Raw genomic sequence first — 113,412 nt, 5'->3', positions numbered from 1 at the left:
AGTCCAGGGGAAGCGAGGCAATCGAAAAGCTTGAGTTCCGCTGCACCCATCCGATGTGGAAGCCCCCCGGAAGACCAGGAAGGGAGGCACTGATATCGAGCCTTCCACTACGGGCACGAGTGAGATCCATCCGCTTGTGTCGGGAGGGGAAGACAGAATAGCATTGGAAAGTATAATCTCTCCTCCACGAGATACCCTCCCCGCCGAGACCCCTGAGGAAGCTCCTTTTGCCCGGATAACAGCCGAACCCCCCGCGAACCCCGAGGCGACTGTTGAGGCGGGCCCTAGAGGAGAGGCCCCCGGGGTAGACGGAGTTGTCCTCTCCTCCGTGTATGTGGAGATTGAGGCCCTAGATTTGACCCTGGTCACCCAGGGAGAAGATGATCTACTGCCAGCTGGCCTCGATCTGGGTAACCTCACCCCAGCCCCCCTTTCCCCATGCTTCCTCCCACTAATTGCCTTCCCGGGTGAGCGCCCTGCAGAAGGTGGTCCACCATCTGATGCCATGGCCGCCAAGACCACCACGGAGCCAGCGCCTAGAGTCACTGGGAGCCTCCGCCCTTATCCCTTAACCCTTCACTCTGCTCAGGAGGCACCTTCTTTTAGCTGCGAGCCTCATGAAGTCCAGAGCCTTACCTCTGCCCCCGGCCCCACCCCTATCCCTGCCCAATTCCCCTCCTCCTGCAATGTTAATGCCGCCCCTAGGGTTATTTCTTTCCCGCCTTTTGCAGATTCCCCCCAGGGAGCAGTCTTTGCACTTTCTAGTCGCGACCCATTAGGAGTTGCAATTTTTTCCCTGCCATCCCCTTCCACCCCAAGGCGTGAAATGGATTTAATAACCCCAGCCTGTCAGGGGACACCATCACAGGGCCTAATAACGTCAGCAACACTATCAGAGAGTCTCATTCACCTGCACATCCACCAGTGTGATATATGCCATCATGTGCCAGCAATGCCCCCTGCCATGATCTTCTACACTTTCCACAGTATGCATCCGATGAAGTGATCTGTAGCTCACGAAAGCTTATGTTCAAATAAATTGGTTAGTCTCTAAGGTGCCACAAGTCCTCCTTTTCTTTTTGCGAATACAGACTAACACGGCTGTTACACTGATTTCTGTGTTACCAAGCTCTGTTCTATGCGGTGTTCCTGTCGACTAATAAGCCTTCTGTTTTACACGCTGGCTGAGAGTAACGGCTGACTGTGGAGCTGGCGTGCAGGGCTCTCTGGCTTCCTCTGGGGTCCCGTCCAGGTAGACCCGCCAAGGGGAAGTGTATGGTGTGAACAGGGATGCTGAATGCTCTGAGGTCAGACCAGGAAGGCCATAGCCCTTCGGCTGAGAGTAACGTGCCCTGGACAGGCGTGCCCTGAGGGGAGTCACGCTACCTGTCTGACTTCATACAGAGCAGTTCCAGAGCATCAGACCTGTGACTGCGTCAAACCAGGAAAGCTGGGCTGTCACACACTGCACCCTTACAAAAGAAAATGCAATACCTGCCATGGTATATGCTTAGGTAGTGCCATTCAGCCTGTCCTGTGCTGTGCAGCCCCGGCGTAGAATCGATCTAGTCTGTTGGTCATCATGCAATTATATCAGTAGAGAGGGGTGCAGCTACTCCGGTATGGAAGGGCAATACTCTATACAGCTATAAGGCACCTGTCATAACCATAGGGGTAGCCTAAATTCCTCCTTACCTGTAAGGGGTTAAGAAGCTCAAGTAACCTGGTTGGCACCTAACCAAAGGAACCAATGGGTACAAAAGATACTTTGAAATCTGGTGTGGGGGAGAGGTTTTGTTTTGGGTTCTTTGTTTCTGTGGCCATTCGCTCTTGGGACTAAGAGGGACCGGACATCAATCCATGTTCTCCAAATCTTTCTGAACAAGTCTCTCATATTTCAGACTTGTAAGTAACAGCCAGGCAAGGTGTATTAGTTTATCTTTGGTTTTCTCAACTTCTGAATTTTCCCTTTGCTAGAGGGAGGTTTATCCCTGTTTTGTTGTAACTTTGAAACTAAGGCTAGAAGGGGTTCCTCTGTGCTCATTGAATTTTCTGATACTCTGTAAGGTTAACTACCAGCCTAAGTTTACAGAGGTGATTCTTTTACCTTTTTCTCTTTAAGTTTTAACCTAAGCTGGTAAGAATAAGCTTCGGGGGGCGGTCTTTCATGCGGGTCCCCACATTGAATTGAATGTCCCCACATTGAATTGAAGTTTTTACCTAAGCTGGTAAGAATAAGCTTGGGGGGCGGTCTTTCATGCGGGTCCCCACATTGAATTGAATGTCCCCACATTGAATTGGCTCCATGTTGTGTGAGCCGCAGGTGGGAAAGTGAATTCATAACAGGCATAAATAATGTCTGATTCTTTCCTCATCTATTGCCCTTTTAGAATGGTGTAAATCCATTGCAGGCAGTAGGGGACTCCAGATTTACCCAAAGGGAACTGAGATCTGAATATGGAGCAGTGCAGAATCAATAAGCTTTTCATTCTAGGTTACATTTATCATAGAATCATAGAATATCAGGGTTGGAAGGGACCTCAGGAGGTCATCTAGTCCAACCCCCTGCTCAGACCAAGGAAAAAATAACAAAGAACGAATATAAAATCCAGTGTGAGAACGGGATCAAAGTGACTCTGTGTAACACGCTCCCTCTTGAGCTACCTGCTCTCCGGGCTGGAGATGTCTCCCAGCAGTGCTCTGCAGGGAGGCAGCCAGATGCCTAAAGAAGCAGGACAAGAAAAGAGAATGACAATGTCTTCTTCCAGTTACACAGCAAGATGCATTACAGAAATTCATTAGAATGTAAAACCTGCAAGCAATGAAGGGAGCTCGCCAGTTCCAAGGAGAAGCAAGCTCCTGTGGCTTAGTAGAGAAGCATGGCTAGAGTTCCAGAGAGATGTGCCTTGAGAGCAGAATATGGAGCAGAGGTGGGCAAACTTTTTGGCCAGAGTGTCACACTGGGGTTGCAAAACTGTACGGATGGGCGGGTAGGAAAGGCTGTACCTCCCCAAACAGCCTGGCCCCTGCCCCCTATCCGACCCCTCCCACTTCCCGCCCCCTGACTGCCCCTAAGATAGCGACATGAAGGTCGCTATCTTACAACAAAAAAACTTCAAATCCAGACTCCAGCGAGAAACTGCTGAATTGGAATTTATTTGCAAATTGGATACAATTAACTTAGGCTTAAATTGAGACTGGGAGTGGCTAAGTCATTATGCAAGATAATCTATTTCCCCTTGTTTTTGCCTCCTCCGCCCCCCCAGAGGTTGTTGTTAAACCCTGGATTTGTGCTGGAAATGGCCCACCTTGATTATCATACACATTGTAAGGAGAGTTGTTACTTTAGATAAGCTATTACCAAGAGGAGAGTGGGGTGGGGGGAGGTATTTTTTCATGCTTTGTGTGTAAAAAAGATCTTCTACACTTTCCACAGTATGCATCCGATGAAGTGAGCTGTAGCTCACGAAAGCTTATGCTCAAATAAATTGGTTAGTCTCTAAGGTGCCACAAGTCCTCCTTTTCTTTTTGCGAATACAGACTAACACGGCTGTTACACTGATTTCTGTGTTACCAAGCTCTGTTCTATGCGGTGTTCCTGTCGACTAATAAGCCTTCTGTTTTACACGCTGGCTGAGAGTAACGGCTGACTGTGGAGCTGGCGTGCAGGGCTCTCTAGCTTCCTCTGGGGTTCCGTCCAGGTGGACCCACCAAGGGGAAGTGTATGGTGTGAACAGGGATGCTGAATGCTCTGAGGTCAGACCAGGAAGGCCATAGCCCTTCGGCTGAGAGTAACGTGCCCTGGACAGGCGTGCCCTGAGGGGAGTCACGCTACCTGTCTGACTTCATACAGAGCAGTTCCAGAGCATCAGACCTGTGACTGCGTCAAACCAGGAAAGCTGGGCTGTCACACACTGCACCCTTACAAAAGAAAATGCAATACCGGCCATGGTATATGCTTAGGTAGTGCCATTCAGCCTGTCCTGTGCTGTGCAGCCCCGGCGTAGAATCAGCCCGGCGTAGTAAGTAACAGCCAGGCAAGGTGTATTAGTTTACCTTTGGTTTTCTCAACTTCTGAATTTTCCCTTTGCTTGAGGGAGGTTTATCCCTGTTTTGTTGTAACATTTAAACTAAGGCTAGGAGGGGTTCCTCTGTGCTCATTGAATTTTCTGGTAAGGTTAACTACCAGCCTAAGTTTACAGAGGTGATTCTTTTACCTTTTTCTCTTTAAATAAAATCCTTCTTTTTAAGAACCTGACTGATTTTTCCATGGTTCTAAAACCCAGGGGTTTGGGTCTGTAGTCCCTTTGTAACCAATTGTTGAGGATATATGCTCAAGCCTTCCCCAGGAAAGGGGGTGTATACTTGGGGGAATATTTTGGGGGAGTAGGACTCCAAGTGGTGCTTTCCCTGACTGTTTGTTGAATCACGTTGTGGTGGCAGCGGTCCCAAGGCAAGAAAGGAATCTTTGCCTTGGGGAAGTTTTAACCTAAGCTGGTAAGAATAAGCTTGGGGGGGTCTTTCATGCGGGTCCCCACATCTGTATCCCAGAGTTCAGAGTGGGGAAGGAACTCTGACCGCACCTTTATACAGGTATAACTGCATCTACTCTAGGGCTTGTACCTGTTTAAGTATTTCAGCAAGAAATAGACCCGGATGGAAAATCTTCAGCAGAACCATTTTCCATCTGCAGAAGTAGAAAACACTCGGTGAAGTTGTGTAATTTTTGCCAAAATTGCCTTTCTGATTAAAAAAACATAGGAAAAGAGTCCCAACAATGTCAAAACATCCGATATAGAGCTTTTTGGAATGAAACTTTTCAGTGTTTTGTTTTGAAATGACATCACTCCCTAGTGGACGTATGGAGTGATCATCACCCAGATGACACTTCCACGTTCACTTTTTTCCGGGTGGAGGCCCATCGGTCACACCACTCTCGGTTGGACCGTATTTACTTATCCCGTTTCCATCTTTCACAGGCCCACTCCTCTGCCATTCGGCCGGCCCCATTCGCGGATCAACATTTAGTCACCGTAACTGTCTCCGTCCGTGCAGAGAGACCGGGGCCGGCCTATTGGCACTTTAACAACAGCCTGTTGGAGGACGAGAGCTTCGTGACGTCCTTCCGGGAGTTTTGGCTGGCCTGGCGAGAGCAGTGGCGTGCCTTTCCCTCGGTGCGGCGATGGTGGGATCTCGGGAAGGTGCGTGCCAAGCTCTTCTGCCGTGACTACACTCGGGGCACCAGCCGACGGTGAAATGCGGCGATAGAGCGGTTGGAACGGGAGGTCTTAGAGATGGAGAGGCGCCTGGCCGCCGATCCCGAGGACCCGTCCCTCTGCGGAGCGTGCCAGGAGAAGCGGGAGGAACTCCAGCACCTCGAGGACCACAGGGCCCGAGGTGACTTCGTTCGGTCCCGCATCCGCCGCCTTCGGGAGATGGACCGCAGCTCCCGCTTCTTCTATGCCCTGGAGAAAATGGCGGGGGGGGGCAAGAAACACGTCACCTGCCTTCTTGCGGAAGATGGGACCCCCCCCCTCACGGATCCGGAGGAGATGTGTGGGAGGGCCCTTGACTTCTACACAAGCCTTTTCTCCCCGGATCCGACCGATCCTGGGTGCTCTGGGAGGAACTCCCCACGGTCAGCGTGGGTGACCGAGACCGACTAGAGCTGCCTCTCACCCTGGCTGAGTTCTCGGAAGCCCTCCGTCGCATGCCCACCAATAAATCTCCGGGCATGGACGGGCTGACCGTGCAGTTCTACCGCGCGTTCTGGGACATCCTTGGCCCAGACCTAGCCACTGTCTGGGCCGAGTCTTTGCAGGGCGGGATCCTCCCTCTTTCGTGCAGGCGAGCAGTGCTCGCCTTGTTGCCGAAGAAGGGGGACCACCGCGATTTACGAGACAGGCGTCCCGTCTCGCTCCTTAGCATGGACTACAAAATTTCAGCGAAAGCAATCTTGCTGCAGCTAGTGTCCGTGATGCACCCAGACCAGACCTATACTGTCCCGGGTCGCAGCATCTTTGACAACCTATTTCTGGTTGGTCCTTTTGGAACTCGGGCGGAGAGATGGTCTGTCGTTCGCCCTCCTGTCTCTTGATCAGGAGAAGGCGTTCCATAGTGTGGACCATGGATACCTCCTGAACACTCTGTAGGCGTTTGGATTCGGACCTCAGTTTGTGAGCTTTCTCCGGGTGCTGTACTCTTCCGCGGAGTGTTTGGCTAGGCTCAACTGGACCCTGACCGAACCGGTCAGCTTCGGGTGAGGAGTGCTGCAGGGGTTCCTCCTCTCGGGCCAGCTGTATGCTCTGGTGATCGAGCCCTTCCTCTGTCTCCTCCGCAGGAAGTTGACAGGGTTGGTGCTGTGGGAGCTGGAGCTGTGGACTGGTCCTGTTGGCGTATGCCGATGACGTACTCCTCGTGGTCCAGGACCCGGCGACTTGGCGCGATTGGTTATTAATCACCAGGCCATCTATTCGGCAGCCTCCTCCGCCCGAGCCAACTGGGTCAAGAGCTATGGCTTGGCGGTGGGGGACTGGCGGCAGGTAAGCTCCCGCCCACCCGTGCTTCAGACCATCCGGTGGAGTGCGGGTCCACTGTTCTATCTCGGCGTTTACCTTTCCGCCACGCATCCTTCCCCGCCGGAGAACTGGCAAAATTTAGAAGGCGGGGTGATAGAGGGTAGAAGGCAGGGTGAACACTTTCTCCCTCCTGAAGGTGTTTGCTTTGTTTTGTTGCATAGTTTTGTTTTATTTTATTTTTTGGTGATTTTTTTTTTTGTGTTATGCAAATAAAATGTCTTTTTGCTTAAAAAAAAGGTACTCTCCTATAGCCATCTGGCCCGACCCTGTCACAATAGCCTAAGACACATACTGGACCCTAAAAGAACAACAGTGAAGAAACATGAAAGCTAAATGGTGTAGAGGGGTAAAGTCATTGTTAGCACTGTGCAGCTCACTGCTTCAAAACCCCCAGCTCAGGCATACTAAAAAAGCCCTGTGATATAATCAAAATGCACCAACATCTTTACTTTTGTAGCAATAATTTATGCAGCTGTATGACAATTACTTTTTTCATTTTTATCATCAATTGGAGTGGCCCCAAAATATTATTTTCTCTGCGATTTTATCAAAATGCACATTGCTTAGTGCCTTTAAAACTGTAACCTCTTAGCAAATTCTTGTCTCCACCATACCGCTGATAAACATCATGGTTTTGTCTTAAGCAAAGAGAAAGAAGTCTGGTGAAATAAAAATTACATTATAATATTTACAAGCGAGACTATCCCAAACTTTTAAATAAAAGCATAAACTTGTTTATAAAAAATGAATTACCCAGCATGCAAACCCCCATAAAAAACAAACCCATGAACAAAAGACTCCTCTAAAGGCAGATTACGAAGACGGAACATAAACCTTTTAATAAATCTCAAAAAGAAAAGGAGTAAGTGTGGCATCTTAGAGACTAATTTATTTGACTATAAGTTTTCTTGAGCTACAGCTCACCTCATCAGATGTAGCTCACGAAAGCTTATGTTCAAATAAATTTGTTAGTCTCTAAGGTGCCACAAGTACTCCTTTTCTTTTTGCGGATACAGACTAACATGACTGATACTCTGAAACCTATCATTAATAAACCTCGTTTGTAAATTGTGAAGAACGTGTTAGATTCCAGGGTACAGTTTAATCCCCACTGTCATTTGCAGATAAAAAATATCAGATTTGAAAAGCTTTGTAACTGCATGTAGGAGAGAGACAAAGTCTGTAGCCTGTTATCTGGAAAAACATCCCCCACCCCAGAGCCGACCTCCATGCACCGTGACAAAATTTGGCAAAATAATCCAAAAAAGGCAATAAAGCCTTCTGAAGTACAGCAAATGTTTCTGTGAGACAAAGGCTGGCCCTTTCTATAGCAAGGCAACTAACAAAGAATGGATACAAAACTGTTACAGTAAACAAAAAAAGATTTCAGTCCATAGTCAAACCGCCCCACAAATCTATGTCAGGTCTTTTATTCCTAGGTTCCTGTTTTTTTCATATTCAACTTTGAAAAGTTTATGACAGTTTACTTTGTAAAATGTTGCTTGATGTGATTAAAACCAGTGAGTTTAGCTGCAGGAGAAGAAGGAGATGGCTGTTTCAGATAATAAAATAAAATAAAAAAAGGTCAGGAAAAGAGAGGCATGGGGTAGGGTGTGGGGTGACAAGCTTTTTCACATAGTGTCAGATGCTACAGAAGTTCTCGCTCTCCTTTATGCTGTTACAAAGCTCTGGCTTGGCTTTTCAGGGTTGACATTTTTATTGTAAAACCTTCTGGTAAATGATCAAAGGTTTACGTATCCTGGAAACTTTCTTCACAATTTACAATTGAGCTTATATCTGTAAGCAGGGTCAGGATGAACTCCACCCTGACATCTGGTGGTGAGGTGAGGCAAATTGTGGAAAAGAACTTCAGGGGCCAATCTCATTTGCATAGGCACACCCACAACGCCGAGAATGAGGCCATAGCTGCCCAAATGGTCACATTGGCGCCTGTGGGATCCCCAGTGTCTCTGTTATTGGGGCAGGAAGAATAAATTGTTATTACCCTGTGTCAAGGTTCCTTCCCCACTCTGAACTCTAGGGTACAGAAGTGGGGACCTGCATGAAAACCTCCTAAGCTTACTTTTACCAGCTTAGGTTAAAACTTCCCGAAGGTACAAACTATTTTACCCTTTGCCCTTGGACTTCCACTGCCACCACCAAACTTTATATGGGTTCCTGAGAAAACATAGTTTGGACACGTCTTTCCCCCAAAATCCTCCCAACCCTTGCACCCCACTTCCTGGGGAAGGTTTGGTAAAAAGCCTCAGCAATTTGCATAGGTGACCACAGACCCAAACCCTTGGATCTTAGAACAATGAAAAAGCATTCAGTTTACTTACAAGAAGACTTTTAATAGAAGTAAAAAAGGAATCACCTCTGTAAATCAGGATGGTAAATACTTTATAGGGTAATTAGATTCAAAACATAGGGAAACCCTCTAGGCAAAACCTTAAGTTGTAAAAAAGACACACAGACAGGAATATTCATTCTATTCACCACAGCTGTTTTCTCAGCCATGTAAAGAAATCATAATCTAACACATACCTAACTAGATTACTTACTGAGTTCTAAGACTCTATTCCTGTTCTGTCCCCGGCAAAAAATCACAGAGACAGACACAGATCCTTTGTTTTTCTCCCTCCTCCCAGCTTTTGAAAGTATTTTGTCTCCTCATTGGTCATTTTGGTCAGGTGCCAGCGAGGTTACCTTGAGCTTCTTAACAGGTGAGAGGCTTTTTCCTCTGGCCAGGAGGGATTTTAAAGGGGTTTACCCTTCCCTTTATATTTAAGACACCCTGATAATGGGAATCAAGGACAGTGGAACTGTACTTGGCCTTTTTTTATGATGGAGGGACTCGCCATCAACTAAGTAGCACTCGCTAGGCAAGGGACATGGGTTCCAAAACTCTGTGAATGAAGAGAGGCTGGGGACAGGTATGAATGCTTGTTGGCATGGGCCCCACATGCTAAGTGCGCTTCCCCCTCTCTCCACTGTGGAATATCAGAGCTAATTTTGATTCGAATTAGGAGTTTAGTTACAGGCTGCTGAGCTGAATTCACGTTGTACTGAGACTCTCCTACTACAAGCTGAAATCAGAAAAGAGCTGAGCGTACCTAGAGCTGAAATCACGGAGTGTTGTGTTAAGTAGTGGGGGGAACATGAAGATATATGGTGAAGCAGTTTGCGGGACAGCGAGCAAAGCAACTTATGGAGCAGAGCAATTTGCAGGATGGCTGGCAGAGCAGAGCATTGCAGTTTGCGGGACGGCGAGCAGAGCGGCTGGTGGAGCAGAGCGCCTGGTGGAGCAGAGCAGTTTGCCGGATGCTGAGAGCAGCTCATGGGGTGGCTGGCAGAGCGGAGCCCCATGGAGAGGTGGGGCCATCAGCTTTGGAACACGTAAGGTGCCCCTTAACCCCCCTCCCAATCTCCACCCAGGTTGGGAGGTAAAACTCTGTAGATAAACTTTTGAACTCTGGGGCTGCTCTGACGGGGGTCAGAGACTGTTGAGTCATTGGACTTTTGGGACTTCGGGTGATTTTGGGTTGATGGACTCAAGAACCAAAGGGAAAGGACATGCCCCAATTTGCTTGCTCATGGGTTGTGTTATGAATCCTCTAGGTGGTGTTTCCCCAACATAATGCCACATTGTTTGTCTTTGTTATTAAAAGGATTTTTGCTACACTCAGACTATGTGCTTGCGAGAGGGGAAGTATTGTCTCCTGGAGGCTGCAGGGGTGGTATGTATTTGTCCCAGGTCACTGGGTGGGGGCTTGAGCTGGTTTTGCATTGTGTTATTGGAATGGAGCCCCTAGATACTGAACCCAGCCCTTGTTGCTGCCAACTCTGACAGGCAGAAGGGTTACATATCATATCCTTGTAAACTGCCCTTAGTGAAGATTGTTTTTGTCGGGGTTTTTTTGCATGTTTAGAAATTCATGTAGGCATCACTTCAAAAACAAGCGAATGCTTTTAGTGAAAAGGATGAGCTAGTTTCTCTTTTCAGCATTGTAAAGTCCTTTTTATTTCACCAGAACCCCTTCTCTTTGGTTAGGGCAAAACAGTAACGTTTATGAGACGTGAAGTGGAGGCATGGGGAGGGCGTGTTAGAGCAGTGGTGGGAGCTGCGGGGGGCCATGCCTGCGGACGTAAGCAAAATGTCTTGCATCCCACAGTCAGATTGCTCTGATGAGCTGCAATGCGGCCCATGGGCCGCAGGTTGCCCACCACTGCATTAGAGGTTATGGTTTTAAAGGCGCTATATGTGAGGCTGGCAGACCAGGTGCCAGCTCATGCCAAAGCCCCAGGCCTCATTCAATGTTTATAAATCCAGAGTTGGAAGGCAGACCAATTCACTTCTGTATTAGTACAGATCCAAATGATTGGTAAACGATTGGTGAGAGTATATTTGGTGTTTAAACTTAATGAAAACTAGTGGGATGTTACATGCATTTGTTTTCACTTATCTGTTTCCTGTTATAATGTAATAGCAAACATCCACAGTGTAAATAAATAACCCATCAAACGAAAAAGAAGCCTTGTGGAACGCAAATGAAGAACTTTAACAGAAAAGTGCTAATTTTAAGGCAAGTGATCATTGTGTGTGTGGTGATCGGAGGTCAAAGACGCTAAGTGCATTCCTCACTCTGTGTAATCAAAGGAAGAGCCCACGTGGGTAGTGACCCTGTGAGTTTGCTTGCTGTGAGAAGAAGCTGTAAGTATGGCGTTAGGGAAAGATCCTTCATCTCTGGGCTGTTTGGATTCTAACAGCTGGAATAACCTGGGTTAATCTGGGTAGCCCTGAGATCCTTTTGGGAAACTGGCTACTTGTTACCTCTCTACCACCATTTGGTGAAATCTAATTATAGAACACACCACCAGCTTGGGGGGGTCTGTTCTGTTTTCTGGCAGTCTGCCCTGAGGTAGCATTCACAGTCGTGAGCCAGTCCAGACAGTATGACACGATACAACAATTTTTTTATAAGAGAAAGAACATTAATACCTTGGTGCTGCTTCAGTGTGACGATAAATAAAATGAAAAAAATTAACTGTTTCTCAGATCGCTCTATCAGATAACTCTGTGTACTAGTGTGTGTGTGTGCGCATATCTAAGTGTTTAGTGATTGTTAATCTCTTGTGTGTATGTTGCTAAATGTGCCAAATACGTTATTAATGCAAAATATTTACTGCTAAACCTTAAGAATAAAATTTTGTTTGTAAATATTGTCTCTCAAATACTAACATATAGGGTTCCCAAATACTTCATTCCTGTTTTTATTTTACTTAGTACACAGAACTTTAATTAATCCACATTTCAGATCTTACCAAAAAGGGCATAGCTTGAGGACAGAGGATTTAAAAGGTAGCTAAAACTAGGCCTGCATTTTCTCTCACGAATGGACATATTAATGAATTTTCACCATAAGATTTCCTTTGAGTGAGGTATCCTGTGCGTTTTATATGAAACAATGTTGAAAAAACAAGTGTGTGTGAGAAAGACACATATATAAAATAATATAAAACTACTTTGAATGTATTTTGAAAGGGTTATTTATAAATAGTGAACAACTTGGCTTGAACATACACTCATTTGAGGTTGGAAGTGATGGGTGTGTGTTGCATGTTTTCCTACTTTTTTTTTAAATTTATCTGTTTGTCAAAAACTTTACAAAAATTAAGAGGCCCCTAATACATCTTAAACCAATAGGTGCTAATTTCCAATAAATATAAAAGGTTAGGAAGAAATACATTATTTGAGTATATGGAATAAGGGAAATTGGAATAAAATTTAGGCATGTAATTCCATTAGGGCCAGCCTACCAGTTTTTAAAGACAAATGCTAAAAGAATTGTGGAGAAAGAGGACATTTTATTCCTGGTCCAAATTAAGAAACAAATAAGGTTAACTGCTGAATTTACACAGGTATTGTAAAAAAGTTGATAAAGAAACCTACATACATGCTCACTGGAATTAGTATTTTATCTTTACTTTACAATTTAATATGCTCTGCTGAATAATTCCATCAAAAATCCATGGGGTTATAAAATCCTTGTGATTGGTTTAGGAAACTGTGATGCAATTTACTGTTCAGTGACGTGTGATTCCACAACAAATCACGTGGTTAAAGAATCCCTTCTGATTGGCTCACCAGTGATGGGTGGTTTGCTGTAAGACTCCAGAGCAGGGGGTTCTGCAGTTTGGTTGGTGACAATCTGTGCTGTGAAATGCTTTTCTCTTCTCTCTGTGCTTTTAAAAAAACTTTCTTGAATGTCTCTGTAATGATCCCCACTTCTGGTACCACTGTAAGAGGCTGACACCCACCTATCGCAAGCACCCCCTGGTCAAGTGCGTGGATGCCCGCAGTTTTTCTCCGCTCATGGTGCCCCCATTGGCTGCTGCACTTGTCAGGCAGGTCTTCAGTGACTCAGCCCAAGTCTGTGTGTGAAACCAACAAACCTCTTCTGGGGTACACAGTCCAAAATGTCCTGTAGCTCTCCCTGGGCTCAGTCTTTAACAGTCCAATAGGGCCCGTCCTGGTACCTTCTCCATTGGTATCAACCTCTAACTCTTCCTGCTCTGACACCCCTAATTAGTCCAATGGTGGCCTGTCTCAGTCCCCCTTCAGCTGGTACATCTTCCTATAGCCCTCCCTGGGCTCAGTCTTTAAGCAGCCCAATGGGGCCCATCACGGTACCCTCGCTCGATCTGGCTAGGTTGAAAGGTTCCTACTCTGGAATTGAGCAGCGCCCCAAGGGCTTCTTCCCTGGGACTCCTTGCCTCTACTTGCGCCACCCTCTTGGACTCAGTTCACTGACCACAGCTCCCCGCTGAGTCAGTCCTAGGGCAGCCCCCTTCCCTGCGGTGTCACCATTCTAATTCCCTTCCTAATGGCATAGCCACTTCCCACAGAGGCTGGTGGGGAACCTAGTCCCACCCACTGCTTTGGGTCCAAAACCAGGGATCCTTGAAGTATAGCAGCCTTGTGCTGCGCCCCTTAACTAATTGCTGATCTACATTTCCTTGGGCCACTTCCTCATAGCTCATCTTAGTTGAGCCCTGGCAGCCAGCCAGAAGCTATTCTCCAGCTCCCAGGCCCTGCAGACAACTGCTTGCTTCAGCCACAGCACCCAGCAGCCAGCCAGGAACGCCTTCCTCGCTCCTCGAGTCCCTGCCAGCACAGGGTTTGCATGACAGCATGAGTGAAACACTGACCGTCTGCCCCCTTGGTTGGGGGGAGCTGGTGCAGAGGCAGTGGGAAGGGCTGGGGGGCATCAACAGGTGCAGAGATAGGGGGAGAGATTATGCAACGGGTGCTGGGGGGCTACGAGCAGATGCAGAGAGGCGAAGATGGGAGTGGGTGAGGTTTACCAAGCTAAGCCCCGCCAGATGGTACCTGAGGCTGTCCCTGCGGTGAGGTGCATGGGGCATGAATTGTAGCAGTTGCCATGGGGTGCAAGGTCTTGCCAGGAGGCTCATTTCATACCCCTCTGGGCTCTGCACAGGTGTCTTCTCACACCCCTTCCTGTACTCGCGAGTCTGGCGCATCATGCGTCTCATGCAGGAAACCAGCCGCTGCAGCTTTGGCCAGCCTGAGAAATGAAACCCACAGATTGGAGAAGCCCAGAACCAGGATCTCCCTTCCCCACTGAGCAGTCCTCATTGAGGGGGGCCACACAGCTCACAGCGAGGGCTGTGGAGATGGTCTCCAGGGGTTACGGGACTGGGAACACAGCGCTGCTCGCCCTGCTGGGCTGGCTCGGGGGTGAGTGCCCTTTTCTCCTGGTGTTCAGCTGCACAGAAATATTAAAAGCCTCATAAATAAGGTTTCTTTGGCACCTTTTACTCCAGAGCCTTTCCCTGGGAATCCAGACACCTGGGTTTTATTCCTAAAGTTGGGAGGGGAGTGGGGTCTAGTGGTTAGAGCAAGGGGGTGCTGGGAGTCAGGACTCCTGGATTCCGAATGGGATGATATGATGTGGGATGCTCCCTTCCAGTTGATGTGGATGATGTGGGATGCTCCCTCCCTTGACCTGGGTTCCCACTGCTGTTCAGCTTCAGTCAGTTCCTTAGGTGCAAACCTGCACTGGGTTAACTAAAGTGCTGTTTGCAAGCTGAGTAAAAACCATGCCAGCTGGCGTGTCTATACTTATCTTGGTTCCGTTTGTTCCTGTTCTCGCAGGGGGAAGCTAATATCAAAACTGCCAAAATCAAAATGAGAACATCTACATTGGGTTTGCACAGGTTCAACAAATTGGTTTTTGAAGTGGTTTCAGTTGCAATAGTGCAATCCATGTATAGTGCAGGTCACAGGCTCACCCATCTGTGAAGGAAGGAATTATGGGTAGAGTTTCTACAAATAGATTAAGCAATTTGAAAGGGAGGTATATGTTCAACTGGGAAATCGTCATATTTTTTGTGAAGCCCTTGCTGCAAATAGTCTGAGCTGAAGAGAACTCATTACCTTTATACAGTTAGGATTTTAAGCTGTTAAAATGCATATTCTAAGCCCTAGCTCAAGAAAACAGCTGGTCAGCTCCAGGTCCCCAGAAGACAGGGAACATCCCACTGTAAGCATATGTGAACATAAAGGATGCTAGAAAGGACATTCATGGGTCAGACCTAATCTCCCCTTCTCTATGTCTTTATTCCCATGGTTCACTTGTAGGTTTGACCATTTCAGAGCAAGCTCAGCTCCGAGTGGTGAATGGCTCGAGTCACTGCGCTGGGAGAGTCGAGGTGCTTCACAACCAGCAGTGGGGAAGCGTGTGTGATGTTGACTGGGACATAAACAATGCTGGAGTTGTGTGCAGGCAGCTGGGTTGTGGGATGGTGTTGTTAGCCCCAGGGTGGGCTGAGTTGTGTGCAGGCAGCTGGGTTGTGGGATGGTGTTGTTAGCCCCAGGGTGGGCTGAGTTTGGAGAAGAGTCTGACCCCCATCTGGCTAACTGAGGTTAACTGCACAGGGAGAGAAGCTGCCCTCACGGAATGCTGCAGTGGGCCTTGGGAAGACCATAACTGTAACCACAGAGAAGATGTCGGTGTTGTGTGCTCAGGTAACCCTCACCCATGACACATATGGCACTGTGTGGTGAGTACTGTGCTGCAGGGAGTAGAGCAGCATGTGTTACTCAACAGGGGTCATTCTCCCCTCTGCATCAGCCCTGACCCCGATGTCCCAGACTGGCCTGAGCTGGGTCTTTCCTGCTGAGAGCTAAAACTGAGGCCCTGCCCATTCTCTCTCTCTTGGCACTTTCTCAGCAGTCCGGGAGTTAATGCTGGGTCTGAATTCCAGGTGAGGTGAACACCTGCAATTCAGACTGGACACAAGTGGACACAGGATTCTCCTCACTTCCTGGCCCAAAGTTTTTTTTGCTTCAATCCCCAATGTCTAATGCTGAGAGTCGCTGGGCAGGTCCCACAAGGTGTTGAGATGTCAGTGGGATGGGAGAGCTCCCAGCATTTCTCAGGGGGCGCTCAACACTCTTCAGGGCCCAAATGTAGCCAGATCGTACATGATCTCAATACTAGTTTCCCCATCAATCTGTGTCACTGGGCAGAATATTCCCCGCCCTTCCACCTCCCTGTTCAAACAGGAATTAGTTCAGGGGCATCCTGTGGCCTGTCTTATGTAAGAAGGCAGACAAGGTGATCACAATGATCCCTTCTGGTGTTATAAACTATGGCACAGCCCTACCTCTGCCTTTCCTCCCACACCCCAGGGCCTGCTATGTCCCTTGGAGTTTGGCTTCTCCCCTCTGCCCTGGTTCTGCTCCTGCTGGTGTCTGCCCCCATCATCACCTGCATCCTGAAGAAAGGAGCCCCCACCCTCCCTGAGCCCCTGAGAACTGGCAATGGCAGCAAGGGGCAGCCTGAAGAGGACCCAGCGATGGAAGAGGAGTCGGCTATATACGCCAGTGAGTAACTGTCATTTGTGGGTGGTTCGGTTCAGACATTCAGCTGGGTCATTCTGGCAGCAATGTCTCTGGTCAGCCTGAAAAACATAAGTCTGAGTCCACGCCCCAGACTCAAGGACTCAAAGAAACCTTGGACATCTTTCATTATTTGTATCCAGAAAAATGTTCCACTTCCTCGAAATTGGCGAGGGGAGGAGGGGGAATCCCATCTTTGGCTGATAATTTGCCTCTAAATGGTGAAATCCCAGAATCATGTGGTGCTACAAGGATGGGCCAAAATCATCCTCAGAGTAGCATACTGTTTGTGAGCTAAATCATGGGTAGATTGTCTATCTGTGAGCAGGAGGAAATTTGTCATGATCTTAAATCTTCACTGGCCCACAGCAGAGACCAAACAGTTTAAAATCTGGCCTGTTTGAAACTGGGTCTACTTTTGTGGCTCTGGCCTGTTGCTCTCCGAGAGCCACTGTCAAACTGTCCCACCTCTGGGAATCAGAAATGATGCTTCCGAGGTCCCTGTTATTGCTGTAGGATTTGTCCATTATTTTCAGAGCTGAGATTCCTCTGCTCCCCAGATGCCACCCTGTGCCATAGGGCAGAGTGTGCTCCGTAGCTGCTGAGATGTATGTGGGAATTATCGGAGGAAGCGGTTACAGTGTGAGTGCAGGACTCTGTGCCTCGGGGTGGAAGTGTGTGTGTGTGTGTGGGGGGGGGGGGGGGGGATGAAGTTTGCCAGGAGGATTATCGCTGTAATGATTTAGCTCATTCCATGATGTCCTTGGTTCAGCTCCCTTTGCTTCTCAGTCTCCATTGTCACCGCCTTTCACATTGTTTCATTCACAGATGTCTCAAGTTTTGTGCGCACCCAGAGACCTCAGCGAGAGATGTACTGACTAGGAGGATGCCAGCAAGACAGGGATGCAGGGGAGGCTGGCCTGGATTGGGGAGATGGAAACTTCTTCTCTTAGCATCCAAAAGTTCCACCCTCCCTGTCTCTTGCACTAGTGCGTGTGAGGGGCATGTGCTGGATGGCCGTGACTATCCTTCGGGGTGAGGAGGGCTGTGCTAGCAGCAAATATCCTGACTGTCGTTTAATGGCAGGGCACATTCTGAACAGGGCTTATTTTAAATAAATTTAGGAAACACCAGGAACAGCCAATTTTATCAGCTCTATCACCTCCTTGTTACAGGGTCATGAGAAAGCCTGTGTGCATCACTCCCTCCAGTGGAGAGACTGGTGTCTCAGCTGCGTGCCGTAAACCCAGCCCTGGGAGGAACTGACAGCTCCTCTTTTAGCTCAGAGAGTTGGTGTTGCCCTTCCTCCCAAGCCAGGTGCTCTGTGCACCTCCCATTCCTCCTCCCCCTCAGGCCATGGGCTCTGGGTGCCCCCAACTCTCTCTTCTCCCATAACTTACTGCGGAGGTAATTGCCAGGGGCTGTTGTTTGTGTTGCTGCTGTGAACGGAGACACACACACACGCAGAGATGGAGAGCCCCTATGGATCTCAGCAGAGCACGGACCGTGACTTGAGCTAGGCTGCGTTACACCAGCAGATCTGCCCGTGGCTCTCCCCCTTCCCTGCCAGCATGAAACAACCCTCCCCCCCAGCGACGTGGGCGCTGCAGGCCCCGATGGCATCGCTCCAGCCGGCCGAGCCCCAGGGAAGAAGAGGAGCAGGTGGGGGGGGCAGCGAAGAGGTGAAAGCCCCCCTCGGGGGAGCCCCTGGCCCCTGAGAGTCTTGGAGGGCCTAGGGGCCAGTTTTGTTCAATATCTTCATAAATGATCTGGAGGATGGTGTGGATTGCACCCTCAGCAAGTTTGCAGATGACACTAAACTGGGAGGAGAGGTAGATACGCTGGAGGGTAGGGATAGGATACAGAGGGACCTAGACAAATTGGGGGATGGGGCCAAAAGGAATCTGATGAGGTTCAACAAGGACAAGGGCAGAGTCCTGCACTTAGGACGGAAGAATCCAATGCACCGTTACAGACTAGGGACCGAATGGCTCGGCAGCAGTTCTGCAGAAAAGGACCTAGAGGTTACAGTGGACGAGAAGGTGTATAGGAGTTAACAGTGTCCCCTTGTTGCCAAGAAGGCCAATGGCATTTTGGGATGTATACGTAGGGGCACTGCCAGCAGATCGAGGGACGTGATCGTTCCCCTCTATTCGACACTGGTGAGGCCTCATCAGGGCAGCGGGAATGTGTCTCCGTGTCACTCCCGCACCAGCTGCCATCTCCTTTGCTGGCTACTCACAGAGTTTTGTGCCTTGTATCAGTCTATTGTCCTATCTTCAGCAATGGCCAACGCCTGCTGCTTCAGAGGAAGATGCAGAAAACCCATCAGTGGGCAGCAGAGGGAAGTCCTGCCCCCAGGGGAAGTTTGTTCCTCACCCCCCCGTTCGTCACTTTGTGGCTGGTTCATGCTTTGAAGCAAGACATTTTTTGTTCCTTCTCTCCTCTCTCCTGTCACTCTGGATGGTCTCATTCTGCCGATAAATCTCCAGTCCCTATTTTACAAATCCATATCAGATCTTGTCCTCTGTGATATCTACTGGCAGTGAGACCCACTAGCCAATTCTTTGGTGTGTGTATAGAAACTTTTGATTGGTTTTAAATCTCTCCCCTTTCTGCCTCACTGAATGCCCCCTTTTACTTGTAACATAAGGGTGGCTGACTCTACATTCTTCATACTTACTTCACACTTGGTCAGATGTTTAGTTTAGTTGTTTAGTTCAGGGATTGGCAACCTTTGGCAACCTTTGGCTCGAGGCCTGTCAGGGAAATTCGCTGGCGGGCCGTGCCGGTTTGTTTCCCTGCAGCGTCTGCAGGTTTGGCCAATTGCAGCTCCCACATGCCGCGGTTTGCCGTTCCAGGCCAATGGGGGCTGTGGGAAGCGGCGGCCAGCACATCCCTCAGCCCATGCCACTTCCCACAGCCCCCATTGGCCTGGAACAGCGAACCTCGGCCAGAGGGAGTTACAATCGGCCGAACCTATGGACGCTGCAGGGAAACAAACCGTACCAGCCTGCCAGCAGATTTCCCTGATGGCTGCATGCCAAAGGTTGCCGATCCCTGGTTTAGTTCTTTGAAGTTGTTTATTCATTCTTCCTGCATCTTGACCTGAATCATTCGTCATAAGATAGTATTCTTGACAACCAGCCAATCAAGCACACTCTTTGCTTTCTATTTTCCTCGGAGAGAGACAGGTGTAATGACTAGAAGGCAAGTAGTAGCCATTAGGAGAAAGGTTTCTTGCCTGGTCAGGTCATGTGTCAGATTTATAATTTTCTAGACCCATATTGATTCCATCCACCTCAGACATAAACATCAGAAAGGTGACATGAAATGGCAACAGGTATGAGCCTGCAGTGAAAACATTCCCAGCAGCAATAACTGAATTCTTGTATCTCTAGGTGTCATAAATATAAAGGGAAGGGTAAATACCTTTAAAATCCCTCCTGGCCAAAGAAAAAACCCTTTCACCTGTAAAGGGTTAAGAAGCTATGATAACCTCACTGGTACCTGACCAAAATGGGGGGGGAGAAACAAAGGCTCTCTCTGTCTGTGTGTTGCTTTTGCCGGGAACAGAAAGGACTGGAGTCTTAGAATTTAGTAAGTAATCTAGCTCGATATGCATTAGATTCTGTTTTGTTTAAAAGGCTCATAAAATAAGCTGTGCTGAATGGAATATAGTCCTGTTCTTGTGTCTTTTTGTAACTTAGGGTTTTGCCTAGAGGAATTCTCTGTGTTTTGAATCTGATTATCCTTTAAGATATTTACCATCCTGATTTTACAGAGGTGATTTTTTTTTACTTTTTCTTCTATGAAAATTCTTGTTTTAAGAACCTGATTGCTTTTTCATTGTTCTTAAGATCCATGGGTCTGGGTTCACCTATACAAATTGGTGACGATTTTAATCAAGCCTTCCCCAGGAAAGGGGGTGTAAGGTATGGGGAGGATTTTGGGGAGAAAGACTTTTCCAAGCGGGCTCTTGGTAAGTGACCCACTGGGTTAGGGTGATCAAAGATGCTCAGATGTGATACTGGCTGCATCTCTCCTTTGTGTTCCACTGGCTAGGAAACTCGTGTGCTGTAACTACATCAGCCTGATCAGCTAATGCCTCAGGGGCACTTTGACCCTGTCTGCCTCCCTGAGCCCAGATGGCATCAAGGGAAGGGTGATCTAGCCAGGGGCATTGTGGTCAGGAAGCTTATTGTGTTCTCTCTGATCTGCACTCCCATGTGCTTTTCCTGTTAAGTATAAACGAGCAATGGTAGCATCCTGTGTAAAGTGTCTGTGGGTACGTCTACACTGCAAAAAAACCCTCATGGCAGCGAGTGTCTGAGTCCAGGTCACCAGACTTGGGCTCATGGGGCTTGCGCTATGGCTCTAAAAATAGCTGTGTCGGCAGCACTTTGAACTTGTGGCTGGGGCTGGAGCGCTGAGACCCGCCCTCCTACCAGGCTTCAGAGCCTGAGCTCCAGACCAAGCCAGAACGTTCACAAGGCTATGTTGAGCACCATAGCATGAGCCCTGCAAGCCCAAGTCTGTTGACCTGTGCTCTGCCTTGGGTGTTTGTCTGCAGCTAGACACACCCTCAGTGTGTTCTCTGCTTTACAATTACTGCCTGTATCCTGAGAGAGTTAGACTGTCACCAGAAGGCTCTCACTTCTAAGTGGAGTTCTGGGAGATGGTGTGCTAAGCAACAGGGGCGTCTGAAGGGTCAGCATTGAGACCCAGGGCTAGGCATGTGCATAGTTCTCAGGAGGGGGTGCTAGATGGAGGGACTGCACCCCAGGAGTGTGCCGAGGGACCCCAAGACTAGACCAGTGTCTGGACTCCTTTCAGGCTCCAGAGGCTTAAAACACCCAAGATCCACGGGCCAGGATTCGCCTCTCAGCTGTCTAGTGAGCACTTGAGTGGGGGCACTCAGCTCGGATCTGTGACACCAATAACACCGGGTTTAAGCAGGCACATCTCCATTAGAGTCAACAGATTTTCATTCGGTTGCCTCAGTGCTAAAATATTTGCAAATGCAGTGCACAAACCTCTTCTAACCCCTCCCTGTTTGATTCCCACCACCCCCACGCTGTCCCCAAGTAGCTAGCGCTGCACCATGGAAGTCAGACTATGTTCATCTCAATCCCTCTCGTCCCACAGGAGTTACTGCTTCAGCGGCCACAGCCTCCTGCCTCCTTCCCCCCAAATCCTGCCAGGATCCAAGGAGAGCTGTCTGTTCACAAAAGGACGGTACTGCTTTCGTGGGAGCGTGGGCCTGCTGGTGTACAAGTCAGACGCCTTCACCCTTGCCATCATGTTCTCCAACCCCTTTGACTACAACCTCTACTGTGTTGAGTTTGGCCTCGAGATCTGCCCAGGCAAAGAGCACCTTGGTGACATGGAGGAAGTCTATGCAAGGATGTACAATTATATGCCTGCCAACAGCTGCACAACGTTCAAGAAAGCCAAGCTGGGCCAATGCCAGGAAGCGCTTGTGGTCTCCGCAGGGAATATCCGTGTCACGGCCACCATGTCCAATGCTGCCAAAGCAGTCATTAAAGTGCTTGTAGAGGAAAAAGGGAACCCACCTCCCTACTCAAAGAACCCGATTTACTACAAGACACACTCCTAGAGTAAAGACTGCTGCTACGACTGACATCCAGCCTAAGACATGAAATGACTCCACATGGGCCCGATCTACAGGCAGAAATAACCCACTACTGCATAGACACCAGCGCAGGAACCTACCTTGGGACAGAACTGGCCCTCACTTATCATAGTGCTTGGAAAGAGCATAGACACTGCAAGAGGTGTCTAAGGCCAGAAGGGACCATTGTGATCAATTAGTCATATATCCTGTATAATACAGTCCAGAAAACTCCCCCCAGATAATTCCTCTTGAACTAGAGCATCTCTAATAAAATAAATAATGTCGCAAAGACAGTCTTGTAACCCTGGCTTTGAATTGGCTCCATGTTGTTCACATTATGTTAGCCGCAGGTGGGAAAGTGAATTCATAACAGGCATAAATAATGTCTGATTCTGTCCTCATCTATTGCCCTTTTAGAATGGTGTAAATCCATTGCAGGCAGTAGGGGACTCCAGATTTACCCAAAGGGAACTCAGATCTGAATATGGAGCAGTGCGCCCAGGCGAGCAAGGGAGTCCCACCCTTGCTATTACCAATCTGGTAGAGCCTATGGAGGAGGGTGTGGCAAAGATACTACCGGGTATAGGAAAGGGCCCGCCCCAAGGAGAACTCGCCGCCCCTCATGCTGCCTTACCGTTACCCCCCGAACCCCTGAACCATCGCCTTCGCCCCCCCCGACACGACCCTTGCTAACCAACCCCCAGCTATGGAGGGCTGGACCCTAGTCCAGGGGAAGCGAGGCAATCGAAAAGCTTGAGTTCCGCTGCACCCATCCGATGTGGAAGCCCCCCGGAAGACCAGGAAGGGAGGCACTGATATCGAGCCTTCCACTACGGGCACGAGTGAGATCCATCCGCTTGTGTCGGGAGGGGAAGACAGAATAGCATTGGAAAGTATAATCTCTCCTCCACGAGATACCCTCCCCGCCGAGACCCCTGAGGAAGCTCCTTTTGCCCGGATAACAGCTGAACCCCCCGCGAACCCCGAGGCGACTGTTGAGGCGGGCCCTAGAGGAGAGGCCCCCGGGGTAGACGGAGTTGTCCTCTCCTCCGTGTATGTGGAGATTGAGGCCCTAGATTTGACCCTGGTCACCCAGGGAGAAGATGATCTACTGCCAGCTGGCCTCGATCTGGGTAACCTCACCCCAGCCCCCCTTTCCCCATGCTTCCTCCCACTAATTGCCTTCCCGGGTGAGCGCCCTGCAGAAGGTGGTCCACCACCTGATGCCATGGCCGCCAAGACCACCACGGAGCCAGCGCCTAGAGTCACTGGGAGCCTCTGCCCTTATCCCTTAACCCTTCACTCTGCTCAGGAGGCACCTTCTTTTAGCTGCGAGCCTCATGAAGTCCAGAGCCTTACCTCTGCCCCCGGCCCCACCCCTATCCCTGCCCAATTCCCCTCCTCCTGCAATGTTAATGCCGCCCCTAGGGTTATTTCTTTCCCGCCTTTTGCAGATTCCCCCCAGGGAGCAGTCTTTGCACTTTCTAGTCGCGACCCATTAGGAGTTGCAATTTTTTCCCTGCCATCCCCTTCCACCCCAAGGCGTGAAATGGATTTAATAACCCCAGCCTGTCAGGGGACACCATCACAGGGCCTAATAACGTCAGCAACACTATCAGAGAGTCTCATTCACCTGCACATCCACCAGTGTGATATATGCCATCATGTGCCAGCAATGCCCCCTGCCATGATCTTCTACACTTTCCACAGTATGCATCCGATGAAGTGATCTGTAGCTCACGAAAGCTTATGTTCAAATAAATTGGTTAGTCTCTAAGGTGCCACAAGTCCTCCTTTTCTTTTTGCGAATACAGACTAACACGGCTGTTACACTGATTTCTGTGTTACCAAGCTCTGTTCTATGCGGTGTTCCTGTCGACTAATAAGCCTTCTGTTTTACACGCTGGCTGAGAGTAACGGCTGACTGTGGAGCTGGCGTGCAGGGCTCTCTGGCTTCCTCTGGGGTCCCGTCCAGGTAGACCCGCCAAGGGGAAGTGTATGGTGTGAACAGGGATGCTGAATGCTCTGAGGTCAGACCAGGAAGGCCATAGCCCTTCGGCTGAGAGTAACGTGCCCTGGACAGGCGTGCCCTGAGGGGAGTCACGCTACCTGTCTGACTTCATACAGAGCAGTTCCAGAGCATCAGACCTGTGACTGCGTCAAACCAGGAAAGCTGGGCTGTCACACACTGCACCCTTACAAAAGAAAATGCAATACCTGCCATGGTATATGCTTAGGTAGTGCCATTCAGCCTGTCCTGTGCTGTGCAGCCCCGGCGTAGAATCGATCTAGTCTGTTGGTCATCATGCAATTATATCAGTAGAGAGGGGTGCAGCTACTCCGGTATGGAAGGGCAATACTCTATACAGCTATAAGGCACCTGTCATAACCATAGGGGTAGCCTAAATTCCTCCTTACCTGTAAGGGGTTAAGAAGCTCAAGTAACCTGGTTGGCACCTAACCAAAGGAACCAATGGGTACAAAAGATACTTTGAAATCTGGTGTGGGGGAGAGGTTTTGTTTTGGGTTCTTTGTTTCTGTGGCCATTCGCTCTTGGGACTAAGAGGGACCGGACATCAATCCATGTTCTCCAAATCTTTCTGAACAAGTCTCTCATATTTCAGACTTGTAAGTAACAGCCAGGCAAGGTGTATTAGTTTATCTTTGGTTTTCTCAACTTCTGAATTTTCCCTTTGCTAGAGGGAGGTTTATCCCTGTTTTGTTGTAACTTTGAAACTAAGGCTAGAAGGGGTTCCTCTGTGCTCATTGAATTTTCTGATACTCTGTAAGGTTAACTACCAGCCTAAGTTTACAGAGGTGATTCTTTTACCTTTTTCTCTTTAAGTTTTAACCTAAGCTGGTAAGAATAAGCTTCGGGGGGCGGTCTTTCATGCGGGTCCCCACATTGAATTGAATGTCCCCACATTGAATTGAAGTTTTTACCTAAGCTGGTAAGAATAAGCTTGGGGGGCGGTCTTTCATGCGGGTCCCCACATTGAATTGAATGTCCCCACATTGAATTGGCTCCATGTTGTGTGAGCCGCAGGTGGGAAAGTGAATTCATAACAGGCATAAATAATGTCTGATTCTTTCCTCATCTATTGCCCTTTTAGAATGGTGTAAATCCATTGCAGGCAGTAGGGGACTCCAGATTTACCCAAAGGGAACTGAGATCTGAATATGGAGCAGTGCAGAATCAATAAGCTTTTCATTCTAGGTTACATTTATCATAGAATCATAGAATATCAGGGTTGGAAGGGACCTCAGGAGGTCATCTAGTCCAACCCCCTGCTCAGACCAAGGAAAAAATAACAAAGAACGAATATAAAATCCAGTGTGAGAACGGGATCAAAGTGACTCTGTGTAACACGCTCCCTCTTGAGCTACCTGCTCTCCGGGCTGGAGATGTCTCCCAGCAGTGCTCTGCAGGGAGGCAGCCAGATGCCTAAAGAAGCAGGACAAGAAAAGAGAATGACAATGTCTTCTTCCAGTTACACAGCAAGATGCATTACAGAAATTCATTAGAATGTAAAACCTGCAAGCAATGAAGGGAGCTCGCCAGTTCCAAGGAGAAGCAAGCTCCTGTGGCTTAGTAGAGAAGCATGGCTAGAGTTCCAGAGAGATGTGCCTTGAGAGCAGAATATGGAGCAGAGGTGGGCAAACTTTTTGGCCAGAGTGTCACACTGGGGTTGCAAAACTGTACGGATGGGCGGGTAGGAAAGGCTGTACCTCCCCAAACAGCCTGGCCCCTGCCCCCTATCCGACCCCTCCCACTTCCCGCCCCCTGACTGCCCCTAAGATAGCGACATGAAGGTCGCTATCTTACAACAAAAAAACTTCAAATCCAGACTCCAGCGAGAAACTGCTGAATTGGAATTTATTTGCAAATTGGATACAATTAACTTAGGCTTAAATTGAGACTGGGAGTGGCTAAGTCATTATGCAAGATAATCTATTTCCCCTTGTTTTTGCCTCCTCCGCCCCCCCAGAGGTTGTTGTTAAACCCTGGATTTGTGCTGGAAATGGCCCACCTTGATTATCATACACATTGTAAGGAGAGTTGTTACTTTAGATAAGCTATTACCAAGAGGAGAGTGGGGTGGGGGGAGGTATTTTTTCATGCTTTGTGTGTAAAAAAGATCTTCTACACTTTCCACAGTATGCATCCGATGAAGTGAGCTGTAGCTCACGAAAGCTTATGCTCAAATAAATTGGTTAGTCTCTAAGGTGCCACAAGTCCTCCTTTTCTTTTTGCGAATACAGACTAACACGGCTGTTACACTGATTTCTGTGTTACCAAGCTCTGTTCTATGCGGTGTTCCTGTCGACTAATAAGCCTTCTGTTTTACACGCTGGCTGAGAGTAACGGCTGACTGTGGAGCTGGCGTGCAGGGCTCTCTAGCTTCCTCTGGGGTTCCGTCCAGGTGGACCCACCAAGGGGAAGTGTATGGTGTGAACAGGGATGCTGAATGCTCTGAGGTCAGACCAGGAAGGCCATAGCCCTTCGGCTGAGAGTAACGTGCCCTGGACAGGCGTGCCCTGAGGGGAGTCACGCTACCTGTCTGACTTCATACAGAGCAGTTCCAGAGCATCAGACCTGTGACTGCGTCAAACCAGGAAAGCTGGGCTGTCACACACTGCACCCTTACAAAAGAAAATGCAATACCGGCCATGGTATATGCTTAGGTAGTGCCATTCAGCCTGTCCTGTGCTGTGCAGCCCCGGCGTAGAATCAGCCCGGCGTAGTAAGTAACAGCCAGGCAAGGTGTATTAGTTTACCTTTGGTTTTCTCAACTTCTGAATTTTCCCTTTGCTTGAGGGAGGTTTATCCCTGTTTTGTTGTAACATTTAAACTAAGGCTAGGAGGGGTTCCTCTGTGCTCATTGAATTTTCTGGTAAGGTTAACTACCAGCCTAAGTTTACAGAGGTGATTCTTTTACCTTTTTCTCTTTAAATAAAATCCTTCTTTTTAAGAACCTGACTGATTTTTCCATGGTTCTAAAACCCAGGGGTTTGGGTCTGTAGTCCCTTTGTAACCAATTGTTGAGGATATATGCTCAAGCCTTCCCCAGGAAAGGGGGTGTATACTTGGGGGAATATTTTGGGGGAGTAGGACTCCAAGTGGTGCTTTCCCTGACTGTTTGTTGAATCACGTTGTGGTGGCAGCGGTCCCAAGGCAAGAAAGGAATCTTTGCCTTGGGGAAGTTTTAACCTAAGCTGGTAAGAATAAGCTTGGGGGGGTCTTTCATGCGGGTCCCCACATCTGTATCCCAGAGTTCAGAGTGGGGAAGGAACTCTGACCGCACCTTTATACAGGTATAACTGCATCTACTCTAGGGCTTGTACCTGTTTAAGTATTTCAGCAAGAAATAGACCCGGATGGAAAATCTTCAGCAGAACCATTTTCCATCTGCAGAAGTAGAAAACACTCGGTGAAGTTGTGTAATTTTTGCCAAAATTGCCTTTCTGATTAAAAAAACATAGGAAAAGAGTCCCAACAATGTCAAAACATCCGATATAGAGCTTTTTGGAATGAAACTTTTCAGTGTTTTGTTTTGAAATGACATCACTCCCTAGTGGACGTATGGAGTGATCATCACCCAGATGACACTTCCACGTTCACTTTTTTCCGGGTGGAGGCCCATCGGTCACACCACTCTCGGTTGGACCGTATTTACTTATCCCGTTTCCATCTTTCACAGGCCCACTCCTCTGCCATTCGGCCGGCCCCATTCGCGGATCAACATTTAGTCACCGTAACTGTCTCCGTCCGTGCAGAGAGACCGGGGCCGGCCTATTGGCACTTTAACAACAGCCTGTTGGAGGACGAGAGCTTCGTGACGTCCTTCCGGGAGTTTTGGCTGGCCTGGCGAGAGCAGTGGCGTGCCTTTCCCTCGGTGCGGCGATGGTGGGATCTCGGGAAGGTGCGTGCCAAGCTCTTCTGCCGTGACTACACTCGGGGCACCAGCCGACGGTGAAATGCGGCGATAGAGCGGTTGGAACGGGAGGTCTTAGAGATGGAGAGGCGCCTGGCCGCCGATCCCGAGGACCCGTCCCTCTGCGGAGCGTGCCAGGAGAAGCGGGAGGAACTCCAGCACCTCGAGGACCACAGGGCCCGAGGTGACTTCGTTCGGTCCCGCATCCGCCGCCTTCGGGAGATGGACCGCAGCTCCCGCTTCTTCTATGCCCTGGAGAAAATGGCGGGGGGGGGCAAGAAACACGTCACCTGCCTTCTTGCGGAAGATGGGACCCCCCCCCTCACGGATCCGGAGGAGATGTGTGGGAGGGCCCTTGACTTCTACACAAGCCTTTTCTCCCCGGATCCGACCGATCCTGGGTGCTCTGGGAGGAACTCCCCACGGTCAGCGTGGGTGACCGAGACCGACTAGAGCTGCCTCTCACCCTGGCTGAGTTCTCGGAAGCCCTCCGTCGCATGCCCACCAATAAATCTCCGGGCATGGACGGGCTGACCGTGCAGTTCTACCGCGCGTTCTGGGACATCCTTGGCCCAGACCTAGCCACTGTCTGGGCCGAGTCTTTGCAGGGCGGGATCCTCCCTCTTTCGTGCAGGCGAGCAGTGCTCGCCTTGTTGCCGAAGAAGGGGGACCACCGCGATTTACGAGACAGGCGTCCCGTCTCGCTCCTTAGCATGGACTACAAAATTTCAGCGAAAGCAATCTTGCTGCAGCTAGTGTCCGTGATGCACCCAGACCAGACCTATACTGTCCCGGGTCGCAGCATCTTTGACAACCTATTTCTGGTTGGTCCTTTTGGAACTCGGGCGGAGAGATGGTCTGTCGTTCGCCCTCCTGTCTCTTGATCAGGAGAAGGCGTTCCATAGTGTGGACCATGGATACCTCCTGAACACTCTGTAGGCGTTTGGATTCGGACCTCAGTTTGTGAGCTTTCTCCGGGTGCTGTACTCTTCCGCGGAGTGTTTGGCTAGGCTCAACTGGACCCTGACCGAACCGGTCAGCTTCGGGTGAGGAGTGCTGCAGGGGTTCCTCCTCTCGGGCCAGCTGTATGCTCTGGTGATCGAGCCCTTCCTCTGTCTCCTCCGCAGGAAGTTGACAGGGTTGGTGCTGTGGGAGCTGGAGCTGTGGACTGGTCCTGTTGGCGTATGCCGATGACGTACTCCTCGTGGTCCAGGACCCGGCGACTTGGCGCGATTGGTTATTAATCACCAGGCCATCTATTCGGCAGCCTCCTCCGCCCGAGCCAACTGGGTCAAGAGCTATGGCTTGGCGGTGGGGGACTGGCGGCAGGTAAGCTCCCGCCCACCCGTGCTTCAGACCATCCGGTGGAGTGCGGGTCCACTGTTCTATCTCGGCGTTTACCTTTCCGCCACGCATCCTTCCCCGCCGGAGAACTGGCAAAATTTAGAAGGCGGGGTGATAGAGGGTAGAAGGCAGGGTGAACACTTTCTCCCTCCTGAAGGTGTTTGCTTTGTTTTGTTGCATAGTTTTGTTTTATTTTATTTTTTGGTGATTTTTTTTTTTGTGTTATGCAAATAAAATGTCTTTTTGCTTAAAAAAAAGGTACTCTCCTATAGCCATCTGGCCCGACCCTGTCACAATAGCCTAAGACACATACTGGACCCTAAAAGAACAACAGTGAAGAAACATGAAAGCTAAATGGTGTAGAGGGGTAAAGTCATTGTTAGCACTGTGCAGCTCACTGCTTCAAAACCCCCAGCTCAGGCATACTAAAAAAGCCCTGTGATATAATCAAAATGCACCAACATCTTTACTTTTGTAGCAATAATTTATGCAGCTGTATGACAATTACTTTTTTCATTTTTATCATCAATTGGAGTGGCCCCAAAATATTATTTTCTCTGCGATTTTATCAAAATGCACATTGCTTAGTGCCTTTAAAACTGTAACCTCTTAGCAAATTCTTGTCTCCACCATACCGCTGATAAACATCATGGTTTTGTCTTAAGCAAAGAGAAAGAAGTCTGGTGAAATAAAAATTACATTATAATATTTACAAGCGAGACTATCCCAAACTTTTAAATAAAAGCATAAACTTGTTTATAAAAAATGAATTACCCAGCATGCAAACCCCCATAAAAAACAAACCCATGAACAAAAGACTCCTCTAAAGGCAGATTACGAAGACGGAACATAAACCTTTTAATAAATCTCAAAAAGAAAAGGAGTAAGTGTGGCATCTTAGAGACTAATTTATTTGACTATAAGTTTTCTTGAGCTACAGCTCACCTCATCAGATGTAGCTCACGAAAGCTTATGTTCAAATAAATTTGTTAGTCTCTAAGGTGCCACAAGTACTCCTTTTCTTTTTGCGGATACAGACTAACATGACTGATACTCTGAAACCTATCATTAATAAACCTCGTTTGTAAATTGTGAAGAACGTGTTAGATTCCAGGGTACAGTTTAATCCCCACTGTCATTTGCAGATAAAAAATATCAGATTTGAAAAGCTTTGTAACTGCATGTAGGAGAGAGACAAAGTCTGTAGCCTGTTATCTGGAAAAACATCCCCCACCCCAGAGCCGACCTCCATGCACCGTGACAAAATTTGGCAAAATAATCCAAAAAAGGCAATAAAGCCTTCTGAAGTACAGCAAATGTTTCTGTGAGACAAAGGCTGGCCCTTTCTATAGCAAGGCAACTAACAAAGAATGGATACAAAACTGTTACAGTAAACAAAAAAAGATTTCAGTCCATAGTCAAACCGCCCCACAAATCTATGTCAGGTCTTTTATTCCTAGGTTCCTGTTTTTTTCATATTCAACTTTGAAAAGTTTATGACAGTTTACTTTGTAAAATGTTGCTTGATGTGATTAAAACCAGTGAGTTTAGCTGCAGGAGAAGAAGGAGATGGCTGTTTCAGATAATAAAATAAAATAAAAAAAGGTCAGGAAAAGAGAGGCATGGGGTAGGGTGTGGGGTGACAAGCTTTTTCACATAGTGTCAGATGCTACAGAAGTTCTCGCTCTCCTTTATGCTGTTACAAAGCTCTGGCTTGGCTTTTCAGGGTTGACATTTTTATTGTAAAACCTTCTGGTAAATGATCAAAGGTTTACGTATCCTGGAAACTTTCTTCACAATTTACAATTGAGCTTATATCTGTAAGCAGGGTCAGGATGAACTCCACCCTGACATCTGGTGGTGAGGTGAGGCAAATTGTGGAAAAGAACTTCAGGGGCCAATCTCATTTGCATAGGCACACCCACAACGCCGAGAATGAGGCCATAGCTGCCCAAATGGTCACATTGGCGCCTGTGGGATCCCCAGTGTCTCTGTTATTGGGGCAGGAAGAATAAATTGTTATTACCCTGTGTCAAGGTTCCTTCCCCACTCTGAACTCTAGGGTACAGAAGTGGGGACCTGCATGAAAACCTCCTAAGCTTACTTTTACCAGCTTAGGTTAAAACTTCCCGAAGGTACAAACTATTTTACCCTTTGCCCTTGGACTTCCACTGCCACCACCAAACTTTATATGGGTTCCTGAGAAAACATAGTTTGGACACGTCTTTCCCCCAAAATCCTCCCAACCCTTGCACCCCACTTCCTGGGGAAGGTTTGGTAAAAAGCCTCAGCAATTTGCATAGGTGACCACAGACCCAAACCCTTGGATCTTAGAACAATGAAAAAGCATTCAGTTTACTTACAAGAAGACTTTTAATAGAAGTAAAAAAGGAATCACCTCTGTAAATCAGGATGGTAAATACTTTATAGGGTAATTAGATTCAAAACATAGGGAAACCCTCTAGGCAAAACCTTAAGTTGTAAAAAAGACACACAGACAGGAATATTCATTCTATTCACCACAGCTGTTTTCTCAGCCATGTAAAGAAATCATAATCTAACACATACCTAACTAGATTACTTACTGAGTTCTAAGACTCTATTCCTGTTCTGTCCCCGGCAAAAAATCACAGAGACAGACACAGATCCTTTGTTTTTCTCCCTCCTCCCAGCTTTTGAAAGTATTTTGTCTCCTCATTGGTCATTTTGGTCAGGTGCCAGCGAGGTTACCTTGAGCTTCTTAACAGGTGAGAGGCTTTTTCCTCTGGCCAGGAGGGATTTTAAAGGGGTTTACCCTTCCCTTTATATTTAAGACACCCTGATAATGGGAATCAAGGACAGTGGAACTGTACTTGGCCTTTTTTTATGATGGAGGGACTCGCCATCAACTAAGTAGCACTCGCTAGGCAAGGGACATGGGTTCCAAAACTCTGTGAATGAAGAGAGGCTGGGGACAGGTATGAATGCTTGTTGGCATGGGCCCCACATGCTAAGTGCGCTTCCCCCTCTCTCCACTGTGGAATATCAGAGCTAATTTTGATTCGAATTAGGAGTTTAGTTACAGGCTGCTGAGCTGAATTCACGTTGTACTGAGACTCTCCTACTACAAGCTGAAATCAGAAAAGAGCTGAGCGTACCTAGAGCTGAAATCACGGAGTGTTGTGTTAAGTAGTGGGGGGAACATGAAGATATATGGTGAAGCAGTTTGCGGGACAGCGAGCAAAGCAACTTATGGAGCAGAGCAATTTGCAGGATGGCTGGCAGAGCAGAGCATTGCAGTTTGCGGGACGGCGAGCAGAGCGGCTGGTGGAGCAGAGCGCCTGGTGGAGCAGAGCAGTTTGCCGGATGCTGAGAGCAGCTCATGGGGTGGCTGGCAGAGCGGAGCCCCATGGAGAGGTGGGGCCATCAGCTTTGGAACACGTAAGGTGCCCCTTAACCCCCCTCCCAATCTCCACCCAGGTTGGGAGGTAAAACTCTGTAGATAAACTTTTGAACTCTGGGGCTGCTCTGACGGGGGTCAGAGACTGTTGAGTCATTGGACTTTTGGGACTTCGGGTGATTTTGGGTTGATGGACTCAAGAACCAAAGGGAAAGGACATGCCCCAATTTGCTTGCTCATGGGTTGTGTTATGAATCCTCTAGGTGGTGTTTCCCCAACATAATGCCACATTGTTTGTCTTTGTTATTAAAAGGATTTTTGCTACACTCAGACTATGTGCTTGCGAGAGGGGAAGTATTGTCTCCTGGAGGCTGCAGGGGTGGTATGTATTTGTCCCAGGTCACTGGGTGGGGGCTTGAGCTGGTTTTGCATTGTGTTATTGGAATGGAGCCCCTAGATACTGAACCCAGCCCTTGTTGCTGCCAACTCTGACAGGCAGAAGGGTTACATATCATATCCTTGTAAACTGCCCTTAGTGAAGATTGTTTTTGTCGGGGTTTTTTTGCATGTTTAGAAATTCATGTAGGCATCACTTCAAAAACAAGCGAATGCTTTTAGTGAAAAGGATGAGCTAGTTTCTCTTTTCAGCATTGTAAAGTCCTTTTTATTTCACCAGAACCCCTTCTCTTTGGTTAGGGCAAAACAGTAACGTTTATGAGACGTGAAGTGGAGGCATGGGGAGGGCGTGTTAGAGCAGTGGTGGGAGCTGCGGGGGGCCATGCCTGCGGACGTAAGCAAAATGTCTTGCATCCCACAGTCAGATTGCTCTGATGAGCTGCAATGCGGCCCATGGGCCGCAGGTTGCCCACCACTGCATTAGAGGTTATGGTTTTAAAGGCGCTATATGTGAGGCTGGCAGACCAGGTGCCAGCTCATGCCAAAGCCCCAGGCCTCATTCAATGTTTATAAATCCAGAGTTGGAAGGCAGACCAATTCACTTCTGTATTAGTACAGATCCAAATGATTGGTAAACGATTGGTGAGAGTATATTTGGTGTTTAAACTTAATGAAAACTAGTGGGATGTTACATGCATTTGTTTTCACTTATCTGTTTCCTGTTATAATGTAATAGCAAACATCCACAGTGTAAATAAATAACCCATCAAACGAAAAAGAAGCCTTGTGGAACGCAAATGAAGAACTTTAACAGAAAAGTGCTAATTTTAAGGCAAGTGATCATTGTGTGTGTGGTGATCGGAGGTCAAAGACGCTAAGTGCATTCCTCACTCTGTGTAATCAAAGGAAGAGCCCACGTGGGTAGTGACCCTGTGAGTTTGCTTGCTGTGAGAAGAAGCTGTAAGTATGGCGTTAGGGAAAGATCCTTCATCTCTGGGCTGTTTGGATTCTAACAGCTGGAATAACCTGGGTTAATCTGGGTAGCCCTGAGATCCTTTTGGGAAACTGGCTACTTGTTACCTCTCTACCACCATTTGGTGAAATCTAATTATAGAACACACCACCAGCTTGGGGGGGTCTGTTCTGTTTTCTGGCAGTCTGCCCTGAGGTAGCATTCACAGTCGTGAGCCAGTCCAGACAGTATGACACGATACAACAATTTTTTTATAAGAGAAAGAACATTAATACCTTGGTGCTGCTTCAGTGTGACGATAAATAAAATGAAAAAAATTAACTGTTTCTCAGATCGCTCTATCAGATAACTCTGTGTACTAGTGTGTGTGTGTGCGCATATCTAAGTGTTTAGTGATTGTTAATCTCTTGTGTGTATGTTGCTAAATGTGCCAAATACGTTATTAATGCAAAATATTTACTGCTAAACCTTAAGAATAAAATTTTGTTTGTAAATATTGTCTCTCAAATACTAACATATAGGGTTCCCAAATACTTCATTCCTGTTTTTATTTTACTTAGTACACAGAACTTTAATTAATCCACATTTCAGATCTTACCAAAAAGGGCATAGCTTGAGGACAGAGGATTTAAAAGGTAGCTAAAACTAGGCCTGCATTTTCTCTCACGAATGGACATATTAATGAATTTTCACCATAAGATTTCCTTTGAGTGAGGTATCCTGTGCGTTTTATATGAAACAATGTTGAAAAAACAAGTGTGTGTGAGAAAGACACATATATAAAATAATATAAAACTACTTTGAATGTATTTTGAAAGGGTTATTTATAAATAGTGAACAACTTGGCTTGAACATACACTCATTTGAGGTTGGAAGTGATGGGTGTGTGTTGCATGTTTTCCTACTTTTTTTTTAAATTTATCTGTTTGTCAAAAACTTTACAAAAATTAAGAGGCCCCTAATACATCTTAAACCAATAGGTGCTAATTTCCAATAAATATAAAAGGTTAGGAAGAAATACATTATTTGAGTATATGGAATAAGGGAAATTGGAATAAAATTTAGGCATGTAATTCCATTAGGGCCAGCCTACCAGTTTTTAAAGACAAATGCTAAAAGAATTGTGGAGAAAGAGGACATTTTATTCCTGGTCCAAATTAAGAAACAAATAAGGTTAACTGCTGAATTTACACAGGTATTGTAAAAAAGTTGATAAAGAAACCTACATACATGCTCACTGGAATTAGTATTTTATCTTTACTTTACAATTTAATATGCTCTGCTGAATAATTCCATCAAAAATCCATGGGGTTATAAAATCCTTGTGATTGGTTTAGGAAACTGTGATGCAATTTACTGTTCAGTGACGTGTGATTCCACAACAAATCACGTGGTTAAAGAATCCCTTCTGATTGGCTCACCAGTGATGGGTGGTTTGCTGTAAGACTCCAGAGCAGGGGGTTCTGCAGTTTGGTTGGTGACAATCTGTGCTGTGAAATGCTTTTCTCTTCTCTCTGTGCTTTTAAAAAAACTTTCTTGAATGTCTCTGTAATGATCCCCACTTCTGGTACCACTGTAAGAGGCTGACACCCACCTATCGCAAGCACCCCCTGGTCAAGTGCGTGGATGCCCGCAGTTTTTCTCCGCTCATGGTGCCCCCATTGGCTGCTGCACTTGTCAGGCAGGTCTTCAGTGACTCAGCCCAAGTCTGTGTGTGAAACCAACAAACCTCTTCTGGGGTACACAGTCCAAAATGTCCTGTAGCTCTCCCTGGGCTCAGTCTTTAACAGTCCAATAGGGCCCGTCCTGGTACCTTCTCCATTGGTATCAACCTCTAACTCTTCCTGCTCTGACACCCCTAATTAGTCCAATGGTGGCCTGTCTCAGTCCCCCTTCAGCTGGTACATCTTCCTATAGCCCTCCCTGGGCTCAGTCTTTAAGCAGCCCAATGGGGCCCATCACGGTACCCTCGCTCGATCTGGCTAGGTTGAAAGGTTCCTACTCTGGAATTGAGCAGCGCCCCAAGGGCTTCTTCCCTGGGACTCCTTGCCTCTACTTGCGCCACCCTCTTGGACTCAGTTCACTGACCACAGCTCCCCGCTGAGTCAGTCCTAGGGCAGCCCCCTTCCCTGCGGTGTCACCATTCTAATTCCCTTCCTAATGGCATAGCCACTTCCCACAGAGGCTGGTGGGGAACCTAGTCCCACCCACTGCTTTGGGTCCAAAACCAGGGATCCTTGAAGTATAGCAGCCTTGTGCTGCGCCCCTTAACTAATTGCTGATCTACATTTCCTTGGGCCACTTCCTCATAGCTCATCTTAGTTGAGCCCTGGCAGCCAGCCAGAAGCTATTCTCCAGCTCCCAGGCCCTGCAGACAACTGCTTGCTTCAGCCACAGCACCCAGCAGCCAGCCAGGAACGCCTTCCTCGCTCCTCGAGTCCCTGCCAGCACAGGGTTTGCATGACAGCATGAGTGAAACACTGACCGTCTGCCCCCTTGGTTGGGGGGAGCTGGTGCAGAGGCAGTGGGAAGGGCTGGGGGGCATCAACAGGTGCAGAGATAGGGGGAGAGATTATGCAACGGGTGCTGGGGGGCTACGAGCAGATGCAGAGAGGCGAAGATGGGAGTGGGTGAGGTTTACCAAGCTAAGCCCCGCCAGATGGTACCTGAGGCTGTCCCTGCGGTGAGGTGCATGGGGCATGAATTGTAGCAGTTGCCATGGGGTGCAAGGTCTTGCCAGGAGGCTCATTTCATACCCCTCTGGGCTCTGCACAGGTGTCTTCTCACACCCCTTCCTGTACTCGCGAGTCTGGCGCATCATGCGTCTCATGCAGGAAACCAGCCGCTGCAGCTTTGGCCAGCCTGAGAAATGAAACCCACAGATTGGAGAAGCCCAGAACCAGGATCTCCCTTCCCCACTGAGCAGTCCTCATTGAGGGGGGCCACACAGCTCACAGCGAGGGCTGTGGAGATGGTCTCCAGGGGTTACGGGACTGGGAACACAGCGCTGCTCGCCCTGCTGGGCTGGCTCGGGGGTGAGTGCCCTTTTCTCCTGGTGTTCAGCTGCACAGAAATATTAAAAGCCTCATAAATAAGGTTTCTTTGGCACCTTTTACTCCAGAGCCTTTCCCTGGGAATCCAGACACCTGGGTTTTATTCCTAAAGTTGGGAGGGGAGTGGGGTCTAGTGGTTAGAGCAAGGGGGTGCTGGGAGTCAGGACTCCTGGATTCCGAATGGGATGATATGATGTGGGATGCTCCCTTCCAGTTGATGTGGATGATGTGGGATGCTCCCTCCCTTGACCTGGGTTCCCACTGCTGTTCAGCTTCAGTCAGTTCCTTAGGTGCAAACCTGCACTGGGTTAACTAAAGTGCTGTTTGCAAGCTGAGTAAAAACCATGCCAGCTGGCGTGTCTATACTTATCTTGGTTCCGTTTGTTCCTGTTCTCGCAGGGGGAAGCTAATATCAAAACTGCCAAAATCAAAATGAGAACATCTACATTGGGTTTGCACAGGTTCAACAAATTGGTTTTTGAAGTGGTTTCAGTTGCAATAGTGCAATCCATGTATAGTGCAGGTCACAGGCTCACCCATCTGTGAAGGAAGGAATTATGGGTAGAGTTTCTACAAATAGATTAAGCAATTTGAAAGGGAGGTATATGTTCAACTGGGAAATCGTCATATTTTTTGTGAAGCCCTTGCTGCAAATAGTCTGAGCTGAAGAGAACTCATTACCTTTATACAGTTAGGATTTTAAGCTGTTAAAATGCATATTCTAAGCCCTAGCTCAAGAAAACAGCTGGTCAGCTCCAGGTCCCCAGAAGACAGGGAACATCCCACTGTAAGCATATGTGAACATAAAGGATGCTAGAAAGGACATTCATGGGTCAGACCTAATCTCCCCTTCTCTATGTCTTTATTCCCATGGTTCACTTGTAGGTTTGACCATTTCAGAGCAAGCTCAGCTCCGAGTGGTGAATGGCTCGAGTCACTGCGCTGGGAGAGTCGAGGTGCTTCACAACCAGCAGTGGGGAAGCGTGTGTGATGTTGACTGGGACATAAACAATGCTGGAGTTGTGTGCAGGCAGCTGGGTTGTGGGATGGTGTTGTTAGCCCCAGGGTGGGCTGAGTTGTGTGCAGGCAGCTGGGTTGTGGGATGGTGTTGTTAGCCCCAGGGTGGGCTGAGTTTGGAGAAGAGTCTGACCCCCATCTGGCTAACTGAGGTTAACTGCACAGGGAGAGAAGCTGCCCTCACGGAATGCTGCAGTGGGCCTTGGGAAGACCATAACTGTAACCACAGAGAAGATGTCGGTGTTGTGTGCTCAGGTAACCCTCACCCATGACACATATGGCACTGTGTGGTGAGTACTGTGCTGCAGGGAGTAGAGCAGCATGTGTTACTCAACAGGGGTCATTCTCCCCTCTGAATCAGCCCTGACTCTGATGTCCCAGACTGGCCTGAGCTGGGTCTTTCCTGCTGAGAGCTAAAACTGAGGCCCTGCCCATTCTCTCTCTCTTGGCACTTTCTCAGCAGTCCGGGAGTTAATGCTGGGTCTGAATTCCAGGTGAGGTGAACACCTGCAATTCAGACTGGACACAAGTGGACACAGGATTCTCCTCACTTCCTGGCCCAAAGTTTTTTTTGCTTCAATCCCCAATGTCTAATGCTGAGAGTCGCTGGGCAGGTCCCACAAGGTGTTGAGATGTCAGTGGGATGGGAGAGCTCCCAGCATTTCTCAGGGGGCGCTCAACACTCTTCAGGGCCCAAATGTAGCCAGATCGTACATGATCTCAATACTAGTTTCCCCATCAATCTGTGTCACTGGGCAGAATATTCCCCGCCCCTCCCTGTTCAAACAGGAATTAGTTCAGGGGCATCCTGTGGCCTGTCTTATGTAAGAAGGCAGACAAGGTGATCACAATGATCCCTTCTGGTGTTATAAACTATGGCACAGCCCTACCTCTGCCTTTCCTCCCACACCCCAGGGCCTGCTATGTCCCTTGGAGTTTGGCTTCTCCCCTCTGCCCTGGTTCTGCTCCTGCTGGTGTCTGCCCCCATCATCACCTGCATCCTGAAGAAAGGAGCCCCCACCCTCCCTGAGCCCCTGAGAACTGGCAATGGCAGCAAGGGGCAGCCTGAAGAGGACCCAGCGATGGAAGAGGAGTCGGCTATATACGCCAGTGAGTAACTGTCATTTGTGGGTGGTTCGGTTCAGACATTCAGCTGGGTCATTCTGGCAGCAATGTCTCTGGTCAGCCTGAAAAACATAAGTCTGAGTCCACGCCCCAGACTCAAGGACTCAAAGAAACCTTGGACATCTTTCATTATTTGTATCCAGAAAAATGTTCCACTTCCTCGAAATTGGCGAGGGGAGGAGGGGGAATCCCATCTTTGGCTGATAATTTGCCTCTAAATGGTGAAATCCCAGAATCATGTGGTGCTACAAGGATGGGCCAAAATCATCCTCAGAGTAGCATACTGTTTGTGAGCTAAATCATGGGTAGATTGTCTATCTGTGAGCAGGAGGAAATTTGTCATGATCTTAAATCTTCACTGGCCCACAGCAGAGACCAAACAGTTTAAAATCTGGCCTGTTTGAAACTGGGTCTACTTTTGTGGCTCTGGCCTGTTGCTCTCCGAGAGCCACTGTCAAACTGTCCCACCTCTGGGAATCAGAAATGATGCTTCCGAGGTCCCTGTTATTGCTGTAGGATTTGTCCATTATTTTCAGAGCTGAGATTCCTCTGCTCCCCAGATGCCACCCTGTGCCATAGGGCAGAGTGTGCTCCGTAGCTGCTGAGATGTATGTGGGAATTATCGGAGGAAGCGGTTACAGTGTGAGTGCAGGACTCTGTGCCTCGGGGTGGAAGTGTGTGTGTGTGTGGGGGGGGGGGGGGGGGGGGATGAAGTTTGCCAGGAGGATTATCGCTGTAATGATTTAGCTCATTCCATGATGTCCTTGGTTCAGCTCCCTTTGCTTCTCAGTCTCCATTGTCACCGCCTTTCACATTGTTTCATTCACAGATGTCTCAAGTTTTGTGCGCACCCAGAGACCTCAGCGAGAGATGTACTGACTAGGAGGATGCCAGCAAGACAGGGATGCAGGGGAGGCTGGCCTGGATTGGGGAGATGGAAACTTCTTCTCTTAGCATCCAAAAGTTCCACCCTCCCTGTCTCTTGCACTAGTGCGTGTGAGGGGCATGTGCTGGATGGCCGTGACTATCCTTCGGGGTGAGGAGGGCTGTGCTAGCAGCAAATATCCTGACTGTCGTTTAATGGCAGGGCACATTCTGAACAGGGCTTATTTTAAATAAATTTAGGAAACACCAGGAACAGCCAATTTTATCAGCTCTATCACCTCCTTGTTACAGGGTCATGAGAAAGCCTGTGTGCATCACTCCCTCCAGTGGAGAGACTGGTGTCTCAGCTGCGTGCCGTAAACCCAGCCCTGGGAGGAACTGACAGCTCCTCTTTTAGCTCAGAGAGTTGGTGTTGCCCTTCCTCCCAAGCCAGGTGCTCTGTGCACCTCCCATTCCTCCTCCCCCTCAGGCCATGGGCTCTGGGTGCCCCCAACTCTCTCTTCTCCCATAACTTACTGCGGAGGTAATTGCCAGGGGCTGTTGTTTGTGTTGCTGCTGTGAACGGAGACACACACACACGCAGAGATGGAGAGCCCCTATGGATCTCAGCAGAGCACGGACCGTGACTTGAGCTAGGCTGCGTTACACCAGCAGATCTGCCCGTGGCTCTCCCCCTTCCCTGCCAGCATGAAACAACCCTCCCCCCCAGCGACGTGGGCGCTGCAGGCCCCGATGGCATCGCTCCAGCCGGCCGAGCCCCAGGGAAGAAGAGGAGCAGGTGGGGGGGGGCAGCGAAGAGGTGAAAGCCCCCCTCGGGGGAGCCCCTGGCCCCTGAGAGTCTTGGAGGGCCTAGGGGCCAGTTTTGTTCAATATCTTCATAAATGATCTGGAGGATGGTGTGGATTGCACCCTCAGCAAGTTTGCAGATGACACTAAACTGGGAGGAGAGGTAGATACGCTGGAGGGTAGGGATAGGATACAGAGGGACCTAGACAAATTGGGGGATGGGGCCAAAAGGAATCTGATGAGGTTCAACAAGGACAAGGGCAGAGTCCTGCACTTAGGACGGAAGAATCCAATGCACCGTTACAGACTAGGGACCGAATGGCTCGGCAGCAGTTCTGCAGAAAAGGACCTAGAGGTTACAGTGGACGAGAAGTTGTATAGGAGTTAACAGTGTCCCCTTGTTGCCAAGAAGGCCAATGGCATTTTGGGATGTATACGTAGGGGCACTGCCAGCAGATCGAGGGACGTGATCGTTCCCCTCTATTCGACACTGGTGAGGCCTCATCAGGGCAGCGGGAATGTGTCTCCGTGTCACTCCCGCACCAGCTGCCATCTCCTTTGCTGGCTACTCACAGAGTTTTGTGCCTTGTATCAGTCTATTGTCCTATCTTCAGCAATGGCCAACGCCTGCTGCTTCAGAGGAAGATGCAGAAAACCCATCAGTGGGCAGCAGAGGGAAGTCCTGCCCCCAGGGGAAGTTTGTTCCTCACCCCCCCGTTCGTCACTTTGTGGCTGGTTCATGCTTTGAAGCAAGACATTTTTTGTTCCTTCTCTCCTCTCTCCTGTCACTCTGGATGGTCTCATTCTGCCGATAAATCTCCAGTCCCTATTTTACAAATCCATATCAGATCTTGTCCTCTGTGATATCTACTGGCAGTGAGACCCACTAGCCAATTCTTTGGTGTGTGTATAGAAACTTTTGATTGGTTTTAAATCTCTCCCCTTTCTGCCTCACTGAATGCCCCCTTTTACTTGTAACATAAGGGTGGCTGACTCTACATTCTTCATACTTACTTCACACTTGGTCAGATGTTTAGTTTAGTTGTTTAGTTCAGGGATTGGCAACCTTTGGCAACCTTTGGCTCGAGGCCTGTCAGGGAAATTCGCTGGCGGGCCGTGCCGGTTTGTTTCCCTGCAGCGTCTGCAGGTTTGGCCAATTGCAGCTCCCACATGCCGCGGTTTGCCGTTCCAGGCCAATGGGGGCTGTGGGAAGCGGCGGCCAGCACATCCCTCAGCCCATGCCACTTCCCACAGCCCCCATTGGCCTGGAACAGCGAACCTCGGCCAGAGGGAGTTACAATCGGCCGAACCTATGGACGCTGCAGGGAAACAAACCGTACCAGCCTGCCAGCAGATTTCCCTGATGGCTGCATGCCAAAGGTTGCCGATCCCTGGTTTAGTTCTTTGAAGTTGTTTATTCATTCTTCCTGCATCTTGACCTGAATCATTCGTCATAAGATAGTATTCTTGACAATCAGCCAATCAAGCACACTCTTTGCTTTCTATTTTCCTCGGAGAGAGACAGGTGTAATGACTAGAAGGCAAGTAGTAGCCATTAGGAGAAAGGTTCCTTGCCTGGTCAGGTCATGTGTCAGATTTATAATTTTCTAGACCCATATTGATTCCATCCACCTCAGACATAAACATCAGAAAGGTGACATGAAATGGCAACAGGTATGAGCCTGCAGTGAAAACATTCCCAGCAGCAATAACTGAATTCTTGTATCTCTAGGTGTCATAAATATAAAGGGAAGGGTAAATACCTTTAAAATCCCTCCTGGCCAAAGAAAAAACCCTTTCACCTGTAAAGGGTTAAGAAGCTATGATAACCTCACTGGTACCTGACCAAAATGGGGGGGGAGAAACAAAGGCTCTCTCTGTCTGTGTGTTGCTTTTGCCGGGAACAGAAAGGACTGGAGTCTTAGAATTTAGTAAGTAATCTAGCTCGATATGCATTAGATTCTGTTTTGTTTAAAAGGCTCATAAAATAAGCTGTGCTGAATGGAATATAGTCCTGTTCTTGTGTCTTTTTGTAACTTAGGGTTTTGCCTAGAGGAATTCTCTGTGTTTTGAATCTGATTATCCTTTAAGATATTTACCATCCTGATTTTACAGAGGTGATTTTTTTTTACTTTTTCTTCTATGAAAATTCTTGTTTTAAGAACCTGATTGCTTTTTCATTGTTCTTAAGATCCATGGGTCTGGGTTCACCTATACAAATTGGTGACGATTTTAATCAAGCCTTCCCCAGGAAAGGGGGTGTAAGGTATGGGGAGGATTTTGGGGAGAAAGACTTTTCCAAGCGGGCTCTTGGTAAGTGACCCACTGGGTTAGGGTGATCAAAGATGCTCAGATGTGATACTGGCTGCATCTCTCCTTTGTGTTCCACTGGCTAGGAAACTCGTGTGCTGTAACTACATCAGCCTGATCAGCTAATGCCTCAGGGGCACTTTGACCCTGTCTGCCTCCCTGAGCCCAGATGGCATCAAGGGAAGGGTGATCTAGCCAGGGGCATTGTGGTCAGGAAGCTTATTGTGTTCTCTCTGATCTGCACTCCCATGTGCTTTTCCTGTTAAGTATAAACGAGCAATGGTAGCATGCTGTGTAAAGTGTCTGTGGGTACGTCTACACTGCAAAAAAACCCTCATGGCAGCGAGTGTCTGAGTCCAGGTCACCAGACTTGGGCTCATGGGGCTTGCGCTATGGCTCTAAAAATAGCTGTGTCGGCAGCACTTTGAACTTGTGGCTGGGGCTGGAGCGCTGAGACCCGCCCTCCTACCAGGCTTCAGAGCCTGAGCTCCAGACCAAGCCAGAACGTTCACAAGGCTATGTTGAGCACCATAGCATGAGCCCTGCAAGCCCAAGTCTGTTGACCTGTGCTCTGCCTTGGGTGTTTGTCTGCAGCTAGACACACCCTCAGTGTGTTCTCTGCTTTACAATTACTGCCTGTATCCTGAGAGAGTTAGACTGTCACCAGAAGGCTCTCACTTCTAAGTGGAGTTCTGGGAGATGGTGTGCTAAGCAACAGGGGCGTCTGAAGGGTCAGCATTGAGACCCAGGGCTAGGCATGTGCATAGTTCTCAGGAGGGGGTGCTAGATGGAGGGACTGCACCCCAGGAGTGTGCCGAGGGACCCCAAGACTAGACCAGTGTCTGGACTCCTTTCAGGCTCCAGAGGCTTAAAACACCCAAGATCCACGGGCCAGGATTCGCCTCTCAGCTGTCTAGTGAGCACTTGAGTGGGGGCACTCAGCTCGGATCTGTGACACCAATAACACCGGGTTTAAGCAGGCACATCTCCATTAGAGTCAACAGATTTTCATTCGGTTGCCTCAGTGCTAAAATATTTGCAAATGCAGTGCACAAACCTCTTCTAACCCCTCCCTGTTTGATTCCCACCACCCCCACGCTGTCCCCAAGTAGCTAGCGCTGCACCATGGAAGTCAGACTATGTTCATCTCAATCCCTCTCGTCCCACAGGAGTTACTGCTTCAGCGGCCACAGCCTCCTGCCTCCTTCCCCCCAAATCCTGCCAGGATCCAAGGAGAGCTGTCTGTTCACAAAAGGACGGTACTGCTTTCGTGGGAGCGTGGGCCTGCTGGTGTACAAGTCAGACGCCTTCACCCTTGCCATCATGTTCTCCAACCCCTTTGACTACAACCTCTACTGTGTTGAGTTTGGCCTCGAGATCTGCCCAGGCAAAGAGCACCTTGGTGACATGGAGGAAGTCTATGCAAGGATGTACAATTATATGCCTGCCAACAGCTGCACAACGTTCAAGAAAGCCAAGCTGGGCCAATGCCAGGAAGCGCTTGTGGTCTCCGCAGGGAATATCCGTGTCACGGCCACCATGTCCAATGCTGCCAAAGCAGTCATTAAAGTGCTTGTAGAGGAAAAAGGGAACCCACCTCCCTACTCAAAGAACCCGATTTACTACAAGACACACTCCTAGAGTAAAGACTGCTGCTACGACTGACATCCAGCCTAAGACATGAAATGACTCCACATGGGCCCGATCTACAGGCAGAAATAACCCACTACTGCATAGACACCAGCGCAGGAACCTACCTTGGGACAGAACTGGCCCTCACTTATCATAGTGCTTGGAAAGAGCATAGACACTGCAAGAGGTGTCTAAGGCCAGAAGGGACCATTGTGATCAATTAGTCATATATCCTGTATAATACAGTCCAGAAAACTCCCCCCAGATAATTCCTCTTGAACTAGAGCATCTCTAATAAAATAAATAATGTCGCAAAGACAGTCTTGTAACCCTGGCTTTGAATTGGCTCCATGTTGTTCACATTATGTTAGCCGCAGGTGGGAAAGTGAATTCATAACAGGCATAAATAATGTCTGATTCTGTCCTCATCTATTGCCCTTTTAGAATGGTGTAAATCCATTGCAGGCAGTAGGGGACTCCAGATTTACCCAAAGGGAACTCAGATCTGAATATGGAGCAGTGCGCCCAGGCGAGCAAGGGAGTCCCACCCTTGCTATTACCAATCTGGTAGAGCCTATGGAGGAGGGTGTGGCAAAGATACTACCGGGTATAGGAAAGGGCCCGCCCCAAGGAGAACTCGCCGCCCCTCATGCTGCCTTACCGTTACCCCCCGAACCCCTGAACCATCGCCTTCGCCCCCCCCGACACGACCCTTGCTAACCAACCCCCAGCTATGGAGGGCTGGACCCTAGTCCAGGGGAAGCGAGGCAATCGAAAAGCTTGAGTTCCGCTGCACCCATCCGATGTGGAAGCCCCCCGGAAGACCAGGAAGGGAGGCACTGATATCGAGCCTTCCACTACGGGCACGAGTGAGATCCATCCGCTTGTGTCGGGAGGGGAAGACAGAATAGCATTGGAAAGTATAATCTCTCCTCCACGAGATACCCTCCCCGCCGAGACCCCTGAGGAAGCTCCTTTTGCCCGGATAACAGCCGAACCCCCCGCGAACCCCGAGGCGACTGTTGAGGCGGGCCCTAGAGGAGAGGCCCCCGGGGTAGACGGAGTTGTCCTCTCCTCCGTGTATGTGGAGATTGAGGCCCTAGATTTGACCCTGGTCACCCAGGGAGAAGATGATCTACTGCCAGCTGGCCTCGATCTGGGTAACCTCACCCCAGCCCCCCTTTCCCCATGCTTCCTCCCACTAATTGCCTTCCCGGGTGAGCGCCCTGCAGAAGGTGGTCCACCATCTGATGCCATGGCCGCCAAGACCACCACGGAGCCAGCGCCTAGAGTCACTGGGAGCCTCCGCCCTTATCCCTTAACCCTTCACTCTGCTCAGGAGGCACCTTCTTTTAGCTGCGAGCCTCATGAAGTCCAGAGCCTTACCTCTGCCCCCGGCCCCACCCCTATCCCTGCCCAATTCCCCTCCTCCTGCAATGTTAATGCCGCCCCTAGGGTTATTTCTTTCCCGCCTTTTGCAGATTCCCCCCAGGGAGCAGTCTTTGCACTTTCTAGTCGCGACCCATTAGGAGTTGCAATTTTTTCCCTGCCATCCCCTTCCACCCCAAGGCGTGAAATGGATTTAATAACCCCAGCCTGTCAGGGGACACCATCACAGGGCCTAATAACGTCAGCAACACTATCAGAGAGTCTCATTCACCTGCACATCCACCAGTGTGATATATGCCATCATGTGCCAGCAATGCCCCCTGCCATGATCTTCTACACTTTCCACAGTATGCATCCGATGAAGTGAGCTGTAGCTCACGAAAGCTTATGTTCAAATAAATTGGTTAGTCTCTAAGGTGCCACAAGTCCTCCTTTTCTTTTTGCGAATACAGACTAACACGGCTGTTACACTGATTTCTGTGTTACCAAGCTCTGTTCTATGCGGTGTTCCTGTCGACTAATAAGCCTTCTGTTTTACACGCTGGCTGAGAGTAACGGCTGACTGTGGAGCTGGCGTGCAGGGCTCTCTGGCTTCCTCTGGGGTCCCGTCCAGGTAGACCCGCCAAGGGGAAGTGTATGGTGTGAACAGGGATGCTGAATGCTCTGAGGTCAGACCAGGAAGGCCATAGCCCTTCGGCTGAGAGTAACGTGCCCTGGACAGGCGTGCCCTGAGGGGAGTCACGCTACCTGTCTGACTTCATACAGAGCAGTTCCAGAGCATCAGACCTGTGACTGCGTCAAACCAGGAAAGCTGGGCTGTCACACACTGCACCCTTACAAAAGAAAATGCAATACCTGCCATGGTATATGCTTAGGTAGTGCCATTCAGCCTGTCCTGTGCTGTGCAGCCCCGGCGTAGAATCGATCTAGTCTGTTGGTCATCATGCAATTATATCAGTAGAGAGGGGTGCAGCTACTCCGGTATGGAAGGGCAATACTCTATACAGCTATAAGGCACCTGTCATAACCATAGGGGTAGCCTAAATTCCTCCTTACCTGTAAGGGGTTAAGAAGCTCAAGTAACCTGGTTGGCACCTAACCAAAGGAACCAATGGGTACAAAAGATACTTTGAAATCTGGTGTGGGGGAGAGGTTTTGTTTTGGGTTCTTTGTTTCTGTGGCCATTCGCTCTTGGGACTAAGAGGGACCGGACATCAATCCATGTTCTCCAAATCTTTCTGAACAAGTCTCTCATATTTCAGACTTGTAAGTAACAGCCAGGCAAGGTGTATTAGTTTATCTTTGGTTTTCTCAACTTCTGAATTTTCCCTTTGCTAGAGGGAGGTTTATCCCTGTTTTGTTGTAACTTTGAAACTAAGGCTAGAAGGGGTTCCTCTGTGCTCATTGAATTTTCTGATACTCTGTAAGGTTAACTACCAGCCTAAGTTTACAGAGGTGATTCTTTTACCTTTTTCTCTTTAAGTTTTAACCTAAGCTGGTAAGAATAAGCTTCGGGGGGCGGTCTTTCATGCGGGTCCCCACATTGAATTGAATGTCCCCACATTGAATTGAAGTTTTTACCTAAGCTGGTAAGAATAAGCTTGGGGGGCGGTCTTTCATGCGGGTCCCCACATTGAATTGAATGTCCCCACATTGAATTGGCTCCATGTTGTGTGAGCCGCAGGTGGGAAAGTGAATTCATAACAGGCATAAATAATGTCTGATTCTTTCCTCATCTATTGCCCTTTTAGAATGGTGTAAATCCATTGCAGGCAGTAGGGGACTCCAGATTTACCCAAAGGGAACTGAGATCTGAATATGGAGCAGTGCAGAATCAATAAGCTTTTCATTCTAGGTTACATTTATCATAGAATCATAGAATATCAGGGTTGGAAGGGACCTCAGGAGGTCATCTAGTCCAACCCCCTGCTCAGACCAAGGAAAAAATAACAAAGAACGAATATAAAATCCAGTGTGAGAACGGGATCAAAGTGACTCTGTGTAACACGCTCCCTCTTGAGCTACCTGCTCTCCGGGCTGGAGATGTCTCCCAGCAGTGCTCTGCAGGGAGGCAGCCAGATGCCTAAAGAAGCAGGACAAGAAAAGAGAATGACAATGTCTTCTTCCAGTTACACAGCAAGATGCATTACAGAAATTCATTAGAATGTAAAACCTGCAAGCAATGAAGGGAGCTCGCCAGTTCCAAGGAGAAGCAAGCTCCTGTGGCTTAGTAGAGAAGCATGGCTAGAGTTCCAGAGAGATGTGCCTTGAGAGCAGAATATGGAGCAGAGGTGGGCAAACTTTTTGGCCAGAGGGTCACACTGGGGTTGCAAAACTGTACGGATGGGCGGGTAGGAAAGGCTGTACCTCCCCAAACAGCCTGGCCCCTGCCCCCTATCCGACCCCTCCCACTTCCCGCCCCCTGACTGCCCCTAAGATAGCGACATGAAGGTCGCTATCTTACAACAAAAAAACTTCAAATCCAGACTCCAGCGAGAAACTGCTGAATTGGAATTTATTTGCAAATTGGATACAATTAACTTAGGCTTAAATTGAGACTGGGAGTGGCTAAGTCATTATGCAAGATAATCTATTTCCCCTTGTTTTTGCCTCCTCCGCCCCCCCAGAGGTTGTTGTTAAACCCTGGATTTGTGCTGGAAATGGCCCACCTTGATTATCATACACATTGTAAGGAGAGTTGTTACTTTAGATAAGCTATTACCAAGAGGAGAGTGGGGTGGGGGGAGGTATTTTTTCATGCTTTGTGTGTAAAAAAGATCTTCTACACTTTCCACAGTATGCATCCGATGAAGTGAGCTGTAGCTCACGAAAGCTTATGCTCAAATAAATTGGTTAGTCTCTAAGGTGCCACAAGTCCTCCTTTTCTTTTTGCGAATACAGACTAACACGGCTGTTACACTGATTTCTGTGTTACCAAGCTCTGTTCTATGCGGTGTTCCTGTCGACTAATAAGCCTTCTGTTTTACACGCTGGCTGAGAGTAACGGCTGACTGTGGAGCTGGCGTGCAGGGCTCTCTAGCTTCCTCTGGGGTTCCGTCCAGGTGGACCCACCAAGGGGAAGTGTATGGTGTGAACAGGGATGCTGAATGCTCTGAGGTCAGACCAGGAAGGCCATAGCCCTTCGGCTGAGAGTAACGTGCCCTGGACAGGCGTGCCCTGAGGGGAGTCACGCTACCTGTCTGACTTCATACAGAGCAGTTCCAGAGCATCAGACCTGTGACTGCGTCAAACCAGGAAAGCTGGGCTGTCACACACTGCACCCTTACAAAAGAAAATGCAATACCGGCCATGGTATATGCTTAGGTAGTGCCATTCAGCCTGTCCTGTGCTGTGCAGCCCCGGCGTAGAATCAGCCCGGCGTAGTAAGTAACAGCCAGGCAAGGTGTATTAGTTTACCTTTGGTTTTCTCAACTTCTGAATTTTCCCTTTGCTTGAGGGAGGTTTATCCCTGTTTTGTTGTAACATTTAAACTAAGGCTAGGAGGGGTTCCTCTGTGCTCATTGAATTTTCTGGTAAGGTTAACTACCAGCCTAAGTTTACAGAGGTGATTCTTTTACCTTTTTCTCTTTAAATAAAATCCTTCTTTTTAAGAACCTGACTGATTTTTCCATGGTTCTAAAACCCAGGGGTTTGGGTCTGTAGTCCCTTTGTAACCAATTGTTGAGGATATATGCTCAAGCCTTCCCCAGGAAAGGGGGTGTATACTTGGGGGAATATTTTGGGGGAGTAGGACTCCAAGTGGTGCTTTCCCTGACTGTTTGTTGAATCACGTTGTGGTGGCAGCGGTCCCAAGGCAAGAAAGGAATCTTTGCCTTGGGGAAGTTTTAACCTAAGCTGGTAAGAATAAGCTTGGGGGGGTCTTTCATGCGGGTCCCCACATCTGTATCCCAGAGTTCAGAGTGGGGAAGGAACTCTGACCGCACCTTTATACAGGTATAACTGCATCTACTCTAGGGCTTGTACCTGTTTAAGTATTTCAGCAAGAAATAGACCCGGATGGAAAATCTTCAGCAGAACCATTTTCCATCTGCAGAAGTAGAAAACACTCGGTGAAGTTGTGTAATTTTTGCCAAAATTGCCTTTCTGATTAAAAAAACATAGGAAAAGAGTCCCAACAATGTCAAAACATCCGATATAGAGCTTTTTGGAATGAAACTTTTCAGTGTTTTGTTTTGAAATGACATCACTCCCTAGTGGACGTATGGAGTGATCATCACCCAGATGACACTTCCACGTTCACTTTTTTCCGGGTGGAGGCCCATCGGTCACACCACTCTCGGTTGGACCGTATTTACTTATCCCGTTTCCATCTTTCACAGGCCCACTCCTCTGCCATTCGGCCGGCCCCATTCGCGGATCAACATTTAGTCACCGTAACTGTCTCCGTCCGTGCAGAGAGACCGGGGCCGGCCTATTGGCACTTTAACAACAGCCTGTTGGAGGACGAGAGCTTCGTGACGTCCTTCCGGGAGTTTTGGCTGGCCTGGCGAGAGCAGTGGCGTGCCTTTCCCTCGGTGCGGCGATGGTGGGATCTCGGGAAGGTGCGTGCCAAGCTCTTCTGCCGTGACTACACTCGGGGCACCAGCCGACGGTGAAATGCGGCGATAGAGCGGTTGGAACGGGAGGTCTTAGAGATGGAGAGGCGCCTGGCCGCCGATCCCGAGGACCCGTCCCTCTGCGGAGCGTGCCAGGAGAAGCGGGAGGAACTCCAGCACCTCGAGGACCACAGGGCCCGAGGTGACTTCGTTCGGTCCCGCATCCGCCGCCTTCGGGAGATGGACCGCAGCTCCCGCTTCTTCTATGCCCTGGAGAAAATGGCGGGGGGGGGCAAGAAACACGTCACCTGCCTTCTTGCGGAAGATGGGACCCCCCCCCTCACGGATCCGGAGGAGATGTGTGGGAGGGCCCTTGACTTCTACACAAGCCTTTTCTCCCCGGATCCGACCGATCCTGGGTGCTCTGGGAGGAACTCCCCACGGTCAGCGTGGGTGACCGAGACCGACTAGAGCTGCCTCTCACCCTGGCTGAGTTCTCGGAAGCCCTCCGTCGCATGCCCACCAATAAATCTCCGGGCATGGACGGGCTGACCGTGCAGTTCTACCGCGCGTTCTGGGACATCCTTGGCCCAGACCTAGCCACTGTCTGGGCCGAGTCTTTGCAGGGCGGGATCCTCCCTCTTTCGTGCAGGCGAGCAGTGCTCGCCTTGTTGCCGAAGAAGGGGGACCACCGCGATTTACGAGACAGGCGTCCCGTCTCGCTCCTTAGCATGGACTACAAAATTTCAGCGAAAGCAATCTTGCTGCAGCTAGTGTCCGTGATGCACCCAGACCAGACCTATACTGTCCCGGGTCGCAGCATCTTTGACAACCTATTTCTGGTTGGTCCTTTTGGAACTCGGGCGGAGAGATGGTCTGTCGTTCGCCCTCCTGTCTCTTGATCAGGAGAAGGCGTTCCATAGTGTGGACCATGGATACCTCCTGAACACTCTGTAGGCGTTTGGATTCGGACCTCAGTTTGTGAGCTTTCTCCGGGTGCTGTACTCTTCCGCGGAGTGTTTGGCTAGGCTCAACTGGACCCTGACCGAACCGGTCAGCTTCGGGTGAGGAGTGCTGCAGGGGTTCCTCCTCTCGGGCCAGCTGTATGCTCTGGTGATCGAGCCCTTCCTCTGTCTCCTCCGCAGGAAGTTGACAGGGTTGGTGCTGTGGGAGCTGGAGCTGTGGACTGGTCCTGTTGGCGTATGCCGATGACGTACTCCTCGTGGTCCAGGACCCGGCGACTTGGCGCGATTGGTTATTAATCACCAGGCCATCTATTCGGCAGCCTCCTCCGCCCGAGCCAACTGGGTCAAGAGCTATGGCTTGGCGGTGGGGGACTGGCGGCAGGTAAGCTCCCGCCCACCCGTGCTTCAGACCATCCGGTGGAGTGCGGGTCCACTGTTCTATCTCGGCGTTTACCTTTCCGCCACGCATCCTTCCCCGCCGGAGAACTGGCAAAATTTAGAAGGCGGGGTGATAGAGGGTAGAAGGCAGGGTGAACACTTTCTCCCTCCTGAAGGTGTTTGCTTTGTTTTGTTGCATAGTTTTGTTTTATTTTATTTTTTGGTGATTTTTTTTTTTGTGTTATGCAAATAAAATGTCTTTTTGCTTAAAAAAAAGGTACTCTCCTATAGCCATCTGGCCCGACCCTGTCACAATAGCCTAAGACACATACTGGACCCTAAAAGAACAACAGTGAAGAAACATGAAAGCTAAATGGTGTAGAGGGGTAAAGTCATTGTTAGCACTGTGCAGCTCACTGCTTCAAAACCCCCAGCTCAGGCATACTAAAAAAGCCCTGTGATATAATCAAAATGCACCAACATCTTTACTTTTGTAGCAATAATTTATGCAGCTGTATGACAATTACTTTTTTCATTTTTATCATCAATTGGAGTGGCCCCAAAATATTATTTTCTCTGCGATTTTATCAAAATGCACATTGCTTAGTGCCTTTAAAACTGTAACCTCTTAGCAAATTCTTGTCTCCACCATACCGCTGATAAACATCATGGTTTTGTCTTAAGCAAAGAGAAAGAAGTCTGGTGAAATAAAAATTACATTATAATATTTACAAGCGAGACTATCCCAAACTTTTAAATAAAAGCATAAACTTGTTTATAAAAAATGAATTACCCAGCATGCAAACCCCCATAAAAAACAAACCCATGAACAAAAGACTCCTCTAAAGGCAGATTACGAAGACGGAACATAAACCTTTTAATAAATCTCAAAAAGAAAAGGAGTAAGTGTGGCATCTTAGAGACTAATTTATTTGACTATAAGTTTTCTTGAGCTACAGCTCACCTCATCAGATGTAGCTCACGAAAGCTTATGTTCAAATAAATTTGTTAGTCTCTAAGGTGCCACAAGTACTCCTTTTCTTTTTGCGGATACAGACTAACATGACTGATACTCTGAAACCTATCATTAATAAACCTCGTTTGTAAATTGTGAAGAACGTGTTAGATTCCAGGGTACAGTTTAATCCCCACTGTCATTTGCAGATAAAAAATATCAGATTTGAAAAGCTTTGTAACTGCATGTAGGAGAGAGACAAAGTCTGTAGCCTGTTATCTGGAAAAACATCCCCCACCCCAGAGCCGACCTCCATGCACCGTGACAAAATTTGGCAAAATAATCCAAAAAAGGCAATAAAGCCTTCTGAAGTACAGCAAATGTTTCTGTGAGACAAAGGCTGGCCCTTTCTATAGCAAGGCAACTAACAAAGAATGGATACAAAACTGTTACAGTAAACAAAAAAAGATTTCAGTCCATAGTCAAACCGCCCCACAAATCTATGTCAGGTCTTTTATTCCTAGGTTCCTGTTTTTTTCATATTCAACTTTGAAAAGTTTATGACAGTTTACTTTGTAAAATGTTGCTTGATGTGATTAAAACCAGTGAGTTTAGCTGCAGGAGAAGAAGGAGATGGCTGTTTCAGATAATAAAATAAAATAAAAAAAGGTCAGGAAAAGAGAGGCATGGGGTAGGGTGTGGGGTGACAAGCTTTTTCACATAGTGTCAGATGCTACAGAAGTTCTCGCTCTCCTTTATGCTGTTACAAAGCTCTGGCTTGGCTTTTCAGGGTTGACATTTTTATTGTAAAACCTTCTGGTAAATGATCAAAGGTTTACGTATCCTGGAAACTTTCTTCACAATTTACAATTGAGCTTATATCTGTAAGCAGGGTCAGGATGAACTCCACCCTGACATCTGGTGGTGAGGTGAGGCAAATTGTGGAAAAGAACTTCAGGGGCCAATCTCATTTGCATAGGCACACCCACAACGCCGAGAATGAGGCCATAGCTGCCCAAATGGTCACATTGGCGCCTGTGGGATCCCCAGTGTCTCTGTTATTGGGGCAGGAAGAATAAATTGTTATTACCCTGTGTCAAGGTTCCTTCCCCACTCTGAACTCTAGGGTACAGAAGTGGGGACCTGCATGAAAACCTCCTAAGCTTACTTTTACCAGCTTAGGTTAAAACTTCCCGAAGGTACAAACTATTTTACCCTTTGCCCTTGGACTTCCACTGCCACCACCAAACTTTATATGGGTTCCTGAGAAAACATAGTTTGGACACGTCTTTCCCCCAAAATCCTCCCAACCCTTGCACCCCACTTCCTGGGGAAGGTTTGGTAAAAAGCCTCAGCAATTTGCATAGGTGACCACAGACCCAAACCCTTGGATCTTAGAACAATGAAAAAGCATTCAGTTTACTTACAAGAAGACTTTTAATAGAAGTAAAAAAGGAATCACCTCTGTAAATCAGGATGGTAAATACTTTATAGGGTAATTAGATTCAAAACATAGGGAAACCCTCTAGGCAAAACCTTAAGTTGTAAAAAAGACACACAGACAGGAATATTCATTCTATTCACCACAGCTGTTTTCTCAGCCATGTAAAGAAATCATAATCTAACACATACCTAACTAGATTACTTACTGAGTTCTAAGACTCTATTCCTGTTCTGTCCCCGGCAAAAAATCACAGAGACAGACACAGATCCTTTGTTTTTCTCCCTCCTCCCAGCTTTTGAAAGTATTTTGTCTCCTCATTGGTCATTTTGGTCAGGTGCCAGCGAGGTTACCTTGAGCTTCTTAACAGGTGAGAGGCTTTTTCCTCTGGCCAGGAGGGATTTTAAAGGGGTTTACCCTTCCCTTTATATTTAAGACACCCTGATAATGGGAATCAAGGACAGTGGAACTGTACTTGGCCTTTTTTTATGATGGAGGGACTCGCCATCAACTAAGTAGCACTCGCTAGGCAAGGGACATGGGTTCCAAAACTCTGTGAATGAAGAGAGGCTGGGGACAGGTATGAATGCTTGTTGGCATGGGCCCCACATGCTAAGTGCGCTTCCCCCTCTCTCCACTGTGGAATATCAGAGCTAATTTTGATTCGAATTAGGAGTTTAGTTACAGGCTGCTGAGCTGAATTCACGTTGTACTGAGACTCTCCTACTACAAGCTGAAATCAGAAAAGAGCTGAGCGTACCTAGAGCTGAAATCACGGAGTGTTGTGTTAAGTAGTGGGGGGAACATGAAGATATATGGTGAAGCAGTTTGCGGGACAGCGAGCAAAGCAACTTATGGAGCAGAGCAATTTGCAGGATGGCTGGCAGAGCAGAGCATTGCAGTTTGCGGGACGGCGAGCAGAGCGGCTGGTGGAGCAGAGCGCCTGGTGGAGCAGAGCAGTTTGCCGGATGCTGAGAGCAGCTCATGGGGTGGCTGGCAGAGCGGAGCCCCATGGAGAGGTGGGGCCATCAGCTTTGGAACACGTAAGGTGCCCCTTAACCCCCCTCCCAATCTCCACCCAGGTTGGGAGGTAAAACTCTGTAGATAAACTTTTGAACTCTGGGGCTGCTCTGACGGGGGTCAGAGACTGTTGAGTCATTGGACTTTTGGGACTTCGGGTGATTTTGGGTTGATGGACTCAAGAACCAAAGGGAAAGGACATGCCCCAATTTGCTTGCTCATGGGTTGTGTTATGAATCCTCTAGGTGGTGTTTCCCCAACATAATGCCACATTGTTTGTCTTTGTTATTAAAAGGATTTTTGCTACACTCAGACTATGTGCTTGCGAGAGGGGAAGTATTGTCTCCTGGAGGCTGCAGGGGTGGTATGTATTTGTCCCAGGTCACTGGGTGGGGGCTTGAGCTGGTTTTGCATTGTGTTATTGGAATGGAGCCCCTAGATACTGAACCCAGCCCTTGTTGCTGCCAACTCTGACAGGCAGAAGGGTTACATATCATATCCTTGTAAACTGCCCTTAGTGAAGATTGTTTTTGTCGGGGTTTTTTTGCATGTTTAGAAATTCATGTAGGCATCACTTCAAAAACAAGCGAATGCTTTTAGTGAAAAGGATGAGCTAGTTTCTCTTTTCAGCATTGTAAAGTCCTTTTTATTTCACCAGAACCCCTTCTCTTTGGTTAGGGCAAAACAGTAACGTTTATGAGACGTGAAGTGGAGGCATGGGGAGGGCGTGTTAGAGCAGTGGTGGGAGCTGCGGGGGGCCATGCCTGCGGACGTAAGCAAAATGTCTTGCATCCCACAGTCAGATTGCTCTGATGAGCTGCAATGCGGCCCATGGGCCGCAGGTTGCCCACCACTGCATTAGAGGTTATGGTTTTAAAGGCGCTATATGTGAGGCTGGCAGACCAGGTGCCAGCTCATGCCAAAGCCCCAGGCCTCATTCAATGTTTATAAATCCAGAGTTGGAAGGCAGACCAATTCACTTCTGTATTAGTACAGATCCAAATGATTGGTAAACGATTGGTGAGAGTATATTTGGTGTTTAAACTTAATGAAAACTAGTGGGATGTTACATGCATTTGTTTTCACTTATCTGTTTCCTGTTATAATGTAATAGCAAACATCCACAGTGTAAATAAATAACCCATCAAACGAAAAAGAAGCCTTGTGGAACGCAAATGAAGAACTTTAACAGAAAAGTGCTAATTTTAAGGCAAGTGATCATTGTGTGTGTGGTGATCGGAGGTCAAAGACGCTAAGTGCATTCCTCACTCTGTGTAATCAAAGGAAGAGCCCACGTGGGTAGTGACCCTGTGAGTTTGCTTGCTGTGAGAAGAAGCTGTAAGTATGGCGTTAGGGAAAGATCCTTCATCTCTGGGCTGTTTGGATTCTAACAGCTGGAATAACCTGGGTTAATCTGGGTAGCCCTGAGATCCTTTTGGGAAACTGGCTACTTGTTACCTCTCTACCACCATTTGGTGAAATCTAATTATAGAACACACCACCAGCTTGGGGGGGTCTGTTCTGTTTTCTGGCAGTCTGCCCTGAGGTAGCATTCACAGTCGTGAGCCAGTCCAGACAGTATGACACGATACAACAATTTTTTTATAAGAGAAAGAACATTAATACCTTGGTGCTGCTTCAGTGTGACGATAAATAAAATGAAAAAAATTAACTGTTTCTCAGATCGCTCTATCAGATAACTCTGTGTACTAGTGTGTGTGTGTGCGCATATCTAAGTGTTTAGTGATTGTTAATCTCTTGTGTGTATGTTGCTAAATGTGCCAAATACGTTATTAATGCAAAATATTTACTGCTAAACCTTAAGAATAAAATTTTGTTTGTAAATATTGTCTCTCAAATACTAACATATAGGGTTCCCAAATACTTCATTCCTGTTTTTATTTTACTTAGTACACAGAACTTTAATTAATCCACATTTCAGATCTTACCAAAAAGGGCATAGCTTGAGGACAGAGGATTTAAAAGGTAGCTAAAACTAGGCCTGCATTTTCTCTCACGAATGGACATATTAATGAATTTTCACCATAAGATTTCCTTTGAGTGAGGTATCCTGTGCGTTTTATATGAAACAATGTTGAAAAAACAAGTGTGTGTGAGAAAGACACATATATAAAATAATATAAAACTACTTTGAATGTATTTTGAAAGGGTTATTTATAAATAGTGAACAACTTGGCTTGAACATACACTCATTTGAGGTTGGAAGTGATGGGTGTGTGTTGCATGTTTTCCTACTTTTTTTTTAAATTTATCTGTTTGTCAAAAACTTTACAAAAATTAAGAGGCCCCTAATACATCTTAAACCAATAGGTGCTAATTTCCAATAAATATAAAAGGTTAGGAAGAAATACATTATTTGAGTATATGGAATAAGGGAAATTGGAATAAAATTTAGGCATGTAATTCCATTAGGGCCAGCCTACCAGTTTTTAAAGACAAATGCTAAAAGAATTGTGGAGAAAGAGGACATTTTATTCCTGGTCCAAATTAAGAAACAAATAAGGTTAACTGCTGAATTTACACAGGTATTGTAAAAAAGTTGATAAAGAAACCTACATACATGCTCACTGGAATTAGTATTTTATCTTTACTTTACAATTTAATATGCTCTGCTGAATAATTCCATCAAAAATCCATGGGGTTATAAAATCCTTGTGATTGGTTTAGGAAACTGTGATGCAATTTACTGTTCAGTGACGTGTGATTCCACAACAAATCACGTGGTTAAAGAATCCCTTCTGATTGGCTCACCAGTGATGGGTGGTTTGCTGTAAGACTCCAGAGCAGGGGGTTCTGCAGTTTGGTTGGTGACAATCTGTGCTGTGAAATGCTTTTCTCTTCTCTCTGTGCTTTTAAAAAAACTTTCTTGAATGTCTCTGTAATGATCCCCACTTCTGGTACCACTGTAAGAGGCTGACACCCACCTATCGCAAGCACCCCCTGGTCAAGTGCGTGGATGCCCGCAGTTTTTCTCCGCTCATGGTGCCCCCATTGGCTGCTGCACTTGTCAGGCAGGTCTTCAGTGACTCAGCCCAAGTCTGTGTGTGAAACCAACAAACCTCTTCTGGGGTACACAGTCCAAAATGTCCTGTAGCTCTCCCTGGGCTCAGTCTTTAACAGTCCAATAGGGCCCGTCCTGGTACCTTCTCCATTGGTATCAACCTCTAACTCTTCCTGCTCTGACACCCCTAATTAGTCCAATGGTGGCCTGTCTCAGTCCCCCTTCAGCTGGTACATCTTCCTATAGCCCTCCCTGGGCTCAGTCTTTAAGCAGCCCAATGGGGCCCATCACGGTACCCTCGCTCGATCTGGCTAGGTTGAAAGGTTCCTACTCTGGAATTGAGCAGCGCCCCAAGGGCTTCTTCCCTGGGACTCCTTGCCTCTACTTGCGCCACCCTCTTGGACTCAGTTCACTGACCACAGCTCCCCGCTGAGTCAGTCCTAGGGCAGCCCCCTTCCCTGCGGTGTCACCATTCTAATTCCCTTCCTAATGGCATAGCCACTTCCCACAGAGGCTGGTGGGGAACCTAGTCCCACCCACTGCTTTGGGTCCAAAACCAGGGATCCTTGAAGTATAGCAGCCTTGTGCTGCGCCCCTTAACTAATTGCTGATCTACATTTCCTTGGGCCACTTCCTCATAGCTCATCTTAGTTGAGCCCTGGCAGCCAGCCAGAAGCTATTCTCCAGCTCCCAGGCCCTGCAGACAACTGCTTGCTTCAGCCACAGCACCCAGCAGCCAGCCAGGAACGCCTTCCTCGCTCCTCGAGTCCCTGCCAGCACAGGGTTTGCATGACAGCATGAGTGAAACACTGACCGTCTGCCCCCTTGGTTGGGGGGAGCTGGTGCAGAGGCAGTGGGAAGGGCTGGGGGGCATCAACAGGTGCAGAGATAGGGGGAGAGATTATGCAACGGGTGCTGGGGGGCTACGAGCAGATGCAGAGAGGCGAAGATGGGAGTGGGTGAGGTTTACCAAGCTAAGCCCCGCCAGATGGTACCTGAGGCTGTCCCTGCGGTGAGGTGCATGGGGCATGAATTGTAGCAGTTGCCATGGGGTGCAAGGTCTTGCCAGGAGGCTCATTTCATACCCCTCTGGGCTCTGCACAGGTGTCTTCTCACACCCCTTCCTGTACTCGCGAGTCTGGCGCATCATGCGTCTCATGCAGGAAACCAGCCGCTGCAGCTTTGGCCAGCCTGAGAAATGAAACCCACAGATTGGAGAAGCCCAGAACCAGGATCTCCCTTCCCCACTGAGCAGTCCTCATTGAGGGGGGCCACACAGCTCACAGCGAGGGCTGTGGAGATGGTCTCCAGGGGTTACGGGACTGGGAACACAGCGCTGCTCGCCCTGCTGGGCTGGCTCGGGGGTGAGTGCCCTTTTCTCCTGGTGTTCAGCTGCACAGAAATATTAAAAGCCTCATAAATAAGGTTTCTTTGGCACCTTTTACTCCAGAGCCTTTCCCTGGGAATCCAGACACCTGGGTTTTATTCCTAAAGTTGGGAGGGGAGTGGGGTCTAGTGGTTAGAGCAAGGGGGTGCTGGGAGTCAGGACTCCTGGATTCCGAATGGGATGATATGATGTGGGATGCTCCCTTCCAGTTGATGTGGATGATGTGGGATGCTCCCTCCCTTGACCTGGGTTCCCACTGCTGTTCAGCTTCAGTCAGTTCCTTAGGTGCAAACCTGCACTGGGTTAACTAAAGTGCTGTTTGCAAGCTGAGTAAAAACCATGCCAGCTGGCGTGTCTATACTTATCTTGGTTCCGTTTGTTCCTGTTCTCGCAGGGGGAAGCTAATATCAAAACTGCCAAAATCAAAATGAGAACATCTACATTGGGTTTGCACAGGTTCAACAAATTGGTTTTTGAAGTGGTTTCAGTTGCAATAGTGCAATCCATGTATAGTGCAGGTCACAGGCTCACCCATCTGTGAAGGAAGGAATTATGGGTAGAGTTTCTACAAATAGATTAAGCAATTTGAAAGGGAGGTATATGTTCAACTGGGAAATCGTCATATTTTTTGTGAAGCCCTTGCTGCAAATAGTCTGAGCTGAAGAGAACTCATTACCTTTATACAGTTAGGATTTTAAGCTGTTAAAATGCATATTCTAAGCCCTAGCTCAAGAAAACAGCTGGTCAGCTCCAGGTCCCCAGAAGACAGGGAACATCCCACTGTAAGCATATGTGAACATAAAGGATGCTAGAAAGGACATTCATGGGTCAGACCTAATCTCCCCTTCTCTATGTCTTTATTCCCATGGTTCACTTGTAGGTTTGACCATTTCAGAGCAAGCTCAGCTCCGAGTGGTGAATGGCTCGAGTCACTGCGCTGGGAGAGTCGAGGTGCTTCACAACCAGCAGTGGGGAAGCGTGTGTGATGTTGACTGGGACATAAACAATGCTGGAGTTGTGTGCAGGCAGCTGGGTTGTGGGATGGTGTTGTTAGCCCCAGGGTGGGCTGAGTTGTGTGCAGGCAGCTGGGTTGTGGGATGGTGTTGTTAGCCCCAGGGTGGGCTGAGTTTGGAGAAGAGTCTGACCCCCATCTGGCTAACTGAGGTTAACTGCACAGGGAGAGAAGCTGCCCTCACGGAATGCTGCAGTGGGCCTTGGGAAGACCATAACTGTAACCACAGAGAAGATGTCGGTGTTGTGTGCTCAGGTAACCCTCACCCATGACACATATGGCACTGTGTGGTGAGTACTGTGCTGCAGGGAGTAGAGCAGCATGTGTTACTCAACAGGGGTCATTCTCCCCTCTGAATCAGCCCTGACCCCGATGTCCCAGACTGGCCTGAGCTGGGTCTTTCCTGCTGAGAGCTAAAACTGAGGCCCTGCCCATTCTCTCTCTCTTGGCACTTTCTCAGCAGTCCGGGAGTTAATGCTGGGTCTGAATTCCAGGTGAGGTGAACACCTGCAATTCAGACTGGACACAAGTGGACACAGGATTCTCCTCACTTCCTGGCCCAAAGTTTTTTTTGCTTCAATCCCCAATGTCTAATGCTGAGAGTCGCTGGGCAGGTCCCACAAGGTGTTGAGATGTCAGTGGGATGGGAGAGCTCCCAGCATTTCTCAGGGGGCGCTCAACACTCTTCAGGGCCCAAATGTAGCCAGATCATACATGATCTCAATACTAGTTTCCCCATCAATCTGTGTCACTGGGCAGAATATTCCCCGCCCTTCCACCTCCCTGTTCAAACAGGAATTAGTTCAGGGGCATCCTGTGGCCTGTCTTATGTAAGAAGGCAGACAAGGTGATCACAATGATCCCTTCTGGTGTTATAAACTATGGCACAGCCCTACCTCTGCCTTTCCTCCCACACCCCAGGGCCTGCTATGTCCCTTGGAGTTTGGCTTCTCCCCTCTGCCCTGGTTCTGCTCCTGCTGGTGTCTGCCCCCATCATCACCTGCATCCTGAAGAAAGGAGCCCCCACCCTCCCTGAGCCCCTGAGAACTGGCAATGGCAGCAAGGGGCAGCCTGAAGAGGACCCAGCGATGGAAGAGGAGTCGGCTATATACGCCAGTGAGTAACTGTCATTTGTGGGTGGTTCGGTTCAGACATTCAGCTGGGTCATTCTGGCAGCAATGTCTCTGGTCAGCCTGAAAAACATAAGTCTGAGTCCACGCCCCAGACTCAAGGACTCAAAGAAACCTTGGACATCTTTCATTATTTGTATCCAGAAAAATGTTCCACTTCCTCGAAATTGGCGAGGGGAGGAGGGGGAATCCCATCTTTGGCTGATAATTTGCCTCTAAATGGTGAAATCCCAGAATCATGTGGTGCTACAAGGATGGGCCAAAATCATCCTCAGAGTAGCATACTGTTTGTGAGCTAAATCATGGGTAGATTGTCTATCTGTGAGCAGGAGGAAATTTGTCATGATCTTAAATCTTCACTGGCCCACAGCAGAGACCAAACAGTTTAAAATCTGGCCTGTTTGAAACTGGGTCTACTTTTGTGGCTCTGGCCTGTTGCTCTCCGAGAGCCACTGTCAAACTGTCCCACCTCTGGGAATCAGAAATGATGCTTCCGAGGTCCCTGTTATTGCTGTAGGATTTGTCCATTATTTTCAGAGCTGAGATTCCTCTGCTCCCCAGATGCCACCCTGTGCCATAGGGCAGAGTGTGCTCCGTAGCTGCTGAGATGTATGTGGGAATTATCGGAGGAAGCGGTTACAGTGTGAGTGCAGGACTCTGTGCCTCGGGGTGGAAGTGTGTGTGTGTGTGTGTGGGGGGGGGGGGGGGGGGGGATGAAGTTTGCCAGGAGGATTATCGCTGTAATGATTTAGCTCATTCCATGATGTCCTTGGTTCAGCTCCCTTTGCTTCTCAGTCTCCATTGTCACCGCCTTTCACATTGTTTCATTCACAGATGTCTCAAGTTTTGTGCGCACCCAGAGACCTCAGCGAGAGATGTACTGACTAGGAGGATGCCAGCAAGACAGGGATGCAGGGGAGGCTGGCCTGGATTGGGGAGATGGAAACTTCTTCTCTTAGCATCCAAAAGTTCCACCCTCCCTGTCTCTTGCACTAGTGCGTGTGAGGGGCATGTGCTGGATGGCCGTGACTATCCTTCGGGGTGAGGAGGGCTGTGCTAGCAGCAAATATCCTGACTGTCGTTTAATGGCAGGGCACATTCTGAACAGGGCTTATTTTAAATAAATTTAGGAAACACCAGGAACAGCCAATTTTATCAGCTCTATCACCTCCTTGTTACAGGGTCATGAGAAAGCCTGTGTGCATCACTCCCTCCAGTGGAGAGACTGGTGTCTCAGCTGCGTGCCGTAAACCCAGCCCTGGGAGGAACTGACAGCTCCTCTTTTAGCTCAGAGAGTTGGTGTTGCCCTTCCTCCCAAGCCAGGTGCTCTGTGCACCTCCCATTCCTCCTCCCCCTCAGGCCATGGGCTCTGGGTGCCCCCAACTCTCTCTTCTCCCATAACTTACTGCGGAGGTAATTGCCAGGGGCTGTTGTTTGTGTTGCTGCTGTGAACGGAGACACACACACACGCAGAGATGGAGAGCCCCTATGGATCTCAGCAGAGCACGGACCGTGACTTGAGCTAGGCTGCGTTACACCAGCAGATCTGCCCGTGGCTCTCCCCCTTCCCTGCCAGCATGAAACAACCCTCCCCCCCAGCGACGTGGGCGCTGCAGGCCCCGATGGCATCGCTCCAGCCGGCCGAGCCCCAGGGAAGAAGAGGAGCAGGTGGGGGGGGCAGCGAAGAGGTGAAAGCCCCCCTCGGGGGAGCCCCTGGCCCCTGAGAGTCTTGGAGGGCCTAGGGGCCAGTTTTGTTCAATATCTTCATAAATGATCTGGAGGATGGTGTGGATTGCACCCTCAGCAAGTTTGCAGATGACACTAAACTGGGAGGAGAGGTAGATACGCTGGAGGGTAGGGATAGGATACAGAGGGACCTAGACAAATTGGGGGATGGGGCCAAAAGGAATCTGATGAGGTTCAACAAGGACAAGGGCAGAGTCCTGCACTTAGGACGGAAGAATCCAATGCACCGTTACAGACTAGGGACCGAATGGCTCGGCAGCAGTTCTGCAGAAAAGGACCTAGAGGTTACAGTGGACGAGAAGGTGTATAGGAGTTAACAGTGTCCCCTTGTTGCCAAGAAGGCCAATGGCATTTTGGGATGTATACGTAGGGGCACTGCCAGCAGATCGAGGGACGTGATCGTTCCCCTCTATTCGACACTGGTGAGGCCTCATCAGGGCAGCGGGAATGTGTCTCCGTGTCACTCCCGCACCAGCTGCCATCTCCTTTGCTGGCTACTCACAGAGTTTTGTGCCTTGTATCAGTCTATTGTCCTATCTTCAGCAATGGCCAACGCCTGCTGCTTCAGAGGAAGATGCAGAAAACCCATCAGTGGGCAGCAGAGGGAAGTCCTGCCCCCAGGGGAAGTTTGTTCCTCACCCCCCCGTTCGTCACTTTGTGGCTGGTTCATGCTTTGAAGCAAGACATTTTTTGTTCCTTCTCTCCTCTCTCCTGTCACTCTGGATGGTCTCATTCTGCCGATAAATCTCCAGTCCCTATTTTACAAATCCATATCAGATCTTGTCCTCTGTGATATCTACTGGCAGTGAGACCCACTAGCCAATTCTTTGGTGTGTGTATAGAAACTTTTGATTGGTTTTAAATCTCTCCCCTTTCTGCCTCACTGAATGCCCCCTTTTACTTGTAACATAAGGGTGGCTGACTCTACATTCTTCATACTTACTTCACACTTGGTCAGATGTTTAGTTTAGTTGTTTAGTTCAGGGATTGGCAACCTTTGGCAACCTTTGGCTCGAGGCCTGTCAGGGAAATTCGCTGGCGGGCCGTGCCGGTTTGTTTCCCTGCAGCGTCTGCAGGTTTGGCCAATTGCAGCTCCCACATGCCGCGGTTTGCCGTTCCAGGCCAATGGGGGCTGTGGGAAGCGGCGGCCAGCACATCCCTCAGCCCATGCCACTTCCCACAGCCCCCATTGGCCTGGAACAGCGAACCTCGGCCAGAGGGAGTTACAATCGGCCGAACCTATGGACGCTGCAGGGAAACAAACCGTACCAGCCTGCCAGCAGATTTCCCTGATGGCTGCATGCCAAAGGTTGCCGATCCCTGGTTTAGTTCTTTGAAGTTGTTTATTCATTCTTCCTGCATCTTGACCTGAATCATTCGTCATAAGATAGTATTCTTGACAACCAGCCAATCAAGCACACTCTTTGCTTTCTATTTTCCTCGGAGAGAGACAGGTGTAATGACTAGAAGGCAAGTAGTAGCCATTAGGAGAAAGGTTTCTTGCCTGGTCAGGTCATGTGTCAGATTTATAATTTTCTAGACCCATATTGATTCCATCCACCTCAGACATAAACATCAGAAAGGTGACATGAAATGGCAACAGGTATGAGCCTGCAGTGAAAACATTCCCAGCAGCAATAACTGAATTCTTGTATCTCTAGGTGTCATAAATATAAAGGGAAGGGTAAATACCTTTAAAATCCCTCCTGGCCAAAGAAAAAACCCTTTCACCTGTAAAGGGTTAAGAAGCTATGATAACCTCACTGGTACCTGACCAAAATGGGGGGGGAGAAACAAAGGCTCTCTCTGTCTGTGTGTTGCTTTTGCCGGGAACAGAAAGGACTGGAGTCTTAGAATTTAGTAAGTAATCTAGCTCGATATGCATTAGATTCTGTTTTGTTTAAAAGGCTCATAAAATAAGCTGTGCTGAATGGAATATAGTCCTGTTCTTGTGTCTTTTTGTAACTTAGGGTTTTGCCTAGAGGAATTCTCTGTGTTTTGAATCTGATTATCCTTTAAGATATTTACCATCCTGATTTTACAGAGGTGATTTTTTTTTACTTTTTCTTCTATGAAAATTCTTGTTTTAAGAACCTGATTGCTTTTTCATTGTTCTTAAGATCCATGGGTCTGGGTTCACCTATACAAATTGGTGACGATTTTAATCAAGCCTTCCCCAGGAAAGGGGGTGTAAGGTATGGGGAGGATTTTGGGGAGAAAGACTTTTCCAAGCGGGCTCTTGGTAAGTGACCCACTGGGTTAGGGTGATCAAAGATGCTCAGATGTGATACTGGCTGCATCTCTCCTTTGTGTTCCACTGGCTAGGAAACTCGTGTGCTGTAACTACATCAGCCTGATCAGCTAATGCCTCAGGGGCACTTTGACCCTGTCTGCCTCCCTGAGCCCAGATGGCATCAAGGGAAGGGTGATCTAGCCAGGGGCATTGTGGTCAGGAAGCTTATTGTGTTCTCTCTGATCTGCACTCCCATGTGCTTTTCCTGTTAAGTATAAACGAGCAATGGTAGCATGCTGTGTAAAGTGTCTGTGGGTACGTCTACACTGCAAAAAAACCCTCATGGCAGCGAGTGTCTGAGTCCAGGTCACCAGACTTGGGCTCATGGGGCTTGCGCTATGGCTCTAAAAATAGCTGTGTCGGCAGCACTTTGAACTTGTGGCTGGGGCTGGAGCGCTGAGACCCGCCCTCCTACCAGGCTTCAGAGCCTGAGCTCCAGACCAAGCCAGAACGTTCACAAGGCTATGTTGAGCACCATAGCATGAGCCCTGCAAGCCCAAGTCTGTTGACCTGTGCTCTGCCTTGGGTGTTTGTCTGCAGCTAGACACACCCTCAGTGTGTTCTCTGCTTTACAATTACTGCCTGTATCCTGAGAGAGTTAGACTGTCACCAGAAGGCTCTCACTTCTAAGTGGAGTTCTGGGAGATGGTGTGCTAAGCAACAGGGGCGTCTGAAGGGTCAGCATTGAGACCCAGGGCTAGGCATGTGCATAGTTCTCAGGAGGGGGTGCTAGATGGAGGGACTGCACCCCAGGAGTGTGCCGAGGGACCCCAAGACTAGACCAGTGTCTGGACTCCTTTCAGGCTCCAGAGGCTTAAAACACCCAAGATCCACGGGCCAGGATTCGCCTCTCAGCTGTCTAGTGAGCACTTGAGTGGGGGCACTCAGCTCGGATCTGTGACACCAATAACACCGGGTTTAAGCAGGCACATCTCCATTAGAGTCAACAGATTTTCATTCGGTTGCCTCAGTGCTAAAATATTTGCAAATGCAGTGCACAAACCTCTTCTAACCCCTCCCTGTTTGATTCCCACCACCCCCACGCTGTCCCCAAGTAGCTAGCGCTGCACCATGGAAGTCAGACTATGTTCATCTCAATCCCTCTCGTCCCACAGGAGTTACTGCTTCAGCGGCCACAGCCTCCTGCCTCCTTCCCCCCAAATCCTGCCAGGATCCAAGGAGAGCTGTCTGTTCACAAAAGGACGGTACTGCTTTCGTGGGAGCGTGGGCCTGCTGGTGTACAAGTCAGACGCCTTCACCCTTGCCATCATGTTCTCCAACCCCTTTGACTACAACCTCTACTGTGTTGAGTTTGGCCTCGAGATCTGCCCAGGCAAAGAGCACCTTGGTGACATGGAGGAAGTCTATGCAAGGATGTACAATTATATGCCTGCCAACAGCTGCACAACGTTCAAGAAAGCCAAGCTGGGCCAATGCCAGGAAGCGCTTGTGGTCTCCGCAGGGAATATCCGTGTCACGGCCACCATGTCCAATGCTGCCAAAGCAGTCATTAAAGTGCTTGTAGAGGAAAAAGGGAACCCACCTCCCTACTCAAAGAACCCGATTTACTACAAGACACACTCCTAGAGTAAAGACTGCTGCTACGACTGACATCCAGCCTAAGACATGAAATGACTCCACATGGGCCCGATCTACAGGCAGAAATAACCCACTACTGCATAGACACCAGCGCAGGAACCTACCTTGGGACAGAACTGGCCCTCACTTATCATAGTGCTTGGAAAGAGCATAGACACTGCAAGAGGTGTCTAAGGCCAGAAGGGACCATTGTGATCAATTAGTCATATATCCTGTATAATACAGTCCAGAAAACTCCCCCCAGATAATTCCTCTTGAACTAGAGCATCTCTAATAAAATAAATAATGTCGCAAAGACAGTCTTGTAACCCTGGCTTTGAATTGGCTCCATGTTGTTCACATTATGTTAGCCGCAGGTGGGAAAGTGAATTCATAACAGGCATAAATAATGTCTGATTCTGTCCTCATCTATTGCCCTTTTAGAATGGTGTAAATCCATTGCAGGCAGTAGGGGACTCCAGATTTACCCAAAGGGAACTCAGATCTGAATATGGAGCAGTGCGCCCAGGCGAGCAAGGGAGTCCCACCCTTGCTATTACCAATCTGGTAGAGCCTATGGAGGAGGGTGTGGCAAAGATACTACCGGGTATAGGAAAGGGCCCGCCCCAAGGAGAACTCGCCGCCCCTCATGCTGCCTTACCGTTACCCCCCGAACCCCTGAACCATCGCCTTCGCCCCCCCCGACACGACCCTTGCTAACCAACCCCCAGCTATGGAGGGCTGGACCCTAGTCCAGGGGAAGCGAGGCAATCGAAAAGCTTGAGTTCCGCTGCACCCATCCGATGTGGAAGCCCCCCGGAAGACCAGGAAGGGAGGCACTGATATCGAGCCTTCCACTACGGGCACGAGTGAGATCCATCCGCTTGTGTCGGGAGGGGAAGACAGAATAGCATTGGAAAGTATAATCTCTCCTCCACGAGATACCCTCCCCGCCGAGACCCCTGAGGAAGCTCCTTTTGCCCGGATAACAGCCGAACCCCCCGCGAACCCCGAGGCGACTGTTGAGGCGGGCCCTAGAGGAGAGGCCCCCGGGGTAGACGGAGTTGTCCTCTCCTCCGTGTATGTGGAGATTGAGGCCCTAGATTTGACCCTGGTCACCCAGGGAGAAGATGATCTACTGCCAGCTGGCCTCGATCTGGGTAACCTCACCCCAGCCCCCCTTTCCCCATGCTTCCTCCCACTAATTGCCTTCCCGGGTGAGCGCCCTGCAGAAGGTGGTCCACCATCTGATGCCATGGCCGCCAAGACCACCACGGAGCCAGCGCCTAGAGTCACTGGGAGCCTCCGCCCTTATCCCTTAACCCTTCACTCTGCTCAGGAGGCACCTTCTTTTAGCTGCGAGCCTCATGAAGTCCAGAGCCTTACCTCTGCCCCCGGCCCCACCCCTATCCCTGCCCAATTCCCCTCCTCCTGCAATGTTAATGCCGCCCCTAGGGTTATTTCTTTCCCGCCTTTTGCAGATTCCCCCCAGGGAGCAGTCTTTGCACTTTCTAGTCGCGACCCATTAGGAGTTGCAATTTTTTCCCTGCCATCCCCTTCCACCCCAAGGCGTGAAATGGATTTAATAACCCCAGCCTGTCAGGGGACACCATCACAGGGCCTAATAACGTCAGCAACACTATCAGAGAGTCTCATTCACCTGCACATCCACCAGTGTGATATATGCCATCATGTGCCAGCAATGCCCCCTGCCATGATCTTCTACACTTTCCACAGTATGCATCCGATGAAGTGAGCTGTAGCTCACGAAAGCTTATGTTCAAATAAATTGGTTAGTCTCTAAGGTGCCACAAGTCCTCCTTTTCTTTTTGCGAATACAGACTAACACGGCTGTTACACTGATTTCTGTGTTACCAAGCTCTGTTCTATGCGGTGTTCCTGTCGACTAATAAGCCTTCTGTTTTACACGCTGGCTGAGAGTAACGGCTGACTGTGGAGCTGGCGTGCAGGGCTCTCTGGCTTCCTCTGGGGTCCCGTCCAGGTAGACCCGCCAAGGGGAAGTGTATGGTGTGAACAGGGATGCTGAATGCTCTGAGGTCAGACCAGGAAGGCATAGCCCTTCGGCTGAGAGTAACGTGCCCTGGACAGGCGTGCCCTGAGGGGAGTCACGCTACCTGTCTGACTTCATACAGAGCAGTTCCAGAGCATCAGACCTGTGACTGCGTCAAACCAGGAAAGCTGGGCTGTCACACACTGCACCCTTACAAAAGAAAATGCAATACCTGCCATGGTATATGCTTAGGTAGTGCCATTCAGCCTGTCCTGTGCTGTGCAGCCCCGGCGTAGAATCGATCTAGTCTGTTGGTCATCATGCAATTATATCAGTAGAGAGGGGTGCAGCTACTCCGGTATGGAAGGGCAATACTCTATACAGCTATAAGGCACCTGTCATAACCATAGGGGTAGCCTAAATTCCTCCTTACCTGTAAGGGGTTAAGAAGCTCAAGTAACCTGGTTGGCACCTAACCAAAGGAACCAATGGGTACAAAAGATACTTTGAAATCTGGTGTGGGGGAGAGGTTTTGTTTTGGGTTCTTTGTTTCTGTGGCCATTCGCTCTTGGGACTAAGAGGGACCGGACATCAATCCATGTTCTCCAAATCTTTCTGAACAAGTCTCTCATATTTCAGACTTGTAAGTAACAGCCAGGCAAGGTGTATTAGTTTATCTTTGGTTTTCTCAACTTCTGAATTTTCCCTTTGCTAGAGGGAGGTTTATCCCTGTTTTGTTGTAACTTTGAAACTAAGGCTAGAAGGGGTTCCTCTGTGCTCATTGAATTTTCTGATACTCTGTAAGGTTAACTACCAGCCTAAGTTTACAGAGGTGATTCTTTTACCTTTTTCTCTTTAAGTTTTAACCTAAGCTGGTAAGAATAAGCTTCGGGGGGCGGTCTTTCATGCGGGTCCCCACATTGAATTGAATGTCCCCACATTGAATTGAAGTTTTTACCTAAGCTGGTAAGAATAAGCTTGGGGGGCGGTCTTTCATGCGGGTCCCCACATTGAATTGAATGTCCCCACATTGAATTGGCTCCATGTTGTGTGAGCCGCAGGTGGGAAAGTGAATTCATAACAGGCATAAATAATGTCTGATTCTTTCCTCATCTATTGCCCTTTTAGAATGGTGTAAATCCATTGCAGGCAGTAGGGGACTCCAGATTTACCCAAAGGGAACTGAGATCTGAATATGGAGCAGTGCAGAATCAATAAGCTTTTCATTCTAGGTTACATTTATCATAGAATCATAGAATATCAGGGTTGGAAGGGACCTCAGGAGGTCATCTAGTCCAACCCCCTGCTCAGACCAAGGAAAAAATAACAAAGAACGAATATAAAATCCAGTGTGAGAACGGGATCAAAGTGACTCTGTGTAACACGCTCCCTCTTGAGCTACCTGCTCTCCGGGCTGGAGATGTCTCCCAGCAGTGCTCTGCAGGGAGGCAGCCAGATGCCTAAAGAAGCAGGACAAGAAAAGAGAATGACAATGTCTTCTTCCAGTTACACAGCAAGATGCATTACAGAAATTCATTAGAATGTAAAACCTGCAAGCAATGAAGGGAGCTCGCCAGTTCCAAGGAGAAGCAAGCTCCTGTGGCTTAGTAGAGAAGCATGGCTAGAGTTCCAGAGAGATGTGCCTTGAGAGCAGAATATGGAGCAGAGGTGGGCAAACTTTTTGGCCAGAGGGTCACACTGGGGTTGCAAAACTGTACGGATGGGCGGGTAGGAAAGGCTGTACCTCCCCAAACAGCCTGGCCCCTGCCCCCTATCCGACCCCTCCCACTTCCCGCCCCCTGACTGCCCCTAAGATAGCGACATGAAGGTCGCTATCTTACAACAAAAAAACTTCAAATCCAGACTCCAGCGAGAAACTGCTGAATTGGAATTTATTTGCAAATTGGATACAATTAACTTAGGCTTAAATTGAGACTGGGAGTGGCTAAGTCATTATGCAAGATAATCTATTTCCCCTTGTTTTTGCCTCCTCCGCCCCCCCAGAGGTTGTTGTTAAACCCTGGATTTGTGCTGGAAATGGCCCACCTTGATTATCATACACATTGTAAGGAGAGTTGTTACTTTAGATAAGCTATTACCAAGAGGAGAGTGGGGTGGGGGGAGGTATTTTTTCATGCTTTGTGTGTAAAAAAGATCTTCTACACTTTCCACAGTATGCATCCGATGAAGTGAGCTGTAGCTCACGAAAGCTTATGCTCAAATAAATTGGTTAGTCTCTAAGGTGCCACAAGTCCTCCTTTTCTTTTTGCGAATACAGACTAACACGGCTGTTACACTGATTTCTGTGTTACCAAGCTCTGTTCTATGCGGTGTTCCTGTCGACTAATAAGCCTTCTGTTTTACACGCTGGCTGAGAGTAACGGCTGACTGTGGAGCTGGCGTGCAGGGCTCTCTAGCTTCCTCTGGGGTTCCGTCCAGGTGGACCCACCAAGGGGAAGTGTATGGTGTGAACAGGGATGCTGAATGCTCTGAGGTCAGACCAGGAAGGCCATAGCCCTTCGGCTGAGAGTAACGTGCCCTGGACAGGCGTGCCCTGAGGGGAGTCACGCTACCTGTCTGACTTCATACAGAGCAGTTCCAGAGCATCAGACCTGTGACTGCGTCAAACCAGGAAAGCTGGGCTGTCACACACTGCACCCTTACAAAAGAAAATGCAATACCGGCCATGGTATATGCTTAGGTAGTGCCATTCAGCCTGTCCTGTGCTGTGCAGCCCCGGCGTAGAATCAGCCCGGCGTAGTAAGTAACAGCCAGGCAAGGTGTATTAGTTTACCTTTGGTTTTCTCAACTTCTGAATTTTCCCTTTGCTTGAGGGAGGTTTATCCCTGTTTTGTTGTAACATTTAAACTAAGGCTAGGAGGGGTTCCTCTGTGCTCATTGAATTTTCTGGTAAGGTTAACTACCAGCCTAAGTTTACAGAGGTGATTCTTTTACCTTTTTCTCTTTAAATAAAATCCTTCTTTTTAAGAACCTGACTGATTTTTCCATTGTTCTAAAACCCAGGGGTTTGGGTCTGTAGTCCCTTTGTAACCAATTGTTGAGGATATATGCTCAAGCCTTCCCCAGGAAAGGGGGTGTATACTTGGGGGAATATTTTGGGGGAGTAGGACTCCAAGTGGTGCTTTCCCTGACTGTTTGTTGAATCACGTTGTGGTGGCAGCGGTCCCAAGGCAAGAAAGGAATCTTTGCCTTGGGGAAGTTTTAACCTAAGCTGGTAAGAATAAGCTTGGGGGGGTCTTTCATGCGGGTCCCCACATCTGTATCCCAGAGTTCAGAGTGGGGAAGGAACTCTGACCGCACCTTTATACAGGTATAACTGCATCTACTCTAGGGCTTGTACCTGTTTAAGTATTTCAGCAAGAAATAGACCCGGATGGAAAATCTTCAGCAGAACCATTTTCCATCTGCAGAAGTAGAAAACACTCGGTGAAGTTGTGTAATTTTTGCCAAAATTGCCTTTCTGATTAAAAAAACATAGGAAAAGAGTCCCAACAATGTCAAAACATCCGATATAGAGCTTTTTGGAATGAAACTTTTCAGTGTTTTGTTTTGAAATGACATCACTCCCTAGTGGACGTATGGAGTGATCATCACCCAGATGACACTTCCACGTTCACTTTTTTCCGGGTGGAGGCCCATCGGTCACACCACTCTCGGTTGGACCGTATTTACTTATCCCGTTTCCATCTTTCACAGGCCCACTCCTCTGCCATTCGGCCGGCCCCATTCGCGGATCAACATTTAGTCACCGTAACTGTCTCCGTCCGTGCAGAGAGACCGGGGCCGGCCTATTGGCACTTTAACAACAGCCTGTTGGAGGACGAGAGCTTCGTGACGTCCTTCCGGGAGTTTTGGCTGGCCTGGCGAGAGCAGTGGCGTGCCTTTCCCTCGGTGCGGCGATGGTGGGATCTCGGGAAGGTGCGTGCCAAGCTCTTCTGCCGTGACTACACTCGGGGCACCAGCCGACGGCGAAATGCGGCGATAGAGCGGTTGGAACGGGAGGTCTTAGAGATGGAGAGGCGCCTGGCCGCCGATCCCGAGGACCCGTCCCTCTGCGGAGCGTGCCAGGAGAAGCGGGAGGAACTCCAGCACCTCGAGGACCACAGGGCCCGAGGTGACTTCGTTCGGTCCCGCATCCGCCGCCTTCGGGAGATGGACCGCGGCTCCCGCTTCTTCTATGCCCTGGAGAAAATGGCGGGGGGGGGCAAGAAACACGTCACCTGCCTTCTTGCGGAAGATGGGACCCCCCCCCCTCACGGATCCGGAGGAGATGTGTGGGAGGGCCCTTGACTTCTACACAAGCCTTTTCTCCCCGGATCCGACCGATCCTGGGTGCTCTGGGAGGAACTCCCCACGGTCAGCGTGGGTGACCGAGACCGACTAGAGCTGCCTCTCACCCTGGCTGAGTTCTCGGAAGCCCTCCGTCGCATGCCCACCAATAAATCTCCGGGCATGGACGGGCTGACCGTGCAGTTCTACCGCGCGTTCTGGGACATCCTTGGCCCAGACCTAGCCACTGTCTGGGCCGAGTCTTTGCAGGGCGGGATCCTCCCTCTTTCGTGCAGGCGAGCAGTGCTCGCCTTGTTGCCGAAGAAGGGGGACCACCGCGATTTACGAGACAGGCGTCCCGTCTCGCTCCTTAGCATGGACTACAAAATTTCAGCGAAAGCAATCTTGCTGCAGCTAGTGTCCGTGATGCACCCAGACCAGACCTATACTGTCCCGGGTCGCAGCATCTTTGACAACCTATTTCTGGTTGGTCCTTTTGGAACTCGGGCGGAGAGATGGTCTGTCGTTCGCCCTCCTGTCTCTTGATCAGGAGAAGGCGTTCCATAGTGTGGACCATGGATACCTCCTGAACACTCTGTAGGCGTTTGGATTCGGACCTCAGTTTGTGTGCTGTACTCTTCCGCGGAGTGTTTGGCTAGGCTCAACTGGACCCTGACCGAACCGGTCAGCTTCGGGTGAGGAGTGCTGCAGGGGTTCCTCCTCTCGGGCCAGCTGTATGCTCTGGTGATCGAGCCCTTCCTCTGTCTCCTCCGCAGGAAGTTGACAGGGTTGGTGCTGTGGGAGCTGGAGCTGTGGACTGGTCCTGTTGGCGTATGCCGATGACGTACTCCTCGTGGTCCAGGACCCGGCGACTTGGCGCGATTGGTTATTAATCACCAGGCCATCTATTCGGCAGCCTCCTCCGCCCGAGCCAACTGGGTCAAGAGCTATGGCTTGGCGGTGGGGGACTGGCGGCAGGTAAGCTCCCGCCCACCCGTGCTTCAGACCATCCGGTGGAGTGCGGGTCCACTGTTCTATCTCGGCGTTTACCTTTCCGCCACGCATCCTTCCCCGCCGGAGAACTGGCAAAATTTAGAAGGCGGGGTGATAGAGGGTAGAAGGCAGGGTGAACACTTTCTCCCTCCTGAAGGTGTTTGCTTTGTTTTGTTGCATAGTTTTGTTTTATTTTATTTTTTGGTGATTTTTTTTTTTGTGTTATGCAAATAAAATGTCTTTTTGCTTAAAAAAAAGGTACTCTCCTATAGCCATCTGGCCCGACCCTGTCACAATAGCCTAAGACACATACTGGACCCTAAAAGAACAACAGTGAAGAAACATGAAAGCTAAATGGTGTAGAGGGGTAAAGTCATTGTTAGCACTGTGCAGCTCACTGCTTCAAAACCCCCAGCTCAGGCATACTAAAAAAGCCCTGTGATATAATCAAAATGCACCAACATCTTTACTTTTGTAGCAATAATTTATGCAGCTGTATGACAATTACTTTTTTCATTTTTATCATCAATTGGAGTGGCCCCAAAATATTATTTTCTCTGCGATTTTATCAAAATGCACATTGCTTAGTGCCTTTAAAACTGTAACCTCTTAGCAAATTCTTGTCTCCACCATACCGCTGATAAACATCATGGTTTTGTCTTAAGCAAAGAGAAAGAAGTCTGGTGAAATAAAAATTACATTATAATATTTACAAGCGAGACTATCCCAAACTTTTAAATAAAAGCATAAACTTGTTTATAAAAAATGAATTACCCAGCATGCAAACCCCCATAAAAAACAAACCCATGAACAAAAGACTCCTCTAAAGGCAGATTACGAAGACGGAACATAAACCTTTTAATAAATCTCAAAAAGAAAAGGAGTAAGTGTGGCATCTTAGAGACTAATTTATTTGACTATAAGTTTTCTTGAGCTACAGCTCACCTCATCAGATGTAGCTCACGAAAGCTTATGTTCAAATAAATTTGTTAGTCTCTAAGGTGCCACAAGTACTCCTTTTCTTTTTGCGGATACAGACTAACATGACTGATACTCTGAAACCTATCATTAATAAACCTCGTTTGTAAATTGTGAAGAACGTGTTAGATTCCAGGGTACAGTTTAATCCCCACTGTCATTTGCAGATAAAAAATATCAGATTTGAAAAGCTTTGTAACTGCATGTAGGAGAGAGACAAAGTCTGTAGCCTGTTATCTGGAAAAACATCCCCCACCCCAGAGCCGACCTCCATGCACCGTGACAAAATTTGGCAAAATAATCCAAAAAAGGCAATAAAGCCTTCTGAAGTACAGCAAATGTTTCTGTGAGACAAAGGCTGGCCCTTTCTATAGCAAGGCAACTAACAAAGAATGGATACAAAACTGTTACAGTAAACAAAAAAAGATTTCAGTCCATAGTCAAACCGCCCCACAAATCTATGTCAGGTCTTTTATTCCTAGGTTCCTGTTTTTTTCATATTCAACTTTGAAAAGTTTATGACAGTTTACTTTGTAAAATGTTGCTTGATGTGATTAAAACCAGTGAGTTTAGCTGCAGGAGAAGAAGGAGATGGCTGTTTCAGATAATAAAATAAAATAAAAAAAGGTCAGGAAAAGAGAGGCATGGGGTAGGGTGTGGGGTGACAAGCTTTTTCACATAGTGTCAGATGCTACAGAAGTTCTCGCTCTCCTTTATGCTGTTACAAAGCTCTGGCTTGGCTTTTCAGGGTTGACATTTTTATTGTAAAACCTTCTGGTAAATGATCAAAGGTTTACGTATCCTGGAAACTTTCTTCACAATTTACAATTGAGCTTATATCTGTAAGCAGGGTCAGGATGAACTCCACCCTGACATCTGGTGGTGAGGTGAGGCAAATTGTGGAAAAGAACTTCAGGGGCCAATCTCATTTGCATAGGCACACCCACAACGCCGAGAATGAGGCCATAGCTGCCCAAATGGTCACATTGGCGCCTGTGGGATCCCCAGTGTCTCTGTTATTGGGGCAGGAAGAATAAATTGTTATTACCCTGTGTCAAGGTTCCTTCCCCACTCTGAACTCTAGGGTACAGAAGTGGGGACCTGCATGAAAACCTCCTAAGCTTACTTTTACCAGCTTAGGTTAAAACTTCCCGAAGGTACAAACTATTTTACCCTTTGCCCTTGGACTTCCACTGCCACCACCAAACTTTATATGGGTTCCTGAGAAAACATAGTTTGGACACGTCTTTCCCCCAAAATCCTCCCAACCCTTGCACCCCACTTCCTGGGGAAGGTTTGGTAAAAAGCCTCAGCAATTTGCATAGGTGACCACAGACCCAAACCCTTGGATCTTAGAACAATGAAAAAGCATTCAGTTTACTTACAAGAAGACTTTTAATAGAAGTAAAAAAGGAATCACCTCTGTAAATCAGGATGGTAAATACTTTATAGGGTAATTAGATTCAAAACATAGGGAAACCCTCTAGGCAAAACCTTAAGTTGTAAAAAAGACACACAGACAGGAATATTCATTCTATTCACCACAGCTGTTTTCTCAGCCATGTAAAGAAATCATAATCTAACACATACCTAACTAGATTACTTACTGAGTTCTAAGACTCTATTCCTGTTCTGTCCCCGGCAAAAAATCACAGAGACAGACACAGATCCTTTGTTTTTCTCCCTCCTCCCAGCTTTTGAAAGTATTTTGTCTCCTCATTGGTCATTTTGGTCAGGTGCCAGCGAGGTTACCTTGAGCTTCTTAACAGGTGAGAGGCTTTTTCCTCTGGCCAGGAGGGATTTTAAAGGGGTTTACCCTTCCCTTTATATTTAAGACACCCTGATAATGGGAATCAAGGACAGTGGAACTGTACTTGGCCTTTTTTTATGATGGAGGGACTCGCCATCAACTAAGTAGCACTCGCTAGGCAAGGGACATGGGTTCCAAAACTCTGTGAATGAAGAGAGGCTGGGGACAGGTATGAATGCTTGTTGGCATGGGCCCCACATGCTAAGTGCGCTTCCCCCTCTCTCCACTGTGGAATATCAGAGCTAATTTTGATTCGAATTAGGAGTTTAGTTACAGGCTGCTGAGCTGAATTCACGTTGTACTGAGACTCTCCTACTACAAGCTGAAATCAGAAAAGAGCTGAGCGTACCTAGAGCTGAAATCACGGAGTGTTGTGTTAAGTAGTGGGGGGAACATGAAGATATATGGTGAAGCAGTTTGCGGGACAGCGAGCAAAGCAACTTATGGAGCAGAGCAATTTGCAGGATGGCTGGCAGAGCAGAGCATTGCAGTTTGCGGGACGGCGAGCAGAGCGGCTGGTGGAGCAGAGCGCCTGGTGGAGCAGAGCAGTTTGCCGGATGCTGAGAGCAGCTCATGGGGTGGCTGGCAGAGCGGAGCCCCATGGAGAGGTGGGGCCATCAGCTTTGGAACACGTAAGGTGCCCCTTAACCCCCCTCCCAATCTCCACCCAGGTTGGGAGGTAAAACTCTGTAGATAAACTTTTGAACTCTGGGGCTGCTCTGACGGGGGTCAGAGACTGTTGAGTCATTGGACTTTTGGGACTTCGGGTGATTTTGGGTTGATGGACTCAAGAACCAAAGGGAAAGGACATGCCCCAATTTGCTTGCTCATGGGTTGTGTTATGAATCCTCTAGGTGGTGTTTCCCCAACATAATGCCACATTGTTTGTCTTTGTTATTAAAAGGATTTTTGCTACACTCAGACTATGTGCTTGCGAGAGGGGAAGTATTGTCTCCTGGAGGCTGCAGGGGTGGTATGTATTTGTCCCAGGTCACTGGGTGGGGGCTTGAGCTGGTTTTGCATTGTGTTATTGGAATGGAGCCCCTAGATACTGAACCCAGCCCTTGTTGCTGCCAACTCTGACAGGCAGAAGGGTTACATATCATATCCTTGTAAACTGCCCTTAGTGAAGATTGTTTTTGTCGGGGTTTTTTTGCATGTTTAGAAATTCATGTAGGCATCACTTCAAAAACAAGCGAATGCTTTTAGTGAAAAGGATGAGCTAGTTTCTCTTTTCAGCATTGTAAAGTCCTTTTTATTTCACCAGAACCCCTTCTCTTTGGTTAGGGCAAAACAGTAACGTTTATGAGACGTGAAGTGGAGGCATGGGGAGGGCGTGTTAGAGCAGTGGTGGGAGCTGCGGGGGGCCATGCCTGCGGACGTAAGCAAAATGTCTTGCATCCCACAGTCAGATTGCTCTGATGAGCTGCAATGCGGCCCATGGGCCGCAGGTTGCCCACCACTGCATTAGAGGTTATGGTTTTAAAGGCGCTATATGTGAGGCTGGCAGACCAGGTGCCAGCTCATGCCAAAGCCCCAGGCCTCATTCAATGTTTATAAATCCAGAGTTGGAAGGCAGACCAATTCACTTCTGTATTAGTACAGATCCAAATGATTGGTAAACGATTGGTGAGAGTATATTTGGTGTTTAAACTTAATGAAAACTAGTGGGATGTTACATGCATTTGTTTTCACTTATCTGTTTCCTGTTATAATGTAATAGCAAACATCCACAGTGTAAATAAATAACCCATCAAACGAAAAAGAAGCCTTGTGGAACGCAAATGAAGAACTTTAACAGAAAAGTGCTAATTTTAAGGCAAGTGATCATTGTGTGTGTGGTGATCGGAGGTCAAAGACGCTAAGTGCATTCCTCACTCTGTGTAATCAAAGGAAGAGCCCACGTGGGTAGTGACCCTGTGAGTTTGCTTGCTGTGAGAAGAAGCTGTAAGTATGGCGTTAGGGAAAGATCCTTCATCTCTGGGCTGTTTGGATTCTAACAGCTGGAATAACCTGGGTTAATCTGGGTAGCCCTGAGATCCTTTTGGGAAACTGGCTACTTGTTACCTCTCTACCACCATTTGGTGAAATCTAATTATAGAACACACCACCAGCTTGGGGGGGTCTGTTCTGTTTTCTGGCAGTCTGCCCTGAGGTAGCATTCACAGTCGTGAGCCAGTCCAGACAGTATGACACGATACAACAATTTTTTTATAAGAGAAAGAACATTAATACCTTGGTGCTGCTTCAGTGTGACGATAAATAAAATGAAAAAAATTAACTGTTTCTCAGATCGCTCTATCAGATAACTCTGTGTACTAGTGTGTGTGTGTGCGCATATCTAAGTGTTTAGTGATTGTTAATCTCTTGTGTGTATGTTGCTAAATGTGCCAAATACGTTATTAATGCAAAATATTTACTGCTAAACCTTAAGAATAAAATTTTGTTTGTAAATATTGTCTCTCAAATACTAACATATAGGGTTCCCAAATACTTCATTCCTGTTTTTATTTTACTTAGTACACAGAACTTTAATTAATCCACATTTCAGATCTTACCAAAAAGGGCATAGCTTGAGGACAGAGGATTTAAAAGGTAGCTAAAACTAGGCCTGCATTTTCTCTCACGAATGGACATATTAATGAATTTTCACCATAAGATTTCCTTTGAGTGAGGTATCCTGTGCGTTTTATATGAAACAATGTTGAAAAAACAAGTGTGTGTGAGAAAGACACATATATAAAATAATATAAAACTACTTTGAATGTATTTTGAAAGGGTTATTTATAAATAGTGAACAACTTGGCTTGAACATACACTCATTTGAGGTTGGAAGTGATGGGTGTGTGTTGCATGTTTTCCTACTTTTTTTTTAAATTTATCTGTTTGTCAAAAACTTTACAAAAATTAAGAGGCCCCTAATACATCTTAAACCAATAGGTGCTAATTTCCAATAAATATAAAAGGTTAGGAAGAAATACATTATTTGAGTATATGGAATAAGGGAAATTGGAATAAAATTTAGGCATGTAATTCCATTAGGGCCAGCCTACCAGTTTTTAAAGACAAATGCTAAAAGAATTGTGGAGAAAGAGGACATTTTATTCCTGGTCCAAATTAAGAAACAAATAAGGTTAACTGCTGAATTTACACAGGTATTGTAAAAAAGTTGATAAAGAAACCTACATACATGCTCACTGGAATTAGTATTTTATCTTTACTTTACAATTTAATATGCTCTGCTGAATAATTCCATCAAAAATCCATGGGGTTATAAAATCCTTGTGATTGGTTTAGGAAACTGTGATGCAATTTACTGTTCAGTGACGTGTGATTCCACAACAAATCACGTGGTTAAAGAATCCCTTCTGATTGGCTCACCAGTGATGGGTGGTTTGCTGTAAGACTCCAGAGCAGGGGGTTCTGCAGTTTGGTTGGTGACAATCTGTGCTGTGAAATGCTTTTCTCTTCTCTCTGTGCTTTTAAAAAAACTTTCTTGAATGTCTCTGTAATGATCCCCACTTCTGGTACCACTGTAAGAGGCTGACACCCACCTATCGCAAGCACCCCCTGGTCAAGTGCGTGGATGCCCGCAGTTTTTCTCCGCTCATGGTGCCCCCATTGGCTGCTGCACTTGTCAGGCAGGTCTTCAGTGACTCAGCCCAAGTCTGTGTGTGAAACCAACAAACCTCTTCTGGGGTACACAGTCCAAAATGTCCTGTAGCTCTCCCTGGGCTCAGTCTTTAACAGTCCAATAGGGCCCGTCCTGGTACCTTCTCCATTGGTATCAACCTCTAACTCTTCCTGCTCTGACACCCCTAATTAGTCCAATGGTGGCCTGTCTCAGTCCCCCTTCAGCTGGTACATCTTCCTATAGCCCTCCCTGGGCTCAGTCTTTAAGCAGCCCAATGGGGCCCATCACGGTACCCTCGCTCGATCTGGCTAGGTTGAAAGGTTCCTACTCTGGAATTGAGCAGCGCCCCAAGGGCTTCTTCCCTGGGACTCCTTGCCTCTACTTGCGCCACCCTCTTGGACTCAGTTCACTGACCACAGCTCCCCGCTGAGTCAGTCCTAGGGCAGCCCCCTTCCCTGCGGTGTCACCATTCTAATTCCCTTCCTAATGGCATAGCCACTTCCCACAGAGGCTGGTGGGGAACCTAGTCCCACCCACTGCTTTGGGTCCAAAACCAGGGATCCTTGAAGTATAGCAGCCTTGTGCTGCGCCCCTTAACTAATTGCTGATCTACATTTCCTTGGGCCACTTCCTCATAGCTCATCTTAGTTGAGCCCTGGCAGCCAGCCAGAAGCTATTCTCCAGCTCCCAGGCCCTGCAGACAACTGCTTGCTTCAGCCACAGCACCCAGCAGCCAGCCAGGAACGCCTTCCTCGCTCCTCGAGTCCCTGCCAGCACAGGGTTTGCATGACAGCATGAGTGAAACACTGACCGTCTGCCCCCTTGGTTGGGGGGAGCTGGTGCAGAGGCAGTGGGAAGGGCTGGGGGGCATCAACAGGTGCAGAGATAGGGGGAGAGATTATGCAACGGGTGCTGGGGGGCTACGAGCAGATGCAGAGAGGCGAAGATGGGAGTGGGTGAGGTTTACCAAGCTAAGCCCCGCCAGATGGTACCTGAGGCTGTCCCTGCGGTGAGGTGCATGGGGCATGAATTGTAGCAGTTGCCATGGGGTGCAAGGTCTTGCCAGGAGGCTCATTTCATACCCCTCTGGGCTCTGCACAGGTGTCTTCTCACACCCCTTCCTGTACTCGCGAGTCTGGCGCATCATGCGTCTCATGCAGGAAACCAGCCGCTGCAGCTTTGGCCAGCCTGAGAAATGAAACCCACAGATTGGAGAAGCCCAGAACCAGGATCTCCCTTCCCCACTGAGCAGTCCTCATTGAGGGGGGCCACACAGCTCACAGCGAGGGCTGTGGAGATGGTCTCCAGGGGTTACGGGACTGGGAACACAGCGCTGCTCGCCCTGCTGGGCTGGCTCGGGGGTGAGTGCCCTTTTCTCCTGGTGTTCAGCTGCACAGAAATATTAAAAGCCTCATAAATAAGGTTTCTTTGGCACCTTTTACTCCAGAGCCTTTCCCTGGGAATCCAGACACCTGGGTTTTATTCCTAAAGTTGGGAGGGGAGTGGGGTCTAGTGGTTAGAGCAAGGGGGTGCTGGGAGTCAGGACTCCTGGATTCCGAATGGGATGATATGATGTGGGATGCTCCCTTCCAGTTGATGTGGATGATGTGGGATGCTCCCTCCCTTGACCTGGGTTCCCACTGCTGTTCAGCTTCAGTCAGTTCCTTAGGTGCAAACCTGCACTGGGTTAACTAAAGTGCTGTTTGCAAGCTGAGTAAAAACCATGCCAGCTGGCGTGTCTATACTTATCTTGGTTCCGTTTGTTCCTGTTCTCGCAGGGGGAAGCTAATATCAAAACTGCCAAAATCAAAATGAGAACATCTACATTGGGTTTGCACAGGTTCAACAAATTGGTTTTTGAAGTGGTTTCAGTTGCAATAGTGCAATCCATGTATAGTGCAGGTCACAGGCTCACCCATCTGTGAAGGAAGGAATTATGGGTAGAGTTTCTACAAATAGATTAAGCAATTTGAAAGGGAGGTATATGTTCAACTGGGAAATCGTCATATTTTTTGTGAAGCCCTTGCTGCAAATAGTCTGAGCTGAAGAGAACTCATTACCTTTATACAGTTAGGATTTTAAGCTGTTAAAATGCATATTCTAAGCCCTAGCTCAAGAAAACAGCTGGTCAGCTCCAGGTCCCCAGAAGACAGGGAACATCCCACTGTAAGCATATGTGAACATAAAGGATGCTAGAAAGGACATTCATGGGTCAGACCTAATCTCCCCTTCTCTATGTCTTTATTCCCATGGTTCACTTGTAGGTTTGACCATTTCAGAGCAAGCTCAGCTCCGAGTGGTGAATGGCTCGAGTCACTGCGCTGGGAGAGTCGAGGTGCTTCACAACCAGCAGTGGGGAAGCGTGTGTGATGTTGACTGGGACATAAACAATGCTGGAGTTGTGTGCAGGCAGCTGGGTTGTGGGATGGTGTTGTTAGCCCCAGGGTGGGCTGAGTTGTGTGCAGGCAGCTGGGTTGTGGGATGGTGTTGTTAGCCCCAGGGTGGGCTGAGTTTGGAGAAGAGTCTGACCCGCATCTGGCTAACTGAGGTTAACTGCACAGGGAGAGAAGCTGCCCTCACGGAATGCTGCAGTGGGCCTTGGGAAGACCATAACTGTAACCACAGAGAAGATGTCGGTGTTGTGTGCTCAGGTAACCCTCACCCATGACACATATGGCACTGTGTGGTGAGTACTGTGCTGCAGGGAGTAGAGCAGCATGTGTTACTCAACAGGGGTCATTCTCCCCTCTGCATCAGCCCTGACCCCGATGTCCCAGACTGGCCTGAGCTGGGTCTTTCCTGCTGAGAGCTAAAACTGAGGCCCTGCCCATTCTCTCTCTCTTGGCACTTTCTCAGCAGTCCGGGAGTTAATGCTGGGTCTGAATTCCAGGTGAGGTGAACACCTGCAATTCAGACTGGACACAAGTGGACACAGGATTCTCCTCACTTCCTGGCCCAAAGTTTTTTTTGCTTCAATCCCCAATGTCTAATGCTGAGAGTCGCTGGGCAGGTCCCACAAGGTGTTGAGATGTCAGTGGGATGGGAGAGCTCCCAGCATTTCTCAGGGGGCGCTCAACACTCTTCAGGGCCCAAATGTAGCCAGATCGTACATGATCTCAATACTAGTTTCCCCATCAATCTGTGTCACTGGGCAGAATATTCCCCGCCCTTCCACCTCCCTGTTCAAACAGGAATTAGTTCAGGGGCATCCTGTGGCCTGTCTTATGTAAGAAGGCAGACAAGGTGATCACAATGATCCCTTCTGGTGTTATAAACTATGGCACAGCCCTACCTCTGCCTTTCCTCCCACACCCCAGGGCCTGCTATGTCCCTTGGAGTTTGGCTTCTCCCCTCTGCCCTGGTTCTGCTCCTGCTGGTGTCTGCCCCCATCATCACCTGCATCCTGAAGAAAGGAGCCCCCACCCTCCCTGAGCCCCTGAGAACTGGCAATGGCAGCAAGGGGCAGCCTGAAGAGGACCCAGCGATGGAAGAGGAGTCGGCTATATACGCCAGTGAGTAACTGTCATTTGTGGGTGGTTCGGTTCAGACATTCAGCTGGGTCATTCTGGCAGCAATGTCTCTGGTCAGCCTGAAAAACATAAGTCTGAGTCCACGCCCCAGACTCAAGGACTCAAAGAAACCTTGGACATCTTTCATTATTTGTATCCAGAAAAATGTTCCACTTCCTCGAAATTGGCGAGGGGAGGAGGGGGAATCCCATCTTTGGCTGATAATTTGCCTCTAAATGGTGAAATCCCAGAATCATGTGGTGCTACAAGGATGGGCCAAAATCATCCTCAGAGTAGCATACTGTTTGTGAGCTAAATCATGGGTAGATTGTCTATCTGTGAGCAGGAGGAAATTTGTCATGATCTTAAATCTTCACTGGCCCACAGCAGAGACCAAACAGTTTAAAATCTGGCCTGTTTGAAACTGGGTCTACTTTTGTGGCTCTGGCCTGTTGCTCTCCGAGAGCCACTGTCAAACTGTCCCACCTCTGGGAATCAGAAATGATGCTTCCGAGGTCCCTGTTATTGCTGTAGGATTTGTCCATTATTTTCAGAGCTGAGATTCCTCTGCTCCCCAGATGCCACCCTGTGCCATAGGGCAGAGTGTGCTCCGTAGCTGCTGAGATGTATGTGGGAATTATCGGAGGAAGCGGTTACAGTGTGAGTGCAGGACTCTGTGCCTCGGGGTGGAAGTGTGTGTGTGTGTGTGGGGGGGGGATGATGAAGTTTGCCAGGAGGATTATCGCTGTAATGATTTAGCTCATTCCATGAAGTCCTTGGTTCAGCTCCCTTTGCTTCTCAGTCTCCATTGTCACCGCCTTTCACATTGTTTCATTCACAGATGTCTCAAGTTTTGTGCGCACCCAGAGACCTCAGCGAGAGATGTACTGACTAGGAGGATGCCAGCAAGACAGGGATGCAGGGGAGGCTGGCCTGGATTGGGGAGATGGAAACTTCTTCTCTTAGCATCCAAAAGTTCCACCCTCCCTGTCTCTTGCACTAGTGCGTGTGAGGGGCATGTGCTGGATGGCCGTGACTATCCTTCGGGGTGAGGAGGGCTGTGCTAGCAGCAAATATCCTGACTGTCGTTTAATGGCAGGGCACATTCTGAACAGGGCTTATTTTAAATAAATTTAGGAAACACCAGGAACAGCCAATTTTATCAGCTCTATCACCTCCTTGTTACAGGGTCATGAGAAAGCCTGTGTGCATCACTCCCTCCAGTGGAGAGACTGGTGTCTCAGCTGCGTGCCGTAAACCCAGCCCTGGGAGGAACTGACAGCTCCTCTTTTAGCTCAGAGAGTTGGTGTTGCCCTTCCTCCCAAGCCAGGTGCTCTGTGCACCTCCCATTCCTCCTCCCCCTCAGGCCATGGGCTCTGGGTGCCCCCAACTCTCTCTTCTCCCATAACTTACTGCGGAGGTAATTGCCAGGGGCTGTTGTTTGTGTTGCTGCTGTGAACGGAGACACACACACACGCAGAGATGGAGAGCCCCTATGGATCTCAGCAGAGCACGGACCGTGACTTGAGCTAGGCTGCGTTACACCAGCAGATCTGCCCGTGGCTCTCCCCCTTCCCTGCCAGCATGAAACAACCCTCCCCCCCAGCGACGTGGGCGCTGCAGGCCCCGATGGCATCGCTCCAGCCGGCCGAGCCCCAGGGAAGAAGAGGAGCAGGTGGGGGGGCAGCGAAGAGGTGAAAGCCCCCCTCGGGGGAGCCCCTGGCCCCTGAGAGTCTTGGAGGGCCTAGGGGCCAGTTTTGTTCAATATCTTCATAAATGATCTGGAGGATGGTGTGGATTGCACCCTCAGCAAGTTTGCAGATGACACTAAACTGGGAGGAGAGGTAGATACGCTGGAGGGTAGGGATAGGATACAGAGGGACCTAGACAAATTGGGGGATGGGGCCAAAAGGAATCTGATGAGGTTCAACAAGGACAAGGGCAGAGTCCTGCACTTAGGACGGAAGAATCCAATGCACCGTTACAGACTAGGGACCGAATGGCTCGGCAGCAGTTCTGCAGAAAAGGACCTAGAGGTTACAGTGGACGAGAAGTTGTATAGGAGTTAACAGTGTCCCCTTGTTGCCAAGAAGGCCAATGGCATTTTGGGATGTATACGTAGGGGCACTGCCAGCAGATCGAGGGACGTGATCGTTCCCCTCTATTCGACACTGGTGAGGCCTCATCAGGGCAGCGGGAATGTGTCTCCGTGTCACTCCCGCACCAGCTGCCATCTCCTTTGCTGGCTACTCACAGAGTTTTGTGCCTTGTATCAGTCTATTGTCCTATCTTCAGCAATGGCCAACGCCTGCTGCTTCAGAGGAAGATGCAGAAAACCCATCAGTGGGCAGCAGAGGGAAGTCCTGCCCCCAGGGGAAGTTTATTCCTCACCCCCCCGTTCGTCACTTTGTGGCTGGTTCATGCTTTGAAGCAAGACATTTTTTGTTCCTTCTCTCCTCTCTCCTGTCACTCTGGATGGTCTCATTCTGCCGATAAATCTCCAGTCCCTATTTTACAAATCCATATCAGATCTTGTCCTCTGTGATATCTACTGGCAGTGAGACCCACTAGCCAATTCTTTGGTGTGTGTATAGAAACTTTTGATTGGTTTTAAATCTCTCCCCTTTCTGCCTCACTGAATGCCCCCTTTTACTTGTAACATAAGGGTGGCTGACTCTACATTCTTCATACTTACTTCACACTTGGTCAGATGTTTAGTTTAGTTGTTTAGTTCAGGGATTGGCAACCTTTGGCAACCTTTGGCTCGAGGCCTGTCAGGGAAATTCGCTGGCGGGCCGTGCCGGTTTGTTTCCCTGCAGCGTCTGCAGGTTTGGCCAATTGCAGCTCCCACATGCCGCGGTTTGCCGTTCCAGGCCAATGGGGGCTGTGGGAAGCGGCGGCCAGCACATCCCTCAGCCCATGCCACTTCCCACAGCCCCCATTGGCCTGGAACAGCGAACCTCGGCCAGAGGGAGTTACAATCGGCCGAACCTATGGACGCTGCAGGGAAACAAACCGTACCAGCCTGCCAGCAGATTTCCCTGATGGCTGCATGCCAAAGGTTGCCGATCCCTGGTTTAGTTCTTTGAAGTTGTTTATTCATTCTTCCTGCATCTTGACCTGAATCATTCGTCATAAGATAGTATTCTTGACAACCAGCCAATCAAGCACACTCTTTGCTTTCTATTTTCCTCGGAGAGAGACAGGTGTAATGACTAGAAGGCAAGTAGTAGCCATTAGGAGAAAGGTTTCTTGCCTGGTCAGGTCATGTGTCAGATTTATAATTTTCTAGACCCATATTGATTCCATCCACCTCAGACATAAACATCAGAAAGGTGACATGAAATGGCAACAGGTATGAGCCTGCAGTGAAAACATTCCCAGCAGCAATAACTGAATTCTTGTATCTCTAGGTGTCATAAATATAAAGGGAAGGGTAAATACCTTTAAAATCCCTCCTGGCCAAAGAAAAAACCCTTTCACCTGTAAAGGGTTAAGAAGCTATGATAACCTCACTGGTACCTGACCAAAATGGGGGGGGAGAAACAAAGGCTCTCTCTGTCTGTGTGTTGCTTTTGCCGGGAACAGAAAGGACTGGAGTCTTAGAATTTAGTAAGTAATCTAGCTCGATATGCATTAGATTCTGTTTTGTTTAAAAGGCTCATAAAATAAGCTGTGCTGAATGGAATATAGTCCTGTTCTTGTGTCTTTTTGTAACTTAGGGTTTTGCCTAGAGGAATTCTCTGTGTTTTGAATCTGATTATCCTTTAAGATATTTACCATCCTGATTTTACAGAGGTGATTTTTTTTTACTTTTTCTTCTATGAAAATTCTTGTTTTAAGAACCTGATTGCTTTTTCATTGTTCTTAAGATCCATGGGTCTGGGTTCACCTATACAAATTGGTGACGATTTTAATCAAGCCTTCCCCAGGAAAGGGGGTGTAAGGTATGGGGAGGATTTTGGGGAGAAAGACTTTTCCAAGCGGGCTCTTGGTAAGTGACCCACTGGGTTAGGGTGATCAAAGATGCTCAGATGTGATACTGGCTGCATCTCTCCTTTGTGTTCCACTGGCTAGGAAACTCGTGTGCTGTAACTACATCAGCCTGATCAGCTAATGCCTCAGGGGCACTTTGACCCTGTCTGCCTCCCTGAGCCCAGATGGCATCAAGGGAAGGGTGATCTAGCCAGGGGCATTGTGGTCAGGAAGCTTATTGTGTTCTCTCTGATCTGCACTCCCATGTGCTTTTCCTGTTAAGTATAAACGAGCAATGGTAGCATCCTGTGTAAAGTGTCTGTGGGTACGTCTACACTGCAAAAAAACCCTCATGGCAGCGAGTGTCTGAGTCCAGGTCACCAGACTTGGGCTCATGGGGCTTGCGCTATGGCTCTAAAAATAGCTGTGTCGGCAGCACTTTGAACTTGTGGCTGGGGCTGGAGCGCTGAGACCCGCCCTCCTACCAGGCTTCAGAGCCTGAGCTCCAGACCAAGCCAGAACGTTCACAAGGCTATGTTGAGCACCATAGCATGAGCCCTGCAAGCCCAAGTCTGTTGACCTGTGCTCTGCCTTGGGTGTTTGTCTGCAGCTAGACACACCCTCAGTGTGTTCTCTGCTTTACAATTACTGCCTGTATCCTGAGAGAGTTAGACTGTCACCAGAAGGCTCTCACTTCTAAGTGGAGTTCTGGGAGATGGTGTGCTAAGCAACAGGGGCGTCTGAAGGGTCAGCATTGAGACCCAGGGCTAGGCATGTGCATAGTTCTCAGGAGGGGGTGCTAGATGGAGGGACTGCACCCCAGGAGTGTGCCGAGGGACCCCAAGACTAGACCAGTGTCTGGACTCCTTTCAGGCTCCAGAGGCTTAAAACACCCAAGATCCACGGGCCAGGATTCGCCTCTCAGCTGTCTAGTGAGCACTTGAGTGGGGGCACTCAGCTCGGATCTGTGACACCAATAACACCGGGTTTAAGCAGGCACATCTCCATTAGAGTCAACAGATTTTCATTCGGTTGCCTCAGTGCTAAAATATTTGCAAATGCAGTGCACAAACCTCTTCTAACCCCTCCCTGTTTGATTCCCACCACCCCCACGCTGTCCCCAAGTAGCTAGCGCTGCACCATGGAAGTCAGACTATGTTCATCTCAATCCCTCTCGTCCCACAGGAGTTACTGCTTCAGCGGCCACAGCCTCCTGCCTCCTTCCCCCCAAATCCTGCCAGGATCCAAGGAGAGCTGTCTGTTCACAAAAGGACGGTACTGCTTTCGTGGGAGCGTGGGCCTGCTGGTGTACAAGTCAGACGCCTTCACCCTTGCCATCATGTTCTCCAACCCCTTTGACTACAACCTCTACTGTGTTGAGTTTGGCCTCGAGATCTGCCCAGGCAAAGAGCACCTTGGTGACATGGAGGAAGTCTATGCAAGGATGTACAATTATATGCCTGCCAACAGCTGCACAACGTTCAAGAAAGCCAAGCTGGGCCAATGCCAGGAAGCGCTTGTGGTCTCCGCAGGGAATATCCGTGTCACGGCCACCATGTCCAATGCTGCCAAAGCAGTCATTAAAGTGCTTGTAGAGGAAAAAGGGAACCCACCTCCCTACTCAAAGAACCCGATTTACTACAAGACACACTCCTAGAGTAAAGACTGCTGCTACGACTGACATCCAGCCTAAGACATGAAATGACTCCACATGGGCCCGATCTACAGGCAGAAATAACCCACTACTGCATAGACACCAGCGCAGGAACCTACCTTGGGACAGAACTGGCCCTCACTTATCATAGTGCTTGGAAAGAGCATAGACACTGCAAGAGGTGTCTAAGGCCAGAAGGGACCATTGTGATCAATTAGTCATATATCCTGTATAATACAGTCCAGAAAACTCCCCCCAGATAATTCCTCTTGAACTAGAGCATCTCTAATAAAATAAATAATGTCGCAAAGACAGTCTTGTAACCCTGGCTTTGAATTGGCTCCATGTTGTTCACATTATGTTAGCCGCAGGTGGGAAAGTGAATTCATAACAGGCATAAATAATGTCTGATTCTGTCCTCATCTATTGCCCTTTTAGAATGGTGTAAATCCATTGCAGGCAGTAGGGGACTCCAGATTTACCCAAAGGGAACTCAGATCTGAATATGGAGCAGTGCGCCCAGGCGAGCAAGGGAGTCCCACCCTTGCTATTACCAATCTGGTAGAGCCTATGGAGGAGGGTGTGGCAAAGATACTACCGGGTATAGGAAAGGGCCCGCCCCAAGGAGAACTCGCCGCCCCTCATGCTGCCTTACCGTTACCCCCCGAACCCCTGAACCATCGCCTTCGCCCCCCCCGACACGACCCTTGCTAACCAACCCCCAGCTATGGAGGGCTGGACCCTAGTCCAGGGGAAGCGAGGCAATCGAAAAGCTTGAGTTCCGCTGCACCCATCCGATGTGGAAGCCCCCCGGAAGACCAGGAAGGGAGGCACTGATATCGAGCCTTCCACTACGGGCACGAGTGAGATCCATCCGCTTGTGTCGGGAGGGGAAGACAGAATAGCATTGGAAAGTATAATCTCTCCTCCACGAGATACCCTCCCCGCCGAGACCCCTGAGGAAGCTCCTTTTGCCCGGATAACAGCTGAACCCCCCGCGAACCCCGAGGCGACTGTTGAGGCGGGCCCTAGAGGAGAGGCCCCCGGGGTAGACGGAGTTGTCCTCTCCTCCGTGTATGTGGAGATTGAGGCCCTAGATTTGACCCTGGTCACCCAGGGAGAAGATGATCTACTGCCAGCTGGCCTCGATCTGGGTAACCTCACCCCAGCCCCCCTTTCCCCATGCTTCCTCCCACTAATTGCCTTCCCGGGTGAGCGCCCTGCAGAAGGTGGTCCACCACCTGATGCCATGGCCGCCAAGACCACCACGGAGCCAGCGCCTAGAGTCACTGGGAGCCTCTGCCCTTATCCCTTAACCCTTCACTCTGCTCAGGAGGCACCTTCTTTTAGCTGCGAGCCTCATGAAGTCCAGAGCCTTACCTCTGCCCCCGGCCCCACCCCTATCCCTGCCCAATTCCCCTCCTCCTGCAATGTTAATGCCGCCCCTAGGGTTATTTCTTTCCCGCCTTTTGCAGATTCCCCCCAGGGAGCAGTCTTTGCACTTTCTAGTCGCGACCCATTAGGAGTTGCAATTTTTTCCCTGCCATCCCCTTCCACCCCAAGGCGTGAAATGGATTTAATAACCCCAGCCTGTCAGGGGACACCATCACAGGGCCTAATAACGTCAGCAACACTATCAGAGAGTCTCATTCACCTGCACATCCACCAGTGTGATATATGCCATCATGTGCCAGCAATGCCCCCTGCCATGATCTTCTACACTTTCCACAGTATGCATCCGATGAAGTGATCTGTAGCTCACGAAAGCTTATGTTCAAATAAATTGGTTAGTCTCTAAGGTGCCACAAGTCCTCCTTTTCTTTTTGCGAATACAGACTAACACGGCTGTTACACTGATTTCTGTGTTACCAAGCTCTGTTCTATGCGGTGTTCCTGTCGACTAATAAGCCTTCTGTTTTACACGCTGGCTGAGAGTAACGGCTGACTGTGGAGCTGGCGTGCAGGGCTCTCTGGCTTCCTCTGGGGTCCCGTCCAGGTAGACCCGCCAAGGGGAAGTGTATGGTGTGAACAGGGATGCTGAATGCTCTGAGGTCAGACCAGGAAGGCCATAGCCCTTCGGCTGAGAGTAACGTGCCCTGGACAGGCGTGCCCTGAGGGGAGTCACGCTACCTGTCTGACTTCATACAGAGCAGTTCCAGAGCATCAGACCTGTGACTGCGTCAAACCAGGAAAGCTGGGCTGTCACACACTGCACCCTTACAAAAGAAAATGCAATACCTGCCATGGTATATGCTTAGGTAGTGCCATTCAGCCTGTCCTGTGCTGTGCAGCCCCGGCGTAGAATCGATCTAGTCTGTTGGTCATCATGCAATTATATCAGTAGAGAGGGGTGCAGCTACTCCGGTATGGAAGGGCAATACTCTATACAGCTATAAGGCACCTGTCATAACCATAGGGGTAGCCTAAATTCCTCCTTACCTGTAAGGGGTTAAGAAGCTCAAGTAACCTGGTTGGCACCTAACCAAAGGAACCAATGGGTACAAAAGATACTTTGAAATCTGGTGTGGGGGAGAGGTTTTGTTTTGGGTTCTTTGTTTCTGTGGCCATTCGCTCTTGGGACTAAGAGGGACCGGACATCAATCCATGTTCTCCAAATCTTTCTGAACAAGTCTCTCATATTTCAGACTTGTAAGTAACAGCCAGGCAAGGTGTATTAGTTTATCTTTGGTTTTCTCAACTTCTGAATTTTCCCTTTGCTAGAGGGAGGTTTATCCCTGTTTTGTTGTAACTTTGAAACTAAGGCTAGAAGGGGTTCCTCTGTGCTCATTGAATTTTCTGATACTCTGTAAGGTTAACTACCAGCCTAAGTTTACAGAGGTGATTCTTTTACCTTTTTCTCTTTAAATAAAATCCTTCTTTTTAAGAACCTGACTGATTTTTCCATTGTTCTAAAACCCAGCAGTTTGGGTCTGTAGTCCCTTTGTAACCAATTGTTGAGGATATATTCTCAAGCCTTCCCCAGGAAAGGGGGTGTATACTTGGGGGAATATTTTGGGGGAGTAGGACTCCAAGTGGTGCTTTCCCTGACTGTTTGTTGAATCACGTTGTGGTGGCAGCGGTCCCAAGGCAAGAAAGGAATCTGTGCCTTGGGGAAGTTTTAACCTAAGCTGGTAAGAATAAGCTTGGGGGGGGGTCTTTCATGCGGGTCCCCACATTGAATTGAATGTCCCCACATTGAATTGGCTCCATGTTGTGTGAGCCGCAGGTGGGAAAGTGAATTCATAACAGGCATAAATAATGTCTGATTCTTTCCCCATCTATTGCCCTTTTAGAATGGTGTAAATCCATTGCAGGCAGAAGGGGATTCCAGATTTACCCAAAGGGAACTGAGATCTGAATATGGAGCAGTGCAGAATCAATAAGCTTTTCATTCTAGGTTACATTTATCATAGAATCATAGAATATCAGGGTTGGAAGGGACCTCAGGAGGTCATCTAGTCCAACCCCCTGCTCAGACCAAGGAAAAAATAACAAAGAACGAATATAAAATCCAGTGTGAGAACGGGATCAAAGTGACTCTGTGTAAGACGCTCCCTCTTGAGCTACCCGCTCTCCAGGCTGGAGATGTCTCCCAGCAGTGCTCTGCAGGGAGGCAGCCAGATGCCTAAAGAAGCAGGACAAGAAAAGAGAATGACAATGTCTTCTTCCAGTTACACAGCAAGATGCATTACAGAAATTCATTAGAATGTAAAACCTGCAAGCAATGAAGGGAGCTCGCCAGTTCCAAGGAGAAGCAAGCTCCTGTGGCTTAGTAGAGAAGCATGGCTAGAGTTCCAGAGAGATGTGCCTTGAGAGCAGAATATGGAGCAGAGGTGGGCAAACTTTTTGGCCAGAGGGTCACACTGGGGTTGCAAAACTGTACGGATGGGCGGGTAGGAAAGGCTGTACCTCCCCAAACAGCCTGGCCCCTGCCCCCTATCCGACCCCTCCCACTTCCCGCCCCCTGACTGCCCCTAAGATAGCGACATGAAGGTCGCTATCTTACAACAAAAAAACTTCAAATCCAGACTCCAGCGAGAAACTGCTGAATTGGAATTTATTTGCAAATTGGATACAATTAACTTAGGCTTAAATTGAGACTGGGAGTGGCTAAGTCATTATGCAAGATAATCTATTTCCCCTTGTTTTTGCCTCCTCCGCCCCCCCAGAGGTTGTTGTTAAACCCTGGATTTGTGCTGGAAATGGCCCACCTTGATTATCATACACATTGTAAGGAGAGTTGTTACTTTAGATAAGCTATTACCAAGAGGAGAGTGGGGTGGGGGGAGGTATTTTTTCATGCTTTGTGTGTAAAAAAGATCTTCTACACTTTCCACAGTATGCATCCGATGAAGTGAGCTGTAGCTCACGAAAGCTTATGCTCAAATAAATTGGTTAGTCTCTAAGGTGCCACAAGTCCTCCTTTTCTTTTTGCGAATACAGACTAACACGGCTGTTACACTGATTTCTGTGTTACCAAGCTCTGTTCTATGCGGTGTTCCTGTCGACTAATAAGCCTTCTGTTTTACACGCTGGCTGAGAGTAACGGCTGACTGTGGAGCTGGCGTGCAGGGCTCTCTAGCTTCCTCTGGGGTTCCGTCCAGGTGGACCCACCAAGGGGAAGTGTATGGTGTGAACAGGGATGCTGAATGCTCTGAGGTCAGACCAGGAAGGCCATAGCCCTTCGGCTGAGAGTAACGTGCCCTGGACAGGCGTGCCCTGAGGGGAGTCACGCTACCTGTCTGACTTCATACAGAGCAGTTCCAGAGCATCAGACCTGTGACTGCGTCAAACCAGGAAAGCTGGGCTGTCACACACTGCACCCTTACAAAAGAAAATGCAATACCGGCCATGGTATATGCTTAGGTAGTGCCATTCAGCCTGTCCTGTGCTGTGCAGCCCCGGCGTAGAATCAGCCCGGCGTAGTAAGTAACAGCCAGGCAAGGTGTATTAGTTTATCTTTGGTTTTCTCAACTTCTGAATTTTCCCTTTGCTTGAGGGAGGTTTATCCCTGTTTTGTTGTAACATTTAAACTAAGGCTAGGAGGGGTTCCTCTGTGCTCATTGAATTTTCTGGTAAGGTTAACTACCAGCCTAAGTTTACAGAGGTGATTCTTTTACCTTTTTCTCTTTAAATAAAATCCTTCTTTTTAAGAACCTGACTGATTTTTCCATTGTTCTAAAACCCAGGGGTTTGGGTCTGTAGTCCCTTTGTAACCAATTGTTGAGGATATATGCTCAAGCCTTCCCCAGGAAAGGGGGTGTATACTTGGGGGAATATTTTGGGGGAGTAGGACTCCAAGTGGTGCTTTCCCTGACTGTTTGTTGAATCACGTTGTGGTGGCAGCGGTCCCAAGGCAAGAAAGGAATCTTTGCCTTGGGGAAGTTTTAACCTAAGCTGGTAAGAATAAGCTTGGGGGGGTCTTTCATGCGGGTCCCCACATCTGTATCCCAGAGTTCAGAGTGGGGAAGGAACTCTGACCGCACCTTTATACAGGTATAACTGCATCTACTCTAGGGCTTGTACCTGTTTAAGTATTTCAGCAAGAAATAGACCCGGATGGAAAATCTTCAGCAGAACCATTTTCCATCTGCAGAAGTAGAAAACACTTGGTGAAGTTGTGTAATTTTTGCCAAAATTGCCTTTCTGATTAAAAAAACATAGGAAAAGAGTCCCAACAATGTCAAAACATCCGATATAGAGCTTTTTGGAATGAAACTTTTCAGTGTTTTGTTTTGAAATGACATCACTCCCTAGTGGACGTATGGAGTGATCATCACCCAGATGACACTTCCACGTTCACTTTTTTCCGGGTGGAGGCCCATCGGTCACACCACTCTCGGTTGGACCGTATTTACTTATCCCGTTTCCATCTTTCACAGGCCCACTCCTCTGCCATTCGGCCGGCCCCATTCGCGGATCAACATTTAGTCACCGTAACTGTCTCCGTCCGTGCAGAGAGACCGGGGCCGGCCTATTGGCACTTTAACAACAGCCTGTTGGAGGACGAGAGCTTCGTGACGTCCTTCCGGGAGTTTTGGCTGGCCTGGCGAGAGCAGTGGCGTGCCTTTCCCTCGGTGCGGCGATGGTGGGATCTCGGGAAGGTGCGTGCCAAGCTCTTCTGCCGTGACTACACTCGGGGCACCAGCCGACGGCGAAATGCGGCGATAGAGCGGTTGGAACGGGAGGTCTTAGAGATGGAGAGGCGCCTGGCCGCCGATCCCGAGGACCCGTCCCTCTGCGGAGCGTGCCAGGAGAAGCGGGAGGAACTCCAGCACCTCGAGGACCACAGGGCCCGAGGTGACTTCGTTCGGTCCCGCATCCGCCGCCTTCGGGAGATGGACCGCGGCTCCCGCTTCTTCTATGCCCTGGAGAAAATGGCGGGGGGGGCAAGAAACACGTCACCTGCCTTCTTGCGGAAGATGGGACCCCCCCCTCACGGATCCGGAGGAGATGTGTGGGAGGGCCCTTGACTTCTACACAAGCCTTTTCTCCCCGGATCCGACCGATCCTGGGTGCTCTGGGAGGAACTCCCCACGGTCAGCGTGGGTGACCGAGACCGACTAGAGCTGCCTCTCACCCTGGCTGAGTTCTCGGAAGCCCTCCGTCGCATGCCCACCAATAAATCTCCGGGCATGGACGGGCTGACCGTGCAGTTCTACCGCGCGTTCTGGGACATCCTTGGCCCAGACCTAGCCACTGTCTGGGCCGAGTCTTTGCAGGGCGGGATCCTCCCTCTTTCGTGCAGGCGAGCAGTGCTCGCCTTGTTGCTGAAGAAGGGGGACCACCGCGATTTACGAGACAGGCGTCCCGTCTCGCTCCTTAGCACCTTTACAGAGGTGATTCTTTTACCTTTTTCTCTTTAAATAAAATCCTTCTTTTTAAGAACCTGACTGATTTTTCCATTGTTCTAAAACCCAGCAGTTTGGGTCTGTAGTCCCTTTGTAACCAATTGTTGAGGATATATGCTCAAGCCTTCCCCAGGAAAGGGGGTGTATACTTGGGGGAATATTTTGGGGGAGTAGGACTCCAAGTGGTGCTTTCCCTGACTGTTTGTTGAATCACGTTGTGGTGGCAGCGGTCCCAAGGCAAGAAAGGAATCTGTGCCTTGGGGAAGTTTTAACCTAAGCTGGTAAGAATAAGCTTGGGGGGGGTCTTTCATGCGGGTCCCCACATCTGTATCCCAAAGTTCAGAGTGGGGAAGGAACTCTGACGACATCTTTATACAGGTATAACTGCATCTACTCTAGGGCTTGTACCTGTTTAAGTATTTCAGCAAGAAATAGACCCGGATGGAAAATCTTCAGCAGAACCATTTTCCATCTGCAGAGGTAGAAAACACTTGGTGAAGTTGTGTAATTTTTGCCAAAATTGCCTTTCTGATTTAAAAAACATAGAAAAAAGTCCCAACAATGTCAAAACATCCGATATAGATCTTTTTGGAATGAAACATTTCAATTTTTTGTTTTGAAATGACTTTTTGACATTATGACCAGCATAATGGTCATTATCATTCCTAGCTCTTAACATCCTTAGATCTCACAGCATCTTATAAAGGAGGTCAGTATTATGTTACAGAACATAATATCAAATTTTATAAAGGCAAATCAAAACATTTTGTATATCGAAAACAATTTCTTTCCATGCAGATTTTTGAAAGATACAGGTCTCATTCTTAATTTGAATGAAGACAAAAGTCAAACTCTCAAAATGCTTTGGGAAATAGAATTTCCATCCTCCACACAGCTCTAAAGAGAAATCTCTGATTGGCCAGTACAACCTGTATATTGGGAACAGCATGTAGGGAACAGCTCCAAGAGCAAAGTTACTTCTATTCTGCAGACTTCGCCAACATTTCACTGTTAGCAATGGAGGAAAGCCCCATCCAGTAGTTGTGACATGCATTGCTGTCTTTCTTCTGTGGAGAAAAACTTCAGTTTGTGTGAATTAAAATGACTTGAGTCCACATGACAAAATTCTTTAAGTGTACTAACTGTCGGGTTAATACATAGTCTATAATCCCCTTTGAAAGTGGATTAAAATAAATGCTGATTGAGTTAGTATGGACTAATGTTTATGTGGGTGCATCTCTACCTCTCAGCAGCTTGGCAGTCCTCCAACTGCTATCCCACACTGCTTTGCACGATGTCAGGACTAGCCTGTCTATGCACCTGTGTCTCCTCCACTGTTCTGGGATCATCTTGACTAGATGTCACCTCCCTTTACCCCTTACTCTATACATTGCTATGGCAGCACTATTCCACGCCTCATGCAGCCACCTGGAGTGTGCAGAGGTCCTGGATCTCCTAGCTCTCTGGAGAGAGCTGAAGGCGCAGCAACGCTTGCCAAGCATCAACGCAAAAAGAGGTTCATGAAGCCATCTCTAAGGAGGTGGCAGAGAAGGGTCACAGTCGGGATGCTATGCAGCACCAAAACAAAAGCAAGAAGTTCAAAAGTGCTTATAAGAAAGTTCAGGACAAAAAACAGGACCTCCAGCGGTGCTCCTGATGCCTGTCTAGTATTCTGAGCTATAGTCCCCAAAAATGATCAGCATCAGCACCGAGGCAAATCCCAAAAGGATGTACCCTCCTTGTAGAACTACACAAAAACGCGGAGGTTAGTTAAACAGAAATTAAAAGGTACAGCACAAAAGGAAAATCCCTGCAAGCTGCATGGAAAGTTTTTAAAGACCATAATAGAGGCTCAACTTAAATGTATACCCCAAATTGAAAAACATAGTAACAGAACCAAAAAAGAGCCACCGTGGCTAAACAACAAATCAAAATAAGCACTGAGAGGAAAAAAGACATCCTTTAAAAAGTGAAAGGTAAATCCTAATGAGGAAAATAGAAAGGAGCATAAACTTTGGCAAATGAAGTGTAAAAATATAATTAGGAAGGTCAAAAAAGAATTTGAAGAACAGCTAGCCAAAGACTAAAAAAGTAATAGCACATTTTTTTAAAGTACATCAGAAGTAGGAAGCCTGTTAAACAACCAGTGAGGTCTCTGGATGATCGAGATGATAAAGGAGCACTGAAGGTTGATAAGGACATTGCAGAGAAACTAAATGAATTCTTTGCATCAGTCTTCATGGTTGAGGATGTGAGGGAGATTCCCAAACCTGAACCATGCTTTTCAGGTGAGACATCTGAGGAACTGTCTCAGATTGAGGTTCGGAGGTTTTGGAACAAATTGATAAACTAAACAGTAATAACCACTACGACCAGATGGTCTTCACCCAAGACTTCTGAAGGAACTCAAATGTGAAATTGCAGGACTACTAACTGTAGTTTGTAACCTATCATTTAAATCAGCTTCTGTACCAAATGACTGGAGGATAGCTAATGTGACCAATTTATAAAAAAGGCTCCAGAGGAGACCCCCTGGCAAGTACAGGCTGGTAAGCCTGACTTCGGTACCGGGCAAACTGGTTGAAACTATAGTAAAGAACAAAATTGTCAGAGACAAAGATGAACGTAATTTGTTGGACAATAGTCAACATGGCTTTTGTAAAGGGAAATCATGCCTCACCATTCTTTGAGGGGGTCAACAAGCATGTGGATCCAGTGTATATAGTGTATTTAGATTTGCAAAAAGCCTTTGACAAGGTCCCTCACCTCACTCTTATGCAAAGTAAGCTGCACAGGATAAGAGGGAAGGTGCTCTCATGGATTGGTAACTGTTTAAAAGATAGGAAACAAAGGATAGGAATAAATGGTCAATTTTCAGAATGGAGAGAGGTAAATAGTGGTGTCCCCCAGGGGTCTGTTCTAGGACCAGTCCTAGTCAACATATTCATAAATGAGCTGGAAAAAGAGGTAAAACAGTTAGGTGGCAAAATCTGCAGATGATAAAAAACTAATCAAGATAGTTAAGTCCCAGGCAGCCCGCGAAGAGCTACAAAAGGATCTCACAAAACTGGGTGACTGGGCAACAAAATGGCAGATGAAAATCAATGTTGCTAAATACAAAGTAATGAACATTGGAAAACATAATCCTGACTATACATATAAAATCATGGCGTTTAAATTAGCTGCTACCACTCAAGAAAGAGACTCGGAGTCATTGTGGCTACTTCTCCGAAAACATCCACTCAATGTGCAGCGGCAGTCAAAAAAGTGAAAAGAATGTTGGGAATCATTTAGAAATGGATAGATACTAAGACAGAAAATATTAAATGGCATCTATATAAATCCATGGTACGCCCACATCTTGAATACCGTGTGCAGATGTGGTCACCCCATCTCAGAAAAGATATATTGGACTTAGTTCAGAAAAACGCAACAAAAATGATTAAGGGTATGGAACAGCTTCCGTATGAGGAGAGTTTAGTAAGACTTGGACTTTTTAGCTAGGAAAATTGACAACTAAGGGGGATATGATAGAGGGCTAAAAAATCATGACTGGTGTGGAGAAAGTAAATAAGGAAGTGTTATTTATTCCTTCTCATAACACAACAACTAGGGGCCACCAAATGAAATGAATAGGCAGAAAGTTTAAAACAAACAAAAGGAAGTACTTTTTCACACAACGCAGTTCTAATCTGTGGAACTCCTTGCCATAGGATGTTGTAAAGCCAAGACTATAACAGGGTTCAAAAAAGAACTAGATAAATTCATGGAGGATAGGTCCATCAATAGCGATTAGCCAAGATGGGCAGGAATGGTGTCCCTAGCCTCTGAGTGCAAGAATCTGGGAATGGGAGACAGGGGATGGATCACTTGGTGATTATCTGTTCTGTTCATTGCCTCTGGAGCACCTGGCATTGGCCAGTGTTGGAAGACAGGATACTGGGCTAGATGGACCTTTCGTCTGACCAAGTATGGCTGTTATTGTGTTCTTAGATTGAGCGTCACAAGGATCACTCTCTAGCTAGGTCCTTAATATGGTCTAGGTGCATGTTTAGTCAATGTGCATCATAGCCAATCTTATCACTCCACTGAAGCTTCTGGCGATCACCTGATTTCTGGCCATGTAGCGGCATTCCTTGGTAAACACGTTTCATAATTCATTGGTCTTCCATCCTAATCATATGTCCGTACCAAGAGAGACTCCAAAACTGAACCAGTGCTGATGGAGGCAGTTGGTGGGTTCAGCTCTGAATAACTTCATGGCTGATCTTTGCCTGCTGCTTAACCTGGAGCAGCTGGCGAAGACGATCAGAAAGAAACATGCTAATCCACAACCGTTACTGCCCAAAACCTCAGCGTGAAATAGCTCCCTGCCTAGACAAGGCCTGAGTGTGTGTGTGTGTGTGTGTCTGGTGTGTGTGTTATCTCTGCAGCCACGTGAATGCCCAGCTAGCACTGTAAATACAAACCAGATGTTCTATAGCAGTTTCCCATTAGAGGCGGTGGAACATTTTCATCCCCTCACTTAACATTTCTTCCCACATCTGGCAGTCCATTTCACTGTAGCGGTTTGTTCTATTTGGATCTAGGTTTGAAATGGAAATGAATTAAGTCTAATAGCATGTGCTGGACCAGTTTCACTTATATCTGTGCCATGCTTTTCATTTCACTGGGGTTTTGTGGGAGGAACTGAGAGCAGAAGTAGACCCATCATGTGTACTGAAATGCATGGGGAAGAAACAGGCATTTCTGAGATGCCTCCCTTCCCCTTCTGCAGGTGAGTTGGACCCCAGTGGTAAAGACTGGGGATAGACACTTCAGACATGGGGGCAAACTGCCAGAGCAGTGAGCCAGGGATGGGTGCTCTGCATCGGGAACATGTCTGGGGTGAGTCACAGCTCAGATGTGCAGACTTCATTGCTGGAGATACTGACAGGGGGCAAAGGCAGGGCAATTAGTGCCTCTGCTCTTCCAAACTCAGTCACCTCTGCTACCCAGGTCTCTTTATTTTCACCTGGGTCACTGAATCATAGAATCGTAGGACTGGAAGAGAGCTCGAGAGGTCTCCTAGTCCTGTCCCCTGCACTCACGGCAGGACTAAGTATTATTAGACAAGGGGTTCTCAACCTTTTTCTTGTTAAGGCTGCCCTCAACATCCTATAAAATGCCAGGGCCCGGCAGCGGCGGGGGAGCACGGGGCTATAGGCCGTAGGCCGTGCGAGGACCCTTGGGCATAGGCATACTTGTATGTATATTTTGGGAGGGCAAGGGCTGGCGGGGCTTAAGTCAGCTCTGCACAGCAGGGTCCAGGGAGGGAGCACCACCTCCACCCCCTGACGCACTCAGGAGGCCACCCAGCCTGCGTGGGCTATGTGGGGACACAACCAAAAAATATAACTCAAAGAGGGGACTCAGTTAAAAAAGTCTGAAAATCTCTCAGGGTGCAGGGACGGGGTAACTAGAGGCTGTGTGTTGTGAGGGGAGTAGCTCAGGGTGCAGGGGGGAATAGCTAGGGGCTGTGTGCAGACAGGCGGTAGCTCAGGGTGCAGGCTGGAGGTATCTAGGGGCTGTGTATGGGTGGGGAGAGGGTTTCCAGTGCGGCTCCCAGCTTCAGTGGCGGGGAGCAATGGGGCTCCTGGTTCCAGCCCCTCACTGCCCCTCGCTTGGGGGTGGGGGGATGTTTGCTGGGTTCAGCACCACATTGCTTCCAGCTTGGAGGGGGGGGGGGGACGGACACTGGCTTAAGCCCTGTGCTGCTCCTAGCTGGGGGGGGGTGTTCCAGCTTCAGCCATGGGGCTCCGCAGCCCCCCTGAAAGGGCTTGGTCCCCCATGCGGCCGCAGTCCCTGGTTGAGAACCGCTGATCTAGACCATCCCTGACAGGTGTTTGGCCAACCTGCTCTTAAAAATCTCCATGGTGGAGATTCCACAACCTCCCTAGGCAATTTATTCCGGTGCTTAACTACCCTGACAGTTAAGCCTGTTTTCTTCTTGTCCAAGCCTCAGAGGTTAAGGAGAACAATTTACCTTCTTCCTCCGTGTAACAACCTTTTATGTACTTGAAAACTGTTATCATGGAGCCAACAGCTACAAGGGTCGGGTTCAGTATCTAGGGGTTCCTTTTCAACAAAACCCGCTTGAGCCCCAACCCAGCGACCTGGGACAATTACACACCACCCCTGGGCGCCTCTAAGAGCATAGCCGCCCCTCCCCCACCCCTCCCCCTCTGCTTCCCCGAGTGCCCATTATACAGCATAGCCGCCCCTCCCCCACCCCTCCCCCTCTGCTCCCCCAGTGCCCATTATACAGCATAGCCGCCCCTCCCCACCCTCCCCCTCTGCTCCCCCAGTGCCCATTATACAGCATAGCCACCCCTCCCCCACCCATCCCCCTCTGCTTCCCCCAGTGCCCATTATACAGCATAGCCACCCCTCCCCCACCCCTCCCCCTCTGCTCCACAGTGCCTATTATACAGCATAGCCACCCCTTCCCCACCCTCCCCCTCTGCTCCCCCCAATGCCCATTATATAGTATAGCCGCCCCTTCCCCACCCTCCCCCTCGGCTCCCCCCAGTGCCCATTATACAGTATAGCTCCCTTCTTCCCAGGCCCCTGTCACCACAGCTCCAGTCCAGGTTTGTTTAATGAGCTCTTAGTTTATTATTGCATGTAAACCCAGGAGTTTACTCAGTTACTGCTCATCTAGAGGTGCCCTCTTTACCCTCTCGAACACGGGAAAGGGTCACTGCAGATCCCAGGGCAGACATCCTTCTCAGTCGTTTCTGGCTCCTTTGTCCTCAGAATTTGGTCTCAGTGCCGCCTTCCCAGTTGCCTGGTCCATACGGCCCCCTGTGGACTAGTCTCTGATGTCTTGAGCATCCATTCCTGGCACCTTCAGCCAGGCCCCAGGAAAACCCCACCTCTAGCCATCAACCCTCAACTCTCTCTTCCCACTGTCCTCCCTTGCCTGCTGGAACTGGCATGAACGTGCCATGTTGGCTCCTAGCAACACAAAGGGCCTTTCCAGAGTCCTCACTTGTTAAATCACCATCTTGTACCCAAAACCAGGTTTTATTTCCCCCAGTCCCAGACCTCCAGTAACATGAATTCACCACATTATTTGTCTGTAGGGAGCTACAGGTGCCCAGCAATAGCTCCTGCCCTGCCAGAGTGTCGAGTCCAGCACAGCTCAGATTGTGAACCCCAGGAAATGCAGGGTGAAGGTTTACACCCACACACCTCACCTCTGCTCCCCAGGAGCTGGCAACAGCCACTGGGAACCATGGGCCTGCACTCCGGCTGTGTTCCCTGAGCTAGGTGAATGGTGCAGGGCTTTGTCTGAGAAGCGTGGCAGGGCTGTGATGGGCTCGGAGTCCACGGGGGAGGGGTGGTGAGCGAAGGCCCAGGAGGTGTTTGTACTTGAGAGACCCAGTTTGCCCTGTGCAGCGCTGCGCTCTGCAGGCTGTGCCAGTCGCAGGGCTCGGGGGTGTTCTCGGCCGGGGACTGTCAGCAGGGAGGTGGGGGTGGGGCTGCTCTGGGGGTTTGCTGAAGGGCGAGGGAAAGTCGAGCATGAAATGGCGCCGAACGCATAGGAGCGGGGGGCTGCAGGAAGGGGCGTAAATGTAGCAGAGGCGGAGTTCTTGGGGTGGAGCAGGCTGGGTCTGTGAGTGGAGGGCAGGTGCCCGTAGCTCCTGTTTGCTACAGTGCGAAGGCAGAGCCTGGGCGTATTGGGGCATCGATCAGTGAGGGCAGAGTTAAGGTTGTGTGGGCCTGTCCCTTCCTTCAGTTTCCTGGTTTTAGGAAGCCTGAGTGTGAAATACCTGAACTCGGAATGTTCTGGCTTTCAGACGTGTGAGTTTGGCTGGTCTCAGCGTTCTGGGCGGGAGCGAGATACCCCGGGGCAGCCACAACTCTGTGCTAATGAAACTGTTTGTCAGTGTGTCTGTGTGTGTGAGAGAGAGAGTGTGTGTGTGAGAGAGATATCAGGGCTTAAAGAATTTTCTCACATCTCTGTCCCCCTCGATCTGTGATGTTCATGACTCTGCATCTGTGTGTCTCTGCGGCCCCGTGGGGATGAGAAAACACTGCTTGAACCAAACCTGTGTCACTGCCAAGTTTCCCCAGGTCCCCAGTGGACTTAGGGAGGTAATTGCTCCATGTGTATCTCACTGTAACACCTGGCACTAGTTGATGCTAGCGATGCTCCCAGGAGGCAGGTTGGTCAGAGAAAAGGCAAAGCACTTTATTAGCTGCACAGGAGCCAGCTCAGACTCAGCCTGCCAGAGACCCCTTGGGCCAGGTGTTTAAAGGAACTTAGGCACCTAACTCTCACTGACATCCATGGGAGTTAGGCACTTCAATACCTTCAAAAATCTGCCCCTTGCTCACCCTGCACGTGCTCAGCGGCTCAGCCCAGACCCCAGCACATCCCCCCATAGCAGCTTTACAGCGTGTCGCTGGCACAGCTAGGCCCACGCAGGCCTCCCCGCGCTGCCCCTCTCCCCACCCCCACCTTGGGGCTGGCATCAGAGACATTTGGCTCAGCATCTGCATCCTGGATATTCAGTAAATGCAGGAGCCGTTTGGGGCCACATTCTGAACCCATTTGGGATCCTGCATTTGCATTCCCCACGACCAGGTGTGCACGTCAGGCAGCTGCCTGTGCAAATGGCTTGTGGCCGCCTGTCGCTCTGCCTGTCGCTCTGCCTAGGGAGGTGGTGGAATCTCCTTCCTTAGAAGTTTTTAAGGTCAGGCTTGACAAAGCCCTGGCTGGGATGATTTAATTGGGGATTGGTCCTGCTTTGAGCAGGGGGTTGGACTAGATGACCTCCTGAGGTCCCTTCCAACCCTGATATTCTATGATTCTATGATTCTATGCATGCACAGTCACCGAGGGGATTTTATGTGCAGGCCTCCGGGGTGGGAACTTCGGCCAGGAAGATTCTGTTGTAACTATAACAACGGGCTGTGACGCGAAGCCCGGCCTTCGCCACACCCGGCTCCCGCTGCCCACGAAGTGTCTGAGCTTCCCCTGTGCCATCGACTGACCCAAACGCTGCTTCTCGCTGGCTGGTTAACAGGCTCCATCACTGTCTCCTTCCCGGGGCTCTGCTCAGGCTGGCAGCGAGTGTGGGGCTCATGCAGGCTTGTGGGGCACTGGGAATCCTGTGGGGAAGTGACAGGGAATCCCAGTGACCAGCTCGCATGCAGCTGCCCCCCACCCCCTCCCAGGGTGAGAGTGCTGAGTGCCTTAGGTTATCAGTCAGTCCCCTGACCTACAGGGAGAGCTGGACAGTGGGGGAAGGGCAGCGACTCAGGCTCTAGGTGAGTGAGCCCTGGGGCCTGGCAGGCGGGTGCCGGTGAGGGGTCCCTGCACAGATCGTGCCCTTGGTAGCAGGTGGGGGAGATGGAGGCTCTGAGGTAGCAGAGCCAGATGGAGGCTGGGTTAGATCCTGCACCCCCGACCAGTCCCTGCACTGGCTTTGTGGGGAGAACAGCCCCCATCCCACATGGGCCCATTCACAGAGCATTGCCCTTACCCAGTGCTATGGAGCCGGCCGGGTGTCCTGTACTCAAGAGTCGCCCTGTCTCACCACCGCGTATGTCACTGCCATGTCCCTGTCCACCCTGGGCTGCTGGGACACCAGTACAACACAGACAGGGTGAGAGCCCTGGTGAGTTGGCTGGGAAATGCCTCCCCTCCGCACCATGCAGACAGGCCGGCCGGGAATCCTGGGTTCATGGATTCCAAGGGCAGAAGGGACCATTGTGATCCCCTCGTCTGATGCCTGTGTGATGCCGTCCAGAGACGTCCTCTCAATAACTCCTCGATCTGTTAGACATACATCCAATCCTGAGGTATAAATTGTCAGCGATGGAGAATCCCCTACGGCCCCTGGGGAATGGTCCCAGTAGTTAATCGCTCTCCCTGTTAAACACTTACACCCTGCTTCCAGTCTGAATTAGTTTCCTGAGGAGTACCAGGGCGGGAGCCCTGACTAGGGCTCCAGGATGAGGGGAGGGGGAGGAACGATCTCTCCTTAGAGCCGGGGCTGGGGAGTGTCATGCTCAGGAGGGTGCTGGAGCATGGGTCTTAATTTTAACCATGTGCGCCAGTCCTACTGGAATCAGTGGGATGGACGCAGGCACTTGGAGTCCTCCATACAATCGAGGGCTCCCCTCAGCCGGGGCTTCCGGGGGTGAGACAATCCATGGGTCACCCAGGGAAACTCCCCCAGCCAGAGCCAGACGTGATCACAGACAAACCTTCTCCTTTCTTCTATTGGATTTATGGGGCCAGAATCCCAGAAGGTGTAAATCAGTGTTGCTCCACTGCGGTCACAGGAGTAAGGCCGATTTACACCCACTGGTGATTTGGTTCAATGGCTTGAATGGAGCTACAGCTGATTTACACCAACTGGGAATCTGGACCATTGACACCAACAGAGTGACACCAATTTACTTCAGTGGGGGATCTGGCCCCATTGACTCCAGTGGAGCTACAGTGACATGAAACTGGCTGGAGAATTAAATCCAGACTTTTAAATTCTTTCCTTCACCACGGGCAAGTCATGGCTGACCAACCTGATTGCCTTCTACGAAGAGCTAATTGGCTCTGGGGATATGGGGAAAGTAGTGGACATGATCTATCTTAACCTTAGTAAAGCTTTTGATATGGTCCTGGGGCTGGTTTTGTTCAACATCTTTATTAATGATCTGGATGATGGGATGGATTGCACCCTCAGCAAGTTCACAGATGACACTAATCTTGGGGGAGAGGCAGATACGCTGGAGGGTAGAGATAGGGTCCAGAGAGAGCTAGACAAATTGGAGCATTGGGCCAAAAGAAATCTGATGAGGTTCAACAAGGACAAGTGCAGAGTTCTGCACTTATGACAAAAGAACCCCATGCACTGCTACAGGCTGGGGACCGACTGGCTAAGCAGCAGTTCTGAAGAAAAGGACCTGGGAATTACAGGATAAGAATGGGATGAGAAGCTGGATATGAGTCAACAGTTTGTCCTTGTTGCCAAGAAGGCTAACAGCATATTGGGCTGTATTAGTAGGAGCATTGCCAGCAGATCAAGTGAAGTGATTATTCGCCTTTATTTGGCACTGGTGAGGTCACATCTGGAGTACTGTGTCCAGTTTTGGGCCCCCCACTACAGAAAGGATATGGACAAATTGGAGAGAGTCCAGCAGAGGGCAATGGAAATGATTAGGGGGCTGGGGCACATTACTTATGAGGAGAGGCTGAGGGAACTGGGATTGTTTAGCCTGCAGAAGAGAAGAATGAGGGGGGATTTGATAGCTGCTTTCAACTACCTGAAAGGGGGTTCCAAAGAGGATGGCTCTAGACTGTTCTCAATGGTAGCAGATGACAGAACGAGGAGTAATGGTCTCAAGTTGCAGTGGGGGAGGTTTAGATTGGATATTAGGAAAAACTTTTTCACTAAGAGAACTGGTCATATTCAGTCTGCAGCAGAGAAGAGTGAGGGGGGATTTGATAGCAGCCTTCAACTACTTGAAGGGGGGTTCTAAAGAGGATGGAGCTAGGCTGTTCTCAGTGGTGGCAGATGGCAGAACAAGGAGCAATGGTCTCAAGTTGCAGTGGGGGAGGTCTAGGTTGGATATTAGGAAACACTATTTCACTAGGAGGGTGGTGAAGCACTGGAATGGGTTACCTAGGGAGGTGGTGGAATCTCCATCCTTAGAGGATCCTTAGAGGGCTTGACAAAGCCCTGGCTGGGATGATTTAGTTGGGGATTGGTCCTGCTTTGAGCAGGGGGTTGGACTAAATGACCTCCTGAGGTCTCTTCCAACCCTAATCTTCTATGATTCTATGATTCTTTCTTCGTGCCAGGAGTCACTATTTATCCCCCATGGCTGGGATCACCCTTTGGTGAACCTCACTCCTGGCTAGGCCAGAGGCGCCGGTGCTGGGATCAGCCCAGGGGTTTTTCCAGGGTTTAGCTGTATCTCCTGGTGCCCATTTGCATGGGAATGTTCTGCCCAAACCCGGCTCCCTGGGCCCTGTCTGCCCTGCGGGCACCGGCACAGCAACTCACCTGGGCAGTTCCGACTCTGGTGACCTCGGCATCTTGGGGAGAGAACCAAGGTCAGTGCATCCTCACCAGGCTCTCCACATGCTGGAGAGATGCCAACTCAAGTCCCCCAGGAACACAGACCCGTCCCTGACCCCAGCTGGGCCCAGTGGGGAGAGAGCGCCAGGCACTGCCTGGCCAGTGTGAGCCCTAATGGACTGGCTGGCCCCATGGACGGTGGCTGCCCACTGACAAGGGGCGATGCTCTGGCTGTTCCTGGTGTGTGTCTCCTTTCTCCCCACACAGGGAGGTGTCTGCCCAGGCCACTGCGCCCACCCTGCAGTTTCCAGCAGGAGCTGCCAGGGCTCCTCCCAGTCCAGGCCCTGCTCATGGCCAGGGACTCCCATCGCCCCGTCACTGGTCTGGGCAAAAGCTGGGGCAGCAGGGAGAACAGTCCCCATCAGAGCAGGACTCTCTGGCCTGGCTACCCAGGGCCCCTTCTGGCCCCAACACCCAGGACTCTGACGCCAGCCAACAGATGGACAAACGGCTGAGTTCTCCCCTGGGGCGGTACCAGAACAACAGGCTCTTACACTGGATCTGAACTTCAGAGGCCAGGCTGCTCCGGTCTGGGCTGGGATCCCTGTGTGGAACGAGAGCTGTGTCAGTCCCACTTGCAGCACCTGGCACCGGGGGCAGGGCCCTGCTGCCATTAGCCACGGGGGCAGGAGGACAGCAGCACCATTGCCATCACTAGGGTGGGGGGAGACGAAGTTCCCAGACAAGGGTCAGGCCCCCCAAAAACCCAGGAGCATTTGCATTGTGGGTAGCTGGGGGGTATGGCTCATGTCAGCTCCCCAGGGCAGAGTCCCAGGCAGGGCAGCAATGAGCCCCTGTCCCAGACTTGAGCATCACCTGGGGAGCAGCCCCTGAAGGGAGCTAGGGGGCAGGGCGAGGTTTCCTCCTACCTGTGAGTCCTGCAGTGCGACACAACTACCGAGAGAAAGAAAAGAGCGTTAGGGAAGCTCAGCGCACGTCACGGCCTGGGGCAACTGTCGGGACCTGGCGGTGTGCACCTCTGCCCCCGCTGTGCTGAACCTCCCCGCTGGTCTGTGGGGTCTAGCTACCCACAGAGCCCTGCAGCCCTAGATCCACGGAGGCAGCACAGGGCAGTGGTTAGTGCAGGGGACAGATGGCCAGAGACCGCAGTGCTGGGCGATCTCAGACCAGTCAGTTCTGCTCCCCATGCCTCAGCCAGGTTACAACCAGCAAACGTGCCCTTCACTGCCATTGGAGTGGGTTTTAAATTAGCTGTTACCTCTCATGAAAAAGATCTTGGAGTCATCATGGATAGTTCCCTGAAAACATCTGCTCAGTGTGCAGCAGCAGTCAAAAAAGCGAACAGAATGCTGGGAACCATTAGGAAAGAGATAGATAATAAGACACAAAATACCATCATGCCACTATATAAATCCATGACCTGGAATACCGTGTGCAGTTCTGGTTGCCCTATGTCACAAATGATATATTAGAATTGGAAAAGGTACAGAGAAGGGCAACAAAAATGATGAAGGGTGTGGAATAGCTTGTGTACAAGGAAAGATTAAAAAGTTTGGGACTTTTCAGCTTGGAAAAGAGATAAGGATATGTTAGAGGTCTATGAAATCGTGACTGATGTGGAGAAAGTGAACAAGGAAGTGTTATTTACTTCTTCACACAACGCAAGAACCAGGGGGCACCCAATGAAAATAAATAGGCAGCAGCTTTAAAACAAACAAAACTTCACCCGACGCACAGTCAGCCTGTGGAACTTGTTTTGTTCTAAAGGCAAAAAGTATAATGGGGTTTAGAAAGAACTGGATAAAGTTCACGGAGGAAAGGTCCATCGATGGGTATTAGCCAAGGTGGCCGGGGACAAACACCATGCTCTGGGTGTCCCTAGTCTCTGACTGCCAGAAGCTGGGGCTGGACGACAGGGGATGGATCACTCACTAATTGCCTGAAGAAAGGATGTTGGGCTAGATGGACCATTGGTCTGACCCAATATGGCCGTTCTTATAACCTTATGATGTAAGGTGTCAGAGCGACGCCCCGGAACAGCTGCCCATCCCAGGGCATCCTCCACCCCACCGGCACCTACCTGTCTTCATCAGAAAACACCCCAGCAGGCCCAGAGCCAGGCCGGCTGTGACGGCGAGTCCCACAATGAGTTCCAGTCCTGGAAAACTGTCACAGCAGCTGGGAACTGAGAGGAAAGCAGGGGATTAGGCTGGAGCCCAGGGACTGACGCTGGTGGGGCTGGGAGCATCCAGAACACAGAGGGGGAACACAAAAGGGATCCAGGATGGGGGGTGAGACCCAGGGGACATGGATCCAGGACAGGGAAGCCCCCGTACATCATCTTACATCCCACCAAAACCTGGTGCACACTGTGAGACACTGGGGGTGGCTATAACATGACAGCTGACATGAGAGGCCTTGCTCAGTTAAACTCTTGCCTTGCAGCACAGGCAACGGTCTCATGGCGCCCTCTTGTGGCACAATGTGGCCCTGCAGGTGCCTTACGCACAGCCTCCTCTTGCATCTTACAAGACCTTTCTCCAAGGTCGGGACACATGAAACAAGACTGCCCCATTTGGGGATCTCATTTATTAGATCTCTTGCAATGCATCAGATTAGTCCATCTGGGTTCTCCTTTCATTCAGGAGTCCAACAGACCTGGGGCCTGCGGATACTGCCTGTATCTTCCCCCCTTAGGAGAGGGATATCACATTCTCCTTCTGGGCTCTGAGCTGGCATCTCAGGGGGGTTCCCCTCCTGGAGTCAGGAGTCTCACAGTCCTCCTTCCCGGAACTGCATGGGAGAAATGAGGCCAACTTCAGCCCTCACTCAGCTTCTTTGCATGGGCCCCTTCTAACCCAGGCCAGACATCTAGGGTGACCAAATAGCACGTGTGAAAAATCAAGACACTTTTTTTTTCAGGCCGAGGGGAAATACACTCTAGTTGCCTGTATATCCGGATGGTTCAGATAAGATTGGGGCGTCTGGTCACCCCACATCCATCCACGCACCCTTATTTGCCTCCCTGGATGCTTCTCTCTTATCACGAGGCCTGGACTAACTTAGCCACATGGCCGACCAGGCACAGGGCTATGCTAATGTTCCCCGCCAAGGAACAGCGCAGAGTGGGGCTGCCCTGTCACCTTAGAATCATAGAATCATAGAATATCAGGGTTGGAAGGGACCCCAGAAGGTCATCTAGTCCAACCCCCTGCTCAAAGCAGGACCAATTCCCAGTTAAATCATCCCAGCCAGGGCTTTGTCAAGCCTGAGCTTAAAAACCTCTAAGGAAGGAGATTCTACCACCTCCCTAGGTAACGCATTCCAGTGTTTCACCACCCTCTTAGTGAAAAAGTTTTTCCTAATATCCAATCTAAACCTCCCCCACTGCAACTTGAGACCATTACTCCTCGTTCTGTCATCTGCTACCATTGAGAACAGTCTAGAGCCATCCTCTTTGGAACCCCCTTTCAGGTAGTTGAAAGCAGCTATCAAATCCCCCCTCATTCTTCTCTTCTGCAGGCTAAACAATCCCAGCTCCCTCAGCCTCTCCTCATAACTCATGTGTTCCAGTCCCCTAATCATTTTTGTTGCCCTTCGCTGGACTCTCTCCAATTTATCCACATCCTTCTTGAAGTGTGGGGCCCAAAACTGGACACAGTACTCCAGATGAGGCCTCACCAATGTCGAATAGAGGGGAACGATCACGTCCCTCGATCTGCTCGCTATGCCTCTACTTATACATCCCAAAATG

General features: G+C 49.0%; 3 protein-coding genes across 7 annotated transcripts; all 3 read left to right on the top strand.

Annotated features, from left to right (window-relative positions):
- Positions 1-6,466: 6,466 nt before the first annotated feature.
- LOC140902059 (DELTA-sagatoxin-Srs1a-like) lies at positions 6,467-22,420 on the top strand. Of its 3 annotated transcripts, XM_073321706.1 has the most exons (4): positions 9,672-9,977; positions 15,541-15,630; positions 16,297-16,491; positions 21,655-22,420. In XM_073321706.1, exons 1-4 carry the CDS (start codon positions 9,740-9,742, stop codon positions 22,062-22,064), a joined length of 933 nt encoding a protein of 310 aa, XP_073177807.1. In that variant the 5' UTR covers positions 9,672-9,739; the 3' UTR covers positions 22,065-22,420. The 3 variants fall into 3 exon arrangements, 2 of the variants coding, with proteins under 2 accessions (XP_073177808.1, XP_073177807.1); XM_073321707.1 differs by lacking the exons at positions 9,672-9,977; positions 15,541-15,630; positions 16,297-16,491 and adding an exon at positions 6,467-6,542; XR_012155998.1 differs by lacking the exons at positions 15,541-15,630; positions 16,297-16,491.
- Positions 22,421-37,143: 14,723 nt separating this feature from the next.
- Positions 37,144-68,155, top strand: LOC140901853 (scavenger receptor cysteine-rich domain-containing group B protein-like). Its single transcript, XM_073321277.1, has 7 exons — positions 37,144-37,207; positions 38,111-38,300; positions 38,358-38,497; positions 60,974-61,163; positions 61,221-61,360; positions 62,027-62,221; positions 67,390-68,155. The coding sequence occupies exons 1-7, from the start codon at positions 37,144-37,146 to the stop codon at positions 67,797-67,799; spliced, it is 1,329 nt and encodes a 442-aa protein (XP_073177378.1). The 3' UTR covers positions 67,800-68,155.
- Positions 68,156-75,059: 6,904 nt separating this feature from the next.
- On the top strand, positions 75,060-91,003 carry LOC140902060 (DELTA-sagatoxin-Srs1a-like). Of its 3 annotated transcripts, XR_012155999.1 has the most exons (3): positions 84,158-84,219; positions 84,886-85,080; positions 90,238-91,003. XR_012155999.1 is itself a non-coding variant. In XM_073321709.1 (2 exons), the coding sequence occupies exons 1-2, from the start codon at positions 75,103-75,105 to the stop codon at positions 90,707-90,709; spliced, it is 501 nt and encodes a 166-aa protein (XP_073177810.1). In that variant the 5' UTR covers positions 75,060-75,102; the 3' UTR covers positions 90,710-91,003. The 3 variants fall into 3 exon arrangements, 1 of the variants encoding a protein (XP_073177810.1); XM_073321709.1 differs by lacking the exons at positions 84,158-84,219; positions 84,886-85,080 and adding an exon at positions 75,060-75,131; XR_012156000.1 differs by lacking the exons at positions 84,158-84,219; positions 84,886-85,080 and adding an exon at positions 78,261-78,566.
- Positions 91,004-113,412: the final 22,409 nt, after the last annotated feature.

The sequence above is a fragment of the Lepidochelys kempii genome, chromosome 23 (assembly GCF_965140265.1).
Source record: "Lepidochelys kempii isolate rLepKem1 chromosome 23, rLepKem1.hap2, whole genome shotgun sequence".
Lineage (NCBI taxonomy): Eukaryota > Metazoa > Chordata > Testudines > Cheloniidae > Lepidochelys > Lepidochelys kempii.
The sequence above is the reverse complement of the archived record's forward strand: the minus strand, read 5'-3'. Positions and strand labels throughout refer to the sequence as shown.

Coding starts and splice junctions, on each gene's coding strand:
- LOC140902059 (XM_073321706.1), top strand. CDS start 9,740: ATGAAGATATATGGTGAAGCAGTTTGCGGGACAGCGAGCAAAGCAACT. Junction 9,978..15,540: donor GGCCATCAGCTTTGGAACAC/GTAAGGTGCCCC, acceptor TTAACTGCACAG/GGAGAGAAGCTGCCCTCACG. Junction 15,631..16,296: donor TGTCGGTGTTGTGTGCTCAG/GTAACCCTCACC, acceptor CCCACACCCCAG/GGCCTGCTATGTCCCTTGGA.
- LOC140901853 (XM_073321277.1), top strand. CDS start 37,144: ATGGTCTCCAGGGGTTACGGGACTGGGAACACAGCGCTGCTCGCCCTG. Junction 38,498..60,973: donor TGTCGGTGTTGTGTGCTCAG/GTAACCCTCACC, acceptor GTTCACTTGTAG/GTTTGACCATTTCAGAGCAA. Junction 62,222..67,389: donor GGAGTCGGCTATATACGCCA/GTGAGTAACTGT, acceptor CTCGTCCCACAG/GAGTTACTGCTTCAGCGGCC.
- LOC140902060 (XM_073321709.1), top strand. CDS start 75,103: ATGGCTTGGCGGTGGGGGACTGGCGGCAG. Junction 75,132..90,237: donor CGGTGGGGGACTGGCGGCAG/GTAAGCTCCCGC, acceptor CTCGTCCCACAG/GAGTTACTGCTTCAGCGGCC.